Source organism: Caretta caretta, chromosome 6 (genome assembly GCF_965140235.1).
Source record: "Caretta caretta isolate rCarCar2 chromosome 6, rCarCar1.hap1, whole genome shotgun sequence".
In the NCBI taxonomy this organism is placed as follows: Eukaryota; Metazoa; Chordata; order Testudines; family Cheloniidae; genus Caretta; species Caretta caretta.
The window spans coordinates 68,141,097-68,252,034 of NC_134211.1; the positions used below are offsets into that span (position 1 = coordinate 68,141,097).

The 110,938-nt window shown below is 43.2% G+C and overlaps 2 protein-coding genes across 3 annotated transcripts; both read left to right on the forward strand.

The window, feature by feature from the left end:
• Window positions 1-1,102: 1,102 nt before the first annotated feature.
• VPS39 (VPS39 subunit of HOPS complex) lies at window positions 1,103-34,250 on the forward strand. 2 transcript variants are annotated; one of them, XM_048854927.2, is made up of 26 exons: window positions 1,103-1,334; window positions 5,555-5,620; window positions 6,608-6,634; window positions 7,114-7,178; window positions 8,025-8,067; window positions 9,013-9,107; window positions 11,276-11,374; window positions 12,181-12,273; window positions 13,598-13,781; window positions 14,393-14,513; window positions 16,478-16,598; window positions 17,016-17,145; window positions 18,145-18,287; window positions 19,145-19,288; window positions 19,967-20,108; window positions 20,489-20,575; window positions 22,476-22,549; window positions 23,273-23,371; window positions 23,679-23,796; window positions 24,977-25,105; window positions 25,715-25,817; window positions 28,336-28,381; window positions 28,995-29,144; window positions 30,218-30,352; window positions 30,652-30,743; window positions 32,013-34,250. In XM_048854927.2, the coding sequence occupies exons 1-26, from the start codon at window positions 1,262-1,264 to the stop codon at window positions 32,086-32,088; spliced, it is 2,655 nt and encodes an 884-aa protein (XP_048710884.2). In that variant the 5' UTR covers window positions 1,103-1,261; the 3' UTR covers window positions 32,089-34,250. The 2 variants fall into 2 exon arrangements, with proteins under 2 accessions (XP_048710884.2, XP_048710885.2); XM_048854928.2 differs by lacking the exon at window positions 6,608-6,634.
• A 22,855-nt stretch (window positions 34,251-57,105) lies between these two features.
• Window positions 57,106-100,003, forward strand: LOC125638793 (cytosolic phospholipase A2 zeta). Its single transcript, XM_048854929.2, has 20 exons — window positions 57,106-57,303; window positions 59,147-59,219; window positions 66,841-66,977; window positions 68,827-68,955; window positions 73,332-73,372; window positions 74,041-74,083; window positions 76,518-76,584; window positions 76,964-77,133; window positions 79,186-79,299; window positions 79,913-79,950; window positions 81,238-81,373; window positions 82,252-82,388; window positions 83,215-83,437; window positions 84,799-84,913; window positions 88,466-88,603; window positions 89,912-90,019; window positions 91,207-91,401; window positions 91,804-91,970; window positions 96,298-96,484; window positions 97,696-100,003. The coding sequence occupies exons 1-20, from the start codon at window positions 57,193-57,195 to the stop codon at window positions 97,914-97,916; spliced, it is 2,550 nt and encodes an 849-aa protein (XP_048710886.2). The 5' UTR covers window positions 57,106-57,192; the 3' UTR covers window positions 97,917-100,003.
• Window positions 100,004-110,938: the final 10,935 nt, after the last annotated feature.

Sequence of the window (110,938 nt, forward strand, 5' to 3'; positions counted from 1 at the left end):
ATTTTATTGAGCCTCATAAGCTTTATTCATTTTCATTTTCTACTGTAAACTGTCAAGGAAAGGAGACAGGCTCCTAGGCTAGATGCCCAATTGGTCTTAGCAAGTGTAACGGTTCCTTTGATAAGCTGTGGTTTTGGTGCAGACGCCCTGGCTGCCCCTTGGTGTTTTAGCCCTAAGGAAGCAGATGAAGCTGAGGTCATGAACGCACACGCCTGCGAGTGCTGGAACGAAACTGCCCTTTTTAATTTTAGTTTGGTCCTAGTCACTGTGAGATGGGTCATGCTTACACAGGTGACTCTAATAGCTACTGTTACAGGGTGATACGCACTCCTTTCCCCCCCTTCTCCGGGCAGGCTCTTGGTACCTTAAATGTCGGGGGAACGGTCGGAAGTGAACAGCAGCTTGAACTCCCTGGGCCAGCGCTCGTGTTTTAACTGGATGCCCTCCTGCGTGCGCCAGTGTTTACTGCTCCATGGCCCCCGGCTGCAAGCATGGTGGCTGGGTGATTCTGCCAAGCTGAGCGGCCGCGAAGTAGCGACTATTGTACCTATTTAAGGAGGCAGCAGCCTTCGCTGTTTCTACCTTCCCACCCACCACCTATGAAGAGGGACGGGACGTTCACAGCTCTCGGGGCCTGGGGTCCTGCTTCAGAGAGCAGGCGTCACATTACTCCCGGTGCACAGCGCGTTTGCTTCAGGGCCATGCCGCTCAGAAGCGGCAGAGTCACGGCGCGCAGGCGAGCTCTGAGCTACAGGTCTGGGGGCGAGCGGGCCCCACGCGCATGGGCCGGGCCGGGCCGGGGAAGGGCGAGGGGCAGGGCAGGGAGGCCGGGCTGGCAGTAGGGGGGACTCGCCCCGTGCCGGGGTAGGGAAGGGCCGGGCCCTGGAGCGGAGCCAAGGGGAGGCGGGAGCGGGACGCCTCGGGCCGGACGAGGCGCCTCTAAGGGGCACAGGCCTTGCGGGTCGGGGTGGAGCCGTGAGCGGGCGGGACCCATAGGGCGAAGCCGCAGACTCGGGGAGGGGGCGGGGCCTAGGGCGGAGCTTGCCCTGCGGAGGGGGCGGAGCTTATGGGCGGGCTCCAGCGGGGAAGCGGAACGGGCTGGGCGCGGGGGCTGCTGGGAAGGGTTGGGGATCAGCTGGGCCTGTACTTGGGGCCGCGGGGGCCCCGCGTTGGGGAGGCGCAGGATTCTCCAGCCGGGCCGGCCCGGGGGTGCGGGTGAGGTGGCGCTACCGGCCCGGGGCGAGCGCGGGGAGCTGCCGCCATGCACGACGCCTTCGAGCCGGTGCCGATCCTGGAGAAGCTGCCGCTGCAGATAGACTGTCTGGCGGCTTGGGGTGAGCGGCGGGGCTGCCCCCGGACTCCTCCCCACGGGCCTTGGCCCCTCCCCCGGGGGCTCCGCGAAGGAGTCCCGGGGACCCCGCGGCGGTTGCTCCGCCTGCCCCGGGACCAGCTCCGAGGCCGCGGCCCGCTTGTGGCCCCGCGCCCTGGTGTCCGCGGCTGAGCCCGCTGCCCCTGAGCCCAGTGTCTCCAGGCACCCCTGTGACACAGCGCTGCCCTCAGCCTCCCGGCTCGCTGCGGCTGTTCCCGTCCGCGGGTGGGTTCCTCGCGGGAAGGGCTCGAAGCTCTTTCTAAAAACACACGCTCCAGACTTCGAATTTTGGGGTCTCTACAAACCGCTTGTGTGACCCATCTTGAGCGTTGCCCAGGGCAGCGGCTAGCGGGGATTGAGCCCCCGTTTCAGGGAATAGAGTGGGGACTGGAATTGGGCTGAAGTGTGATTTGTAGCCTCCATTCATTAAAAAGATGCAGTTTTGAAGGGTAGTGGAAGTGACCCACTTTGGTCTGTGTATGGGTCTGTTTTTTAAACATTTGGGTGATCTGTCTGATCTGGTTGCGCTCAGTTTGTAGGCTTGAATAAAGACTGGTAGTGGATGTGTCATTACACTAAGTAAAAAGAAAAGGAGTACTAGTGGCACCTTAGAGACTAACCAATTTATTAGAGCATAAGCTTTTGTGAGCTACAGCTCACTTCATCGGATGCATTCAGTGGAAAATACAGTGGGGAGATTTATATACACACAGAACATGAAAAAATGGGTGTTATCATTGTAAACCTCCCCCCTCCCCCCCCCCCCCCCCCGCTCTCCTGCTGGTAATAGCTCACCTTACCTGATCACTCTTGTTATGGTGTGTATGGTAACATCCATTGTAACACCCATTGTACCTCACGAAAGCTTATACTCAAATTTGTTTGCCTCTAAGGTGCCATAAGTACTCCTTTTCTTTTTGCGGATACAGACTAATGCGGCTGCTACTCTGAAACCTTGAATAGGTTTGTTTGTTGTGGGATGAAATTTTTTGTTCTGGTCTTGTGTATCCTATGTGTTTTTCTTTCCCATTGTGTGTTAAGTGTGAGTCTGAATGGTAGAGAGGGAGAAAATGTGTTCCTGTGTAGCATAAGAAGTGATACTTTGCCTTTCCCTACCTGGTGTGTTTTATTTGTGAATAAACCCATACTTTGTGTCTTAAATACAAAACAGTCTGACCTGGTGGGTTAGAACTGTTATCCAAGGCTGTGTGTATACTCTGGAACTACAGGCATAGCTACAGCACCATAGCTATGCTGATGCAGTCTGTGCTGGCAGAAGGGGATTTTCTATCAGTGTAGGTAAACACCCCCCACCCCCGAGGATAGAATCATTTTTCCATTGAACTAGCAGCATCTACCATGGGAGTTAGCTATGTCTCTCAGGGCTATGCCAACCTATGTCGACTCAAATTTTAAGTGTAGATCAGGCCTAAGTGACAATTCAAGTAACTGTTATTACTGTAGATGGAGCAGTGATTACTTACAGTAGTATAAAATGTTTCAATATTTATAAATATGGGTTAGCTAGTTTCTCCCTGTAACTTTCTTTCTTGTAGATTGCTTGTCAATATAGTAAAGCTGTGATATTAACAAATCAAGTTTAGCAAGTAGATGGTTCATAGCAAATTTGTGTTAGTGATACCTAGGTGAATAGGTTTTATTTGTCATGCACCTTTGACTGCCTCATCTATGCTCTAATCAGTTTTCTTTGGGACTCTTTTTAATACTAAACCATTGGAGCAGTTTCAAATAAATGTTATGTTATGGAACAAAAACTTTCATGTAAAAGAGTAACTTTGTCAGAAACTTGGCTTGTTTTTAATTAAGCCTTAAAAACAAAACACTGTGACTTAAATTCTGTAGCTAAATTGAATATATTCCTTACAGTGGCACTAATACAGTGGAGAAAACATTGAAACTGAGAAACTTCATTGCAAAACAAATTTATTTGTTTCATTGAAGTCATAATCCTGTGGGTTTTTTGAGCACAGCAGTCTCATGGAAGAGAGGAGATGTACTTCCAGCTTTATGGCTTAATTTCTAATTAAATAGGAAAAAAGGAGGCTCAGGGGAAGCAAGATCTTGTTAAATCACAAGTAGCTTTGAGAAATATGGTGTGAAAAAGGGAAAGGTAAATTTCATATGTTTAGTAAAGTTTTCCCTGTTATGAAGCTAAAGATTAATTGAAATTTAATGAACAAAGATTTTTGTGGATGAGTTGCACAGTAATACTTAGATTCAAAGCCTTCTAATATGCAATGTACGAAAGTGTGTGTGTGTGGAAAAACAGTGGATTTCTCAAGTATTCTACTTTGTAAATCCAAAATGACTGACTTTTACGTGTCACAGCAACTCAAATACCATTTTTTTTTTGTAACTAATGTAATCATTTCAGACATAACTGAATAATTCCTGGGGACAACTGTGGCTTCTAAATGTTCGACTACTGTGTTCAAAGTCAGAACTCACAAATGGTAGTATCTAAATTTGTCTTGCTCCCTCCAATTTTTCACTGTGTAGACCAATAAGTTGGGAGGAACACGAGGCATCTATATGCAGCAGCCAATGCTTGAAAAGTAGTTTATGTATATTTATGAAGAATGCGGAGCTCTCTCCCTTTTACTTTTACTTCATTATGAGTAGGGCCCTACCTAATTCACAGTCCATTTTGGTCAATTTCACGATCATAGGATTTTAAAAATCATAAATTTCATGATTTCACCTATTTAAATGTGAAATCTCATGGTGTTGTAATTGTAGGGGTCCTGACATGAAAAGGAGTTGTGGGGGATTGTAAGGTTATTGTAGGGGGGTTGCAGTACTGCTACCCTTACTTCTGCACTGCTGCTGGTGGTAGCACCACCTTCAGGGTTGGGCAGCTGGAGAGTGGCAGCTGCTAGCTGGGATCCGAGCTCTGAAGGCAGAGCCTCCTCAAACAGCAGCACAGAAGTAAAGACAACATGTTACGGTATTGCCACCCTTACTTCTTTGCTGTTGCCTGCAGATCTGGGCGCTCAGTTAACAGCTGCCACTCTCCAGCCACCCAGCTCTGAAGGCAGTGCAGAAGTTAAGGGTGACAATACCATGACCTCCCTAAAATAACCTTGCGACACTCTCCCCCCTCCCCCGTGCCTGCAATTGGCTTTTGGATCAGGACCTCCAATTTGAGAAACATTGGTCTCCCCTGTGAAATCTGTATAGTATGGGATAAACACGCACACAAGACCAGATTTCGTGGTCCATGACATGTTTTTCATGGCCACCAATTTGGTAGGGCCCTAATTATGAGCAAGTAGGCTCCTGTATCGGGGCCATGTTTTCATACTTCTTTCCTGATCCCTGGAAATGTTTGTTTCCCAAAACAAAGGTTACTCTATATGTAAGCACTTCCTCTAGGGCAGACTTGGGCAAACTACAGTCTGGGGGCTGCATCCAGCCCTTCAGACCTTTTATTCCAGCCCTCAAGCTCCTGCTGGGGAGCAGGGTTGGAGGCTTGCTCTGTGCGGCTTCCTCCGGCTCCTAAGCATATGGGTAGCCAGTGGGCTTTGCACACTGCCACTGCCCCCGCAGCTCCCATTGGCCAGAAAACAGGGCCAATAGGAGCTGCAGGGGTGGCACCTGCAGATGGGGCAGCACGCAGAGCTGCCTGGCCGTGTCTCTGCATGGGAGCTGGGGGGGACATGAAGCTGCTTCTGTGACCTGTTTGAGGTAAGTGCAGCCCAGAGTCTGCACCCCGACCCCTTGCCCCAGCCCATATCCCACTCCTACCCTCCGAACCCATTGACCCCACCCTCCCACACCCCAGAGCCTGCACCCCGAGCCCTCACCCCCGTACCCTTGCCCCAGCTTGGAGCCTCCTCCCACACCCTGAACTCATTTCTGGCCCTACCCCAGAGCCTGCACCCCCAACCGGAGCCCTCACCCCAACCCCCAATTTCGTGAGCATTCATGGCCCACCATACAATATCCATACCCAGATGTGACCCTTGGGCCAAAAAGTGTGCATACCCCTGCTCTAGGGAAACAGTGCAAGAGCCATGCACGTTCCCCAGCCGAAATTTGCCATAATATGTTTTGGACCATTCAACAGTGGGCTTCAGTTTAAGAAGATGAAGAATTTTCAGATTACTTTTAGCTGAGAGGGGTATTCTTATTGGTACTGATAAGAATTCTCTTATCTTACAGAGGAATGGCTGCTTGTTGGCACCAAACAAGGGCATCTCCTCCTTTACAGGATCAGGAAGGATATAGGTGAGCTTGTACAAAAAACCCCAAGCTTTTGTGCAATATTATGACAATGTATCTTTCTCCACTCTTCAGTGACTCTAATAATACTGGTACCCTGGTACATTTAGTATACTGAACAGCAGCTTTTATCACCTGTAGCTTACGAAAATGTTTATACAGGGCCACTGCAATATGTATAGATCTTACCTTTTCTTTCCTTCTACTCTGTTATCTGTCTTCTAGAGTTTATCATCTGCTTTAAAAATTACCCTTTCTCACAAGATTCCACCAAAGTTAAGAATTGTATTAAGATGATAAAAAGAAAATGGTACAGAGTTTAAGCATAGAAGTTTCTGGTTATCTATCTGAACTATAATGGTTTCCACATGTGTATTTACAGTAAATTAGTGTAATCTGCATGAATACAATACCCACCATGCATAAACTCTAACAGAACCTAGCGAATAGATCAGATTGGTGGTTCAGTAAAAAGGCAACTTAATTAAAAGGTGAGACCCACCATCTTGATCAATATACATAATAAAATTAAACCTGGTTCAGAATCCGAACATTCTAATCTAGACCAAAAAATACTCCCCTCTCTGTCTTTTGAGGAAGCGGTCACAAGTGGCCTCAGTGCATTCTAGTGATGCCACAAAGAGCGCCTATTATATTTAGAATCATATATAAAATTACTCATGTTAAGCAGATCTATATCTCTGGTATCTACCAGTTATAATGTGCAGAAAGCCATACTATTAAATGTACTTTAATTTAATAGCTCATTGGATTGCAAAGGAAAAAGTTAAAAGGTGTGGCACATCTGCCCCCAATTGCACCTGGTCTCAGAAGGATTCTCTTTCTATTGTAGACACTTGGATTCCTAAACCCTAATTCCAGCTCTTTCCCAGCCTCCATAGGCAGTCTGTTTCAATAGATCATGCTGACTTGAGTTGCTAGTGTCTTTTGTCTCACTTGGTAAATTTCTCCCCCTTTTTGCATCAATACCAGGAGAGGTTACATCATCAGAAAGTGGCTGTAAGTTTGTATCCGTAAAACTCCTTTTAAACCCTTGTAGTGAAGTGTTTTTTTCTTTCTCCATCTTGCAGTGATGTGCTTCCTGGAGATTTGAGTTGCTGGTATTTGATTGGCTGGGAAAAAAGGTGCTTTAGGGCTGTCTTCATAGCTTGTTTTTTTTAAAATATTTAATTAAATTATATTAGGATCTGAGATTCCAAGGCAAGGATTTAGCTAAAGATGAGACCTTCTGATTTGCTGACTTCATGAAGTTAAACCATGTTTTTGGAATCCCCAGCTAGATATGTATGACAACCTCAGATCCCCCAAACTGGTTTAAGAAAAAGGAAGCACACACTTCTTACAAGACATGCAGTCTTCTGTCATTAGATACTTAATTCGATTTCTGCTATAATTCATGGGACTTACAGTAAGGGTTTATGCAGTAATAAATCTGAAGGCAACTGATTTTATGTCACTCTTTAATCTCTGCTTGGTAGGTTGCAACAGATTTGAAGTGACACTAGAGAAATCCAACAAGAACTTCTCAAAAAAGATTCAGCAGGTAGGAAATGGCAGTTGCTGACATTGGGGAAAATTGCTGGTGATTCCACTAAGAGGGTGCAATGTGAAATACATTAATCTGGAATCCCCAGAAGGCTTTTTTTTTTTTTTTTTTTTTTTTGTTAAACAGTAAACTTTGTTGGGAGTGGCACAGACTAGACTGTGAGTTTGTCCACAGTCCCTTCCTACAGTAGGAAGGAACTTGGGTTGGTGGTTACAGTAGATGACTTGGTGTTAGGACTCACTTACTGAATCGCTGTGACCTCCAGCAAATCATACATGTTTGTATGATGGAGATAATACATTGCTGTCTGACATGGTACTTGATATCCTTTGATGAAACATGCTATTAAAGTGCAAATATTGTTTTGGCTATTAGAGGCTGGGATCTAGAATAGCTGTGTACTGACTTGCTGTCAGTTTTATTATCATTTTAATTTTGATAGATGTTAGCACACTGAATGTATCACTGCAGTAGAGCACCTTGCCTTTTCGTTGGAGAAGAACAGTAGTTTTTAAGGAATCATTTACATCCTTTTATTGGTGAAGCACCAGAACATGGTTAAATCTTGTTAAAGGGATCTACATTGTTAAGCTTTCTCACTCGGAAAGGATATAAACAATATAAGCTAGCTTTATCAGACACTTCATGAGTATAGGTATGGGATTGTACAGTAGCTGGAGGACTGTTGCATAGAAAGTAACAGTAGCTCCATCTTCATTGCCTTGTGTGGGTAAATAAAACTATTTGCATAGACTAATTAAATCTCTGTCCATGTCTGGGTGTGGGGGCAGGGAATAGTGTTTGGCTTGTAGAGATGTTGCTTTAATACAATTCTCTTTTCAGATTCATGTTGTTTCCCAATTTAAAATTCTGGTCAGTTTGTTAGGTAAGTGAAGAATATGTTTCAGTATTTAGTTCTTTTTTTTTTGGTGCAATTACCTGGCTGAGCATGACATCTCTTTTTCCCCACCCCCATATAGACTGTCTGTTTGTTGTACCAAGGAAAGTGAATAATTCATACCCTCACCTACTCTAAGGCTTATTCTTAAAACAGTTTGCCACCATCTTGATTTGGGGCGGTCCTTCACACTGCATGGCAGTCTAGTTGTTGAAAAGTCACTGAGTCTAGAATTCTGCCCTCTAATTTGCAGGGAAGTGTTGTGCAGTATAGGTTAAGAAGCAGCTGGGCTACCCTTAAGTCAGTAAAGACATTTGGGGAACAGACCACTAATATTCAAATAACTTACGCAAGAATTTTGAGTACTGTATGTTGGGTGAACTTATTCTTGAATTATGATCTTCCTTGTCTCTTTTTACTTATGGTACAACTCCTTCCTTTTTGACCTCCAAGTCCCAGCTCTCCCGACTCCAGCATGTGTAGAATGCTGCTGCCTGCGTTCTCGTGCGTACAAAAACTTGACCACACCAGCTCCAACTTTCAACTCTGTTCACCACCCACAAATTTCAGGAGCCAGTTCAAAATGGTCTTTTTTTAATGAGAGCTTCCATCATGAACTTGCTGTCGCCTGCTTTCTCTTCTGTCTGTCTTCCACTTTGCTTGCTTGTTTAGCACCCGTTCTTGGTTCCTTCATACAGTCTTGCCACAGTTGGTGTGAAAGTCTTCTGCAACCCAGAAACCTTTTTGTCTCTGCCTCACTGATTGTTTTCAAATTGTGAAGGGGGGAAAAAAACCCGTCTCCTGAAACTTTAAATTTCTCTCACTAGTTTGGATCTGCTTTGTAAAGTGTCTTGTGATAGTTTCTGTAAATTAAAAATGAGTTGCATGTTTTTTAAATTATTGAACAATAATTAGGAATTTTGTCTAAAACAGAAAATAACATTTATGTCCACGACCTGTTGACATTTCAACAAATCACCACAGTCTCTAAGGCAAAAGGTGCATCTCTGTTCACGTGTGACTTACAGGTAAGTGGAGGCAGGTTAATGTTGTAAGTGTTCTGACAAAGTCTCATAACAAAGACTAACTTTCAAATTGCTCAGAGGGTTTTGTATGTTACAAAGTTATTTTCATTTTAAATTTATTATGTGAGAAATTGGGAGATGTTGTGGTTCAGCACTTCTGAAAATCAGGCTGCTTATTTGCGTGTTTAACAGTGGACTTAGGAAGTTCACTCCAGGCACCAAGTTTTAAAAATGTTGGTCTTGGTTTCTTCCTCCACTTTGTAAGAGTACACTTGTTTGTAATTTTGGCCTTTCACCCATTGATTCAAGACTCAACTGAATTTTCATCCTCGGTGATGAGATTTTTAAAGGGTGGTTCTTCAAGTGCTTTTTTCAGTTTGGAAGCCATCCCCATCTTGGAACTTACAATGGGGCTTACAAAGGTAATGGAACCACCATTAGAGTGGTTCTTCGAATTTTCACTTCACCATCTTTCTCTGAAAATTGTTTCTGGTAACAGTTACATTAACCTAGAGTGTCTTGGAGACACTAATGGCTGATTCAATCTATATAATGTTCCATAAGGATAAGGTGGTCCTTCATCCGGGTCCTACAGTCTTATAAAAATGGTCTCTTACTTACACACAAATCAGTTAATCAATTTACCTGTACTTTGGTCCCCAGGCCTTGCTTATAGCTAGAGGAGACTTAAGTTAATGGTGTACCTCTAGTGCTTTGATTTACTCTTGAAAGGGAGCTTGGTCTTTGTAATTAGGCAAGCTGAAACTTTTGCCCAGTGGTAAACATTTTCTCATAGTTATTTAGTCTTGGGCTTCTAGTGTTAACATACAGCTAATGCTCAATCGTATGAAACATGCAAATCCAAGCATTACAAAATGTCTTGTTATAATTGGGTGTACTTTTTGTGTGTGGGTGTCTGACTTAGCGTGTACTTGCAGTGGTGCCTCTTGTCAATAAACTGTTCTAATTAATTAGAATACAAAACATAGACCCTTAGATCATATTAGTTCATTAATATGATCATATCCCCCTTTCTTTGAATCCCTTGTTCCCCACTCCTTCAGCACATAAGTGTCAAGCTTTTCATCTTTACATTCAAGGTCCTGACTAATGCCAATTTTTAATGCTTATCTGTCCTTGTCTTTTTCATATTGCCACAGTCCTTTCCACTTCACCAGTAGTAATAGTTTCCACCTGCTGTCTTTTTCTCCCACACTGCTTGACTACATGTGGAACCCCTCTTGGAGCTGATATGTAAAGCACTGCCCTCTCCATAGTCATATTCCTACCATGACGCTGTCAAGAAATTAATTAACTAATGATGAGGTGGAAGGGCAACTGGGGACAGCAAAGCACCACTGACCACTTAGAGTAGGAGAAAAAGGTACAAACAACTTCTCTTGTTGACTGAAGGGTCTTGGGGAAAGACTGCCTTTCTTCGTTTGTACAGCACCTAGCACACTGTGAGAGCTACAGGAAAAATAGTGGGAGTAGGTGGCTCAATAATGGGCAATGGGAATTGGTGGCTTTCACCTCTTCAGGTCTAGCTCAGGCTAGTAGTGACTGAGCCATTACCATCTTGAAGGCTGGCTGGATGACTACATGAAAGGGTTTGGTGCATCTTGTCTACAGGGAAATGGAACAGGTGTCCTCATTGCATAAACCACCATCCCAAAGTTTGGTCTCTGCAGAAAGGTCAGTCTATGCCTGTTCATTGAGGCTTTGGCCTATCTTTTTCTGTATAGAGGTGGTCTCACCAAAATAAGGTTGAGGTACAGTGACAAATGTGAGTAAGCTTATACTGCTGCTACACAATTCATTTCTGTCATGTACACACAACTTCAGTCTCCAGGGCTGTCATCCTGGTAGCTTTCATTAACAAGTCCTATTGTGGCTTAGATTTATCTTACATTAATTATTTCAGAAAACATCTTGAATCTTTCTTCTGGCCACATGCACATCTGAACTCAAGTTCAGCACCTTGATTGACATCCACTTTGGGTTTGGCCCAGTGAAGAAAATAGTCCATGGTGACCCGATGGGAGCATGAAAATTTACTCAGCTTTTCCATTGACCAGTTGTGCTATAGGTTTAGGATTATTTATGGTCCGATATTATTGTCCTTATTTACCTTCTAATCCTAACGCATGTGAGGCTGTCTGTTTTCACAGCACTCTGATACAGGGGAGGAGGTACTGAGGATGTGCGTGGCAGTGCGGAAGAAGCTACAGCTGTATTTCTGGAAGGACAGGGAGTTCTATGAGCTACAGGTGAGAGAGTGCTGTGGGAACCACTAGACCGTACGAGAGCCCTTGCCAGAGTATCAAATTGTTTTTAATACCCCAGTTTAATCAGCAGTATAATTCAGAATTAGTGTTAGATTCTGCTTCCAGGGTGCACTTGATAGTGTTGGTGCTGCATGGTTTAACAAAGAAGCAGTAATTGAAAGCAAAGTGTTGATACCATCGAAATAATGGATTGGGAGCTAGTTATGGGTGAAAATCACCAGGAACCAGAAGACTGACTCCTCTCTTGAAGACTATGGGTAGTGATAGAAAGGTACAATTTGTATACAATCCTAATTGTCCTCTGCATTCTAGCTCTGGTCCACTTTGAGGCCCAATTAAATAACCATTCAGGAAGGTCACACGGTCTAGTTACAGAAAAATGCTGCTGTGCAGAATATGGAGTTGGGACATTCTAGCTGAATGCTATCGTTCCCTGGCCAGGAAGGGTTGGTAGTGATTCTAAAGTAGACTCCACTTCTTAAACAGGTGTAGTCTGCCCTTTCCTGCAGCAAGCATGATGTTAGTGAGAATTATTCAATGAGCAGATCAATATTTTGCAGTAATGTCTAATGTTTGCAGTTCTGTAGCTAGTAGGGTGCTCAGTCTTAAAAGAAACCTTTCCTACTGTGTAAGAGTGAAGAAAGGGTAATGTGCTCAGTGTTACGGTACTGCCTCCCCACAATTAAATATGAGACAAGCTTTCCAGACCACAGGTTAAAAGGAGCCCAGGGAAGGCATAGTTAGCTCCTAAAGCAGCCAATGTGACTTACTTTCCTTTCATTCTTCAGGGGGACTTCAGTGTGCCGGATGTGCCCAAGTCTATGGCATGGTGTGAAAATTCTATCTGTGTAGGTTTCAAGAGGGACTATTATCTGATAAGGGTAAGAACAGGACTTTGAACTGAGTATGTAAGGGGATGTTAATCCTTTTAAGGAGAAGATATAGACTGCTCCCAGGGAGGGAGGATTCAGAGTGTGAGATAGACACTGTTTATTATAAAAATGTGCCATTTTTGACATGCTGTCTTTCAGCTTACTCCTTCCGCAAAAGCATGCATGTTCCTTTAATTTGCTTGTCTTTCTGAAAAACAGACTATCTAGTTGTTGCAAGTAATGCCTAAGATTAGTGTAACTGAATTAAATTAAGAAAACATTTTTTCAGCTGGGCAGCACTTTAACTCTGTTTCATAGTTTCCCTTTTGTTTGGTGTATTTACACCTCAACATAAGAGGGGAAAATATTTTAAAAATAACCTATTCAATAGGAAAGGAGTACTTGTGGCACCTTAGAGACTAACAAATTTATTTGATCATAAGCTTTCGTGAGCTACAACTCACTTTATGCTCAGATAAATTTGTTAGTCTCTAAGGTGCCACAAGTACTCCTTTTCTTTTTGCGGATACAAACTAACATTGCTGCTACTCGAAACCTATTCAATAGGGTTTTTTTAAAAGTGAGATTATTCGAGGGGCAGAGTAACTTCACCAAAATTATTTTAGTGCTTCAGCTGAAATTAAACAGTTTCAATTTGACAACATCCCTTCAAATATCTAAATTCATCACTGTTAATTATTTCAGATTCCACTGCAGGACTGAAATGAAATAGTGCCTTCTATTGGTTAATTTGACAGCAACATTATTTGTCATTGGTTAATTTGACAGCAACATTAACGATAGTCATAATTATTACCATTACTATAGTTTTCCATCTTTATCATTTTATGTTGATATTTTAGGAAAATGAAATACATTCCTATGGTACTGTCACTTAAATAAGGTCCATATATGAATGAGAAGGGAGTCCAAGGAAAATCTATGGACTACGGCACGCTTTTACTGACATCAGTATTATCGTGCTACACAGACTGTATGCCTTAGTGGCTAAATAACAAGATCATCCAGTTACAGTAGTCTATTAGCAATAGGAACAGGCTTCCTCAAATTAAGAGAAAAATACAAATTTATTTTTAAATTGCAATGCTAACAAGTAATATTTTGATACATACATACAAAAGATGACCTACAAATAGCCTTCAAAACTACCTTCATGTGTTAGTGGATATTTTGAGACTCATGTATCACTTTCAAAAAAATATGCTATAAAGTCTGTCTTTTCATCAAGTAGTCTTCTACAGTTTTGAGATGACAACTCCACAGTGAAAACTGAATGACCTTTCCCCTCCCACCTGCCCCCTTCCTCTCACAGGTGGATGGAAAAGGGTCCATCAAAGAACTGTTCCCCACAGGGAAGCAGCTTGAACCATTGGTGGCTCCCTTAGCAGATGGAAAAGTTGCAGTTGGTCAAGATGATCTAACGGTAGTACTTAACGAAGAAGGGATCTGTACTCAGAAAGGTGCCTTGAATTGGACAGACATTCCCATAGCTATGGGTGAGGACTAGAAGTAGTTTTTCCTTGCTGTAATCCAACCAGGATTCGTCAGCTTTTTGTTTCTTATGAATGGAGCAGATTTAAGTTTACTAGCTTAATGTATGAGTCTTTGATTGTGTCACACTGATTTTATTACAATCATCTGAGTGCTAGCTAGCATGACCTAGTGATTCGAGCAGAGAGGCATGGGTTATATTTCTCTCTACTTCCTTGCTCTCAACTTCTGTGCCCTCAGTTTCTTTTTCAGTATGGTGGGGATAACTCCATCTTTGTAAAGTGATTTGAGATCTGCAAATAAAAGACACTACATATGTGCCACTTGTTTTTGTAATTTAAAACCTGATTTTGGCTTTTGTGAGAAGTTGAGTACTGCAGAATTTGCATGTGGTGAGAGAGAAGTGGCAAGGAAAACTGAGGGGGAAAAATATGATAGTAATCAGTGAATTGCTGTTAATTTCTAGCATTAAGCTCATTGATGGATTTGGGGGATGGGTGAGAAGGGCGTAACATACTGAACATTTCTGGAGGGAAGTTATGGTGTGAGTCATGGCCCTTTACAGGGTATACTGGAGAAATCTGTCTGATGCATGCTTGTTCCATCTCCCAAACAGAACATCAGCCTCCATACATCATTGCGGTGCTACCAAGGTATGTGGAGATTCGCACTTTTGAACCCCGGCTGCTGGTGCAGAGTATTGAGCTGCAAAGACCACGCTTCATCACCTCTGGAGGGTACAAGAGCACTTTCTTTTTCATCTCTCCCTATACCTAGTCTCTTTCTTCTTCGACAGTTTCTGTGTATTGTGCCCTTCCATACAATCTGAAATATAACTATGGTAAACTAGCACCATGAGTTCCATCATCATGTTGTTTCTTCTCTGACCTGTGGAGTCAGAAGTTGTAAACAGCTCATAGCCAGAACCTTAATAATCTGCCCCTCTTGTTGCTACACTATGCTGTGTTGACCTTAGGGTTACTGGATAAGGGACACTGTTCTCTTGTGTTCTGCTGCTTTCTTTGAACTAAATTCCTCTGTACCTCTCACAGCCCTCCTCATTCTGCAGTGGCTAGTATAGACAGGATACTTGTATCCTGATTGCTTAGTTATGTAACCTGTTTTGATTTAAACTAACCTGGTGATTTGGGGGTATAACTGCCCTTTTTTCTGTGTGGATGTTTTTTTTTTTTTGTTTTTTTTTTTTTTTGTAGAAGGCAGCTAGAAGCACTGACAAGTTTGCACAAAACTTTCCCTGGGATTTAAAAAAAAAAAAAAGGCTTAAGATTAACAAAATGTGTCTGATTGTGGGGCAGGGGCTGGGGAGGCTCATGTTCTGAGCACAACACAGGGAGCTAGAAAATCCTTAATTCTGTTCCAACTCCCTCTGACCTTGACTAAGCCACTAAAACATTCTTTCTCAGTTTCTCCCTCTTTAAAGTAAAAGGTAATACTTACCTACCTCACGTGGGTGTTGAGGATTGATTGAGTGTTTAAGTTGCTCTGAATATGAAAAGTAGATGTTATTCAGGGCAGCATCACTTGACCTTGATGAGGGTAAATATGTATAAACTGATCTCTCATGGCTTTTAAGGGCATAGTGGGGGGTTCCCTTGCTCTCTAGTAGAACCTTTGATTCCTGTTTCAAGTTTTGATTATTGGGGTGGCTGCAGTAGTGCCTTCATGACAAGCTTCTTGTGGAAATGGAATACTGTGACTCTTCACGAGGGTACCCAGGATTGTGAGGCACCTCACTGCTGCCTGCCCTTACTGTGAAGTAGTCTTGTCTGTGTATTCTGTGATCAGCTCCCTGAAACCACCACCAGCCTCTGAGAGCATAAGCACTGCCTGCTAGGCCTCTGTAGACCTCACTTTCTTTGTAGGGGTAGCAACAGGCACACCACAACTTGCAAATACTCGGCATCTTCCCTGCAGCGTCCAGCCTCTATCCATTGAATACTCAGATTCACCGGCCCTGCTATTCCCAAACACCAGCTTCTAAGATTTAACTCAAGATGAGCACATTGCTTAACACTAGTACACTTAAACTTGTTTTCATTGTAAATATGAATATATACAGTATTATCAATGACTAGAAATTTAAGTAATAATGAGTAAGAATATTGGAAACAAATGGTTACGTATAAAACAAAATTGTAACATACTTTCAAGAGACTAATCTTAACTAAAAAATTACTCTCTTGTCCAAAGAAATTTCTCACTCAAAGTTCTCTTCGGTGTTTTCAGCTAAGCATAATTGAGACTCCTTTTGCATGAAGCAAAAGCGCGATCCTTTTACTTCCTCACTGAAGGGTGCCTGTGTCCCTTTGTACCCCCAAATATATATTAGCAAGCCTTTGATATGCACCTCAAGATAAGGTTCTCTTCCCTCGCTATGCTTCTCTTCCTTTTAATTCCTTTCTGAAGTTCTTTCCTGCAGTCCAGCCACAGGTATCTAATTGCAGTGTAGACATACCCCAAGTGTCCTCAGGAATTCACAGTGGTGGTTTAATCGCTTTCTGTTTTGCCTTCGCCGCTATGTTGAGCAGGGAAAGGAGAACTTGAGTAATCTCATCACTTTAGTATATCTGGTTAAGCCATACGTGTGTTAACCAGGATAGACTCTTCTTACAAGATGTGGGCTAGAGTTCCTGCCTCACTATTATATCTTGGTAACTGGCCTTTTCTCTTCCAATTTTAGTACGAATATTGTGTATGTGGCCAGCAATCATTTTGTTTGGCGTCTCCTTCCAGTCTCCATAGCAACCCAGATCCAGCAGCTTCTCCAAGACAAGCAGTTTGAATTGGCTCTGCAGTTGGCGGTAAGTTGTCATCTTTAGTGATGTGGGTGGAATACACTATTTGTATTGCTGGGTATAGAATCATGGGCCAGTCTCTGTAGTCTGTTTGGTAACTGCTGCCACTAAGCACTGTTGCAAGCCCTGAGGTCTTAACCTCCTTGATGTCCACTTCACACAAACTCTCTAGTTCTCTTGACTAACCCTTAGCCATTTAATAACTTCCTGTCTCCTGGCTCTACTCTGCTATCCAGTGCTGCCCATCCTTGACAAACTGTCTGTTTTTAGAAGTTTAGGCGCTTTTGGTCACCTGTTCAATCCTGGGTTTTCCCATTCTTTTCAATGGATTTCAAGCTCAACACTGTCAGTTTTTCTTCTCTGTTCTCTTTATATTTAAGCACAAGAATTCTTCTTATTATTCCTGGGTTTGTATTTGTGTAGGAAATGAAAGATGATTCAGATAGTGAAAAGCAACAACAGATTCATCACATTAAGAACCTCTATGCCTTTAACCTCTTCTGCCAGAAGCGCTTCGATGAATCCATGCAGGTTTTTGCCAAGCTCGGTACAGGTAACTTGGTATAGCCTGGGGTTGAAGAATGTGAGTGAGGGGAAAGTAAATCTCACCAGTAAATTGATGCTGGTGCTGAACTTGATTTAGTCTGAGAACAAGTAGTGTCATCTTGTGCAGCCCAAAGATTAGTTTGTTGGTTAGACCCTGAAACCCTCCCCACTACTCTACAAAAAGTGTCACAAGTTGGAATAGAAGTAGAAGGGGCACCTGTACAAAGTTCCTTCACTCTGAGTTTTATGAGCACCAGCCACTGCTAAAAATCAGTGAGCCACTACCTGTTTTTCTGCTTGATGAACATTTCATGGAATGGAATAAGAAGGAAGTGAGTGAATGTCAGAAGTTCCCTGAATAGTCAACTTTCAGCTTCAGGCATGACTTTCAGTGAGTCTTAGGCACCTAAGTCACTTTTGGAAATTAGGACTTTTTGAAAACTTTACTCCTGGGACCTGAGGAACAGATCAGGAGCTAGGATTTTAATCTAAGTAGTGAACTTTAGAGTTTGTAAACTGCATGAAACTGATGTTCATTAGTAATGGGAACTGCTGGTCAGGTCTGTCCATGTAATCTGTTCTGAAGCTCATTGGATTTATTACAATGGTGTTATGTTCTTAGAAGCCTTTTGCAACCAGCAGTATTAATTCACAGTCCTGCCATTGAACCTCATTATTAGTGCTGGGACTCTGCACTAAGCTCTAGCAACAGAATGAATATTGTGGGTCGGGGAAGGCATGAACTTAAGAATTCTGCTCCAGCTTTGTCTCCCCCTTGCCTCACTTAACTTCTGCTTCCATTTCCTCATGTGTAAAATGGGGATACTTGATTAGCAATTTACTAGTGTTAAGACAATTATTTGTAAAGCACCAGGAAGATGAAACTACTAAGTGCTGGGGGCTTGTCTATGATAAACTGCACTAATTACCAGAAAGCTATATAATATTGGTATTTTGAAAAACAAGATGCTATGAAACTTACAAATACTGGTTGTTTTTTGCTTAGATCCCACTCATGTGATGGGTCTGTATCCTGACTTGCTGCCCACTGATTACAGGAAACAGTTGCAGTATCCTAATCCTCTGCCGGTGCTCTCTGGGGCTGAGCTGGAGAAAGCACACTTAGCACTCATAGACTATCTAACTCAGGTAAATGCTGTTAATATGTACCTCTAGGGAATTTGGCTTCTGATGCCCAGCCCTGACCTGGTGACTTCAGTAAGGGGGCACTGCATAGCAGGGAGATGTCAGAAGAATACAGTGCTGGATTTGGAGCATACCCCAAATGTGTCTGGTTAGCTATGCTTTCCCTCTCACTGGTTCCCATGGACTACTATACTGTTCTCTCCCTTGATAGCTAAAAAGCCTAACTACATAGTGATTAATAGGGCCAAGATAAAGATAAAAGACCAGAACTTGAGCTAGTGTGGAATCAATGGAGCTGTATCAGCTGAGAATTTGGCTGGCTTCTATAAGGTACTTACAATACTGACAAACTTTGATAGTTTACTTTCCTAGACTTAAATAATTAAAAGTAGTAACTAAATATTACTTTTTCTATTTATAGATTTATTCTCACTAGTTTGTGACATGTTGGCCTATTAAGGATAGATGGTGAAAGACACCACCAAAAGGAGTTGGACATTTGTGCTTTTTTCTTAAACAAATGTCAAATCTTAAATTTTCATAAAACTTGGTTAATGTAGATTAATAGTAGGCTTGTCAAATTGGGGTGTAAAATTAGTATACATTGGGGACTACTCCTATCATGGTGTGATATCATGGAAGGTGAAATTAGTTGAGGCCCTAGAGCTAAATGCACCCAGAGTTATGGATGAGTACATCTTATATCTAAATTGAGACATTTGCGGAGGGATAGTTGATGGGTGTGTGTAATGGATTATAATTAAGAGGGTTTAGGTTGGCCTATGTTTTCCTTTGGAACGGTATTTGTGGGATGGTGGAATAAAATACATACTTTTAAAATCTCATTCTGTTGTCTGCAGAAAAGAAGTCAGCTGGTAAAGAAGTTAAATGACTCCGACCACCAGTCCAGCACCTCACCCCTCATGGAAGGAACACCCACCATCAAATCCAAAAAGAAGTTGCTCCAAATCATTGACACCACCTTGCTCAAGTGTTACCTACATGTGAGTTCCCTGCCTAACCCAGTGAGCCTATAAAGATCTATAAAAAGTAAACTCCATTGGGAGTTTGGGGTGTGGAAAATTGGAAGACAGGATAAGGAATAGTTTCATTTGAGGTTATTCAAGTGAACATCTGTCCTTCATGGACTAAAGTGCTTTGTGGAACTTAATTTCATCTCATCTTATTTCTTCATTAGCAACAGACAACTTCACTGAACTTGGCAAGCATATCTGTTTACTTCCTTGGATTTGCAAGGTTGCTTTTCCTCAAAGAGAAATGCTCTGTTTTGAAGTATAGAGAAATACCTACATATTTGTAAGCATGCTTCTCTCTCATTGCTGTGCTTAAGTAGATGGAGAGAGTTGTCGGAGACCATTACTCCTGAAGTTAATGTTTCTCAACAGCTGGCCTCCACCATAGTGAGTAAAGAAGTGCTGGTATATGGGCCATTGGCTATCTGCTTGCTCACTGAACACCAAAGTTAAACTGCATGTAAAATTGACAAGAGTAGAGGATTCCCTTTCAAATGTTAAAATCCCACTTCTTGTGCCCTAATGGATATTTTCTCTTTTCTGGATCTCCTCCCCTTCCTGTGTTCTTGATTATAGTGTTGGACACTATGAGCCTGAGTGCACAGTTCATGAATCTGAAACCTCTGAATGCCCTTCCCTTGCTTACAGACAAATGTAGCTCTGGTAGCACCATTGCTACGACTGGAGAATAATCACTGCCACATAGAAGAGAGTGAGCATGTACTGAAGAAGGCACACAAGTACAGTGAGCTGATAATACTGTATGAGAAGAAAGGGCTGCATGAAAAAGGTAAGTGAGGAAGGAAGAGGGGTGAATGGAGTGCGCACCTCTGCTATACATCTTAACCCATCCCTTGCTGACAAGAGTCTGTTAGTTCATTCTTTAACAGTATTTCAGAATGGCCTCCCATTGTAGCAGTCTCTTGATTAAATAATTATTTGACTTGAGTATTTATCCCTGTTGTTTGCCTGGGGTATGTCCTTGCCAAGAGCTTCTTGTGTAGCAAAAAGTTGACATGTAAAAATAATTTTTTCTGTTCTGCTGCAGTGGGAGGAGCATGCTTTGTCGTCCTGCTCTCCCAGGAGTATGAGTTCTCAGTGAATGCAGGAATCTGCTTTCTAAATTTAAGTATAATCCCCATGGAATTGACCTCTTTCTTCTACTAAAAGCTCTGCAGGTGCTAGTGGATCAATCAAAGAAAGCCAACTCTCCTTTGAAGGGCCATGAAAGGACAGTGCAGTATCTACAGCATTTGGGTGAGTGCATATGAGGGGTAAGTGGGAATCTCCCTTTTAAAGGGACGCCTCTAACCCTCATTACCTAGACTTGGCATGCCACTTAACTCTTTTTTTTTTTTTTGTGAATTTTCATGAATTGCAGAGATGCCAACCATCCATATTTTCTGTAATCCTCCCAATTTGTACATGTTACAAAATCACTAATTCTGTCTTAAATCTATCTATTTTGTAAGCACACACATTTTTATATGTATAACATAGAAAGCGTGTGTGTGCGTCAGTCACCCACCACCACTTGGTTCAGACGAACACTGCAAGTAGTGCCATGGCTGCAAGGGGCTTTCTGTTCCAGTGCCACTGTGGTGCAGTGAGGGCCTCATAGAAAGCAAACAGTGGTGATTTTGAATGGGTTAGGGTGCTGTTATGGCAATGTGCTCTAGAATGCACCAGGGGATTTCACATAGGGCAGTTAGAGTGCAATACGCAACATGAGGCTTGGGCAATGAATCAGCTCCCCAAATCCCCTGACAATGGCTTGTTTTCTGGCTGACCCTTACTGCACAGTTGTGGGAGAGAAGCCAGAGGGGCAGAAGAGGGAAGAGGAAGAGAGGGTACATGACAGGAGGATCATCCTGGGAAGGAGGTCCAGGCCTGGGCTGGCCAAGGTAATGAAGGGTGGTGTAAGAGGGCAGCTTTCTTAGGGCCAGTATTCCCCTTCTGCCTATTCTGATGGAAGGAGACAACTGGTGGGGGCAGCTCTTGACCATAGATGGAGGTTGGGGGAGAGGTTCCTAATTCTGGTCGCTCCCCTGATGGAGGGGATATTGCCATGTGAGGAAGTGGGCATGATTGGTGTGTGGTTTTGTTTGTTTGCTTGCTAGGCTGCAGTGACTTGCCCCAAAGTTCACCAGCCACCACTGTTAACCAAAATGATTGGTGTGGGTGATTAAAAATGAGTGAGGATATCCCCAAAATCATGGTCTGACCTGGTCATGGCTATTGATATTTGTTATTAAATGTCACTTCATCTTGAAACACTGTTATTACTCTGATATGCACAGAAGTGCTTCTAATATCGATTAGACGTTTTTAAGCGCTACTCCAGACTCCCATCTTCATTTGGCTTCCCAACTTTGGCAGTTGGCACAGGTCCAAGCAACTTCCCTATTTCTCCCTAACTTTTTTCATAAACATTCCTAAGACTCAGAGCAAGGTTGGCATCTCTGAAATTATAAGGTCAGAAGCGTTATGACCATCTAGTCTGATATAGCACAGGCCTTAGGACTTCCATGAAATAATTCCTGTTTAAAGTAGAGAATATTTTTTTTAGAAAAATACCCAATCTTGATTTAAAAATTTCCAGTGATGAAGAATCCACCACAACCCATGGCAAGTTGTTCCAATAGTTAATTACTCTGGTTTTTTTAAGAGCATCTTATTGATCTAAATTTTGTTGTTTCAGTTTCCAGCCATTGGATCTTGTTTTTCTTGTGATTGTTTAAGTCTAATGGTACCATATAGAATCATAGAATATCAGAGTTGGAAGGGACCTCAGGAGGTCATCTAGTCCAACCCCCTGCTCAAAGCAGGACCAATCCCCAATTTTTGCCCCAGATCCCAAAATGGCCCCCTCAAGGATTGAACTCACAACCCTGGGTTTAGCAGGCCAATGCTCAAACCACTGAGCTATTCCCCCCCAAGTATTTGGCTGACTTGATTTGCAAGTGGGAGCTAGCTGAAGGCAAACTGGGGCCTTAGTACAGAATTTGCTCTCTCTAATTTAAGCTTTATTTTTTTTCTTAAATCAAACTTCTAGCACCTCAGGTTGTGAAAATACTTCACTATGCAAATCACTGCATGTGCAGGAACCAGTAATTCAGATTGTGGTGAGTGTTTATTACTTTGGTTCTTGTTCCAGGCACAGAAAACTTGCACTTGGTGTTCCTATATTCCACGTGGGTGCTCAGAGACTTTCCTGATGATGGATTGAAGGTAAGAGTTGCTACATTAGATGTATCTTTCATCTGGCTATTGATGCCATTAGTATAGCAGCAGTTGTTTGTCCTTGTCCTCAGAAGCCTTGTCCTCAGAGATCGGAGTCCAGTTATTACTATTGAACTCCAGTGCAATGTTTAGTTTTTCGCTTACATTCAGTGAAGAAATTAAAGAACCTTACCTGTCTGGTAATGGAAGGAGGTAGAGCATGCCTACGTGTTTCCTTATATAGCCTTCTACTTGAAGATGAGCATGTGGGAATAATTTCACGACAACTAAAGCTTCTCATCCATGCAGTTCCCCCTGTACACGGGGCTTTTGCTGTAACCAGCAGTAAGGGCCCTGTGTAATGTTACTATTGAGGATGTATTTTGTGGTTGCACACAGTTTCATATGGTATATTGAAATATCAGCTATAACTTGCTCTCTTCGTTTTTCATTCCTTCTCTGCTGCAGCTTCTGGTGGTAGAACACAAGTTTAAGTGCACTTTTTAGTAGGTAATGTATGTGATAATAGGGTAGCAATGGAGAACATTGCTGCTCATTCCAGATACAAGGCAGCGCCAAGTGGGTGAATCTGCTGCTTTCATTCGTCAGACAGCTCCCACATTTGATTTGAGGGCTTGTGTGTTGCAATACCTCTGACTCCTATGCTTCAGAAAAACGAGACTACACTCTACATGTAAAAATCAGTCCCTGAATAGAAGTTTTGTTTGGCAGATATTTACAGAAGACCTTCCTGAAGTAGAATCCCTGCCTCGAGACAAAGTACTCAACTTCTTGATAGAAAGCTTTAAAAGCCTGGCTATCCCTTACCTGGTAAGAACTTACATTGAAAACAGTGCTGCTAATTTAACATATGTATTTATTAAGCCTCTGCTCTTGAGTGTTAGAATCTGAAATTTTGTAAAGAATACTAAGTTCAGCATGAGGTGAAATAAACAAAATATACAGTTGTTAGGAGGTGGAAGCGAGTCAGACTCGGGAGCCATTTTTGGCATTCCTAAGTGGTGGTCAGTGGAGAGAAGTGTGGAACTGTTGCTAGACTGCATGGACTCACTTTCTGAAGGAAGAGGAAGCTTTTTTTTCTCTTTGATGAGCTCTTGAACTGTGTGTTTATTCACAGGAACACATCATCCATGTTTGGGAGGAGACAGGTTCAGAATTCCACAATTGTCTGATCCAGCTGTACTGTGAGAAGGTGCAAGGATTAATGAAGGAATATCTCTGCTCCTTCCCTGCAGGTACTTCTAACCATGATCTGCCTTGCCTTGCAACAGGCAGTGATACAGGAAGGGGAGATTGCAGAGCACACTGGCTAGATGTTGTCTTAGAAGTCTCTTGGAAATGTAGGGGTGAAATGGACCTCAACCCGTCCTCTGGTCCATCCTCTTTGCTGAAGCAGGATCATGTATACCTAGATCATCCCGGACAGGTGTTTGTCTAACCTGTTTTTAAAAACCTGCAAAGACAGGGATTCCACAGCCTCCTTTTTTTTTTTTTTTTTTTTGAAACCCTGTTTCAGTGCTTAACTATTCTTACAGCTAAAAGCATTCCTAATTAAGCCTGTTACTTCTTGTCCTGCCTTCAGTGGACATGGGGAACAGTTAGCATCATCCTCTTTTTATAACAGACCTTAACATACCTGATGACTGTTTTCAGGCTCTGTCTGCTTTTCTCAAGACTCAACACGCCCAGGTTTTTAAGCTTTCCTCACAGGTCAGGTTTTCTAAGCCTTTTATCATTTTTGTTGCTCTCCTCTGGACTCTCTCTCATTTATCCACATCATTCTTAAAGTGTGGGACCAATTCTACAATTTATCCAGGTCCTTTTGAATTCCAGTCCTGTCCTCCAAAATGCTTGCAACCCCTCCCATGTTGGCGTTATCCACAGATTTTATAAATAAATTGTCCACTCCATTATTCATGTCATCAATTATTTAAATTGTAGGTTCTCTTTGCTAGTGCACTAACTAGAGAAAAGAGCACAGCATGCTTCTAATGTAGGATGAAGGGAGTACAATAGTGGTGAACTTATATAGAGCTTATAGTTTCATGCGTTAAAGGAAATTCTAGGGTAGCAACAAGAAACTTTTTTTGTCATGGTTATGTGGAGTTGAGACTAGGCTTCCTGAATTCTGTGGTTTGGGAAAGAGAGGTTTTCAATTTCATTACTAGTCTTATCTAGAGTTAGTCTTATCTGCTTCATTATCAAGGGGCCTAAAAAAGGAGACCATAGTCTTCAACTCCTTAAGAGTTATTCATGCATCTTTTATTGCACATGGTCCGCAGTGCATGGGGTATTGTAAACAACATTTGACTTCTTGCAAAATAGTTTGGTGAAAATGTTCTGTCTCCCTGTTCCCTTTGTTACTGTGGGAGAACCCACATGATACTAACTCTGACAGCTTTCTCCCCCTCACAGATAAAATTCCAGTGCCTGCTGGAGAGGAGGAAGGGGAGCTGGGGGAGTATCGGAGAAAGCTGCTCTGTTTTCTTGAGATTTCTAGCTGCTATGAACCTAGTAGGCTCATCAGTGATTTCCCCTTTGATGGTGAGTGCTAGTCATGCTCTAGCTTCCTTCAGCTTGAGACCTATTTAGTTTCATGTTGCACAGCAACATCTTTCTGTGCTCTCCTTCCTGTTTATAAAATTATAGTAACTAGAAATGGAAAAGAACTATTAGGTCAGTTGTTGCCAATCATTGTTGTATACACCAGTGCTGGCTGTTTGGGCTTTGTGACTGGTACAGTGAAATTCCCCTCTGGGTCTGTGGTGGGATAAGATGAGCTGCTGACTGACTTCTCTTTTAAATTTATACTGTAACCTGTAGATGAACTTCAGTTGCTGCAGACCAACAATGGCCCTTGAAGCATCCTACGTGCATCCCAAGCATGTTCAGTAAAAAAGGTGGTGGGGGCACTGGCAAAAATAGTTCAGGATCCAGTAAAGTGATAGTGTGTTGATGTGGTTAGACGCCACCGATGGGTCATCGCGTTAGTCATGTCTGATCTTCTGTTCATGCCGCAATTTATACTTTTCTCCTGCTTTTCACTCCTGTTCCCATCTCTTCCAGTTCCTTGGTCTGTTGTTGTAGTGGAGCTTGAATTTTCCCTTTTCTGTGGCAGGCACCGATTATTACTTTTATGATGATCCCCTCTAGGTCTCCTAGAAGAACGTGCCTTGCTGTTGGGTCGTATGGGGAAGCATGAACAAGCCCTCATTATTTATGTCCACATTCTGAAGGATACCAAAATGGCTGAAATGTAAGCCTCTTCTCCCTCCATGTCCATTTTTTTTCAAGGTTGTTTTTTAAAATAGCTTCTCTCCAACCATTGATGCTTCATGTCTCTGTGGGTGGGGTGGGGTTGTTAAATGTTATATGTGCACTTAGAACATGATAGGTATTGTAGACTTTTTGATCTCTCATACCTGCCACGCTTGTTGGTTGGGATTCTCCCTGTGTGCATGATGCATGAATAACTCTTCTGATCACAGCTAGCATCTCCACATTTCTTGGGGCTTGGCCTTCCCATGCTGTTGCATTTGTCAGTGCCTCAAGCCTGTTTCTTTACTTGGGCTCCAATTAGTCTTAAATAGCAGAGCAGTCACTGACTGGCTTTTTTAGTTTTTCACCCTGTAATATAAGCACTTCCTGTTGTCTCTTAGCTTGTGCCCTATTATTACATATTAATCTTCTACTGCAATATTCTTCCTTAATTAGAAGGAACTGTGTTAGCAAGGAGATTCTTTTCCATTAGAAGTTGGTAGTAGTTAAACAACATGTTTGTTATGATGGAGCCTAAGAAACAAATGAGAGTTAGGCCCCATTGTGCTAGCACTTCACAAAGACAGAACAGCGAACAGTCCTTGCTCTGATCTTACAATCTAAATAAACAAGACAGAGGCTAGGGGAAAGTGTACAACACAAGCAGAGGAAGCACTGCTATAATAGTTCTGGTTTTTTGGCAGCAGGCAGGAGAGGGGTTAGTCGGGAGGGGCAGATAAGTTGCATAAAAAGAAAAGGGAAGGCGGTGAGGGGAACATGGCAGGGGACGAGAGGGTAAGAAGTGAAACTGAGACTGGGAAGTGGGAGGCAATCAGCACATGGCAGAGAAATTTCAGTCAAAAGTGTGGAAAGGTCTCTGAATGACTGAAGGTCCCTGCCTTGGCTGCTTTTGCAGTTGCTCCTGTGGGCTGGAGTTCCTTGCAGTTCCTCTGCAGTTTTTCCCTGGGGTCTCCTGGTGACGGGGAGGTCCCCATTGGAGTCCAGATGGTGCTATGGAAGGGATGGCCCAGCTAGGGCCACATTTTACCCTCTCCCTCACCCCTGTGCAGTAGTCCCTGCTTTGTCTGCTTCTGCAGCTGCTCCTACTAGGTGGAGTCTATGGCTGATTCCTCCCTGTATTTTTTAACAAATTCAAAGCATTTGGGTGAAAGTACAACTAACCAGCACCTAGATATTGGCAGGTGTGCTTCCAAGGGTTTCTTTGTAGCTAGACATGGCGGCTGTTAAACCCTAACTTTGTGCATACCTCTTCAGGTAACGCCTATTGGGAGGCATTCACCCTGCTGTGTGCTGATCGGGCACCTTTTTCTTATATTTTAAATTCTGTTACCATTCATTGGCCTGTTACCCCAGGATTTATCCATTTATTTCTTTGGCTGCATTGATAGTCAACCTAAGATAAGTTTCTCAGATTTTTTTGTTCGTTTTTGTTTACACCCCAGAACTCAATGCTATTTCAAATTTAAATATCTTGGATTGAGACAGGTATTTTTAAAAATACCATTTAAAAACTCCCCTTTTCACCAGTATCACATAGTTGAGAATGAAAAGTGCCCCTTGTAAATGCTCTGCTCTACTTTTAGTACATATTCTGTATTGCTGAGGCTGTCCAAACTTATTGCTTGTGTGGATTTATTGATCTACAAGACTGTCAAGGTTCCTCCCCCACTCTGAACTCTAGGGTACAGATGTGGGGACCTGCATGAAAACCTCCTTAGCTTACTTTTACCAGCTTAGGTTAAGACTTCCCCAAGGTACAAATTAATTTTATCCTTTTGTCCTTGAAATATCCACTGCCACCACCAAACTCTACCTGGGTTTACTGGGAAACGTAGTTTGGACATGTCTTTCCCCCCAAAATCCACCCAACCCTTGCACCCCACTTCCTGGGAAAGGTTTGGTAAAAATCCTCACCAATTTGCATAGGTGACCACAGACCCAAACCCTTGGATCTGAGAACAATGAAAAAGCATTCAGTTTTCTTACAAGAAGACTTTTAATAGAAATAGAAGTAAAGGAATCACCCCTGTAAAATCAGGATGGTAGATACCTTACAGGGTAATTAGATTCAAAACATAGAGAATTCCTCTAGGCAAAACCTTAAGTTACAAAAAAGACACACAGACAGAAATAGTCATTCTATTCAGCACAATTCTTTTCTCAGCCATTTAAAGAAATCATAATCTAACGCATACCTAGCTAGATTACTTACTAAAAGTTCTAAGACTCCATTCCTGTTCTATCCCTGGCAAAAGCAGCATACCAACAGACACACAGACCCTTTGTTTTTCTCCCTCCTCCCAGCTTTTGAAAGTATCTTGTCTCCTCATTGGTCATTTTGGTCAGGTGCTAGCGAGGTTACCTTTAGCTTCTTAACCCTTTACAGGTGAGAGGATTTTTTCCTCTGGCCAGGAGGGAATTTAAAGGGGTTTACCCTTCCCTTTATATTTATGACAAAGACAATCTCACATTTCATTCATTTCACACTGTTGTAGGTACTGCCATAAACACTATGACAGAAGCAAAGATGGCAACAAAGATGTGAGTAGCTTTATGTCCATATTCTTGTTGCTCATGTGAGTGATACATGAATTAAACTATTGTCTCCATATATAGCAAATTTAAAGGAGACCTATGGTTGCTCAGAACTTCTCAGGGGGCAGGGTCCTCTGTATCATCTTCTACTATTGAGGAACTTGTCGTACATTTTTCACAACTTCTCTCCTGTTTGGAATGTTGCTGGGTTGTAGGAAATGACTGAACTTTTTCGTCGGCCAACAGTTCTGTTTTACAAGTAGGAATAGAATCCAGCTGTGTCCCTCTGGGCTGTATTGTTGCTGCTAACCAGAATAAAAAGTAGTAAAACTTGCTACTTAAGACAACAGATGAGTCTGAATACATGTAGCAGAGCTGTAGAGAAAGGAGGTGCAAATTTTAACATCTAAAATTTGTTCTGTGCTGAAGGCTTAAAAATTAATCAATGCACAAACTTGTTCAGGAGACAAGCTGCTTAAGGCTAATAGATTTTAAGTCTATATCAAAATCCCTACTTGTCAGTGCCATGGTGTATTGCAGAGTTAGCCCTGTAGCGGTTAGAGTTCAGTGGTGTCTGTTTTTGTTATGCTTCAGTCTTTATTGTGTTTGTGTGAAACAGGTGTATCTGTCTCTACTCCGGATGTATCTATCCCCACCTAGTGTACATTGCCTGGGGCCAATCAAGATGGAGCTGTTGGAGCCTCAAGCCAATCTCCAGGCTGCCCTGCAGGTTTTAGAATTGCACCACAGCAAATTAGATACTACTAAGGTAAGGAATCCTTACCTTATGGATATGGATAGTTGCTATATCTTGAATTACAGTGAAAAACACTGGAGTTAAGGGTAGGCTCTGGGAGCAGATCCTAAAAGTATCTGGACAAACATGAACGAGGAGTACTTGTGGCAGCTTAGAGACTAACAAATTTATTTAAGCATAAGCTTTCATGGGCTAAAACCCACTTCATCGGATGCATGCAGTGGAAAATACAGAAGGAAGATAGATATACACATACATACACAGGGAGAGGGAGAACATGAAAAAATGAGTATTGCCATACCCACTATAACGAGAGTGATCAGTTAAGGTGAGCTATTATCAGCAGGAGGAAAAAAAACCTTTTATAGTGATAATGAGGATGGCCCATTTCCAACCGTGCACAAGAAGGTGTGAGTAACAGTAGCAAAACATTCAAAAACCAGTCAGAGAACACTTCAGTCTCCCTGGTCAGTCAATTACAGGCTTCAAAGTGGCAATTCTTCAACAAAAAAACTTCAAAAACAGACTCCAATGAGAAACAGTCGAATTGGAATTAATTTGCAAACTGGACACCATTAAATTAGGCTTGAATAAAGACTGGGAGTGGAAGGGTCATTACACAAAGTAAAACTATTTCCCCATGATTATTTTTTCTCCCTACTGTTGTTCACACCTTCTTGTCAACTGTTGGAAATGGGCCATCCTGATTATCACTACAAAAGGTTTTTTTCTTCTGCTGATAATAGCTCACCTTAACTGATCACTCTCGTTATAGTGGGTATGGCAATACTCATTTTTTCATGTTCTCCCTCTTCCTGTGTATATATGTGTATATCTATCTATCTTCCTTCTGTATTTTCCACTGCATGCATCCGATGAAGTGGGTTTTAGCCCATGAAAGCTTATGCTCAAATAAATTTGTTAGTCTCTAAGGTGCCACAAGTACTCCTCGTTCTTTTTGCTGACACAGACTAACATGGCTACCGCTCTGAAACCAGACGAAAATGAATGTCTCAATCCCATTGCTTTTTGTTTTCCTTCCATACCCCTTCGTCTTTCTTACAACTTGTCCTTGTCGCTTCTAGGCTATAAACCTGCTCCCAGCAAATACTCAAATTAGTGAGATTCGAATCTTCCTAGAAAAAGTCCTTGAAGAAAATGCCCAGAAGAAGCGATTCAACCAAGTACTAAAAAATCTTCTTCATGCAGAATTCCTGAGGGTTTGTATCCACCTCTTTTATCCTCGTTTATCAGAGTGGATTTTCAAAAGTTCTGTTAAATGGAAAGACTGTAAAAATTTGAGCTCTTCATTACCAGTACAGGAAACTTGTCCTCTAGATGGTATTGTAGCATAGCCAAAGATTACTAAATGCGCACTAATCAGCGAATCATAACTCTTGCATTTCAGGATAGTGGGAAACTAAAGGTAATTAAAAATACTATTCTTCTGTTTGTTCAGACTAGAAAGATGGCTGAGGTGTAGCATTGCACTGCTTACCATGTTTCCATTCTCCTACAGGTTCAGGAGGAGAGAATTTTGCATCAGCAGGTGAAGTGTATCATCACAGAGGAAAAAGTGTGCACTGTGTGTAAAAAGAAGATAGGAAATAGGTGAGTAATACAGAGCATTCTTCCTAAAGAGGCTTGTGGTACAAAAACAAATTAGTCTGGCTTATTCTTGCAGAGAAGTAAGGATATGTAAATCCAGGAGCAGACAACTGAGGGAGAACTTTCAGAAGTGTACAATGAATTGGAAACTGTAATCTTAGCAGAGTGGCTAACCTCTTGATGCCTATAACAAAAAAAAAAAAAAATGAACTGCAAAAATAACTTCTCTTGGCTTTTCAAGCCTCCAGCACAGACACAATAAAACAATTTCAAGTTTCATGGGGCTTTTCTTCCAAGATTGATGGAGCAAGTAGTTGATATGCTGATATCACCTAAGATGTTGACTGCAGAGCTCAGAACTCTGTACAGAGTGGATGATGATCACTATAAAAAGTAGTTTTGCATCCTGGAATCGGAAAGCTCTTTGTAAACACAGTACAGTTTGGCCCATGTGGAGTGGCCCTCGTTAGGATTGCACATGGCTTCTTTATATACATTTTTATAGGTGGTCTCTCAGTTTTGAAAGTATAATGTATATAATATATAAAGGCTTTGTAAATCTGAAACCTTAAGTGTGGTGATGGCTACCTTGTGCTCCCAAATCAACCTGCACCTTATGTGCCAATCACATTAATGCATCTGAGCAGCAGCAATGGTTTGGTGTCAAAACTTCCAATAATTATTCTCCTCTCACCATTTTCATCCCTGGAGTTTTCAGGAAGAAATCAGTCTGATGTGAAGCAGAGATTTTGACGTTCCCTTCCCTCACCCCTTTCAGTGCATCAGCTCCAAACTAAATCTTATATCACCTAACAACTTTTAGCTGCTGTTACTGGTGGTGGGATTAATCCCCTCTTAAGACATGACTGATACTCAGAATCTAGTGGGGAATAGATCTCTCTCTGCTTGCTGCTTTAATGAATACAGTCAGCTGTCTCTTAGAGCACTGAATTATTGGTGTGCGTTGATCCAGTTTTCCCTGTTAAGTATGATCTTGAAGTACTGGGTGAAGGTAGGGTTAGTATATACTGTGTACTTCATTTTTGAGTCACCATGCTGCAAAGTCCAGCTGAGTTCTTTGCTTGGGGCATCTCCAATAAAACTGATGCTATAATTGAAACTCAGTCAGGAATTCTCTTCATTAAGAAAGTAGCAGTCTTATGTAGTCACTTTTCTGTCTGTAACAAAAATCAAGCTTGTATAGTGAACAGGAAAAACTGGGTATTGATTATACTGACATTTGATCTTGTATGCTATTCTGTTTCTTCACAGTGCATTTGCCCGATACCCTAATGCAGTAGTTGTGCACTACTTCTGCTCCAAAGAAGTCAGTACGGCAGATACCTGAAACATGGTGCCATATATTAGACGGACTGCACTAGCCACAACACTCACATGAAATACAGAAGTGAAGACTTGTTTAGGAAAAGTTGATGATCTGAAGTTTTGAGGCATGTTGCTCGGAACATGTTATAAATAGCTTGTACCCAGCATGTCTCTGGACTGACTCTACCTGCAACTTGGCAGTACTGACTTATTTGAAAATTGACACTTTTAACTGTTCAATTGCTGGCAACTATATATACCTCTTAACACACCAAGATGAGGAAGAATGGAAATTGACCAGCAATGAGCTAGTATTGTGCTCCAAACCTTGCAGGCTAGTTTCTGAACACTTCTGTGGTGTTTACCAATGAGGGCATGTTTTAAAGTAAATATTTTCTATTAAGGTAAAAACTTCCTGATCTGACCTTGTTTGTGGCTCACTCTAATATTCCTCAAAAGGTAAAATCCTTGAAAAGTCACTGCAACTGTATTAACATTGTATTGAAATCTACTTTTATCCACCAAGTTGTGTGCGTGAGGGGGCAGGGGAGGGAGAGCAAGCAAGAGGATGAGGCTCTTGTGCTTAATACTTGAACAATTGTCTGACTTCACCTTTCTCCCAATGTTGGGAATAACTAGATGTTGAACAAAGGAACTTTTATCTTTGATGCCTAGAGTGCTTATCAACTCATCTTCTGATATACAGAAGTTCCACAGGAGTTAGCCATACACAGTAGGCTTCAGTGGTAAGCATTTATTTTTCCCTTTTTGACTTTAGAGGTATGTAAATATGAATTAGCTCACACACTGTTTGCACTGTGTACAGTCACTTCCAACATGAGTGGATGCTTTTGAGAAGCAGCAATGACTATCTGAAGAAGGGAAGTTATCACTTGCACTTGTACCAAAAAGAGCACCCCCTAAAAGTAACATTTTTGGCAGGGACTGAAATGTATCTCTTGCTTGAGCTTCTAGAGAACATTTGAGATCCCTATGCATGTAAATAGCTCTTCAGTCTATAGTTCTCTCTCCAGCATTAAAGTAAAATATAGACTGCATTTCGATGTCTCTGAGGGTATTAGATCAACTCCCTTCTGCCCAGGTTGGTGGTTTTTTGTTTTGTTTTTTTAAATTTTTACTTTGGCGTGAGGATTCAAAATACACAAAACTGGATGCAGTATACTTCATAGTCTGTAATATTTTTCTTATTTTTCCATGAACTTTACTCTATAGCAAAGTTGATATAAGGGTACTTGCATGTTCACTTACTGTACAAAGAATCTGAGCAGCAGTGAACAAAGTCAGCAGTAGCACATGGTTCAGCGTCATTGAATGTGGGTAATAACATCCCGGTTTAGCCATACTTCTAAAATTAAGTATTAAATGATATGGAGCGTGGCACACAATTATCATACACATTTTCCTTTAAAATCTATTCTACTCCCCAAACAAGGAGTTGAGAAAATAAATTTTAAAAACAAAAACCCATCTGCCCACAATGTCATTGAATTCCACTGTTTACATGTTTATTTAAGTCCCTTTTTTAAAAACACTTTTAGCAACAGGTCTTCTGTAGGATATAACTGATCCTACCTGACCTTCAAACTCTGCAAATACCATACTGTGGTCATATAGCCTACTCCTTCTGCCATCTGTTTTTTGTTTCAAGGCCATGGTTGCCACTAACCTTGGATGTCTTGGGTAATACTGCTGGTGGTGCCTTTCTGTAGAGGTTAGGGGAGTTGGACTTACTTTTTTAACCTTCTATTTGAACAAGAGAACCTAATTTGTGCTTGTGTTCAATTTGCACATATTCTGTATCGTGTTTATGTACTAGTTCAGGTACAAGAGAAAGATGTTTAGGAGCTGACAGTGAAAGAAGGGTATCTATCAAGGCCCTACAGTTTTTGCATACAGAAGACGAGACCTTTCTGGTATTGGTAAGGAGGATGGGTAAATCAGACTATCTGCTGCCTGTAAATCTGCACTCCCACAGTTGGGGTCTGTAGTTTACTCTTCTATCATGGTGACGCTTACGTGCCTTTGTTCGGCTTTTTTGCATACATTTGCAGAGGTGTGGTTTGCGCTGCAGTTCTGCTGTCCTCATACTATGGTTTGGATTTACTAACCATATGGAAGTTTTGTTTAAAGCAATATATTGTAATAATAAATATTGTGAACCAGTCTGTTCATTTTATTGTGTGGATGATAGTAGCTAGCTGAGCTGCTCTGGATTTACATATTTCTTTCCTTTGGTCTTCTAAGGGTCAGTAACACAAGGTTGAGATCCCGGTATTATTCCTATTTACCTGTTAGTCTTCAGAAGTCATTTCATGTTACTGAAAATAATGCAGGTGGCACTATCCTGTTTTTAAAAACCTGGGCTAAGGCCCTTCTTGCGTGTTGGTTCCTGAAACTTGAGCACTATCTAGAGAGCTATGAGGGTCTACTATTCACTTTAATGTTTTAAAGCTCCATATTTCCTATCCTTTGTTTTTTTTTTAATTATGCTTTGAAAGTTGCTCCCATTCAAGTGGCATTTACTAATGTCAGACATTCATAACTTAATTCCTGACGTGATTTTCTTTGAGCAAGACTTTTTTAGCTCTTGCTGAGGTCTACAAAACAGTTTGGGAACATAGGTTTAAAGCTGATATTTTCCAGGGTCCCACAAGAAATTTCTGGGAGAGCCAGAAATAGATAGGACCCCAGTCTATGGACTTCCCCATTCCAGTGCCCTAGCTCCAAGACTATTCTTCCCCTCTCTACCTTAACATTGTTTGTATGATGCTATTTTTTTACATGAAATAGACAATATTTCTGTGGCATAATGTTTTTACAGGTGAACATATGTAAAGGCATTGGGAGAGAAAAATACATCTAAGTCCTGTCAGCAAATGTAAAAGAAATGTGTTCTGAGAAATTTTTCTGTCTCTCCATGTTTTGTGTAAAGTTGAGCATGCTGGTACTTAAACTTGCCAGCGTCCCTTGTAATCTTACTACTTCACATGCCTGTCCACATAGATTTCACTCTTGGTTTGCATGTGCCTCAGGCACATGAGATTGGATTCTTTTGGCCAGCAGTGTCTGTAGCCAACCTGTACCCTAAATGCCCTCATGCACCACCACGTAAAGGCAGAATGGGTCCGAATGTGCCTCATTTGCCTCTACTGGTTCCGTCTTGGTGCCAGAATCAGTAAAAGTGTCTACTTTGCATACTGCCAATTTACTTACCCTTGTGTAATGTAGTTAGTATACTTGGCGGCAGTGTAGTTAATGCAGTTCTTTTTTGTGCCTGGCAAATGTTTATATATATTTCATATACTGTACATAGATAAGTTTTTAGTTAACCTAGACCCCTTCTGTACAGGTATTCTAGAATCATGGCAGACACTAAGTAGCTAGGAGTTAAGACCTGCCTCTTCTATATGCTTTGATGCCCATCTGTGGCAAAGCCAGAAATATAGACACAAAGCCGCTTGCTTTGTCTCCGAGAATGTCCCGGAAAGATGTTCCATCTTGCATTTTCTTCAGGCATATCAGAGAGCAAGGGACTTGAGGCTGAAACTTTTCCTCCTAGAGAAGCAGATGCAAACTTTCTCAGACTCAGAGGAGAGCTACAACCAGGACTCAGTCATCGGGTCCATCTCTTAGAGAGCTGTGATTCCACTCCAAGCTCCCATTCTGTATCCACTCAGGTCCTATTTATCCACCATTATATTGGTGTCTGTCTGACCAGTGGAAAAGAGCACCAAGCCAAAGATGAGCCCAGATGCAAGCAAGAGACAGAAGGGTCGTCACCTGCGTAACTTGTCTCAGGCTCATACATCTAAGGGCTATAAGCCTGAAAAGTTCCAGGACTGACAGCCAAGGCAGTTTACGTGGTACTTTCTAAATTTGCTGATCACACTGCCCTTGGTACTGACTCCTCTGCACTGTGTGTGTGTATTGTGGTCCAAGTACTGACTGCTCTGTGGTATATTCTGCCTTCATATTATCTTGGCACTGAAACCTTATCCTGTGGTGAAGGACTTTTTGATAGGCCTGATACTGGAGTCACCTCTAAGGGAAAACAGAGTTGATTTTCAAAGCACCAGCCTTGGAGTCACCAGCACGCCAGGCTAGAGAGGTGTCCCTGTACCAAGCTCCCCAATACAAAAACAGAGTATCGCTGATAGGGCTGCCCCTCCCTTGGGGGATGTATACTCTTTTTCGTCCTCTTCTGCTGAACACAGCAGAGAAACTTCTATGTGTCTACCAACCCCGTGCTGGGAGTCAGGGAGTGTTTCTAGGAGAGAGTTCATGTGGGATAAGAGGCCTGGATTTCATAGGGACCACCATATGCTCCCACCCCACTACTTTGGCCCATTCATGCTGTGGTATTACTGGACCTCCTGGGATGTATAACCGTACTCCAGGTGTAGAACTGATCAATGTAATTGTTTTTAGTTGTTCACTTTATTAATATAACTTCATAAGTAAAGTTTTATGAATGAAACTACATTCGTTCATAAAACCAGGTACCCCAATAACTGGCTAATTGAGTTTCACTTGCAATCCAATTGCTGCTTAAATCGCGGAAACTTACACTGTTTCAACATTGTAACTTCTGCTCACTGTTTGTCATTCATTATACTTGTCTATATTGGAACTTCTGTTCACTGTTTGCCATTCCTTACACTTGTCCATATTGTAACTCAAACTCCATTTTAACTTGTCCCAAACTCCATTTTGTAAAAGCTTGCTGCAACCTTCATTTTTGCAAAACCCTGCTGTAATCTTATTAGTTTAGTTTAGATGTGTGAATGAGGTATGTATGGATGATGGAATCAACCTCCAGCACCAGCCTGTCCTGATGAAATAAAATGTAAACACCTACGACTGAAGGTGCAGACAACAGCCCTGACAAAGCAAGAAGAGTCCACCCTAAAAAGAGAAGAACAAAAGTACAATTGAAGAAACATCAAAGCCAGGTCCTAGGCTGAAAGTCATGTCTGCAATTGACGGGTGATCAATCACAGCAAACCCAGAGGCAGCGTGATGCAGCAAGACCTATAGACTCTGGATTCAAACTAAAGCCTACAAAAATGATGGGTGAAATGGAAGACTTTGGAGGGTAACATTCTGCTGCCAACATGGAAGGGCATTGGTGCATGCCCAACAGAGACCCAGCTCTTCCTTGTGCCCAGCTTTCCTGGCTAGTTAGCCGCCACAAGCTATGAACCCAAGCCACGAACTCAAGCTACATTCAGGACTGGTAACTATACAGCAGATGCCGAACCTCTGTGTGTGTGTATGAACGAACGTGTGAATGAATATGAAACTGAATGAAATGTTATAGCTATAACTGACTGCCTACTATGATTCTTTTTGTATTCACAGTAAATGTGACATTTTGTCTTATCCCCTTTAATAAGATCCTGCTGGTTTTTATTTTATTGGTATAACACAGGAAGTCTGCTTCTACTGTTTCCATGGCTAGGTCAGTTCCTCAAAACAAAGTCAAGCCACTTCAGACAAGTGTGTTGGTCTAGTCACAAATACTTCAGAGGCAGGAGAAGTGAAGAGAAACAGCTACCAGGAGAAGAGCAGCCAAACCCTGTTGGAATAGCTGTCTCCACCCTTGTGAGACTGTGAAGCCATCTACCATTGGCCTCAGCTGATGAGTTTAAGGTATTCCAGGACCTGAATCTGATGAAATAGATGGTGGAAATATTTTGCACCACTTTCAGAGGTATGTCTGAGAAGTGGCATAAATTTGCTCACTTAGAGCTGCAGTGGGAGGGGGTGAAATATGATTGGGATGGTATTCCTGCAGATGTTTTGATTAGAAATTATATCACATCTGTGCCTAAACTTAGTGATGTGGTAACCTGCAGTGCCTACCCCAGATGAGGGAGAGAGAGAGGGAACAGGGAAGGATGCTTTGCCTGCATTGCAGGGAATGGAGCCTCCAGATAGGCCAGAGACAAGTAGTGTTTGTTAAAGATCAGGACAGAGATCCTTCCCTAGGGAGTGCATTAGGAAACCAGTTCACAGCAGTGCCCCTACAAAGGAGAATAGGGGTGGGTATTTTATGGAAGTGAGTAGGATATATAGGGAAGCCCCAGTGATTAAGAACAGGGACGCTGTGTTTACTGCACACCAAACAGTTCTTGGTGAGTGGTAAATACAGGGCAGCATTATTGTGTTTAGCCCATGATTGCCCATTTCAGGGGTGGCCAACCTGAGCCTGAGAGAGAGCCAGAATTTACCAATGAACGTTGCCAAAGAGCCACAGTAATACGTCAGCAGCCCCCCATTAACTTCCGCCCCAGCTCCCAGCGCTTTCTGCCCACCGGCAGCCCTGCTGATCAGTGCCTCCCTCTCCCTCCCCACACCTGCTGATCAGCTGTTTCATGGTGTGCAGGAGGCTCAGGGTGGGGGGAAGAGTGAGGGCATGGCAGGCTCAGGGGAGGGGGCGGGAAGGGGTGGAGTGGGGGCAGGGCTTGTGGCAGAGTTAGGGGTTGAGCAGTGAGCCCCCCCGGCACATTGGAAAGTTGGCGCCTGTAGCTCCAGCCCTGGAGTCGGTGCCTATTCAAGGAGCCGCATATTAACTTCTGAAGAGCCGCATGTGGCTCCGGAGCCACAGGTTGGCCACCCCTGGTCCATTTGCTGGACATCCAGGAGTATAGAGGACATTTGAAAGGCTTCCGAAAATGTTGTTTTTTGGCATGGTATAAATCTAGAAATAAAGGGATACTCTGACCATGGTGCCCAACCATATTACACAGAAGAGCCTCATAAACCTAAGCACAAGCGTGTGTGGGCCAAACATATTCTACATATTGTAATAAGATTTAAAGTCACCTGTATTAGTTTATATTCTAAATTCAACTTGTTTTGTATGTATTTAGATAGAAACAACCTATGTATAGTATTGTCTGTTTACACACTTGTGTAAACTAAAATGATGTAAACATGACAATGCTAATGAATCGGCAGTTAATATTTTTGTTGAACAGGCTGTGGGCTTCTGCGCTGCTCTGGTGCGGTCTGTGCGGCCCACAGGCCCTAAGTTGTGCAACCTTGTTCTAAGACCTGTCATGTGCCAAAAGCGGAAAAAGGCTACAGGTCTTTATAAAGCCTCATGGCAACTGTTACCTGTAACTGGAGAAGCATTCCATAGGCTTGCAATGGCCATTACTGGTCCAGTCCCTAAGCCATCCAAAAACAGGAAAAATATATATTGCCGGTAGTTAACTTTGCTACCAGATACCCAGAGGCAGCAGCCCTAGCTAATATAGAAGCAGAAACAGTGGCAACTGTGCAAGTCCTTTACATATTTACTAGGCTGGTTTTCCAAAAGAAATTTGACCCACAATCTGACAGTATTTCCTGTCCCACATATACTCTCAATTGTGGAAAAGGGGTGGGGTAAATCCATTAAAGCCTGTCTCATATCATCCAGAAACAAATGACCTAGTTGAAACCCACTTTGTCCATGCTAATAATGTATACAGGAAGGCAAGGGACTGGGATGTGCTACTGCTTTACCTATTGTTTGCTTACAAAAAAGTACCCTAAGAATTGACAGGGTTTGCCCCATTTGACCTCTTATATAGAAGGAAGCCCCCTAGATCTGGTCAGAGATTTGTGGGAAGGTAACATTGACACAGATGGGGAACCAGTGACTGAATTTGTATCTAAGTTCAGGGCAGAGATATTGAACAGCATCACCTTGGAGAAAGTCTGTACAAAAAGCTTAGTGAGAGAGTCTTTGATGTAGGTGATGTGGTTCTGGTATGAACCCCTGTAAAAAAGCATTAAAATGTAGAACTCATGGGAGGGTCTCTTTGAGGTGATAGATGAAATGAAGTCACTTACAAAGTACAGAAACGCTACGGTCAAGACCCACACCAAAGGGTATGTATTAACAGATTTGAAAGCTTACCATAACAGGGAGGCTGTGGTGAACATGATATGCTGTGCAGGTGAGGACCACAACGTATCACCTCTCCTAGACTTAATTTCTGAGAATAGGGGGGACGCCTCTTTAGAGAGGATTAATGTAAGTGAAGAGTTAACCCCACTAATAAGGAAGTCATGGCTGTGTTACAAAGCCAAAAAAGGATGTTTGCTAACAAATTTCACTTGAGAGAGCATCACATTGATACCAATAAGGTACACCCAGTAACTAACAGGGTTTACAGAACACCAAGGACAATGAGGGAATGGATCAAGGGGGAGGTGCAAAGAAAGCATGCTAGACATAGAATTGTAGCAGTCATACAGCACCTGGGTTTCCCCAGTTGTCCTAGTCCCCAAGGAAGACCGTACCCGCTGTTCCCTCTAAGCTGTGCGCGTGTGCGTTTGCACACAGATCCTAAACCTCGGGCACCTGGCAAAACGCTGCATGCACAAAAATTTGCACAGAAGCACAAGTTGCACAGAAGAAATTTTTTGCACACACGGCCTGGCAAAAATTTGCACAGAAGAAATTTTTTGCGCACATGGCCTATCAAAAATTAGAGGGAACATTGACCGTACCATAAGTTTGTGTGTGTGTGGATTATAGAAAACTTAATGCTCTTATAGTTCAGTTACTTACCCTATGCCTTGTGTGGAGGTATATTAAATGTTTAGCTCTGCTAAGCATATCTAACTACTGTGGATTTAACCAAGGGATACTAGAAAATTCCTTTGGACACTGAGTCACGGAAGAAGTCTGCATTCATTACTGATTTTAGACTTTTTGAATTAAAGGTACTCATGATTCTTTGGAGTTCAACCCAGACCAGTAAGAGGTTGAACCTGCCCTGTAACTGTGGGTGCTCTAAATGCTATACCACTGTGACTCATAACACTGACACCAGCAGCCAGCCTACAAGCATGCAGGTCACACCCTGGTTTTCACCACCCAGTTAGTTTTTGCACAGTGACTCCAGCAGGGACAACCACATCCTTTGCCTAGGATAGGGTACCTTATATCCTGCTTGTCCCACATTTTAGGAAAATAATTTCAGAATGTTTGTAATTTTGAACGTTACCTGTACATATACCATGCAATAATATTAATGATGGGTGAGTTGTTAGTTTTCCGGGGATATACTTTACATGCCACCTGTTGAGTATATATCATTACAGCATGTTAGTTGTAGGGAGTGCATCAGGCCTGACAAGAGTTGCTGACACAGGGTAGTGAACCACCAATGGGCCTCTGTGCCACAGTGCTATTCTTTGAATTAATTAATACAGGTGCTGCATTCCAGAGCCTGGTTAATCGGGTATTACATGGGTTCCACGACTTTGCTTTCAGCTACATAGATGATATTGCTTTATTTAGCGACTCCTGGGAGGAACACTAAACACATGTGAGGAAGGTTTTGTAGGGAGGCAGCCCTCACTACGTGCATCTGCATTGCAAAGTACATAAATTTGATGCCAGCGAGTCCGAGTCCAGGTCAATTGACGCATAGTGCTCATGCTACAGGACTAAAACTAGCAGTATAGACATTGCTACTCGGGCTGCAACCCAGCCTCTGAGACCCACCCTTCTCACCAGGTTTCAGAGCCCAGGCTCTAGTCTGAGTGGAAACATCTCTACTGCTATTTTTAACCCCAAAGCGCGAGCCTCAGTCAGTTCACTTGGGGTCTGGGACTTGCTGCTGCATTTTTTGTTTTGTTTGCTGTGTAGACATGCCCACAGTAAACGTGTCAGCCTACTGTGGGGATAGCAAGGTTTCCTTACCTGGGGGCCAAATCCACCTATATCCCTTGAAAGTGGATATATTGTGCATTGACCTGTTCCTACAACTAAAAAAATAAGTCCACTCTTTTACAGGTCTGGCTAACTATTATTGAAAATGTTGTGGGAGGTTTCAGTGATATTGTTGCTATCACTAGTCTGTGCTAGAAAAAGTGCTCTGGTCAGACACCTGTCTAAAGAGTTTGATACAATGAAACAAGTTTTATCAAAGAAATCCATTTTGACTAGTTCAGATTTTAGGAAAATGTTTAAATTCTGCACTGGTGCATCCACCATGGGTCTCAGAGCCATACTGATGCAAACTAGAGGACAACAGGAAATATCCCATGCCGTTTCTGATCAACTGTCTCTCACTGAACAGAATTACTCTGTCACAGAAAAAGTGTGTTATGCTATTGTGTGGACTGTAAAACAACCCAGATGCTACCTATTCAATAACTAGTTCATGGTGTTAACAGACCATTTGCCATTCGTATGGCTCCATAGAACAAAAGGAACCAACTCCAGATTGCTATGCTGAAGCATAGCTTTGCCGGAGTATGATACAGAGATTAAACATATTGTGGCAGGAGAACAAGGTATCTGACATCTTACCTAGAAAGGAGGGGCAAAGGTGAAGCTTATGTTATGGCCAGTGACCAAAACTCCAGCACCAAACTCATAAGAGGGGTGTGACACCCCATGGGAAGAGCAGGTTTAAACCCCCAAAATGAGAAGTTAACCCAGCTGATTGCATATGGTGGTACTGTATTATAAAAGTGTATTGAGTAAGGTCTTTTATGAAAATTTGTAATGTTCTGAACTTGATGGTATGGCTTCCAAGGGGAGTCGTGGGGGCAAAAACCCTAACTTGTTTCAAGACTCAGCTTGACAAATTTATGGAGGGGATGGTATGATATTACCTACAATGGTGTGTGGCCCATCTGTGACTGCTATTAGCAAATATCTCCAATGACTGGAGATGGAATACTAGAGAGGGAGGGGTCTGAGTTCCTACAGAGAATTCTTTCCCAGCTATCTGGCTGGTGGGTCTCTCTCACATGCTCAGAGTCCAACTAATCACCATATTTAGCGTCAGGAAGGAATTTTCGACCAGGTCAGATTGGCAGACAGCCTGAGGGGGGTTTCGCTTTCCTCTGCAGTACAGGGCACATGGGTAACTTGCTGGTTTGAACTACAGTAAATGGTGGATTTTGTTTACCTTTAAGTCTTTAAATCAAGATTTGAGAACTTCAGTAACTCAGCCAGAGGATATGGGCCTATTGCCAGAGTGGCCTGTAACATGCCGGAAGTCAGACTAGATGATCATGATGGTCCCTTCTGGCCTTAAAGTCTGAGGAATGAGATATGGATACAGACTGTGGTTATGAATCTGTATATTTGTGTTGTAGAAAACTGTGTTCATAATCTATACAAGAACTTCAACTACACCTCACAGCAGGGCTGTGAGGAGTCAAGTGGAGAGGGGAACCTCCCAAGCCAGGTGTTTACACAAAACTGGCTTCAAATAACTACCTATTGTCCAGCCAAGGAAAAGACAAGGATGGATCATTAGATTAATGGAAAGACAATTTCCCCACTCTGAATAACCATGAGTCACCATGGACTGAGGGGGGGGGTGGGAATGAACAGAAAAAAAAGTCTTTTAAAGCAGACTGGGGACTTAAGTCTCTTATCTAGAGCTTGGGGGACAACAGAAGGCTGTCCATGAACACTGCCATCCCTCCTATAGTTAGGGTGTTCGCTGAGAAATTGTTGAAAGGCAATTGATAACTAGTATTAGAAAAGAGATTTTATCTAAGGCGAAAGAGTAAAACTGGAGGTTGCATTTTTGTGTTTTCTGTGTCACTTTTCTGTTTGCTTTCCCTTACTATTTCATCTTTTTGAATCTGTGGTTTTTCTATCACATAAACTTTGTGTTTATTTTTTCCCCAAGCTGGTCTCTGCTGTGCAAACTAGGTGGTCTCCTGAGGTCCCTTCCAACCCTGGTATTCTGTGAAACTCTATAGATGGTCCCAGTGACAATCGGGTCCATATGCTACAAGAGAAGAAAAGGTTCAGACTTCTCCCCCGCCCTCCCAAATGAGCTGTTAAACCAACTGTGTACTGTATTACTGTAGTTTAAAATGTGTAGAGTAAGGTCTTTTGTGAAAGATGGTAATGTTCTGAACTTGATAGTCATTATGAGCTATGTCTACAGACTATGATTATGAATGCGTGGGTGGGTATGTATAGAAAATTGTAACTGTGGTGCAACTTTAGCATCATCACCCAGCTGGGTGGGGAAGCAGTCAGGCAGAGCTACCTCCCAAGCCAGTTGTTTACACAAAACTAGCTTCAAGTACCCACATATTGTACAGACCAGGAAAAGACACTGATGGACCATTGGAGTTAATTGAAAGACATTGAAACAATTTGAAACTGAAAAAAACCAAAACCATTTTGGAAAAGTAATGACCCATCTATACTACAGAGTTAGATTATCTCCGGTGTAGACAAGCTTATGTCCACCCAACTGTGAGTATCTAGTGATGCTCCCACCAATGTAAGGGCATGTCCACACTGGCAGAGTTACAGCACCGCTCAGAGAGCGCTGAGGGGAAACCACTGTTGTGTATTCACACTGTCAGCTGCCTGCGCAATAGCGTGTTCACAGTTGCGGCACTTGCAATGGTATTCAGAGCGGTGCACTCTGGGCAGCTATCCCTCAGAGCACCTGTTTCTCTTCTGCTGCTAAGACTTGTGGGAAGGCAGAGGGGGTTGTGGGGCATCCTGGGTCCTGTTCCAATGACCCGTGATGCATTGCTTTGCATCCCAGCAATCCATGTGCTTCCGTCCACATTTGGCGCTGTCTTTCAACGGTTTGTTTACTGCATGCCCTGCCTCTTCGGTCTGCAGGAATGGATTCTGAACTGTTGACCAGTACGCTGCTCACTCTGACCAACACGTCACGAGTGTCAGTGGAGTTATTCCTTAAACTACAAAGGCAAGAGGAGTGTTAGGATATAGATATTCAGGCCTGTCTGTAAAGGCCGATACTCTAAGAATTTAGGTGTATTCTTATCACTTGGCTAATTATAGAGGTATAAAAGAATCAAAATCACTGTCTGCTGGTGTAAGGGCCTTCTCTTACTGTGACAGTCTGAGGCCCTGTTCTTAGGCTAAGGCCTTTGGCTAAGCAGCAGAGGCAGCCATAAGCTGGGAAGCAAACAGTCACATCCTCACATTCCAAACTAGTCATATTGAAATAAGGTGCTATTGGGCTGTTAGGCACTATCAGGACAGGATTGTATTCCTATCACCTTCAGAGAAAGGGAAGTGCCTAGAAAATGTAAAAGGAAACTTAGTTTGATAGCATCCTGTCTGGCAAGAACTCGCTTATCAATAGCTGGGATGTGAAATCCTCACTTCTGTATTGTCTTGTCATTATAGTTCCCACTTTGCTATTGTTTGTCTGTATAATCTCTGTCTGGTTCTGTGATTGTTCCTGTCTGCTGTATAATTAATTTTGCTGGGTGTAAACTAATTAAGGTGGTGGGATATAATTGGGTACATAATCATGTTACAATATGTTAGGATTGGTTAGTTAAATTTCAGGAAAATGATTGGTTAAGGTATAGCAAAGCAGAACTCAAGTTTTACTATATAGTCTGCAGTCAATCAGGAAGTAGGTAGGCATGGGCATGTGGGTGTGTGAGATGGGAACAGGGGAATGGGGGTAAGAAAATTGGAATCATGTTTTGCTAAAGGGGGAAATGGGAACAGGGAACGGGAGTAAGGAAGTTGGAATCATGTTTGGCTAAGGGTAGGAATGGGAACAGGGACACAGGTGTAAGGCTCTGTGGTGTCAGAGCTGGGAAGGAGGATACTAAGGAAGGAAACTGGAATCATGCTTGCTGGAAGTTCACCCCAATAAACATCGAATTGTTTGCACCTTTGGACTTTGGGTATTGTTGCTCTCTGTTCATGCGAGAAGGACCAGGGAAGTAAGTGGGTGAAGGAATAAGCCCCCTAACAAGGAGTGCGACATTGATCTCGCCATGTGCAGTAGTTATGACACGAGATTGCTTGTGGCATTCACGGAGGTGCTGACCACAGTGGAACGCTGCTTTTGGGCTCGGAAAACAGGCACTCAGTGGTGGGATCACGTCATGATGGACATCTGGGATAACGAGCAATGGCTGCAGAACTTTTGGCTGAGGAAAGCCACGTTCATGGCACTGTGTGATGAGCTTGCCCCAGCCCTGTGGTGCAAGGACACGAGAATGAGAGCTGCCCTGCTATTGGAGAAGCACGTGGCGATTGCATTGTGGAAGCTGGCTACTCCAGACTGCTGCCGATTGGTCGCTAATTAGTTTGAAGTGGGAAAGTCTACCGTTGGACTTATGTCGACGGAAGTGCGCAGGACCCATTAATCGCATCCTGCTCCAACAGACCGTGACTCTGGGCAACGTGCATGACATAAATGACTTTGCACAAATAGGCTTCCCTAACTGGGGAATAACTGGACATTCCTGATAGATGGGATGCATATTCCAATTCTGTCACCAGACCACCTAGTCACTGAGTACATTAATCGCAAGGGGTATTTCTCAATGGTTCTCCAGGTGCTTGTGGATCACCATGGACATTTCACAGACATTAACACAGGCTGATCCGGAAAGGCGCATGACGCACACATCTTTTGGAAAACTGGCCTGTTCAGGAAGCTGCAAGCAGGGACTTTTTTTCCCAGACCAGAAAATCACCATAGGGGAAGTTGAAATGCCCATTGTGATCCTGGGAGACCCTGCCTACCCCTTAATGCCATGGCTTATGAATCCATACATGGGGCAACTTGACAGCAGCAAGGAGCAGTTCAACAACAGGCTGAGCAAGTGCAGAATGACTGCTGAGTGTGCTTTTGGCAGTTTAAAAGCCCACTGGTGCTGCCTCTATGGGAAGCTGGACCTGGCTCATGACAATATTCCTATGCTTATAGCTGTGTGCTGTACACTCCATAATATTTGTGAAAGGAAGGGTGAAAGCTTGACTCAGGGCTGGACTGCAGAGGCTCAGCGCCTGGATCCTGAGTTCAAACAGCCAGAGACCAGGGCTATTAGAGGGGCACAGCACAGGGCTGAAGGATGCCTTGAGGAAGCAATTTGAAGCTGAAAGCCACTAATATTTGTTGCTACGTCAGGATTGCAGTGCTTGTATTGTTAGGAGGTGATTGGTGCACATAATGCAATAAGGGGGTTTAACATAATTTGTATGTTGCTTTGCAGGGCTCTTAGCTTTCAGTTAATAGAATAAAGATTAATTAAAAGAATTGTGTTGGTTTGAAAGCAAAGACAACCGGAGGAAAGAGTCAAACAAAAACAAAAAAAAACCTAGCAGCAGCAAGGGCGATGGGGGAAGGGAAGGTCTCAGCAGGAGGAGGAGGGGTCCCGGGACAGCTAAAGATTTGTGTATGTCCAGGGATCATATCCAACCTTTTCCTTTGGACTACAATGCAGTGGGTACTGTACTTCAACGAGGCCAAACTGCAGAGGGATGGGTGTTGAGTGCAGTGGGTAGTGGGAGTCCGCAGTGCAGGGAGGAGTGGAATGTCATGGGTACAGACTGAAGCCAGGAGGTGAATAAGAGTGTGTTGGTGGTGTCTGGGGGGCGAATGGGAAAGAGTTTTGTGACAGCAGTTGCAGGAGAGGGTGGGCGGGCGTGGAGCTGCTCAGTTTGCAGTGCTAATATCGCCTCGACCTGTCTTCTTGGTGCGCCATATCCTTTAAGACCTGCTCCATGGCTTCTTTCTGGAGAGCCCCGTTCTCCTTTCTTTCCCTCTTCTCACTGTCCTGCCACTCCTTCAATTCTTGTTTCTCGGAGGCAAAGTGCGTCGTAACATCACGCAGAAAGTCCTCCTTAGTTCTTCTTGGCCACTTTCTAATTCTGCCTTGCCATTCAGCCACCTATAACAAAGAGGGAGGCTAGGCTCCCAAGGTCATCTCTGTGAAGTTTTTAAATGCAACATTTTACAGAAGCAGTATTGTTTGCAACACACACAACACTGATTCAGTGATTTAAAACTCAGCCAGTATTCACACACCTGTCACTAACTGGCTGACCCCAGACAAACACCCATGAGCCACAAGACCCCCAAAATGGTGAGTAGCCACAGGGTAAATCACTCTTCCTGGACCCTGCTGTACACTGGGCATGTGGCTCTTGGGGAGAGCGAGCACGGGGGGGGGGCTGATAATCATTCCTGTCCCCACACTTTCCACAGGATGTGACCATTATGGAAGATACCTTGCTATTGCCGCCTCCTGGTCAGGGATTGCCTCTCCTTTCCCCCCCGCTCCCCACACACACTCCCAATCCCTCAGTGAGAGGCAGCCAGGTGCTCCCCCGCTCAGGCCTTCACTGGGAGGTGGCGCTGGGCCTTCAGGCTGCCAGCCCTGGGGTGGTGAGGCTCCAGCTGTCAGTGCCGCACAGTGCCCCCCTTCAGTCAGTGGAAGCGCTCCTGGCGAGGATGCACTCCAACAGAAGGTGCTAGTGTGGACATGAAAAATTGCGGTAATTACTTAATTTTGTGCTATAGACAAGGCCTGAGACAGTGGTTCTCAACCAGGAGGTACATGTACCCCTGCAGTAAAGCAGAGATCGTCAAGGGGATACATCTTAAGGCAACGTATCGGGGGGGTATGCAAGGTCAAATGTGCCCCTGAGAAGCTGGTCTGGGGTTGGGGAGCAGAAGGGTGGGGCCAGAGCTTCTTTGAGCTGCTGGGATGCTGCCTAGTACAGCACAGCAGCTGCCTGGAAGAGTGCCTGGTGGTGGTGGCGGCGGCAGGCTGCCCCCGACCATGCTCAGCTTCTGGGGACAAAGGTTGAGCGAGCTGGAGCCCCCTCAGTACGTTTGGTTCTTGTCCCCAGAAGCCGAGCCCAGGCAGGGAGCAGGCGGCTCCCGCCGTTCCTCCCCAACCAGGCTCTCTCCCAGGTAGTTGGCCACACTGCACAGAGCAGCAACCAGGATTAGCTCCGTTCCTCTCCCTGCCCGGGCTTCGCTACCAGGGGGAGCAGCTGAATGTGCTGAGGGGGAGCTGGCGCAGCAGGAGGACAGAGCCCCCCCTAGCAGGTAATGGGAGGCGGGGAGAGCACTGGGGCCCTGGGCTGGGGGTGGGGCAGGGAGGAGATGTGAGGAGGTCATGTGTCCTCCCCTTTAGCTGGTGCTCCTCAAGTATGGGGAGGTACCAGTCATCGCATCGAGATATTTGCCTAGTTTTACAACAAGCTACATGAAAACCCCTAGCGAAGTCAGTTCAAACTAAAATTTCATATGGAGAATGACTTGTTTATACTGCTTCCATATATGATACACTGAAATGTAAGTACAACATTTATATTCCAATTGATTTATTTTATAATTATATGGTAAAAATGAGGAAGTGAGCAATTTTTCAGTCATAGTGCGCTGTGACACTTTGCATTTTTAGGTCTGATTTTTGTAAGCAAGTAGTTTTTAAGTGAGGTGAAACTTGTGGGTATGCAAGACAAATCAAACTACTAAAAGGGGTACAGTAGTCTGGAAAGGTTGAGAGCCACTGGTCTAAGAAAGGAGGGAGTTTACCCCACGTTGAGTATCTATAGTGACTTAACAACTCCCCCTGCTCCCCCCCACCTCAAATGCTTTTACATGGTTAAGGTTTTGAACTGAAGAGCATCCAGAAACTAAGGGCTGGTCTACACTAGGAAATTAAGTCGACCCCTACAGCGCAGGGTTGACGGAAGAATTCTTCCATCCACCTAGTTACCTCCTCTTGGTAGCTGTGCTGAGGGGAGAACCCTTCTTCCCCCACCCCCTCCGCCCATCGGTCTAGGTAATGTCTACACTGAAGCAGCATTAAGTGTAGACAAGTTCTGAGGGACTGCCATCCATGAAATGCTGGATCCCCCTTGCAGCTAGGTGGTATGCTGGGAAAATGTCTAAAGACAATAGATAACTAGTATGAGATTTGGGATTTTATCTAATATAGAAGTGTAAAGCCTGAGGTTACGTCTGTATATTTGTTTTTTGTGTAACTTTTCTGTTTGCTTTTCCTTTATATTTCATCTTTGAATATGTGTTTTCTATTAAATAAACTTTGTCTATTTTTACCCTGTGCAGGACTCTGGTGTGCAAACTGTCTGGAGTGTGGGGGCCAAAGTAAACTGATGAGTGGGGGTTAGCTTCCCTCCTTTGGGATGAGGAACCAGAGTGGAAAAGTCAGTGTCTGGTAGCTAAGTATTTAGTGAGGACAGATTTGGGGAGACTTTGGATTGGGAGGGCTGTTGGTGTCACCCTGCAATGAACAAGTAGGCTTCTGAGAGCCAGGGTGAGTCCTATCCTTGTGGGCAGGCTACTGGTGTCAGGGCTCTGAGCCAGTGGTGCTGGAATGGGGGGGCCCAGGACCCTCCACTTTTTGAAAATGGACAGGCCTGGCCCATCACCTTTTCGCCGGGGTGGACCCCACTCCCTTCCCCACCTCTTTTCCCCTATGGCTCCACCCCCTGGCCAGGCAGCCAGGACAGTTGTGGGAGCCGCACGTCCCCCCAGCCCATGTCCCAGCCCCCCGGGCTCCTGGTCTACAGCAGGTGGAGGTGGATGGTCCGTGACTCTGCACCAGCTCCCCACAGCTGCCCTCATGGCTTGCGCTGACCCGGCTCCGGTGCCTCAGAGCAGCAGCCCAGCCATGGTAAGAGCCATGTGGGCTGCTGTGTGGAGCTGCAGACCATCCACCTGCCCTGGGCAGGGGGCCTGGGGGCTGCGCTCCTTGGGCCCCCTGCACTGTGGGCAGGTGGAGGGATTGCTGCAGCTCCCCATAGCTGCCCAGCCCTGCACAGCTCTTCTGGCCGGGCTGCAGCTCTGAGACCTTGCCCCTGGCCAGAGCCAGGTCGGGGAGAGCCACATGGGGAGCGGGTCCCTCCATCTGCCCTGGGCAGGGAGGCTGGGGGTGGGGACACGGGCACGGGGCTGCTTTTGGCCCCTATCTCACTCTGGTTGGGGGAAGGGGCAGACTCCCTGGCCCTGTTATGGCTTCCGGCTTGGCCAGGGTCCGGGTCTTGGTGGGAAGAGGAGGGGCAGAGCTTCGGGGTGGGGGCCTCAGTCCCCACCCACTTTTGGGAATGTTCCAATGCCCTTGCAGCACTTTAATAAAATTCCTGGAGAGGAGAGGTGGAGGGGTCACAGAATGTAAGGAAAAAACAAACTTTGTCATTTAAACAAAAATAGATGCCCTTGCAATAAAATACCAGTTGTAAGTGCAGGTCGTGATGATCAACTGGGAAAGAATGCCTCTTTCCTGTCCCTTTGTTGGCTTGGTGCCTGAGAGACTCAGCTTACCATGTCAAACTAAGTCCGTTTCAACACCATTTCAGCTGGTTTAAACGTGTCTATATTGGGGTGTAATTAGGTTGATTTTTCATTTTCTAGTTAGCAAGTTTTCTGTCCTAGACAAGGCCTAAAATGACGGTTTCATTCTTTGCTAGGGCCCTACCAAATTCCCAGCCATGAAAAATGCGTCATGGACCGTGAAATCTGGTCTTCTGTGTGCTTTTACCCTATACTATACAGATTTCATGGGGGAGACCAGCATTTTTCAAACTGGGGGGTTTGACTCAAATGGGAGTTGCAGGGGGAATCGCGCCATTGCCACCTTTACTTTTGTACGGTCTTCAGAGCTGGGTGGCCAGAGAGGGGTGGCTGGGCACCCAGCGCTGAAGGTAGCGCCCCGACAGCAGCAGCGCAGAAATAAGGGTAGGATGGTATGGTATTGCCATCCTTACTTCTGCACTGCTGCCTTCAGAGCTGGGCGGCCAGAGAGTGGTGACTGCCGATCAAGGGCTCGGCTCTGAAGGCAGCAGTGCAGAAGTAAGAGTGGCAATACCAGACCATGCCATCCTTCTGTGCTGGTGGCGGCGGCTCTGCCTTCGGAGCTGGGCTTTTGGCCAGCAGCTGCTGATCTCCGGCAGCCCAGCTCTGATGGTAGCATCGCCACCAGCAGCGGCACAGAAGTAAGGGTAGCAGTACCACAACCCCTGGGATAATCTTGTGACCCCCCCCCCCCCGCACCACAACTCCTTTTTTGGTCAGGGCCCCTAAAATTACAACACCATGAAATTTCAGATTTTAATAGCTGAAATCATGAATTATATGATTTTTTTAAAGCCCTGTGACTGTGAAATTGACCAAAATGGACCGTGAATTTGGTAGGTCATTGCCAGTACTGTGGTATTTAAGGATATAGAGGAATCAGAATAGTGAATTTTCAGCCCACTGCAGGGATTTCAGTATAAGTAGTGTGTGTGGGGCTAGTCTAAACTCCAAGTTCTTGTGAGTAGCCTGAAAAACGTTTTTGGAAACTCATTCCCCTTCCCCATTGTATCAAATTGCTGTTCACAATAGAATATTTTGAATCTTAGAGTAAAATGTGATCACCACCAAAGATGATGGAAAAATTGGTAAGCCAATAGATGAATTACAATCAATATCCACAGTTCCTGTGTAATATCTATTCTTATACTATGATATAAAAGGGCAGAACAGATTTTGCCATAAATATATATTATCTAAAATAAGAGAGAAGCAAGAGATAATCCATCTTTTTTGTAGTTTATTCGCTTCTATGGGAATATTTAGTATGAGTAAGGGTTACAGGATAGGGTTCTGTTAATTTAAAGATGAAACAATGTCTAAGAGTAAAAATGTCATAAGTTGAAACAAAGTGGGAAACTCTACTATCTGTGGAAGTTGCATAACTTTTAAACCTCACAGACCGATTCAATGGCTTTGCCTGCTGTTGCAGGAGCCTATTGCTGAAAGCAGGTGTCAGCTATAGGATTCTATAGGGCAGGGAGAGTTGATAGGTGGATCATGGGCCAAATCGGGACAGGCAGATGCTTTTGAATGGATCATGAAAACTTTTTATTTACTTATTGATTAATAATTTATTTTATTGTATTATAATTGTTTTTATTATTTGGTCTGGAGTCTGGACCTTGACTATACCTTGACCAAGAAATTTGGACCTTGACAAAAATAATTAACTACCCCTACTATAGGGCGTTGTGTGGCATTTCAATAATACAACACAATTACTCTTCTTACATTCTTATGTCTTTCTAATTTATATATTTGTTTTCAGTATTAGGTCTGATCATGCACAATCTCTGATGCAGTGGTTGTGCAGGATTGGCCTTTTTATAGGAATCACCACTCTTGGACTTATTTTGGCTGTTGCATAGTAAAATATTGGGTAGAGCCCTTTTTAGACAACTATGTTGGGAGGGGTGGTTGAATGTTTATCTAGCAAAGCAGTTTCACACCAGTTTCTCCTCCTCTCACTCAAGTATTTCACCTCCACCAAATATCTTATCTGGTCCCACCCACCCAAGAATTCCAATGTTCCAGGCATGCCAGCATTCCTTGAAACACAATCGCTCCAGTGATAACTTGTTGCAATGTTACGCAAATCTTTTCATGTCTAATTACGTAATTGGATCAAAATAAATTATGATTTGGCAGGATTTGTTCCTTTCATTTGTTCCTTACAAACATCTAGAAGATAAGGTGATAAGTAACAGCATGGATTTATCAAGAACAAGTAGCATCAGACCAACCCCGTAGCTTTCTTTGACAGCATAACAAGCCTTGTGGATAGGGGGGAAGTGGTAGACGTGGTATATCTTGACTTTAGTAAAGCTACTATAAAGCGGGTGCAAAACTGGTTGGAAAACTGTTCCCAGAAAGTCGTTATCAGTGGTTCAGTGAATGATTTAGATAATGGCATAGAGAGTGCACTTATAAAGTTTGCAGATGATACCAAGCTGGGAGGGGTTGCAAGTGCTTTGGAGGTTAGGATTAAAATTCAAAATGATCTGGGCAAACTGGAGAAATGGTCTGAAGTAAATAGGATGCAGTACAATGAGGACAAATGCGAAGTATTCCACTTAAGAAGGAACAATCAGTTGCACACATACAAAATGGGAAATGACTGCCTAGGAAGGAGTACTGCGGAAAGGGATCTGGGGGTCATAGTGGACTACAAGCTAAATATGAATCAACAGTGTAACACTTTTGCTAAAAAAGCGAACATCATTCTAGGATGTATTAGCAGGAGTGTTGTAAGCAAGACATGAGAAGTAATTCTTCTGCTCTAGTCCGCGCTGATTAGACCTCAGTTGGAGTATTGTGTCCAGTTCTGGGCGCCACGTTGCAGGAAAGCTCTGGACTTTCTCCAATTTGTCCACATAAGAGCAACAAAAATGAGTAAAGGTCTAGAAAACATGACCTATGAGGGAATATTGAAAAAAATTGGGTTTGTTTCATCTGGAAAAGAGAAGACTGAGAGGGAACATAACCATTTTCAAGTACATAAAAGGTTGTTACAAGGAGGAGGGAGAAGAATTGTTGTTCTTAACCTCTGAGGATAAGGCAAGACGCAATGGGCTTAAATTGCGGCAAGGGAGGTTTATGTTGGACATTAGGAAAAACTTCCTAACTGTCAAGGTGGTTAAGCACTGGAATAAATTGCCTAGGGAGGTTGTGGAATCTCCATCATTAGAGATTTTTAAGAGCAGGTTAGACAAACAGGGATGGTCTAGATAATATATAGACTGTGTCTACACTGCCACTTTCAGAGTTAAAACTTTTGTCTTTCAGGGGTGTGAAAAAACACACCCCTGAGTGACAAAGTTTTAGCGATAAAGCATGTCTACACTGCCCATGTCACAGCACTGCTGTGGCTGTGCTGTAATGTGGATAGTGTAGACATACCCTTAGTCCTGCTATGAGTGCAGGTGACTGGACTAGATGACCTTTCAAGGTCCCTTCCAGTCCTATGATTCAAAGCCATGGTGCTAATTGCTCAAGCTTCCATTATCTTTTAGGCACTTTCAGATGTGTGTGGCTCAGTTTGCCCTATTATTTTACTAGGGAATTAAGTTAGATTCAGGACAAATAGCCAGGTGGCTTGAAGTTTGGCATTACAATGTCTGAGATTCTCCAGTTATCTCTACCTTTTCTAAATTAATTGCCAGTTATTCAGGAAATTCATTAACAAATACCCGTAAAGCCCTGGGATAAAATCTGAAACTATTGATTGTTTATATTTTTTCCAAAGTATTCTAGTACCTATTTTTAATAATTTTTTTACAGGGTCAAATCCAGTGTTTATTGAAGTCAATGGCAATGGGTGTTGGATTGGGTCCATACTAAGAAGGGACCAAATTGTGCTTGCATTGCCCACCAAAGTAATCTCATGAAGTCAGAGTTTTACTTACATGAGAAAAGTGAGCAGGATTTGGCCCAAGGTCTCAATCCCATTCTAATTGTCCAAACCCCTCTCCTGAGTTTTATTTGCAGTACATTTGGTTGTTTGTTTTTTTTTAAATCCCAAACTTCAGTGTCTCAGCTATTAACAACTGTCATTTTAAACTAAAACAACAAGGAGTCCGGTGGCACCTTAAAGACTAACAGATTTATTTGAGCATAAGCTTTCGTGGGTAAAAACCCCACTTCTTCAGAGTTTATTTCGCATGTGATTCTGGCAAGCAATACAACCAATGAAGTTTTTGGCCTTCGCCTACAGATTTAACCAACTTGGATTAAAAAACCAAAGGGCTGTGAAGCTGGTGAATGAACTTCTTCAAGAACTAAGATTTACAGATTAGTTTTGTATTGTTGTCCAGATCAACCCAGTGACTAGACCAGCTGATCAATCTTTTCTACGGTAAAGTGTGAAAGGGAACTCAGTTTTTTTAATTTATATTTCCCTTTCCCCATATATGAAAATAAAGTGCTTCATTTAACAGCTCTTCCCATACCCCTAACTCCATTTATTGCAGAGGATGCCACCAGCAACTTCCCATTGGTTGGGCAGCCCACTCTCATGTAGCCAGAAATTGACAACACCTTTTAAACATGCAGCATGTTAGAAGACACGCTGGCAAAGGGGAGGAGTGATTGTTTGAGTGGAAACAACCTGATCATTGACTAGCAAGGTGCTCACAAATAGGGGCCAACAACAGAAAGGGGAATTGTGCAAATTTCCTCCTTGCTGTTTTGTTTTTTGTTTGTTGAATCAAAACATGCCACAGACATCAGCAACTGCAGGAGCAAAGGGCAATTTTTTTGCTCAGACCCATGCTCTGATCTGATCAAGTTATGCTTGTATAAGGTGTATGCTGCTGTGCTATCTAGGCACGATTACTTCCTTACGCTGCAGTTCTGAGTGGAATGGTGCCTTTAGGACTGAGGTCACAGTCAGAGTAACTCAGATATAAAATTGACTGTATTAAGAACTAATAAAAGGCTCTAGATTACTGCAGGGCAAAAAGCTTCTAGTATATTCAGATTTCCTTAACTCTTCATCCAACACCTAATTTCCAGGTGTGTAACTGCTGGAAACGGGGACAGATGGCATTGGGTGGGATGCAGCGGGGGATAGTCAGTCACCTGGGGAGCAGTGGGGCAGGGTAAGGGCACTTGTGGGAGAGGTTAGCATCAATGGAGGAGGAGGTACAGATGTGTAGTGTCTATTGGCTTAGTTTAAGTTAGACAGTACTAGGTACTTGGAGGTTTGGGGGCTGGGAGGAGGAGAAGCTGGCGGCAGATCTGGTGAGCAGCTGGGCTCTAGGCACCTGGATGCATCTGAAGAAGTGGGGTTTTTACCCACGAAAGCTTATGCTCAAATAAATCTGTTAGTCTTTAAGGTGCCACCGGACTCCTTGTTGTTTTTTTTGGATACAGACTAACACGGCTACCCCCTGATACTTTTAACTAATAATTTCCTCTGCTTCCTCCCTCATTATTCCCCCCCCCCATAATAGACGTAAATATCTTCCTTATCCTCTTAATTCTTTGGATTCTTAACTTTGATTGTTATCTAGTCTTTCTTTTTTGCCTGCCATCAGAGGATCTCAATGCACTTTGCAGACACTAATGATCTGTGACACAGGGATTTCTCTGTATTTCAACAGACCAGGAAATTCAAGCCCAGAGAAGTTGCAACTTGCCCAGAGTCACAGAACAAGTTTGTGTCAGAGTCTGGAAGAAAACATAGTGCTTCTTGTCAGACCCTCTTTCCGCTCCCTTGATCTACTTTATTTATCACCCTTACGTTTTACTGCTAGTGTTTGGAAAAACCTGCCAGCGAGGCTGTAAACTGGATTGTTATGCAACTCCAAGCCACACCCCCAAACACCCCCCCCCCAGTGGTTGCTTCTCCCTATTGGAGCAGAGCTCTGTGTGTAACTTAGGATAAAGCTACAGCAGTTCAGAGGAGTGAGGAGAAGCAGCCGGTCAAATTCCAGTGACTTGGTGTTTTCACTCCTGTTTCTTTACCTCAGGGTTTGGGAAGGTCTCCCATGTTCCGTGCTGTGCTGCTTAGCAGGGTGTCACCCCGAATGTTCCCACTTCTGGCTGCTGTGCTATTCCAGAGGAAAGAGAGGAAGGATACCGGGCTCTATCACCGGCGGGTAATGTAAACTTTTGCCCTTCCTTTGTGCTAAGTGTCATCACCCCCATGAGAGAGAAGCGACTAAAAGTTATGACACATGCATAAAAGCAGCCCTAAAACAGGGTGAACACAGCCTTTGTCATGTGTAGGAGAAGCTACCTAAAGCAGAGTTTGGATAGCAAAGGTGGTGATGGCGACTGGGCTTAGCTGCTCATTCCTAGACTCTGGGCTTCATAGGAGTCTGTTTGGCAATGTATGGTGAAATTTTAAAAAGTGCTCTCTGTGGCCTTAAGTCAGCTCCCACTGAAGTCAGGGGTGGTGAAACTCCCATTGACTTCAGTGGGAGCAAAGTTAAGGAAATGTTTTTGCAGATTTCATCCATAGTCTATTTTGACTATAAAGAAGCAGAGCAATTCTGTGCACTTTCCTTTTAGTCGCTCCCCAGGCTAACGGGAATTTACACTCTGAATCCTACCAAGTATGGCAAGGATTAGCCCAGAGTAAGCCCCTGTCTAAACTACCAATACAACTATGTCTGGTAACTTGGTAATTAGTTATTCCTTACCTTGCAAGAGTTCCAATATGTAGTGCAGAGTGGCTGTTAACCTTGTTTTACAGCCAGGCTAAAGCTGCTGTTAAGATAGACAAAGTGACCACTTTGGATGGGCTATTACCAGCAGGTGAGTGAGTTTGTGTGTGTGTGTGGGGGGGGGCGGAGGGTGAGAAAACCTGGATTTGTGCTGGAAATGGCCCAACTTGATGATCACTTTAGATAAGCTATTACCAGCAGGAGAGTGGGGTGGGAGGAGGTATTGTTTCATGGTCTCTGTGTATATAATGTCTTCTGCAGTTTCCACAGTATGCATCCAATGAAGTGAGCTGTAGCTCACGAAAGCTTATGCTCAAATAAATTGGTTAGTCTCTAAGGTGCCACAAGTACTCCTTTTCTTTTTGCGAATACAGACTAACACGGCTGTTACTCTGAAACCACTACTAAGGTTGTCTATGGAACCTTAGTTTGCTCCCCTTGTTTGCATTCATTGCAATAGTCTTTAATTACATGATCACTTAATATATTGGACCCCTGCCTCATTCAGTGCACAGAATATTTTGTTTTATCTTCATAGTTCAGTGTTTGCCCCATTCAAACCCTGCTTTGAAGACAAAATTATTAATTTCCTGATAGGCTTTTCTGTGGTGCTCATCACTATAGTATCTGAGTGCTTCACAAACAACTTATTTTTACAACACTGTTGTGAGGTAAGCTGGGGGAGGAATCTTATCCTTAGTACCCATCTGTAAAATGGGGATATGTCTCGACTACAAAAAAGAAAAAAAGACCCATGGCAGTGAGTCTCAGAACCCAGGCCAACTGACTTGTGCTCGATATAGCAATGTAGCTCAAGTGTTCTGTACAAATGAATGGGACACACTAAGCTAGGAGGAAGGATTTAAAAATTAAGTTAATATCTAATTTATAGCTCAGCAGTAATAGGGTTAATTAAGCTATTTGAAACTGAGCTGTAACAACAGTGAGCCCTAAAGAGTTTTTTTCTTCTATGACTGTCAGTTTGACTGTCTAAAAAAAGATCACTTTTACCTGTGGTGAGATGGGAATTCATTTAATTCTCAGCCTCCCTTCACTGTGGTGCTCTGCCTCTGTTCTTCGCCCACCTTCTTCAGAGATACCACCTTATGTCTTCACTTTCTCAATTTCAAATAGTTCTTACATTCAAAACTAAGATTTACTTATAGTGGACTCTGTGCGGGTTGTTCCACTTCATTCCCTTATCTTGATATTTGCATGTTTTTGGAAGGTGTGCTGAAGCTGACATTAACAGAGAACCTGCTTGTCTTTACAGCGTGAGAAGCATCCTTATTACAACCTCACAGTAAAAGTCCTCAGAGCCAGAAACATCAAGGGTACAGATCTATGTAAGTACTTGACCAATGTTGTGCAGACTCATGTTTTACACAATGCACAACTGTAACATAGCCAGGATTTCCTCTGGTTGATGTAACACTGCATCCCCACAGCTTGCTTGTTTTTTCTAAAATATCTGCTCTAGGAATTGCTTGGGGGAAGTTCTCTGGCCTGTGTTACACAGGAGGTCAGACTAGATGATGATGGTCCCTTCTGACCTTGGAATCTATGAATCGGTCATTTTCAGTATATATTGTGACAGGGTCGGGCCAGATGGCTACAGGAGAGTAATAGAAGGCAGATATATTAGCCCCAGGTTAAGTAGGTCCCTTTTCCCTGGGTAAGGTAACAGGGAGGGTTCCAGAAAAATCAGGAACCTTCTGGAGACAATTAAGACAGACAGGCTGCGGCAGACTACCCCCAGCTGAAAGCAGAGATCCTGGCCAGATCTGGGGTAATAACTGCAGTGCAGGCTGATTAGACAGGCTGATTAGAACACCTGCAGCCACTCAAGAAGCTGCTAGAATCAATTAAGGCAGGCTAATCAGGGCACCTGGGTTTTAAAAAGGAGCTCACTTCAGTTTGTGGTGTGCATGTAAGGAGCTGGAAGCAAGAGGCGCTAGGAGCTGAGAGTGAGAATGCGGACTGTTGGAGGACGGAAGAATAAAACCATTATCAGACACCAGGAGGAAGGTCCTATGGTGAGGATAAAGCAGGTGTTGGGAGGAGCCATGGGGCAGTAGCCCAGGGAGTTGTAGCTGTCGCACAGCTGTTCCAGGAGGCACTTTAGACAGCTGCATTCCACAGGGCCCTGGGCTGGAACCCGGAGTAGAGGGCAGGCCCGGGTTCCCCCCAAACCTCCCAACTCCTGGTCAGACACAGGAGGAGTCGACCTGGACTGTGGGTTCATGAAGATGGCCAAACTAAGGGCTGCTGTGAAGCTCCAAGGTGAGCAAATCCTCCAATAAGCGCAAGACCCACCAAGAGGAGGAACTTTGTCACAACTGGTTTCAGAAGTGGGATCTGGTGTGCACAGCGCGGCGGAAGAAGGAGGGTGTTTGTAGAAAGAAGGAAAAAAAAAAAAAAGGGAGAGGGTTTATTTTTTTTTCTTCTCCACAATGGAGGAAGTAGTGTGGGCACTGATACAAGCCACAGCTGCCTAGCAGGAGGCTACCTCTGTCCAGGCAGCCGCCCAACAGGAGGCAGTGCGGCTGCATCAAGAGACTAATCACCTGCTGATGGACCAGGCTATGTTGCAGGAACTGGTAAACCCGGTAAAGGTCCTTACAGAGCTGAACCGCGGCCATGATGGGATGCAGATCATACGGGCCAGCAATTGGCCGCAGAAAATGATGCGGGCGGATGATGTAGAGGCATACCGCCTGGCCTTTGAGAGGACAGCCCTGCAGGAGGCTTGGCCCTGAGAACAGTGGTTTGGCATCCTCGCACCATTCCTGTGTGGGGAGGCCCAGAAGGCCTACTATGATTTGCCTGAAAAGGCTGCGGCAGACTACCCCCAGCTGAAAGCAGAGATCCTGGCCAGATCTGGGGTAATAACTGCAGTGCAGGCCCAGTGATAACATGAGTGGAGGTACCAGGAAAACAAAACCCCGCGCTCCTATTTATATGACCTCATCCATCTTGCACGAAAGTGGTTATGAACTGATTCCCGGAGTCCGAAGGAGATACTAGAGGTTCTTGTCATCGACCGATACATGAGAGGACTACCTCCAGACCTTCACGCCTGGGTAAGCCAGAACTGACCTTCCACCTACAACGAGGTTGTCGCGCTGGTAGAAAGGCGAAGGACGGCAAATGAGCTGACCCTACCAGTTAAGGAAGAAGCACCCTGGGTTAAACTAGCAGCACCAAGCCTGAGAGCTCGGGTGACTGGCCAACCAGGAGAGCCCAGGTGGAAAAAGAGCGGGGCTGAAGGCCCACCAGAAGCCACAAAGAGTCGGAGCACTGAGGGGAAAGAGGTTCGTGATGTTAGACTGCCCAAACCAAGAAACCGGGGAACGCGTAGGGCTCCATTCAGATGTTACGCCTGCGGGGAGTGGGGACACATAGCTGTACAGTGTCCCAATGCCAAGGAGCCTATGCAATGTAACCTGGGGAACTGGGCAGACCCATGCTCCCTAATCCACCTTGTGGGGGTCTCACTAACCCCACATATGTACACCAGACCAGTGAAGCTAAATGGGGTAGAGACCACAGCACTGATTGATTCGGGGAGTGCTATCACGCTTGTCTCGGGGAAGCTCGTGAAGTGTACTCAGCTGTTGTGGGCTAAGCATATGGGGATAACATGCGTCCATGGGACAGTTGGTGGTTACCCCACCATCCCAGTAAAAATCAAGATTCAGGGGAACACTACTGAGGTAGCAGCAGGTGTAGTCCCTAAACTCCGATACACGGTGCTCATAGGGAGGGACTTCCCAGGGTTTGGAGACTTACTCCCGATAGGCGAATTGGAGAAAGGGGGAAGCCCTGAAAGTAGTGAGGCATCCACAGTAGACTGTCAACCCCCAACCTTCTCTGAAATATCCCCAGATTTGTTCTCCACTCCCTGACGGCGTAGAAAGACGAAAAGGGAAAGAAGGGCAGCTAAGGCCTTGGGAACCCGAATGCTGGCCCAAAGCCAGAGAGTCGCTCTCGTAGGTAGGCGGACCTGAGCAGCTGAAAAGGAGGCTACCCAGGAGGGAGAAGCACCCGAGTCTGACCCACACCCTAACGCCTAACCCACCAAGATAGAGGAGGAAATTTGTCACAATATTTACATAAAACTTTTTCCTACTAAAATGTATTTATATATTTTCAAGGACTGAAATAGAGCCAGGATTCAAATTAGTAACTCTTATGTCTCTGCTCCCTGTGCACATCCAGCCAGGGCCTTCACTGTGTTTTTTACACACAGTTTCACCAATGTGGCTGAGAGAGCCTTCAACTCTTGCCTTCCTGCAACTATCTGCATAAACTTTCTGTCTTACTTCGAGCCCCTATACATCTGTCTTCTCCCTGGACTACAGCCCCCCTTTTCTTTCTCCCTTTGTTGTTATGCTTATTGTTTAACTCTGTAATGTGCATGAATGATGCTAAAAGTAAAGCTGTTCTGTGCCCTCCAATCCATTTTTGTTTCTTATATTTTGATTAATTTTTCCTTCCCCTTTTTTAATATTTGCTTTTACAGCCCCATGACTTTTAAAATCCTGTTGGCCATTTTGGGTTTACAGTGTTTTCTTAATTAGTATGGATTTTGAGATTGAGTCTGTTTTTAGATTTAGCTATAACATCCAATACTAAATTTATTTAAATATTGAGTATCTATACAGCTAAGGCTACAATAATGCTGAAGTCCTGGATTCTGCAACAATATGTTGGTAGTCAATGGCTGATGATGATGATGACATTGTTGCAATTCTCTCATATGGCTATGCATATGACTCCGCAGTCTGAATCCTGATGCACAGAGTCGGCTGCACTGAGGGCATGGGAAGTCTGTATCTATGATGTTTGATGATGCAGCTCTGTGGCGCCTTTCACATGCAGCCTGGAGATAATTTCATCAATCCCACTCAAACTTGTCACGTGCTGATCTTGTCAGATACCTCCAGTGAATCCTGTTCTAAGCCATTTGCTCAAGTTCTTTGGGATTGATGTCAGCCCACTGGAGACTGCACTTCAGATTATCTTTGAAGCACTTATACAGATGACCCTTCTTTCTTTTGCCCTGACTTAGCTCCCCATACAAGATCTGCTTTGGGAGACGGTGGTCTTCCATTCGGATGACATGCCTGGTCCACCTAAGTTGTGCTTTCAATAACATTTCTTCAATGCTGGTTATGTTTGCTCTCTCAAGGACTTCAATATTGGTCACTCTGTCCTGCCAGCGAATGCTCATTATTGAGCTGAGGGAGTGCATGCGAAATTGCTCAAGCTGTTTAATGTGACGTCTATGAAGAGTCCACATCTCAGATCCATACAGGAGAGATGTTAAAATCACTGCACTGTAGATCTTCAATTTGGTGGAGAGACAGATGTTGTGTTGGTTAACAACTTTTGTTTGAAGTCGGCCAAGGGCCTGACTGGCTTTACTAATTCTGGAGGAAATTTCCTTATCAAGGGAACAGTCAATTGAGATGGTACTGAAAGAACAAAATATGGACACCGTGTAGAATCAAGCACTTGGGTTTATTACGAACAGCGCTGGCGGGGTGTCACCTTGCTTATTAGGCTCAGAGACGCTGCCAAACAATTGATTACAATGGATTATATGGATTTTTCCATGGGTGGAGGGAAATGGCTGGGTAGGCAGTCCCAAATCCCTGGATAGGTCTAGCAGCAAGACAAGATAAGCACAGTAGTCAATAGTCAAAGATTATATAATGTCTCCACCCATGGTTTCAGGTTAACACATGACACAATTAGTACACAGGTGTTTTCCTTTAAACAATGTATAGTGTTAGTATAAAAAATATATGTTGAATTCTGATTTGGGGTCCATAGGAATGAAGTAGCTCCTCTGATTGTCCAACAGGTACATACTAGGGGTTAAAGCAAAGAGACACATGAAAAGTACATGGCAATAAAGATTGCTTTTTAGTTGTTCATTTGTGTTTCTAAGGCAGGCACTGGCAATGGCTTGGAGGACGGGTGTACATCTGTGAGAGGGAGGATATATCTCATACTGACATGTTTGAACCTCTTCCATAAACTTAAGGCTGGTATGTAGGAAGGCACCTTTTCTACAGAAGGAACAGGGCCCCTTTCATTCCTTAGATCTGTTTGCAGCTTTGAGATAAAGCCCCCAATTATAATTTCCACCTGGCTTCTTGCTGATCAAGCTTATTTTAGCAAAAAGCAAGGTTGTCCTTTATTTGTTCTGCTTCTTAGCTAATATTGTTCACTATTTGCTAGGCCTCTGTCGTCTTGACCAAACTCTGGACTTTGGGCCTCTAAAAAGAGCTGACACGGTCTATATATCAGGTTGTAACATAAACAGCATATGGATTTTAGCCCTTCAGTACTGCCCAGATACTTGAACTGATCCACATTTTTCAACTGTGTCCCTTGGATGAATATGGCTGGCACTAGGGCATCGGAATGAGGTGCTGATTGGAACAAGATCTCTGTCTTCCTGAGACTGATGGTGAGGCCAAAGAGCTGGGATGCTTCAGAAAAATCTATCAATGTTGACCTGATGTCTGAGCCATTAAGGCGCAGTCTTCTGCAAAAAGTGCCTTGACGAGAAGCCTCTCCAGTGTCTTGGTCTTAGCAGTAAGATCAAAGAGGGATGAATATCCCCCAATCCAAGTCCTTTGTTGCATGGTTGAGAACACAAGCAAAGAACAAGTTGAACAGCTCTGGAGCAAATACGCAGCCTTGCTTCACCCCATTCGAGATTTCATATGCTTCGGGAAAGTCACCACTGGTGAGTACTTGCACTGTCATGTGGTCATGGAACAGACATGATTTGTATGAACCTTCTTGGGCAGCCCAGTTTATGTAGAATAGCCCATAGACCCTCTGTGTTGACCGTATCAAAAACTTTGGTCACATCAATTGAAAACTGCATACAGTTACAAACTGCAAGGTCCATATTCTGCTCTAAACATTTTTCCTGGACCTGCCTTACAACAAAGATCATGTCCATAGTGCTACAACCTGGTCTAAAACCACACTGTGCTTCTGGCAGATTCTCCTCAGATATATTTGCAATGAGTCTGTTCATTAGAATGCGAGCTAGTATTTTGCCTGCTGTACAGAGGAGAGCAATGGCTCCGTAATTTCCGCAGTCAGCTTTGATGCCTTTGTTTTTCAACAGTGATATGATAATAGCATCTTTGAAGTCTTGTGGCATTTCTTCTTCCTTTCAAATGCTACTCAGGATGTCATGAAGCTCCTCAATAGCCTTTGAGCCTGCTCCTTTATACAATTCTGCTGGGATACTATCCTTTCCAGATACTTTGCCAGAGTTCAGTTGTTTGATGGCTTTTATAACTTCCTCAACTGGTGGAGGGAGATAGAGATCCTCTTTGATGGGTTTCTCAGGTAAATGGTCAAGGACACGTCAATCGACTGTGGATGGTCTGTTGAGTAGACTACTGAAGTGTTCAGCCCATCTCTATATGATTCCCTTTTTGTCTTTGACAAGTCCTTATGATTGTTGAAGTGGATTGAATCAGCCATCCAAAATGATTTGACTTCACTGGGGAAGGGATGGAGCCTGGCTGGAGGACTAGAACTGTTCCCTTTTGGGGATGGGAAAAGGGGAAGTCCCATGTCCCTAACCAGTCTCTATGGAAACATGAAGCTATCTGGGAGTGCCTTGCTGTGGAGGAAAAAGCACAGGATGAAGGCAGATGGCAGTTGTGTAGATTTGGTGAGGCAGTTTAATATAATTTGTATTTCATTGAAGCTCCATTGTTTGACTTTGTACCTTGCCTAGTTGCACAGACCTGAAAGTGAAACCATTACAGTGAACCAAGGACATTAACAAAAAGCATTTCAGATGAAAGCCATGTTTCCTGGGCAAGCTGCAGGGTTTAATAGGCCAAGATATGACTCATGTAAAACAGGCCCAAACAGAATTTTACTGCAGGCTGAATCATGTGGGAATTTAAAGAAAATTTATTGCCTGAACAAGTTTCTTTCTATGCTGCATTCTGCATCCTGTTTTCAGGGATACCTGGAAAAATCTATAGGTCCTCATGGCTTCATCTATGTTAAGAGGACATTTAAAACCGTTGTGAGGATATCTAATCTAGATTATGATCCACTGAGTTCTATCACATGAGCTTTCCAGCTCTTAGTAGTGTGTGTCTCTGCCAGAATTCACAAACCTATGAAATCCTGATTGTGAATGGGAATAGGACTAGATCACATGCTTGGATCTAAGTGTCAGAATTTCCTGTGGTGTAGGTACTTTATGGAAGAGATTTCCGAATGTTTTGATGGTTTCTCTGGAAGAGATTTCCTGATGTTTCCCAGTTAAAAGAAACACACAGGGCATAACTTGTTTGGAATATCCTCTTAACTCAGCACTGGTTTGTCTTTATGCAATCTTTATGGTCTGTGTTCGGGAGAACAGAAAACCAATGCATGTTACACAGCCTGAGTGTTGCACTTTACCTTAGTACTCTAGATTGATTCTAGTGCCTGTATTGTGATACTCCTGTTGCACTCAAAAACATGGTTTGATTTTTGGCATTAGGTGTCTAGGGCATGGATCCCACTGCACATGAAAGCAAGGTGTTCTGATCATGGTATAAGCTAATATAACTTAAAGAATGGCACAGTGAGATCTTTTCCTCCACTGTCCAAATAACAGTAAAATAATTTCAGAAGAAGAAACCTCTTTGGAGCACTAGCCCTCTTCCCAACAGTGTCCCTTTGAAGGTGGTGTTTAACACTGGGACCTACCTGAAAAATGAACTATTTATGTGAAAAGAAATTTCAATTTGCTGCTGTTGAAAATATTTGTGTCTTAATGAGGGTACTCTCCCAGCCGGTCCAGCTGTTTTTTTTCTGATTAATTCTGCACAATCCTGTGACATGATAGAATATAGAAAGCAATGACACATACCTGATTAGAATATTTCTGATACCATTCTTCTGTCCTTTTCATTCCAGTGTCCAAGGCAGACTGCTATGTGCAATTGCGTCTACCAACTGCATCTCCAATCACTTATCGAACTCAGGTTGTTGACAACTCCAGTAATCCAGAGTGGAATGAAACCTTCCAGTACAGAATCCACAATGCTGTCAAGGTGAGGGGGAGTCTTTTGATATGGAGCAGATCAGATTATCTGGTGCTCCTTGGGTGGCAGGATCTTGAATTTAAAAAACCCAAAGGATCTTTATTACAAAAAAAAGTCATTTCACGTAAGATGTCTCACACGAGCCATTAGATGCAGGTGCCCTTTGCTCGCAACACTCAAACATGTTCCCCAAGTCCCTGCATAGCCACCAAAAGAGCTGATTCATAACTGCTCACACTCTTGAAAATCACAGCTAAGGAGAGAGAAGGATTTTTTTTTCTCTAGTACTGTCTGATGCATCTGGGGGAAAGAGAGCATTATGAATATTCTATTTGTACTTTTGCAGTGTCTAGGAGCCCCGGTCATGGACCAGGACCCCATTGTGCTAGGCACTGTACAACCACAGAATAAAAAGAGTTCCTTCCCCAAAGAGCTTACAATCAAAACATAAAGTGAGGGGCAATAGATGGATACAGACAGACCAGGGAGTATAAGGAAACCATGAGACAATATTGGTCACCATCATAGACAGTGATCAAGCAATCTGATACTGGCCCCATAAAGTTTCAGGAAATTCCTTGATAATGCAGGTAAACTTTCCTGGGTTATTTATTCTCCCAGCCTGGGGCTATTGTCTTCTCATGGTTGTATTTGCCCTAATGTCTGTCATTAGGGTAATATCACTGTGTGGGCAAGAATGCTGGGATCAACTAAATTCAAATAAGTTTGTGATATACAAGTTGACTGTGAGTTTGTTTTACTAGCTGCAATAATTCCAATATTACAGAAATACAGAATTAAAAGTCATGAGCGGAGGGAGAGTAAATTTGTCAACTATTGCTAAAGCTTGACTGTAGTGTAACATGAATGATGAAAATGTCTCAAATTCTGTCTGTGTCAGTGCTCTACGTTGACACTAGTGATAGATAAATAAGGATATTCTTTTTTAAAAGATGATGGCATCTCTTAAAAAAACAAAAAAAAAACCCCAAAACCCTCTCTGCAGAAATTAGTTAAGATTCCCAGCTGGACCAGGCCTGTGTCATGGTGGTTTGTGGCTGCTGGGAGCATGAGCTGGGTTGATAAATGACTCTGACAAGTTGGCAGAAAGTTACAAACAGGTAGGAGTTAGATTACTAAAATAAAAGCGATAAAATAACAAAGATCTTTATATTCCCTCTAATTCATGAGGACGCTTAAGTTCTGGCTGCTACTGCTAAGGCTAACCTGGAGCATTTCTGTAGTTTAGCAGTCTCCTTGAAGCATAATGCTACTGCACAGGCCATTTATAGGCAACTGTACTTTGTGTCTTCCAATTACCCACTAGTGCATCTTTCTGTTAATCCCAGCTGGGCTTGCCTCTGCCCAGTAGCAGTGATGATCAGGAAGTTATTTACTTCTGAATCACCCTGAAAGAGAGGAAACTGCTGTCCTTTCTTCAGGCAAACCAGAGCTGAGTTAAGAGGAAATTCCAAACAAGTTGGGTCCTGTGTATTCCTTTTAACTGGAAAACATTAGGAAATCTCTTCCAGAGAAACTATCCAAAGTATGAGCTAACCAGCCCACATCCTCCATCTTTGGAACAGGGCAAATGCTACAAATGGGGAAAGATAAAATTGTTGCAGAAGGACTCTTAATTTTTCAGGCTTCTAAAAGGGTGTATTATAAACAGTAGAGAGTAAAACAAATAGCAATACTAAGTAATTTATATCACTTTCATCCATCAACTTGCTTTTGTTAACATGAATATGGCTCTTTGTTTATCAGCCATGTACAAAGAGAGAGGGTACCAAGTGTGTCTATCTTCCCCCGCCTCCAACCCATCCCTTGAGTGCTGTTTTGTTCTGTTTTGTTTTAGAACATTCTGGAGTTGACTCTCTTCGACGAAGATGTTCTGATAAATGATGAACTTACTTCCATTGTCTTTGATGTGGGGGGTATAAAGCCAGGCCAGCCTTTAAAGCGCACTTTCAAGTTAAACCCAGAGGTTGGTACCATTCACCCTGTGCCCAAGTACCTTTACAAATCTGTTCAATACAGCCACACAGAGGCTCACACTGAGAGAAACCTCTCCGCATTGCAGAAGTTGTGGAGTGCTTTTGATAATGCTCTTAGTTATAGGGGTTTTGGTTTCTCTTGGCAGCCATTTTGGTGACAGTTGACATTATTTGGAACACTGATATTAGATGCTTCCCAGTATGTTTTAAACAAAGGGACCACTTCTCTTTTGCGCACTTCCCCTTGCTTTTCTGGCTGGTATCCTGAATGTTTTATCACTGGCCATGCACACTTCGTTCTTCGGGCTTTACAGTCTCTCCGGTCAAGCAACTGTAGAGGGGGACACAGTCGCATATGTTTGAGAAGGTCTGATATTTATTCACTAAGCACCAGTAGTACACATCCACAATACTTACTCTTCTCTCTTCCACCAATTGACTAAAACGCGTCCTGTGGAATCCAGTGTAACCAGGAGTTCAGATTCTAGAGCAGGTTGCGGACGAGTTATCCCACATCTGTGTGGACTTCTGTATAGATAGAAATAGGGACCTATTGGTCCAAAACCACAAGTCAATACTACTTAAGATAAAAGGGGAGACTCTCTTGGGTGTAGAAGGATCCGTATCCTCTGTGGGCCAAGACAAGCAGTACAGCATGTAGGCACTATCTATTATGTTACAAGAGCTGCTATCATCTTGGCTCAGAACTGCCATTTTATAAAAAAGTATCTTTTTCTTAATTTCCTAGGCAAAGATGCATTCTGATTGACCCAGCGTATTGAAGCAATTATAAAATATTGGAGAAAATCTAGTTTACAGGCAAAGACAGCCACCCTACATTTTCAAAAGTCATTAGTGATTTTGGGGTTTCTCAGTTTTTTTGGGTGCCCAACTAGAGACCCTAGGGGCCTCTGTATTTCAAAAAGTGCTGAGCACCCACCTTCTGAAAACTAGGTCCCTTTAAAGTGTCTCAAATTGGATTCCCAAAAATGTATTCACCCAAAATCACTAGTCACTGATGAAAATGTAGGCTAGCATATCTAAACTGATATTATTAGTTTGCAAGGATCAAATATTCTTTGCTGCAAAGGGTACCTCTCAATTTTAATAAGTTCAAAACTTAAGAATAACCACCATCCCCATGTTAAAATCCTGAACTACTACATTCAGTCAAATTCGCAGACTTTGCATGTGCTGGAGATGTAAGCACTCTTCAACTACTATTGGTCCAGTTGCTTTAGTTCCAATCTTACTGTTTTGCAACAAGATATCCCATCCATGGTCATTACCTCAGCCAAATTATGCCCAATAGGCTTGGGTGAAGACAAACCAATTTCAGCCTTCTTTAAGAAATGTGTGCTAACTTCTTTAGTGCTATTCAAATGGATCCTACTTAGAAGCTGGAGTGGCTGAGTTCAGAAGCAAACTTACCTATGTACGCTACCGGTGAGGAGTAATGATCCCTCATCTAGGCAACCTAGATGTGTAGTAGTCTATGCTCTGTCTACATAGAAGCTCAGATCACACAATCCTGGAGAGCCTTTTGTTACACCTCTACCCCTCCTTTCCCAGAGCCTGATTAGTGTGGTCTTGGCCACTAATTGTGGTCCTGAAAAACTGATTAGTGGATCTGGAACTGAAAATTAGTGCCCTAGGGAGAAGTGTCCAATACAGTTGAATTAGGATCTACATGTATTTCCTGATTAGTTATGTTGTTTGTAATCTGTTACTGAATGCTTGCTGGGCTCTGTGAATGGGAGATGGGCCAAAGTCTGCTGAGGGCTGTTAAAGACAGCAATGAGCTCTGAGTGCAAATCGCTGAAGAAATGAAACTAAACATAGGTAGCCGATATGTAGCTATAACCAGTCATGCTGCCATATGGGTATTGGGGTTCAAAAGGGCTTCATTGAATAAAGTAGGGATAGATTTGAGAGCAAAGTTCACTTTGTTCCCCTGTAACCTGTGTATGTATATAGTACTTAGCAGGTTCAAGTTCAAAGCACTGTTCAGCACTAAATATTAGCAAGGTGCTTGTGTAGACAAACTATTAGTTTGCAGCAAGCCGTAGTGTAAAACTACCTTGGACTAGCCTATGGTGCACCAACTGTCCACGTGCATACTACCTACTACCCGTACACTATAAGTTCCCTAGTGCACTTTCACCTACTCCAAATTCGCAGGGGGACTTTTAGCACGTAATAGCAGGGTCCACAAAGACAATTAGTGCAAGGTAGATTTACACCCCAGCTTGCCACACACTAACTATTCATCTATACGAGTCTTAAATAATCCTAATGTCCCACCCGTGAGATGAGTTAGTAAGTAATATCCCTATCTGCCATATCGGGAAATAAGCACAGCAAGGCTAAGGCAAACATTTTCAAAAATTGCTTCTGATTCTAGGTTTTTCTATTCTGGGGTGCCTAGCTTGAGACATGTAAGGCCTGATTTTCAGGAGTGCTGAGCACCCAGACAAAGTTGAGGGAGTGTGGGTGCTCATCACCTCTGAAAGTCAGACTCTGGATGTCAAGTTGAGTTCCTAGATATTGAGGTAACTAAAATTAGCAGCTACTTTTGAAAATATTGATCTAAGTGACATACCCATGGACACAACAATCAAGATTAGGATTCAGGAGTTCCCAACTCCTAGTCCTGTGATCAGTTGGTGAGACAATGTCACCTCTCCTAAACCATTAAAAAAAAAAAAAAAATCCTTGAACAGTCCCACTGCTTTGACTACAGTTTCACTCTCACCCTCTCTGATTTAAATGAGGTTGAGGCTTAGTAAGCTTATTTGAAAATGTGTGCTGTTATGACTGTAGATTAATTTTTATAATGAGTTAAATTATAAATGTTGTTTTTTTTTAAATGCCACTTTTGGTAGAGTGTCCTAGTTGAAGTCTGCAGAACTGCTATAGTCAAAGATCAGTATATTGAAAATTAAAGCCTTGATGTTGGTAACGCTTAAGCAGTTATGGAGCATTATTTGTATAAATTGACTTCAATGGGACTAGTCATGCTTTTGGGGATGGTGTGGTGGGTAAGTTTGCTTTGGCACTCAATCTTTCCAGCTCCTAAGTAGATTTGTTTGAATAGCATTAAAGTTCACTTTACTTCTTTCATAGTGGAAATAGCACAGCATAACAGTTTCAATCCAATATTGCTGTAGAAAGTTATTTTCTGATATTAACCTCCTACCTCTAATGAAGAGAAGTGGAGACCTTTATTTTTCAAGAAATCTCAGTAACAACATTGCATTAATATATTTTTTTTGGCATGCAAATTTGGTTATACTTGGAAAAGTGGCTGTAAAAAATCACTGAGGGGCTCTGTATATTCTTTGAACTATTTTCAGATTTATTAAGTTTACAAAACAAAACCTGACTTTTCTAATTGTCATTGCTGCAAATTGCCTTTACAATCTAAAAATCGCAATACATTTTCTGCCTCTTGCATCATCACCCATTATACACGGAGATGGTCACATGCCACGCAATTATAAAGATGGGGTTTGTTTGCAAAAATAAGTATTTAGAATTTTTGAGCACCTGAACCTGTGTTTGGCTCTGAGTTTTGGTTTCAGCTACTTTGTAGTGAGAAAGTAATAAAATTTCTAAGTTTGATCTTGCTTGGTAATTCTGTTGATCCATAATAGAATAGTGCATGCTTTTTTGATGGCTGTTACCTTGGCTTGATGCACAGAGGATTGAACTGGGAACTTCCAGAGCTAAAAGCATAAACTCCTACAGTTTGACCTAAATCTTTCTAATTGGGGGCCTAATGGTCTCTCATCCTCTGCAGATTGAATAGAGAGTGGGAACTGTAACACACTCACTCACTAGTCTGTTACACTCTCTCATAGCTGTGTTAGCTGGAAATGCTTATGTACAACAAATAAAAATTGCCTGCCAGAGAAGTAAGCAGACATGACTCTGCCCAAAGGGTGCAGATTAGCTGAGTCATATGCCATTTTTTATTGGTGTTTTGAAATGCTGTTGTAGCCATCCCAGGATACTAGAGAGACGGTGGATGAGGTAATATCTTTTAGTGGATCAACTTCTGTCAGTGAGAGTCAAGCTTTTGAGCTGAAGAAGAGGTCCGTATAGCTCCAAAACTTGTCTTTCACCTGCAGAAGTTGGTCCAATAAAAGTTCTCACTTACCTTCTTTCATTTTTTCTTGCTCACATTTCTGAATATAATTACACTTTAAAAAAAGCAAAAAATCTCTCGAGTATATAACCTAATATGAAGATTGCCTTATAGGCAAAGCTTCTGGGTGAACCTGGACCTGCTTCATATTCTTTCTAATGGTCAGAGATTATCTTGTTCTGTGTCTGATTTTTTTATTTTTTATTTTTTTTAAAGGCTCAGGAGGAGCTGGATGTAGAGTTCTACTTAGAAAAATGGTGAGTCTGATCTTCTAAATACACTGCTCAATGTAAATGTGCATTGTTAATATACTGTTTTAGAATATAGTGATGGTCTCCCACCTCTTACAATTCTTTGCATTATTTCTGAGCTTAGGTATAAATGCCTTCAAGGCTATGGCATCCTCAGCCTTAGGGCACCGGCACAGTGCTCTGGAATATCACTTTGCTGGAATCTTGTTGCTGCGGCGTCGCAATAAGGGAAATCACAGTATTGGAGTCTATCTGCCATTGCTGTGGTGAAGCTCGTGTTGATGAAGTCATAGCTTGCAATGGAAGGTTACTGCAATAATTCCTGTAATACAATTAACAGTACACCTGCCTATCCAGAATACCTTTTTAAAATTTGGTCTCCTTCCATTTGAGACCAGCCTCCCTTCTGGAAACTGAGGCGGGAATCGGTGTGTGCGCGTGGCAGCTGCACAAAGCCAGGAAGCAGTTTCTCCTTTAATAGTGAAATTTTTTCCATTGCCCTATGAAGGAAATGTTTACTGAGCTGTCATTCTCAGTGTCCGATTACAGATCATAAGCACACAGGGTGCCTCCAAGCACTCAGTATAGAAAGGGAGGTGTGAGGGGCATCAAAATGAGGGACCAATGGCAAATTAAAATCAAAACTAATTCATATTTACCCTTTACCTTCACAGCTCAGATGTCCCTACTGAGATCCTCACCAATGGTGTCCTTGTGGTGAGTGAGTGGTGATAATGGTTATGCATTAGAGAATTGTTACTTAATGCAGCTTTCAGTGGTTAAACAGGGGATGAGCATTTCAAAATTAGAGGGTTCTCAAAATCTATGCACCTCGTTTCCTCTACTTCACGTGTCCCTTCTTGCATTTGCTTTTATAAAAATATTAACCTGGATTTCTGGAAATTAGACTACTGTCCTGTGATGGGGGGTTATTCTTTCCAGTAGGGCAGATGACTTCATAGCCAAGAAAGGACGCTGTTTTAAAACCATGCCTTTGGAGCGTCGGTGGATATTTTGCTGACCCCTCTATCTTCCAGTACTTGACACTTACCTGCTCCCCCCTTTCCTGTACTCCTTTGAACTTTTGTAATAAGCAAGTTCAGCGTACATTTTTGTCCAGTCATTTCTTATTAGTAATAGTAAATAGGATAAATCACTGGAGCGTTGGCTGCTGAATCTGAACTTTGAAGCCACAGGGCCTGATCTCAGGCAATCTCTCTAAGTCTCCAGAGAAAATGGTAGTATGAAAATGGTATCTTTATATAGTGAAGAATCCCAATCACACATGAAGGATGGAGGGAAGGACTGGCTAGCTAAGAAAATTAACAGGATAGGAGGATATGGAGTGGAGATGATCCAAAAAGCTTAGGCTGAAGCATTTTCTATTGGAGAATGAAGTGCCATTGAAATTGAATGCGGTGTGAAATCATGCTGGTTTCACTGAAATTTCATCTTGAAGAAAAATTGGGTGTCAAGGTGTGTGGGGGGGAAGAAATATTTTGATCAATCAGAAATGAAATATTTTTAAGAATTTTCTTTCATGGAGAATTGTGAAATTTTTGGGTTTTGTTCTGATTTAGAATGAAGCCAATCTCCGAAATCTCAAAATCCTCCCCACAATGGAATTTCCATTCTCTACACAACTCTAATATGGAGCATTTTGCTTCTAGGTCACTGACTGTAATTCAGCCTAGGTAAATCGTGACTGAAAATAACTTGAGGCTGCCTAATAGCCTGTACGTGAACTGAATGGGTGGGGATCAATTAATTTCCTAATGCAGTCATTCTCAAATCTTTTCATTCTATAGGCCGATTCATAAGAGCATGGACCTACACTTCCCAGCATGTCAGTCTTCCGTTTAAGCAACTGCTTGGTTCAATGTGTTAAGGAAGTGTGATTCCCAACTCACGTAGACGTACCTGCACTCGATGTGCTCAAGCTAGCATGCTAACAATGGCAGTGTAGCCTGGGTAGCATGAGTGGTGGCTTGGCCTAGCCATTTCAGTCTGTACCCAGGTGGTCTGGGCTGGTATGTATTCACCTGTGCTACCCTGGCTATGCTGCTGTTCCTAGTGTTGTTTTGAGCAGAACTAGAGTGGATACTTCTGCATGAGCTGGAATCACACCTTTCAGCTCAAAGGTAGACATGTATCCTCTCTGTGGGGACCAGTAGAGTTGTGGAGGAATGTAGATGATTTAATAAAATTTAATGAGCACAGTTAACTTCAGTGTAGTCCCTTGTCTACAGACTCATCAGAGAAGCCAAGGACTGAATGGAGTGGGAAACTGACTTCCTTTCTCTCCAAATGGTCACTCGAAGGCAGAGTTTTGAGATTTACAGTGTAAGAGGTTTCAGAGTAACAGCTGTGTTAGTCTGTATTCGCAAAAAGAAAAGGAGTACTTGTGGCACCTTAGAGACTAACCAATTTATCTGAGCATGAGCTTTCGTGAGCTACAGCTCACTTCATCGGATGAAGTGAGCTGTAGCTCACGAAAGCTCATGCTCAAATAAATTGGTTAATCTCTAAGGTGCCACAAGTACTCCTTTTCTTTTTAGTGTAAGAGGTGTTTGCATAGGCAGAGATGGTGCAGTTTCTGTGAATTGTGGGATGGGTGGCAAGCTATTTTTCCCTTCTGTGCAAAGCTGGCTGTTTGCTCAGCTTGTATTTGAGTTCCATTCTGATTTGGATCTAAATACAAATCAAGCCAGCTTTTAGTTTCCCCAAATTTTGGGGAGGAAAGAGATTGAAGTGTAATACATACATACACACACACACACACACACACACACACACACACACTAATGTATCCATTTGTGTTCATATCCGTGTGTGTGTATGTATATATGGATCTGAGCACAAAGCACATTCTTAGTAAGTTTAAATAAAAAAATAGAAAAATGGAGGTGTATCCTGACAGTCTGTAGCTGTGTAGAATAGGTTGTGAGGAAGTTATGGTGTAGGGAAGTGATTTTCAGTTAAAAAACAACAATCCTTGCCCTACAAACCCTGTCCATTTGAAGGAACAAATCTATCCCTTCTTGTTTTGCTACAGGATCAATACTCTAAACCACTTCCTATTGTCACTGGATTATGCTTCAGTGGGGAAATGAAGCAAACCTCATAACCAGAGCTGTGTTTTTCCAAGTAGGCTCATCCCTGCCTGTGTCTCCAAGGTGTAATCAACCAAGATGAGAAGTCAAAGCAGAGTGAAAAGGGTAGGTCTGCTTGTGTATTTCAAGGAAGAGCTACTCTCTGTTGCTTGCTCATTAGCACATCCATTCTATCCTGGAGGAAGTTTGGATCCTCACCTGAATTTTGCCTCTTGCCATCCAGTTCTAAGGAGCTTTGCTTCACTGTCCATGTAACATATTGTTGTCTACTACTTTCTTTCAAGAAGTGGCTTTTTAATAAATCTGTTAAAAAAATAAAAATTTAATGATATTGCATCTTTTCCATCAAGTGCCATATGAAAGAGAACTTGGGGACTTCAGTTTTTGTCTCTGTGGTCTGGCTGTTACTTCTAATAGCATTCTCTAGTTTTCGATGTGTGTTTCAGTGACTCTTCTGACCTAAACCTCTCATTCCTACTGTCAGGGAGCTGTCAGATCAAGCTATCAATGCTGGGGGCCTATGAGAAACAGCTGTGCATTCCCTGCAGGCTGGACAATGATCAAGATTTTGGGATCCCATTTGTCTTCCATGTAGACAAAGAAATATGTCCAGACCTGGAAGTGGAACTGGAGCAAACAATAACTGTCTTGCAGGTGAGCATATGTGTTGACATCTACGTAGCCTACCAACCGCTTTTGGAACAAATCCATTCCGTAACAAGGTGTGTCCTGGTCCATGAAATAGACTGAGGAGTAATTTGCACTGACTTATGGTTATGATAATCATGCCAGTAATTTCTTTGGCAAACCAAAAATTGGTTTCTTCTATTGTATAGCAGTCAAATAGATACTGGTGTTGAAAGCAATTTTCTCATGGAGTACTGGCAGTTACAGATGGTGATGGTAGTGCTACCTATTATGAAGATTCCCTGACACTTCCCATTATAAGATCCTCTTTTCAGTGGCCTATAACTTTGTCAGACTTTAATTGTTCAGTCTGAAATTTTCCATGTTGGGTATCAGCCTTAGGCTGGATTCTTTTAGAAAATTTCAGACTAAGCAGTTCAGCTGTTTCTGAGATCAAGGTAAGGGAAAAATATGTTTTTGACCACGTTAAAAAAATAAATAAATAAATCTGGAGACCTTTTCTTTGAACAGCTGTAGTGCTCCCGTGCTTTTCGCAAGGGACATTAAATTCGGCACTGAATGGTCTTTGTCTCAGGATGTGCCTTTTGCCATCCCTGTGAAAATCCGCCTAAATTTGGCCAAGTTATAGAAATCATAGTTTGCACATGCTCGGAGACTTTTTTGATATTAAACTGCTAAAATCTCCAGAGATTCCATCCTCATTGAGCGTTGTTGAGCATCTCACAGCTACTAGTGCTGACCAGACTACACATGCATCATCCCTACCGTGTGACTGAGCATACTCCCTACAGCCCAGGACTACAGGGGCAAAAATGGACTTATCCGGTGTGTAATGGCTGCCTTCAGTGAGGCTGGGCACTGAAACTGAGAGCAAGGAAGCCTCTCTCCCTTATGCTCTCAGTGACTCCTTCCCTGCTGGCACCCTGGCAATGTGGAGGAGGAAGCCATCTGATCTGAATGCAGAGAGGATAAAAGTTGGAGCAGTGTAGAAGTGGGGTGGGAAAGGACTAGACTGGAACAACGAGTCCGGTGAGACTGGGCCTGGAATTGTGGAGAAGAGAGTGGGTGTGAATGAGACAGAGGTGGAATGGGAAAAAAAAACCCAGTATGTGACTGTGTAATTATTAAAGACTGCGTCACAGGCAGAAGGGGGCTGAATTAAACTTGTATGGATGTCCTTAACTTTTAAGTGCTTGAATTTCCAACCTTAATAAAGTTCTTGTCACACTGTGCCATGCGTACGCACCCCCAACCCCACCCACCCACACGAGTGTGGTATAGAAAAAAAGCTTTATCAGCATGAATTTAGTTGTGCAAATAAATAAAGATCAAACCTTTATGCTATGCTAGCATATATTGGGTGTGAGATACATGCTACAGAAAAACTATTTTTACAATTTTTAAACATAAATATTTTTCTATTGGGATTGGTTTTTTGCATCCCTCCCTTGTACAAGGTGCTTCAGTTAGCATGAATCAAATTCTGTAGGAATTGAAAGAGCTTTGCTTTACTGGCTATGTAAAAAATGAATCTCCCAAAAAGAAGTAAAATAGCTTTTCTAGACAAAATGTCATGACTCTAGAATCTGATATCAATGGACCTTCCAGGGCTAGAATGAAGTGCTGTTTGAAACAGGTCACAATATACTGGTCTTTAAAGCTGTTAGGAATACAGCACTGCATATTGCCCATCACTGGCTTCAGACCAGGGCAACTCTTTTGGAGGAAAACTCCCCATTTGGGGGTGAGAGAAACATTTTTGTGGCAGGTTGATTTTAAAAAGAGAGCAGTTAGATTTTTGAAGTTATTTAGAGGTTTGGAATGATGGAAATAACCCCAAGAAAGAAGGCTTGGTGGACAGAGAGCCTGTAAGGTGGTCAAAAGTACATGATATCATAAGACCTTCTGAAGAGTTGTAGTGAGTTGCAGTATGTGAATAACTCCACTTTGTGACAGTTCTGGTTCTATATTTTCACAGGTGAAATTACTATTTTAATGAAAACTATTTTTCCATGACTGTAGAATTACTCCTTTTTTTTGTTTTTGTTTTGTTACTAGGATGAAATAAGCTCTGATCTGGAAAAGCACACCACACTTCTGGGACAGGGGACTATACCAGTTAAATCACTTCCTGTTGGACAAAAAGTAGACAAGGCTATTCCTTTAGGAGAGGTAATCCACTAATATTTTTGTGTATATTTTAATACTCTTGGGATAAAGGTTCCAACATTTAGAAGTAGGCATTTTTGAAGTTTGGGACTAAAAGCCTGTGTTGCCATAACTGAAGACTTAATTAACTCTTGACAGCTACCAAGGTTTGCTGTCATTTTTAAAATTAACATCTCAAGAAGACAGCATTTCTTGGAATTATGTCAGAGTTAATCACTGCAGACTGTTCAACACAGTCTTTCTCAGAAGTGCTATTTTCAGGGCTGATTCCTGCAAAATAAGCGTCAAAGCCCATCAGCTTGCAGAAGGAAGGGAAAAATTAAATAGATTGTGAAAGAGAGGAAGGAAAAGCCAAAAGTTCACAAGAGGAATAATACTTGCAATCTTCCCCTGTCCTCCAGCTTTATATTACTCTAGTGTAACAGCTTTTAAGAAAAGTCTATTTGCACTAAAACAGTCACAGGGAAAAAATCAGGTGTGCTGTGTATTTGCTTTTGTTGGTGGAAGTGCTTATCTTGCATATTTGATGATAATGGTGAAGGCATTCTCCATGCCCTGTTAGTAGGCTCACCTGTGAAACTACCTTTTGGTTCAGGGATTTATTGTATTTTTCCAGGGACAAAGTTTGGATCTGAGTGTAAAGGCTGAAAAGAGGTGAGTTAGAGCCTTGTATGTTTGTTGCAGATCTTATGATGAGGAAATATTTTACATTCATGGTAAATGATCTGGGTGACTGTGTTAACTGCTCCTGAAGTACATTCATTTTACTAGAGACTTTCTTGGGTTGAATGAAAAAATGAAATCTTGTTGGATATTTTTCTTCTGCTAACCAAATTCTATTTTGATTTTCACTGTGAAATTATTCTTTGTTGCACTGGTCTCAGGATAAGGCCTGAAATCTGAACAAATTTTTCATAAATTCCTTGGGATTAGGCCTCAGAAATGAGCAGTTAAATGTGCAAACATAAAGTGGCTGTTTTGTATTTTAACTACTGCTAATGTACCCAAAATGTGCTGGGAGCTGTATAGACAAAGAGGAAGAGACAGCCCCTGGCACAAAGAGCTTTACAATCTTAAAATAAAAAAAAAAGTTGAGGAAAGGATTAGTGCATAGAATCAAAACAGATCAGGATAAGGGTTAGTTAGATTCATGTTTTGTTAGTTCTATTATATTTTTTTTAAATTATAAGTTATCCCTAATTGCCTCTTAACATAACCTTATTTGTTTCTGATCCAGCCCTCATCTACAAACCCACAGTAAGATGTTTTCTTCTCTTAAACCAACTATCATCTGAATCCTGACACCTTCCTTCACTGTACTTCTCACAGTGAACCCAGCCTTTCAACCTGCATCCTCCCTCTGAGACTCTACCCCTCTGCTAAAGACATAGATTCATAGATATTTAGGTCAGAAGGGATCATTATGATCATCTAGTCTGACCTCCTGCACAACGCAGGCCACAGAATTTCACCCACCACTCCTGCAAAAAACCTCACACCTATATCTGTGCTATTGAAGTCCTCAAATCGTAGTTTAAAGACTTCAAGGAGCAGAGAATCCTCCAGCAAGTGACCCGTGCCCCATGCTACAGAGGAAGGTGACATCCCCAACCCCTGCCCAGTTATCTGTTTCTTTAAACCAATCATAACTTTAATTTTATTTGTATGAAACTATTAAATCCTGGTCTTTGGACACTGTAGGATTGAATTTACTACAAACCAAAATAGTAAGGATGAGTGAAGTTCACTTTTAACCAAAAAATGCTCTTCTGTTTTTTTAACTGAATAATGGTTGTCATGTTTTGTGTTTGATACAGTGATTTGACTGTGAGCCTAGAATATTTGCTTAAAGAAGATTATCACGCACCCTTTTTCAAGGGGTTTCAACCCTTTAGATTTATGAAAACTCCTAATTTCTTTTTAACCCGTTTCTGTAATCAGCACTTGGGATCTTGATGTACGCCTTGGTTTTGACCTCTGTGAAGAAGAGAGAGAATTTTTGGACAAGAGGAAGAAAATAGTTTCTCAGGCACTAGTGAAGACACTTAAGTTAAGAGAAGCCCCTGGGAAAGATGAGGTATGAAGCACAGTGTTTAGAGATGGCTGTAGAGCCACTATGACTGGTAATCATTTAAACATTTGGGGCTCTTTGCAGGTAAACAGGACTTTCCTCCATTCACGGAACATTCACAGCATAGCCCATGGTGAGTTTCTCTTTAGAAACCTAGAATTTTGAGTGCTAGATTTTGGTATCTTTTTCAGACTTTTTTGGTTTTTTGTAGGTGTTCCTTTTATGGAACAAAAAGTAATTTTAACAAAAACCCAACAATTTTTCCAAGAAGGTTGATGAAAATTTCTGGGGTTTGAGGTTCCAGAATTTCTTTGGATTCTCTCCTCTAGAGCTACTGCATCATGTGCTGTCAGGATAGTTCTGAGATGTTAAAAGAAAGCCAGCCTTTGGACCCAGCAAAGCTCATGGTTGTAACCTGACCCCCATTTTGAGGGACTTCGGACTGTAGGAAAGGGCAGAAGGAATGTCAGTGTGTACAGTGCCTGGTACAATAGTCCTGATCTCTGCTTGGGGTCTTAGGTACTAGTGCAACAGAAATGTTTGATGTATTTTTTGCTTATAACAGTGTCGGTTTCATGTGCTATCGCAAGGCATGTGATTAAATGACTAGCATTTGGGAAACATAATATACATCACACCTCTTTTCAGCAAATGGACGACTCTCTAGACAATACTACGATCTTTATAATACATGATCTATATCACTAAAATATCAGGCGTGATTAACTTTATACTGGAATTTAATCCGCATATTAACAGGAATATAACTATTCCTGTGTTTTAGGGGTCTCATCCTTACATAGTAGAGAGTAAATATAAAATTAAACAGCAGATCAAAAATTAACTAGGAATGTGTCCTTCCCTGGTTTCTCGCCTCTCTGCAGGTCCCAGTGGTTGCAGTTTTGGGATCTGGTGGTGGGACTAGAGCACTGACGTCATTCTATGGCAGCCTGTCAGGGCTTCAGCAGCTCAGCCTTTTGGACAGCACAACGTATCTTTGTGGAATTTCAGGTTCTACTTGGTGCGTAATATGCAATGATGGTCCCTGAAACTTCTAGCTGGATAGGGTTTGTGTAGCTCCAAGGGAGATGCTAGATTTAATGCACATAATCTTTAAAAAATAGTAGATCCAGTATATTGCTATGGTCTATCGGACGTTGACAGTCCTTATGTTCTGGGTGGTTAAAAAGAGAGTTTCATTACTATTTTTAATACCTACAGCAGTGGGTCTTGTAGAAGCTATATAATTGCATTACAGAAAGATAACACTTTGGGGGAGATTTTCAAAAGCACAAAGAGTAAGTAGATGCTCCCATTGAGGTTTTGTGAGGGTTGGATGCTTAACTCCCATCTGTAGCTTTAAAATTCACCCCCTTTGTGGAAAAGTTATGGAAAATAACTTAATGTAAATAAATATGTACTGCTCCTCATCTAAAACTCTATCTTATACTTTGCGTAGTGGGGTTTGCAAAGCCAGATCCTCTGCTGTGCAGAGGAGGAAGCCAGTTACCCTGGTTCTGTTTGGAACCCCATACCTAGCTCTCAGGGCTGTTGTGAGGATGAGTTAGCTCATGTTTGTAAACTAATCAGCATTAGCTAATCTGCTCTCCAGAACAACCCTGAGTGGTAGGTGAGCTGAGAGGGTGATAACAATGTGGTTGGTCTCAGGTTCCCCAGCGTATTTTAGAACTTAAAACTCCATCTCATAATGCTTGTTATCTTTAGTATTTAATCTTCTAGGTTGTCAGAGTTCTACAGTTCTCAGTTCAACACTGCAATAGTAACAATACTTAGCTGGAATTTGATGTTTAATATCATTCACTGATCTTGATCTAAATGTTTTTCAGGTGTTTGTCTGAACTGTATCAAGACACAGACTGGTCCTGTAAGAACCTCCAAGGTGCAATCAGCAATGCCAGGGATAATGTATCTAGTAGCAAAGCAGGGGCATTTTCCTCAGAACGACTGAAATATTACTTCCAGCAGCTGAACTCAATGGAGAATGATGGACGGAAAGTCTCTTTCACAGATTTGTGGGGCCTTATTATAGAGTATTTTCTACATCGGAAGGTAAAGAATTCTAGACTCTGAAGTGTATTGCTGTTTGCCTTCAAATTAGGAGCTCAACATATCCACCTTTTTGTGCTCTGGAAAATGATTTCTCTTTGTGTATGCTTAAATTGTATAGAATTGTTCTGGGGATTAGAGGAGTCTTGGGAGAAACATGGCAGTTTTTTGCCTGAGTTTTCCTATCTATAAAATGGGGATAATGATATTTACCTAATGTATAAAGCACTTTGAGATCTATAGATGAAAAATGCTATGTAAGAGCTAGGTTGAGGGGAGATATGATTGCTCTTCATAAATATATCAGAGGGATAAATACTGGAGAGGGAGAGGAATTATTTAAGCTCAGTACCAATGTGGACACAAGAACAAATGGATATAAACTGGCCACCAGGAAATTTAGGCTAGAAATTAGATGAAGGTTTCTAACCATCAGAGGAGTGAAGTTTTTCCAAGGGAAGCATTGGGGGCAAAAGATCTATCTGGCTTTAAGATTAAACTCGGTAAGTTTATGGAGGAGATGGTATGATGGGATAACATGGTTTTGGTAATTAAATATTCATGGTAAATAGGCCCAATGGCCTGTGATGGGATATTAGATGGGGCGGGATCCGAGTTACCCAGGAAAGAATTTTCTATAGTATCTGGCTGATGAATCTTGCCCATATGCTCAGGGTTTAGCTGATCGCCATATTTGGGGTCGGGAAGGAATTTTCCTCCATGGCAGATTGGAAGAGGCCCTGGAGGTTTTTTGCCTTCCTCTGTTGCATGGGGCACGGGTCACTTGCTGGAGGATTCTCTGCTCCTTGAAGTCTTAAAACTATGATTTGAGGACTTCAATAGCACAGATATAGGTGTGAGGTTTTTTGCAGGAGTGGTGAGTGAAATTCTGTGGCCTGCGTTGTGCAGGAGGTCAGACTAGATGATCATAATGATCCCTTCTGACCTAAATATCTATGGATCTATTAATCTGTTTATTTGAAATTACTTTAAAAGCCATTCATTTGACAGCCATTTGGAATGATAAGGCTCAGAAAATATGGTGACATATGTCTAGCAATATGGTTTTTCAAAAACAGAATGTAAAGTGATACAGTTAGGTGAAATCACAAATTGGAATCTGATTAAAACAGCAATTAACTAGTGAAGAATGCCTGTAAAACTCAAAATATCTAGGCCATATAACTATTCTAGTAAAATATAATGAGCCCTACACTGGGGAGAGAGGAGCTTCAGAGCCTGTGATACGGTTATAGTTGAGATTGGAAAGTGAGAGAGCTCCAGAATACTGGAGCGTGGGGCTAGATGGATCTAGCATAGCACCAAAAATGTTAAGCTTTTTTTTCTTTCCCTGTTATAACCAGGAAGACTTGTCTAAGCTGTCTGACCAGCAGGAAGCAGTGAAGAGGGCACAGAACCCCTATCCCATCTATGCAGCAATCAATGTGAGGCCCAATATTAGCGATGATGACTTTGCAGGTATAAATGAGACAGGTTTATTTTTCTATTTTAAAATCTGTAAGTACCCCCCCCTCCTCCTGCTCCCCCCCCCCCCCCCCCGAGACTTAATTCCCTTTGCATCTCCACCTTTCCCCATTGGATAATGAGCATGAGACATGAGGTGCTGATTAGCCAGTATTTGGGAGCCCAAAGCTAATATGTCAAATTGGACACTGCTTGGCAAAGTTCACCTTCACCTATGTTCTCCTCATAGCTATATCACTGAAGATCTACTGAAGAAATTCGCCATGAAAAAAAAATAATTATGTGCACAATATTTTAAAATTCTGCAAATTTTATTTGTCAAATAAATGTGGCTCCAGCATGGCAGTGGGGAGTTCAGGCCACTGGCTGCATTGAGGTGGGAGATCATCCTGAAGACCCCAGTTCCCCAGTACAGGGACCCAGCAATGAGGCTGCACCTGACCCTGACACAGTGCAAGAGCTGGGCCTGCCCCAGAAACACCCCGGGGCCCTGCCCCTCTGTGCCCACCAGGTCTGGGTAGGCAGGCTCAGCCCAGCAGGATCCAAGTGTGGAGGGGCTTAGTGTGGGGGGATCCAGGTATGGGGTGAGAGGTTTCTCTATGGGGCAGTCTGGGCATGGGCAACTCAGTGGGAGATCTGGATGCACAGGGGCTCGTTGGGGGTTCTGGGTGCAGGGGCAATGGGACTCGGCAGGGGATCCAGGTGGTGATGGTTAGGCTCAGCAGGGGGAGGGGGGCTCTGGATGTGGGGAGATGGGGCTTGGTGGGGGTCTGGGTATGGGGGCTCAGTGGGGGGGTTCGGGTGCTGGGGGACTGGGGCTTGACGGGGTGGGTGTCCAGGTGCAGCTGGTTGGGGCTCAGTCGGGTAGGGGTCTGGGTGTGGGGGGCTTGTCAGAGGGGTCCAGGTGTAGGAGGTAGGCCTTGTCCGGGTGAGGGTTTGATCAGCCTGCTTAATGGGGGAGCCCCAGCTGCTGCTGAGGGTATGCGGCATGTCGGGCTACAGCTTCCCCCCCATGATTCCCCTATCCCCTTTTCTTCTCCATCCCCCCTCCCCTCACTCCCACATTCCCTTCCGCCTGCCCTATTCCACCCCCTTCCTTCCCCACTGCCCCTTCTCTCATTTCCCCTACCCCCTTACCCAGCCCCACCGCGAGCACTCATTGTTGCACAGAAAACAGGAAGGCTCCCAGCACACAGAAGGGGAGCACGACTGGTACTAGGACCCAGGAGGCTGCGTACAGCTGCGGAGTCAGTGGAGCCTGAGCGCAGCCTCCGAGCTGAGCAGCTTTGCATTTGCAGAAATGAGGGGGAGGCACTGGCACGACCCTGTGTGCTTCCCTCCCCCCACCCCCCATGCCTCTAGGGCCGGCTCTAGGCACCAGCAAAGCAAGCACGTGCTTGGGGGTGGCACAATTCCAGGGGTGGCATTCCAGCCACCCTTTTATTTTTTTTTTTTCTTCGGGTGGCAAAAAGACCTAGAGCCGGCCCTGCATACCTTGCCTCTGTTTGGGGGGGCAGCATGGGATAAAGCACAAAAGTGCTTGTTCGAAACTTGAACATGTGGGCTATGAAGGCTGGTATTGGCTGAGTGGGGAGGCAGGCATCATCTTGATACTGTATGAGAGTTGACAGGAAGTAGGCAGGTATGTTGAGAAGGGCCTTGAGTGCGAAGATGAGTAGTTTATGTGAATGGGGTTGAGAGATGCAAAGAGAGGAGTGACATGGTCAAAGCAATGGGCTAGGGAAATGATCTTTGCAGCAGCATTCTGAATTGACATGACTGGAGCAAGATGGGATTTGTGAAGGCCAGAGGAAAGGATGATGTGGTATTTGACATGTAGGGTGATGAGCACCTGGAGGAGAGTTTTAGTTGATGGTGGATAGGAAAGGCTGTGTTGTAGAGATGTTATGCAGAAAGAATTGGCAAGAGTTAAACACAGTCTAGATGTGGGAATCTAGAGGGCAATATTTCTGCAATGAGCAATACTCATTGCACTGTTCTGAGCTATCTTGACAAGATTGCTCCTGTAAACTTACTTGTTTTACTTGGAAAATAATGTGGCCAAGTGGATCTCTTGACTGGGACCCAGGAAACCTGGGCTCTTTTCCCATTTCCACCACTAGATTGCTGGGTGACTTTGGGCAGGTACCTCACCTCTTTATGCTTTGGTTTCCTCAGATGTAAAATAGGCACAACAAGTTCTACTGATGAAAGGTGTTGAAGAGCCAGGTATATTTGTTAATGTTAATCATGGGTTAAATGAAGGATTTTAGTGATGAAATAGCAATGAGGGTTGGGTAACTGGCCCAAATAGATCTCAGAAGGGGTAAGCTTTGGAAATATAAATATGTATTTATGGTTTGAACTCTGTCATAGGTGTCATTTTCAATAATATTTTAGGCAGATACCACTATTAAGTTCTGGTATGGCTTAATAACGCTCTGTGCTATTGTTTTTAAATGGCCATATATTATTTCACAACTTAATGACACCAAAAAGAAATATTTAAAAATTGCTGCTCAGAAAAATGAATCTCAAAAATATGGAATTGCTGGTGAGCTTCAACTAATGTTTTCATCGTTGAACAATGTAACACAGTGGGAGTAGCGTATCACTGGCTCACCATGTTGTAAGGTTTCTGTCATGGACCAAATTGGGAGATAATTGATTGGGCCTGGGTGGTTAACCAGTTAACAAGGGGATTCAGAATGTTAGCTGGGAACTGTTAAATGGGAGACAGGAGGGGAAGGCTGGAAGGATGGGCAAAGAAGCTCAGGATCTGAGAGGTGAGACTTCTTCCCCCTTCACTTTCATTTCCTGTGCCACAGGGGTGCTTTGAAGCTGTCCCTTATGGTGATGGGACATGAAGCTGTCTAAGATGTTGTAAATAAAGTACACTGTGGTGAACTTACGTAAGTGTGTGTGAGGGCTGCTTGCAAAGAGAAATCCAGGGTGAGGGAGCCCATTCTGTGACAAACATCTAGACAGTCAAGTTGCTCTCATTGTCATAATTGTGAGAGATAGTGAGAAATTCTCAGTTGTGGTATAGCTAAGGAGCTCTCATCCGAGAGGGTTACCCCTCCCCAGTTCTAGATGTTAAATCCTTTTTCTCTTCCCCTCCATACCCAAATGTGTGCGAAACCTGAATAGCTGAGCTTGGTGCAGGGACTATTCTTGGAGGAAGTGGAGGTGCTCTTTGGTGGCTGCTGCAGTCCTGAGACAGCAATTGTTCCTGCTGCTCTTGTGCCCCTACTCTGCAAGGGACAGTGGCTGGTGGATCTGTATGCTAGTGGTTTAATTAGTCTCCAAACCTTGCTGCACAGGGAGTTCCTACAGAGCCTGTCTGGAAGATCCAACTATCTGTTCCCCCAAGACAGCCACACTAGTTCTACTATATATGGGGTTTTACGGGGGAAGGAATTGCTGATCGGTGATGCTGGAAGAAGCAGAGACTCTTCTTTAACCACTCCTATAAGAATAGGCTAATGAGACTGTACACTTCAGAGTATTCCTGAGATAACTGTTGATCTGCTGTCTTTGTCTCAGAGTGGTGTGAGTTCACTCCCTATGAGGTTGGATTTCGCAAGTATGGAGCCTTTGTCCGAACAGAAGACTTTGACAGTGAGTTCTTCATGGGGCGGCTGATCCGGAAACGTCCTGAGCCCAGGATCTGCTATCTGCAGGGTATATGCTAATGCTGCTGGTTTTGAAGGGGAAATAGGAAAGCTTCATCTAGTGTCAGAACCTGCTCATGCCTCAGTTTCCTCCTTGCTCAGTTAAACAAACCACCATAACGGGTGCTCTTAAGTACTCACCCCTTCTTGGGATCTGACTTATTTATATAAAATAACAGTTTAACGCAAAAGTAGAATCTCTCAGCCTTTTCCTCAAGGCTTAGTAGTCCATTATGCCCCAAGGGGTTCCCAATACTCTTGTTGGGATATAGCTCGTGATAAGGGTTGCAAACTTTCTAATTGCACAAAACTCAACACCCCTGCCCTGCCCCCACTTGCTCCATCCCCTTCCCTCCGTTGTTTGCTCCCCCCTACTCTCTCACTCTCACCAGACTGGGGTAGGGTGTTGGGGTATGGGAGGGGGGTATGTGCTGAAGGTTGCAAATGGATGCAACATCAGGGACAGAATTTGCATTTTGCATCTCTGCTATTCTTTTCTCTCCCCTTTTATGTGTGTTTGTCTTGTTTTGTTTTTAGCATACAGGACTGAACTTCAGTAACAGCTCCAGCCTATCTCAATTAACATCTTCTCTTTTCCCCAAAAGGGACAGTTATTACTATCTTAATATCTTAAGACTGTCAAACAAAGGGGTTTCCTTATAAAATCTCTCTATACCTAAAGGAAAAGGGGATAAAAGTGATGGTTAAAATAAAAGCTTTAGTTAATACTTTACATTTCAAATGCTTTACCTGTTTTTCCTTCTTTTCTATATCTTTAATAAAAGGTTGAAAGGCTGTTTCATGGTGTGTTTTCCATGGTGCTAAGCAGGCTGAGGTCTCTCTATACCAGACTCTGAACCTTGTTTAAAACTCTTTATTGTTGGACAGTTTCAGGGACATGTTAACACCTTTGACTCTTTGGGCCCATATATTCCATCAAAATTAACACAATATATCGCAGATCTCTCTTCTGGGAGTACCGCAGACTGGGCCTGTCTGTAGAGATGTCTCCTTTAGGTCTTCCCTAGTCTTCCTCTCTCTGACAGAGTAGGCTCCCTCGTACAGGATACCCTGGCCCTGGGCTACCATTACCTGATGCCTGCTCACATGACCCAACCACTGCCTGAAGCCCAAACCCATCACTTGGGAAAGGGATTATTAGGCATAGGGCTCAACTCCTCTTACAGGGCCAGCCCACTTGGTAACAGGCAGTGACCCAATGGTAGAGCCTCTATTGACTGCACTGGGTTTAAGAAGCCTACGAGGGTGTTAAATCCTTCTTTATTTCTGTTTCCACTACCCTTTCCTCTGCCTATAGGAATGTGGGGAAGTGCCTTTGCCGCAAGTCTGGATGATGTCTGTCTGAAGGTGGTTGGTTCAGGCCTGGGCTTTCTAGATTCTCTGAAAGATGTAATCAGAGTCATAGGTAAGGGTGTTCCGTACCCTGTAAAATAGTCAGTTTTTGTTTAAAAACTGGGTTTTCTAGAGGTTTCTTTTCAGAACGATCACACAACGCATTAATGGAAGTCCAAAATTTAAGAAGTCCTGTGGAATTTCCAAGCACAGACAAGGCTCAGCTGGGCTGGATAGTTAACAGTTTCTCTAAAGCTGTATTCCACTCCCCTCTGTCATGTAGTTTCTCTCAACAATATGGCCTATATTTACACAGTAAATTAAATAATAATGGTCACCATTAACTTGTCCCTCTCACCTCCCATCCCCCACCATTCCTGGTTCCCATGACTACGATATTTTGCAACATCCCTAGGTGGTAGGAAAGTGTTGTTACTCCTGTTTTACAGATAGGGAACTGTGGCACAGAAGTGCAGAGAGGTTAAGTGACTTGTCCAAGGTCATATAGGAAGCTGATAGAAGATCTGGGAATTGAACCCATGTCTCTTGAGTCCCAGTCCTGTGTCCAAACTACAAAGAAGGAAGATCCAGTGGTTAGTGTGTTAACTGGGGACTTGAGACCTGAGTTCAATTCCCTTCTTGGCCATAGATTTTCTCTGTAATGTTGGGCAAGTCACTCTGGGCTTCAGTTCTACATCTGTTTAAGGGAGATAATAGCTCTTCCCAACCTCAAAGGGGTGCTGTGAGGATAAATACATTAAAGACTCTGAAGAGCGTAGGTAGTATGGTGATGGAGAGAGGTCTATAAGTACCTTCAATAGGTAGGTAGAAAGACCATCCTTCCTCTCGGTCGGCATTTGTAATACCACAGTGTTAGGTTTCACTACACTATTTCCCATTTGTAACTATAAAAAATACTGTAGTGAATGTTCAGGATTTCTAGTAACTGTTGTCCCCGTATGAGAGCATATCCATGATGTCATATGGTGACAGTTTTCATTGGCAACAGTTTGGAATGGTTACATGACTCATGAGTGAGATTTGAAAGACACCCTAAATGGTGAAACTTCAGTATAGACTCAGTTAATTTGGACCTCAATCTAATACATTTTTACAGTGCCCACATATGTAGGGGGGAAAAACAGTTGTATGACAATAGATTGAACTTTCATTTGTGAATAGATTAGTATCTTGAAATGCTAGGCTTGAATGAGCATGCTTTTAAATATATTCTGATCTTTATCATGGCTTCTGTTATAGATGATTGCCAAAGATTCCATTTTCGGGACCCCACTCGATTAAAGACTCGTCTGGTTATACCAGGGGGACCCTTATTACAAATTTGCCAGGATTTCTTCAAGTCCCGTGTCACCTCTGGGGAAACCTTCAACTTCATGCAAGGCTTGTACCTTCACAGGGATTATGTCAACAACAGGAATTTTTTAGCCTGGAAAGGTAGCCATTTTGAAATCACTCTGTTTCGGATATTCTGTTAATATTTTAAAATTATGTATAACGTTAGCATTTTGGGCCAAATTCTTTGCTAGCGTAAGTTTGGAACAGCTCCATTGAAATCAGTGGAGTGCTGCCAATTTACACCAGCAGCAGAGAATTTGATACAATTGGAAAACTTGTTGGCTATGAAATAATATCACCCAGCTGGTGGTACAGACCTGTTTTCTACTTCGCTTCTTGAATATCCAGAGTGGAGGTCTGATTTTGGTGTGGGAGTATAGAACATGTAATAGAGGTTTCTCCTTTAAGTCTCAGTGGTTGCTTCATTTCCTCATTTCCAAAGTTTTCCCCATCTTTTTGGCAACTAAGGTGATTTTTGTGTGTGTGTGGGGTGTCTGTTAGGTACACACCTGGATGCCTTTCCCAACCAGCTGACTCCCATGGAAGACAGCCTGTACTTGGTGGATGGTGGTTTTTCTATCAACTCTCCCTTTCCCTTGGTGCTCCAGCCAGAGAGAGATGTAGATGTCATCCTGTCATTTAACTACTCTTGGGATGCTCCATTTGAGGTGAGCAGCATTAGACTGGGAAAGAAGCACGGAAACATACATTTTTCATGATAACATGGATCAGTCCAAGATGTTTGAACAGAGAGTCTCCTGAAGTAGGACACATTGTAATAAATCTAAGGCCACTCAAGACTTCAGTTGTCAGACCATGCAATTCACTGTTAACTTCATGTCACAACATGAACTTCATACGTGGAACTTCATGTGACAGTGGTGGTAAAATGCCAGTCTTTCTGCTTAAAAAGCATAGGCCCCTATCACTTTATCTAAAGGTGAATCTCCGTTAGCAGTCTAAGACTTGTGGCACACCATTGCACATTCTTATTCCATCTAGCAGAAGGCATTGTTAGGTGGGAAGATGAAGGTGGCAGTGATTTTTTTTGTGCTAAGTGTGCTATTTGTGCTGTATACAAATGTATGTTCACAAAATAGTACATACAGATAGTCAAATTCAATATGTATTATCTTGAAAGTATTCAATTTTAATTTGTAGTGTATTTTAAGGGATATAATTTATTTCCAAGTATTTTTATTTTTATTGTTTTTAATATTTTCTGTAGCACCATCAAGTCTAGTTGCTGTTCAAAATAGGTCTACAGGAACAGATCCATCAGATTCAGTAATAAAATCCTAATATTAGACAAACCTTATTATATAGTCAACACCTCCTTATTTTATTGCCAGAAAAAGGTGACAGCAACACAGTGTATTACTTGTCTATGAGACCATCATAGGATATACTGTTAACGTTTCTTCGTTGTAATTGTTGATTTTTAATTATGAAAGCATTTTATTTGTTTTTAGCAAAGTGAGAAATCTGAGTCCAATTTTTCCAAGCTTAACTATAGGTTTGGCTATGTAAAATGATAGTGACTGACTAATTTTTCTGTTTGAAATATATTATAAAAGTAGTTTTTTAAAAATTTGCTGAACGTAATAATACTTAGGTTGTCTACACATTTACAGCAGTTTAAAAATATTTTCTGATTTTTCACAATACCCCTGTGAGGTAAAAAGAAAAGGAGTACTTGTGGCACCTTAGAGACTAACCAATTTATTTGAGCATAAGCTTTCGTGAGCTACAGCTCACTTCATCGGATGCATACTGTGGAAACTGCAGAAGACATTATATACACAGAGACCATGAAACAATACCTCCTCCCACCCCACTCTCCTGCTGGTAATAGCTTATCTAAAGTGATCACTCTCCTTACAATGTGTATGATGATCAAGTTGGGCCATTTCCAGCACAAATCCAGGTTTTCTCACCCTCCCCCTCCCCCACAAACTCACTCTCCTGCTGGTAATAGCTTATCCAAAGTGACCACTCTCCCTACAATGTGCATGATAATCAAGGTGGGCCATTTCCAGCACAAATCCAGGTCTTCTCAACCCCCTACCCCCATACACACACAAACTCACTCTCCTGCTGGTAATAACTCATCCAAACTGACCACTCTCGTTACAATGTGTATGATAATCAAGGTGGGCCATTTCCAGCACAAATCCAGGTTTTCTCACCCCCCCTTCCAAAAACCACACACACAAACTCACTCTCACTAGCCCAGCAGAAGCAGCTGTCCTATCTTGGGGCCTCTCCTTCTGCTCCTCCACTCCCACGAACATGATACAGTTCTGTGGTGACCTAGAATCCTATTTTCGACGTCTCTGACTCAAGGAATATTTCCAAAATACCTCTGAACAACATACTAATCCACAGAGGCCTCCCTACCAACATTACAAAAAGAAGGATTCTAGGTGGACTCCTCCTGAAGGTCGAAACAGCAGACTGGACTTTTACATAGAGTGCTTCTGCCGACGTGCATGGGTTGAAATTGTGGAAAAGCAGCATCACTTGCCCCATAACCTCAGCCATGCGGAACACAATGCCATCCACAGCCTCAGAAACAACTCTGACATCATAATCAAAAAGGCTGACAAAGGAGGTGCTGTTGTCATCATGAATAGGTCGGAATATGAACAAGAGGCTGCTCGGCAGCTCTCCAACACCACTTTCTACAAGCCATTACCCTATGATCCCACTGAGAGTTACCAAAAGCAACTACAGCATTTGCTCAAGAAACTTCCTGAAAAAGCACAAGATCAAATCCGCACAGACACACCCCTGGAACCCCGACCTGGGATATTCTATCTACTACCCAAGATCCATAAACCTGGAAATCCTGGGCGCCCCATCATCTCAGGCATTGGCACCCTGACAGCAGGATTGTCTGGCTATGTAGACTCCCTCCTCAGGCCCTACGCTACCAGCACTCCCAGCTACCTTCGAGACACCACTGACTTCCTGAGGAAACTTCAATCCATCGGTGATCTTCCTGATAACACCATCCTGGCCACCATTCCAACATTCCACGCAAAGATGGACTACAAGCCGTCAAGAACACTATCCCCGATAATGTCACGGCTAACCTGGTGGCTGAACTTTGACTTTGTCCTTACCCATAACTATTTTACATTTGGGGACAATGTATACCTTCAGATCAGTGGCACTGCTATGGGTACCCGCATGGCCCCACAGTATGCCAACATTTTTATGGCTGATTTAGAACAACGCTTCCTCAGCTCTCGTCCCCTAAAGCCCCTACTCTACTTGTGCTGTATTGATGACATTTTCATCATCTGGACCCATGGAAAAGAAGCCCTTGAGGAATTCCACCATGATTTCAACAATTTCCATCCCACCATCAACCTCAGCCTGGTCCAGTCCACACAAGAGATCCACTTCCTGGACACTACAGTGCTCATAAACAATGGTCACATAAACACCACCCTATACCGGAAACCTACTGACCGCTATTCCTACCTGCATGCCTCCAGCTTTCACCCTGACCACACCACACGATCCATCGTCTACAGCCAAGCTCTGCGATACAACCGCATTTGCTCCAACCCCTCAGACAGAGACAAACTCCTACAAGATCTCTATCAAGCATTCTTACAACTACAATACCCACCTGCGGAAGTGAAGAAACAGATTGATAGAGCCAGAAGAGTTCCCAGAAGTCACCTACTACAGGACAGGCCTAACAAAGAAAATAACAGAACGCCACTAGCCGTCACCTTCAGCACCCAACTAAAACCCCTCCAACGCATTATTAAGGATCTACAACCTATCCTGAAGGATGACCCAACACACTCACAAATCTTGGGAGACAGGCCAGTCCTTGCCTACAGACAGCCCCCCAACCTGAAGCAAATACTCACCAACAACCACATACCACACAACAGAACCACTAACCCAGGAACTTATCCTTGCAACAAAGCCCGTTGCCAATTGTGCCCACATATCTATTCAGGGGACACCATCACAGGGCCTAATAACATCAGCCACACTATCAGAGCCTCGTTCACCTGCACATCCACCAATGTGATATATGTCATCATGTGCCAGCGATGCCCCTCTGCCATGTACATTGGTTAAACTGGACAGTCTCTACGTAAAAGAATAAATGGACACAAATCAGATGTCAAGAATTATAACATTCATAAACCAGTCGGAGAACACTTCAATCTCTCTGGTCACGCAATTACAGACGTGAAGGTCGCTATCTTACAACAAAAAAACTTCAAATCCAGACTCCAGCGAGAAACTGCTGAATTGGAATTCATTTGCAAATTGGATACTATTAATTTAGGCTTAAATAGAGACTGGGAGTGGCTAAGTCATTATGCAAGGTAGCCTATTTCCCCTTGTTTTTTCCTACCCCCCCCCCCCCAGACGTTCTGGTTAATCTTGGATTTATGCTGGAAATGGCCCACCTTGGTTATCGTGCACATTGTGGGGAGAGTGGTCAGTTTGGATGAGCTATTACCAGCAGGAGAGTGGGGTGGGAGGAGGTATTGTTTCATGGTCTCTGTGTATATAATGTCTTCTGCAGTTTCCACAGTATGCATCCGATGAAGTGAGCTGTAGCTCACGAAAGCTTATGCTCAAATAAATTGGTTAGTCTCTAAGGTGCCACAAGTACTCCTTTTCTTTTTGTGAATACAGACTAACACGGCTGTTACTCTGAAACCTGTGAGGTAACTTATCCCCATTTTACAGATGAGGAAACCGAGGCAGAGAGGTTAAATGACTTGCTCAAGGTCAGAGAGGAAGCCAGTGGAAAAGTTCCCAGACTTGTGATTTAGAACATGCTGCCTTTACTTTATAAAATATTTGCTACATAACATACATTAATTATGAACATTGAATAGTTTATAGTAGTGCCATAAATGTAATCGTTAGAAGGAAAATATTCTCTATTTTTCTGTTTTCACTGGGTAAAACAGGACCGAACGTTTGACTTTTGTTCTGTGACCACAGGTTTTACAGTTGACTCAGAAATACTGTGAAGAACAGGAAATCCCCTTTCCACAAATCATCTTGAGTGAGGAAGATGAGAAGAAGCCAAAAGAATGTTACATGTTTGTGGATGATGAGAACCCAAAAGCTCCCATCGTGCTTCACTTCCCACTGGTGAATGATACGTTCCGAAAATACAAAGCACCAGGTAAGGGAATGTGCATTAAGATCCTATGATTAAGGTATTCAGGTCTGATTAGCCAGATAGAATGCGGGACTGGCTGAACTTTCCTAACCATAAAATGTATGCAGTTATAGCTGTGCTGATCCTAGGATATGAGCGAAACAAGGTGGGTGAGGTAATATCTTTTATTGGACCCATTTCTGTTGGTGAGAGGCAAGCTTTTGAGTTTATCACAGAGCTCTTCCTCAGGTCTGGGACCTGACCTGAAGAATAAAAGATAAAAAATATGACCAATAAGAGATACTACCTCACCCACCTTGTTTCTCTAACCATAAAATATCACAGCTTTCCCTCACCTAGTTTCCCTGTAAGCTATTGAGTTCTATTACTTTTTTTACAGAAAGCGCAACAGAAGTGTTTCATTTTAGTGAGGGCAGTAACAGGGCTGTCCCAAAAGCTATTTAAAGTGTAGGGGAATCTAAATCGACAATTGATTTGCTCCTTTATGAACCCCTTCCTTACCAAGTAGTTCTGCCACATATAATGGCTAGATGTAGATGTGAACTAATATTTCTAAGGGTTTATCCTGAGGATGTGATGGTCACTGTATTTGCATGATAAAGAGGTCTGAAATCAGTCAGCATTGCCTCAAGCATTATGATTTATGAATTCCCAGCCATTTTCCCACCTCAGAACCTGAAACACCTTTTTACTCATAGAACCCCATTTTAAAATCAAGTTTAGTTACAATAGAAGGTGTGGGGGCCTTTTCTATATTATGGTAACATGTTAAAGCCCAAGTGGTCCTGTCTACATTAGGATGTTAAAAACACATTTTAAAAACACACCTGTTATCCTAACGTGGGCGGCTCCTTCCAGGAAGAATTAACTTTGTTACCTTGGAGTCAGGTTAGTATTTCTCACCTCAGAATTATAGCTTAATCCTGTAGTGTGCCATGCTGTGATCTATTGCAACGAAACAATTTTTTTCTCTTTAATCTGTGTTTTTGGAGCGTGGTGGAAGTATGAAGTGGAGACGGTATTTTGGCTCAAAGTTTGAAAGCTAAAGTATTGTGACCCTGCTCTGCGGTGCTGAAATCTCTTCTCATGCAATTTCTGACCAGGAGAGTGACCAAAAGTCAACAACACCTGCTTAGTTGATCTGTGACCTTCATTGATGATTCAATTAAAGGATTCTAGTAAGACTTTTACAGTTTATTTTTCTCTGGTTGTAGGAGTAGAACGTGAGTCAGAAGACGAGAAATCCTTTGGTGACTTTGTCATTGATGGAAAAGACTCTCCTTACCGCACGCTAAATTTCAGCTTTGAGCCCTATGACTTTGATAGGCTGGTGGAAGTGAACTGCTACAATGTTCTGAACAACAAGGACATACTCCTAAAGGCCCTAAATTTGGCTCTGAGCAGGAGGAAGCTGAAGAAGGGCAATGGGCAATGAGAACCTTCTTGGCATAGGACATGGATGGACTGCAATGCACCAAAGGCATATGGTTCAAGTAGTACTCCTGGGGGAATTCTGTACCACTGTGCATGCATAATTAATAAGCCACACATTTTTAATTTTTTTGCCCAGAAAAAAGCTTCTGCCAGAAAGTTGCTGCAGTTCTGCCTTTTGCTCACCAAGAGTGCTGTGGTGATAGGACACAGCAGCAGCTCCCGGTCACCTAGGAAAGAGAGAGCGCCTGCAGAACCTTCTTCACAGCACCTGTCAGGCCAGGTCAGGAAACAGGGCTATGGGGAGATAGACAGCGTGGGGCTGCTAGGGGTCAGACAGGGGCTTGTAAGGGCTAGTGGGGAAGGACAGACTGGAGCAGAGGGTGAATGGGCGTACAGGCGCAGGGCCACAGTGGGGAGGGAGGTGGCTGAGTTTGGGGGTACAGAGACACTTGGGAATGGGGGAAGGGTTGCCAGAGTTCCTTTTAAAATCTGCTACTGTAATACTTCGTGTTGATTTTGACCAATAAAACCCTAGATGGCTTAGTCCTAGCAACTTCAAGATGGTCTCTCTCCTTGTGTGATACCAGACCAAGAGCTCTAACTCCTTTCTAATGTAACTGGGAAGGCACTGGGAGTTCTCAGGAAAGGATCTTTGACTATGGAAATTACTTCCTTCTGCTGCTGCAACTTGGCTCACCAGAGGCTGGAATTGGTGATCTTCAGATACTGCAAGAACTCATCTGTTTGTTTTCCTCAGACTTTTCCTGGGGAGGAGGAAGGGAGGCTATTTTTCTATGAATGTGGGTAGATTTAGGGAGGTCTATTTTGTTTTAAGATATTTGGGTCAAAGCCTTGTTTAGGGTTTTATTTTGTTAGTGTGTGCATTAGAGGAATAGTGTAATGCAGCTAGTGCTTGAGATAGGTGCAATGACTAAATGTGAACAAATAAAATGAATGTGAAGTGGTGCTGTTATATTGTGGGGTGGAATTACCTCACTTTACAGAGAGGGTTTTTAAGAATAGGAAACTAATCTTCAGGGCACATCTAATCAAAACTAAGTTTTTGGGGAATAACTACTATTCACATGTATGGTGTTTACTTTGAACTGAATGTATTGATTGTGTATTTGAACTGTCATGACAGAAGTTTGATGTCCCCGTTCAAAGCAGACCCTAGCATAGTAGTAAATTTTCAAGAATGGTTTGCTACTTCATTTCTATAAAGAAAAGGATATTTTCCATATTTCCTTTTAATTAAACAAAAACAATTTTGCTAACATGCTGCTTTTTAGGCCACAAGGCTAAAGTGGAGGGTTTTTCCTTTATTGATTGATGCTTGTTCAACTTAAGGATAGTTCTTTCTCCTCCAGTTTAAGTGCCTTCTGGTCAAAGGTAAGTAGTAACAGTAAATAGAATAAGACCTAGCTCTTACGATAATACTTTTCGTCCGTAGATCTCAAAGCCCTTTACGAAGAAGGGTCAGTATCATTATCCCCATTTTACAGATAGGGAAATGGAGGCACAAAGGAGAAGTGACTTGCCCAAAATCATCCAGAAGGCCAGTAACAGAATGAAGACTAGAAGCCGGGTCTCCTGAGTCTCAGTCCAGTGCTCTATCCACTAGGGAATGCTGCTCAAATATAATATAATTATAAAAATATAATCAGTCTTCACTCCTGGGGTCTTGCTTTTTAGAATTCAGTGTACTAAATAATTGCAGTTCTGAGCTGTTAAACTTCCTTCCTACCAGGCTACATCCTCAACTCTTATGTCCTTTTCTCCAGCTGAGGCATGATGAGAATCACCAATTCAGTGCTACCTGTTTTCATTATTTTCAATGCAGACTGGCTGTTTTCTTTGCAGGATTGGGAAGTCTGTCACCTTTTTTATCACCAATAACTTCAGAAGATTAATTTTATTATTGTTTTCTACATACGTTTGTAAATATTCTTGACTGGGCTCTGAGACAGCCTTACATCCAGGTTAGGCCTTGTGATGTTTGGCACAGGGGAGGCAGGATACTTCCCTCTCCAAACTGGACTTTTCTTCTCTTGTGAATGTTAAATAAACCAGTGTCTGTTTCTTGCAGTTTTCCCTTTCTCCCAGCAGGTGCTCAGGTACCATGGTGAGGGGGATATATATAACCCTAGACTGATGTAAATGGGAAGGCAACGAGTACTCTCCTCAAAGCTAGGTCTCCCCAGGCTTCCTAAAACTTCACACGCCCACTTTCTGCTCCTTAAGCTCTCCCAGAGCAGCAGGGCTTCATGTCTGAAGTAAGGGTCCTTTATGCTCCCGTTGATCAGTAAATTAGCACATAAGCACTTCATGGAGGACTCCACTTCATCACATTTTTGTAGGAAGATAAATCCTTCTCTGCAGACCCATGATGCAACATACACTGATATGCTGTCTTGTCTCTTTAAAAGGCTTTCTATTCTACAGGAAGAGCGACCCTGGAACTTGGTTATTCAGTAGAATTCACTCTGCAGGGCAGGAGAGATTTTAAAGGGCTAGCTGTACTGTGTACAATTTTCGGTCTTTGTAGGTTGTCTCTGGGGGACGAGAAATCAGTGATGCAGTGTCTGGGTATGTTCTAAGTGTAACTTTTACTTACACCAGCATCTCAGTTCCAGCAGGTGAAGTCAGTCACAAAGAGCATGCAAGCAATCTCTTCTCTCAGGAATCCCAGCTCAGTTCCCAGAGAGCTATTATGCTAGAAGAATTGACTATACAGAAAGGAAGAGAGCAAACGCTGCTGCTCACACGGCTCCCTCTACCCAGAACCTTGCATAACCCAGACTAAATGTACAGCCAATACCAAATATTTGCTCACATGCTAAGTAAGAGAACCTGAAAGACTGTAATAGTGTCACCTGATGACCCCCCCCCCCCCATAACCATAACAAACCTGCAGTCCTTGATGGTTCTCACTATCCCTAAAAGATTACTTTATTTTAGTTAGGCTTTTGATGTAGTCCCCCATGACATCCTTGTAAGAAAAACTAGGAAAATGTGGTTTAGATGAAATTACTATAATGTGGGTGCACAACTGGTTGAAAGAGTATACTTAAAGAGTAGCTATCAATGGTTTGCTCTCAAACTGGGAGGGTGTATCTAGAAGGGTCCCGCGGGGTCAGTCCTGGGTCCATCACTAATAAATATTTTCATTAATGACTTGAATAATGGAGTGGAGAGTATGCTTATAAAATTTGCAGATGACACCAAGCCAGAAGAGGTAGCAAGCACTTTGGAGGGGACAGCATTAGAAGTCGTAAGGACCATGGCAATTTGGAGAATTGGTCTGAATTCAACATGCTGAAATTCAATGGAGCCAAGTGCAAATTACTATACTTAGGAAGGAAAAAGCAAATGAACAGCTACAAAGTGGGGAATAACTGGCTAGGCAAAGCATTGCTGAAAAGGATCTGGGTGTTATAGTGGATCACAAATTTGAATGTAAGTCAACAATGTGATGCAGCTGCAAAAAAGGCTAATATCATTCTTGGGTGTGTTAACAGGAGTATTGTATAGGAGATATTGAAGATAATTGTCCTGCTATACTCAGAACTGGTGAGGCCTCAGCTGGAGTACAGTGTCTGATTCTGGGCTCCACACTTTAGGAAAGATGGGGACAAATTAGAGACACTCAAGAGGAGAGCACCAAAAATGATGAAAGGGTTAAAAAACCTGGGCCTGTTTAGTCTTGAGAAAAGAAGACGGGGGGGACCTGATAAATCTTAAATATGTGACGGGCTGTTATAAAGAGGACAGGGATCAATTGTTCTCCATGCCCACTGAAGGTAGGACAAGAAGCAATGGCTTAATCTGCAGCAAGAGAGATTTCGGGTAGATATTAAGCAAAACTTTTTAACTGGAAGGGTAGTTAAGCTCTGGAACAGGCTTCCAATGGAGGTTGTGAAATCCACATCACTGGTGATATTTAAAAACAAGTTGGACAAACACCTGTCAGGGATGGTCTGGGCCTGGGTCCCTTCCTGCTCTGCATTTCTATGATTCTGTAAAGGCCAATACGCTGCAGTTATCTTATGTCTGCGTCTGTATATTACAAACAGCTAGTTTGGGCATCCTGATTTGCCTTTCCTTATATTGCTCCCAGGAATTTGAGGAAGGGATGTTATAAAACACTGCTGTTCAATGTTAGATACTGGCAAAATGCCGATAGCACTCAGGCTGCCTTAGGAAGTAGAAATTGCAGTACTAGATCTGTATCCTGGTAAATCCCATAGGCAGAGATCTGTTTACTCTATGATCCTAAAGCTGCAGAACTTGCTGTGGAATCTCCATGTGACAGTTTGGATATCAGCATTGTTACCTCTCTCCCCTCATTCGTTCTGGAGACTAATTCAGCTACTGTGCTTATTGCATGATCGCCCATTCCTTGATGAAAACAAGACCTCAGAAAAAGCAGCACTAGTTGGCATTCATAAGGCAGGGGAACTGTCACCCCATATTAATATTCTCACTTACGCATATAGGAAGTGACACAGAGGTGGAAAATCCCATTTTTTTTAACTGTCTGGGAATGGCTTTGAGCTAGCAACACTATCCCTTTCCCTTTCTGTATGCACTTTACCTTCTTTACAGCAGTGGAAGATAAACAGCTTTGGTAGATCTAGGGACCAAGGTAGGAAATCAGACTGTAGGAACCAGGGGATGGAAAGCCATTTTATTTGGGCACTCATTTGTTGATGGGCCCTTAATCTGTCACTACTGGTCCTTGCTAATTAGAACAAAGCTGTTGGGATGGGATCCTTTGTTGCGTGTTTGTTTCATCAAACTCACAGCAACAACTGTTTTAATATATTGTATTAATTTTTTTGATTGTTTCAGACTATTTGTGTATATGTATACACACATACACAATAGAGGAGTGAAGTTTTGGAATACCCTTCCAAGGGAAGCAGTGAGGGCAAAAGACCTATCTGGCTTTAAGATTAGACTCGATAAGTTTATGGAGGAGATGGTATGATGGGATAAGATGATTTTGGCAATTAATTGATCTTTAAATATTCATGGTAAATAGGCCCAATGGCCTGTGATGGGATGTTGGATGGGGTGGGATCTGAGTTACCCAGAAAAGAATTTTCTGTAGTATCTGGCTGGTGAATCTTGCCCATATGCTCAGGGTTTAGCTGATCGCCATATTTGGGGTCGGGAAGGAATTTTCCTCCAGCGCAGATTGGAAGAGGCCCTGGAGGTTTTTTGCCTTCCTCTGTAGCATGGGGCATGGGTCACTTGCTGGATGGTTCTCTGCTCCTTGAAGTCTTTAAACCACGATTTGAGGACTTCAATAGGTCAGACATAGGTGAGAGGTTTTTCACAGGAGTGGGTGGTGAGATTCTGTGGCCTGCGTTGTGCAGGAGGTCAGACTAGATGATCATAATGGTGCCTTCTGACCTTAATATCAATGAATAAGTTAAAGGAATACTAAGGTTGTAAAGACAAGCACTCAAAAGTTAAGAAATGACTGAATTAATTTGCCTGTGAAATCTTAATTTGGCCCCCTTGTAGGTATGCATTATAATAGTCTTTAATTACATGATCTCATTCCATTTTTTTCTCACAGGACCCCTGCTTCATTCAGTGCATTGGATGGATGGTGCTCATTTAATGAGCTGCTATTCAATATTTTCTTTTCTCGTTATTCAATGAGTGACATCCGATCTTATTTACTGCACAATATTCAAACCCTGTTGTGAAGACAGAATGAATTTCCTCATGGGCTTTTTTTATGGTGGTTGTCATTGAAGTATCAGAGTGCTTCAAAAACGTTATTTGATTTATCTTCATAACACCTCTGTCAGGTGAAGGCTACTGTTATCCTCATTTTACAGGTGGGGAGCTGAGGCACAGAGATTAAAATCAAAAGTGTCCACTAAATTGGGTGCCTCATTTGAGATGCCTAGGGACCTGATTTTTTAGAGAACTTAGCACTATATATACCTATATCTATCTATCTATCTAATGTTCAAAGGACAGCCCCCATTGACTACAGTTGCGGCTGTGAGTGTTCAGCACTTCTGCAAATTAGACCCTGGGGTTTCAAGTCAGGCATCCAGGGGAGGAGAGAAACAATTTGTGACCACCTGTGCATAGTTTGGTTGAAGTGACTTGCCCAGCATCAGAATTCTGTGACTGAAGCAGGGATAGAATCCAATGATCTAAGCCAGCATTGAACTGAGCAACAGGGTGGGCCCTGCGGCTCTCGGTCAGTGCATAGGGCTGCCCACCTTGCATGTCCCCTGTAGCGTGCTCCAGGAGGTGAGGGCAGCCTTGCCTCTTGCTTTCTTTGAGCAGTTCCTGCGAGTGGCTGCTCCCTGCCCACCATTCTAGAACTCACCATTGGGCCTCTGCCCTGCCAGCCTCTCTGGCCACCCTCAACAGGCCACTTAAGCCAGCTGCCCAACATCCAGCTGGTCTGCCTTTGAACTGTGATCTTGCTTCATACCATCCACTTCCTTGCCCTTGTTGTTAGGGGGCTTTTCCTTCACCCTCTCCCCTGGTTCTTGTCACACAGACAGAAAGCAGAAGACCAGAGGTCCAAAGTGTAGGCAATTCTATGTTTGACGTTGGTTCCAAGCAAACGTATCCATAGCTCTACGCACCGGCAGAGGCTGTTTCTCAGTGTTCCGTTCCCAGCTCTGACACCACAAAGCCTTTATTCCATGTCCCCCTTTCCACCTCCCATTCCCAATTCCCCATTCCCTGTTCCCCCCCTCCTCCTCCTTAGCAGGCCCAAATATACCTTCAGTGCACGCCCCTAGTCACACCCCTTACAACTTATGGTCCTGTTCCATTTCGGAGGGTCGTGAGCTGGGGACTTCATCCCACCCATTTTGTACCCCATGGGAGGGATAAGGAGTGAGGTTGTGCTCTGGCCAAGGCCAGGCCTTTCTTCAGCTTTTAGTGTTTCTTATGCCTCCCTCTCCTCCCCCCAGCAACTCCCCTTGCCCCTCCTAACTGGTTGCTTGACCTTGCTTTGAGATAAGGAGTTGAGGCAGTCTTTAAGTGTGTGCTCATATATTACATTCCCACCATGCCCAGTAACACTTTAACTGCTCTTATCTATTTCCATTATGCTAACAAACCCATCTGGTTTAGGCAAAAGCAACATTTACAGTGTCTTTGTCTTTAGTAAGAATCCCTTTGTTCACACATATTAGTATAAGATATAAGAGTATCAAAAAGTCAAACCCAAAATTCTATCCCAGGCTAACAAACAGGCTTATATGCTAAAACTTGTATCCCATCCTGACACCATGTGGTGGGATCTGCTGCCACCTGAAGAAGGTGAGGGACTCTGGTGCGCCAGTCTACCCTGCTCTGGTCCCAGGGCCCACCGGGGATATTAGTTGGCAGTTCCTCCATGTGGCCAAGAGCACAGGCATGTACTTGGTGCGGTTCATGAATTCCCCTGACACCTGTCCCTTTTGTGGCAAGAGGGAGATGCTAGCATACGTATATGTAGGATGTGTCAGGTTGAAGCCCCTCTTCTGGTTCCTCCAGAACCTCTTACTGAGATTCTAGCTGCACTTTTCCCTGCACCTCCTGATTTAGGCACATTCAGTCCATGGCCTCACAAAGCTGTGGGACCTCCTCCTGGCACTTGTGTAAGCAGTGTCAGGATGAGCTCCACCCTGACATCTGGTGGTGAGGTGTGGCAAGTTGTGGAAAAGAACTTCAGGGGCCCATCTCATTTGCATAGGCACACCCACCCCGCCTAGAATGAGGCCATAGCTGCCCAAATGGTCACTTTGGCTGCTGTGGGATCCCCAGTGTCTCTGTTATTGGGGCAGGAAGAATAAATTGTTATTACCCTGATTATGGGAACTGTGCTTGGAACTGTACTTGGCCTTTTGTTATGATGGAGGGACTCACCATCAACTAAGTAGCACTTGCTAGGCAAGGCTCATGGGTTCCAAAACTCTGTGAATTGAGAGAGGCTGGGGACAAGAATTAATACTTGGTGGTATGGGCCCCTTGGTGAGGGCCTTACATGCTAATTGCACTTCCTCCTCTCTCCACTGTGGAATATCAGAGCTAATTTTGATTTCATTAGAAGTCTAGTTTCAGGCTGCTGAGCTCACTTTGGGCTAATAGTGCACCAGCACTGAGGCTCCCCTACTACAAGCTGAATTCACCAAAGAGCTGAACTGACTAAGAGCTGAAATCACTGAGCATTGCGTTAAGTAGTGGGGGAGCCTGAAGATATATTGTGGAGCAGTTTGCGGGATGGCTGGAGTTCCTTGTGGACTGGCTGGTGGAGCAGTTCGTGGGACGGTGGGAGCTGCTTGTGGGCCGTGGAGCGGGGCCGAGTGAAGGAGTTCGTGGGGCGGCTGGCGGAGCGGAGCGAAGGCCTATGGAGCTGTGGGGCAGTCAGCTTCAGATCATGTAAGGTGCCTCTTACACCTGCGCCCATCTCCACCCAGGTTGGGAGGTAAAGCTCTGCAGATAAACTTTCGAACTCTGGGGCTGCCCTGACCAGGGACGGAGACTTTTGGGTCATTGGACTTTTGGGACTTTGGGTGATTTGGGGTTGCTGGACTCAAGAACCAAAGGGAAAGGGGCATGCCCCAATTTGCTTGGGGTGGATTTTTTTGCTCATGGGTTGTGTTATGAATCCTGTTGGTGGTGTTTCCCCAACATAATGCCACATTGTTTCTCTCTGTTATTAAAAGGCTTTTTGCTACACTCAGACTATGTGCTTGCGAGAGGGGAAGTATTGCCTCTTGGAGGCGCCCAGCGGGGGTGGTATATATTTGTCCCAGGTCACTGGGTGGGGACTCGAGCCGGTTTGCATTGTGTTATTGGAATGGATCCCCTAGATATTGAACCCGGCCCTTGTTGCTGCCAACTCCGACAGGCAGAAGGGTTACCTTTGCTAAGATGGCTGTCCATCACACCAGGAGGAGGAAGCATGATGTGGAGATGCTTTGTGAGTGTGGGGTCTGTTTTCATTCCCTGGTTCAATCAAGTTTCCTGGCAGAGTTCCTCTGGGCAGCGTCCACTGTCTTCTAAGACACCTTTGAAGGGCAGTGGATGCTGTCCAGGGTCCTCTGATTTTCAACCTTTGACCTCACTCCTGTTCCTGTTTTTTCATTTGTTGTCCCATGTTCTCACTTGTGGCCTGGGCTTAGTGGTTCCTCCCTCTTAGCTAAGGGGGCAAACCTTTAGTTTTGGATGGCCTTAGACTTGCCTGTCCCAGATCAGCAAATTGTACACATGGTCCTACTTCTGCAACAAATGAGGCAGGGGTCCTGGGGGAAATAGCATCCTTTATTGCAGGGGTTCTCAAACTTTTTCTTTTGGAGGCCCCACCAACATGCTATAAAAATTCCACAGCTCATCTGTGCCACAACAACTGTTTTACTGCATGTAGAAGCCAGGGCCAGCATAAGGGGGTAGCAAGCTGGGCAATTGCCTGAGGCCCCACGCCACAGGTGGCCCTGTGAAGCTAAGTTGCTCAGGCTTCAGCTCCAGGAGGTGGGGTTTTGGCTTTCTGCCCTGGGCCCCAGCAAGTCTAATGCTGGCCCTGCTTGGTGGACCCCCTGAAACCTGCTCATGGCCCCCACAGTGGGCCCTGGAGCCCTCATTGAGAACCACTGCTTTACTGTACAACCTTGATTTATCCCCAGAGCACTGTCCAGCCTGTACACTGAATGAGACAGACGTCTGTAGAAAAAATAGTATGTGATGATGTAGTTAAAGAATGTGCATAATGCATATGAGCAAGGGGTGTGAATTAAGATAGCACAGTCTGGACATTCTGGTATTTCCTAACTTCTGAGTGATTGGCTTTGCAACTGGAATGTTATTTCAATGTAGATGTTTGTGTGTAATTTCATAGGTTTTAAAACCAAACTGCAAAATGTGCAGATTGTCCTCCAGCATGGGTCATCAGCAGGGCTGAAACCTTCACATCCACTGCACAGCTCTCTCCCACCAAGCAAACCAACACAGTTACTTGCTGACAGCAGGCGAATGGTGAAAGTCAGGAATTTTGGGTTATAGTCCAAGTTCTGTGGGGAGTGTATCTAAGGTCATAGACCCTCCTGCCCCATTCATTCCAGCCTGTGTCTGTCACTTCCCATGCCCAATGTTGGCTCATTCCAATCTCTTCACGTAGATGGTTCCAGTCTCCCACCCCAAGCCCCTCATCCTGGTCTCCCTTGACCAGCCAGTCCTAATATCCCATTCAGGGCTCTCTATTGGAGTCCCAGTCTTCTCTCCACCCTGGCTCTTTATCCCAGATTCCCTCCCTGGGTTTCTTGTCCAGCCAGCCACCTCCACCCTCCCTAGGCTTCTCATCAAATCCATCTTCCATCCCCACTCTCCTTGTTCCGGTCTCACTTGTGGATTCCTCATCTGACCTCGATCTCCCACCCCCACTTCAAGTTCCAGTCTCTCTTCTAGGCCCCTTGATGCCCTGTGAAGTAAACTTTTGCATTATTCCCAGCAAAAGGAAACAATTTAGCATACATTTTGATATCCGAATTCCTGGTTGAAGGAGAGCTAAAACACTTGTCTGTGCTTAAATGATCTCTGTTGACAAAACTTGTGCTGCTGTAGTTGGTAGAGGTGAGCCTCAGTCACAAAATTCAGCTATGGAAGTGGGTCCAAAATTGGGGGATTCCTGTCTGGTATTCTCATTTGGGTCCATTTTTTCCTCCTTTGAGTTTGTAAATCTGCATCTACTAACTTTCCCAAGCATTATCCTTCTTCCTTTTGCTTGATTTGTGTGGAAAAATTTCTCTTGTAGTCCATCAATGCATCACATTTATACTGACAGATATACCATCCTTCTTTAAATAACACCAAATTACAACTTGTTGCAAGGGTGTTGCTTTGGAACATGTCCTTCTGAATTTGGGAGGTGGTGATAAGCTATGATGAAAGAAAAATGCTCCTCTTCACGTCTAACCTGCAACACTTGCTCGTGTAGATGGACGCAGAGTGCCAATAATGTCTGATGTGCTGAACTGTGATGGTTTTATCCTATGTACAAATGGGCACTACATGGAAACCACATGAACCTTTTACTTAGGATGAGCAGGTATAAAATGTGTAGGACAAGTGTGTCAACCCTGGTGTGCCATGCAGTATTCTCCCTTATGATTCTGCCCTGCTTGCAGAATTTACTATAAGGTGGTTTTAGTCCTAGTGTAAAGATCAGTTCTTAAAGTATCAAAAGTTGTGCACAAGGTCTGCTTAGAGCAGTGGAAAACAATGGGGAACAAAAACAGTGTCCTGCCCCTTCTCTAGCATTTGCAGTCCAATGATCTCAAAGTCCTTTAAAGTCATAAACTTTTCCTCAAAACACCCCGAAGAAGTAAATAGGTATTATTGTTCTCATTTTATTGATGGTTTAACTGTGAGTGCAGCTTATTGTACCACACAGATGACTGGAGCTGCCTCTTCTCCCCTCCACCCTCCAGACATGTTTCTGGTTCACTCGGGCCCTGTCTCCAGAAGCTGGGGTGGTAGTGGGATGCCCCCCACTCAGGCCCTGCTGCTGAGGACAGGGGCGGAGCGATCTGGAGCCCCCTGTCTCCCCTTAGCATGCTGCTTAGCCCTTGTCCCTGGCAGCCAAACCCAGGCAGGGAACAGGCCACTGCTGCCTCCCAGCCAGGCGCGCTCAGGCAGAAGTAGCTCTGTCTCTCTCCCCACCTGGCTGCTAGGGAGGGGGGTGAACGTGTCAGTGGGGAGGTGCAGGGAGAGAAGTACAGAGCCCCTCTCTTCCCCTGCCTCCGCAGGCCAATCTGGGAGGGCACTTGACCCGCCATACCACCCCTACGTGTTGCCTCTGTTGTACCAAATGTGGTACTTTGACGGTTACTGTGTCCGACCTAATCCTAGGGTTGTCTCATCATGGATTTCTGTTATGAGCTTTGGGGACAGGGACTGTCTTTTTATAATGTTCTATGTACAGCACCTAGCATAATGAGGCCCTGACCTATGATTGGTGCCTGTAGGCACTGCTGCATCACAAATAACATGATACTAATAATTTATTAACTGACTTGCCTGACATTACAAAGTGAGTCTCTGGCAGAGCTGGGAATGGAATCCAGGTCTCTAGACTGCCTACCCTGGGCCTTATCTTCAAAAGCATCCTTATTCCAGAAGCAATAAGGTCCACTTCTCGTACTTCTGTTTTCCTTTTAATGTGCAATCCGAAAACCTTTATGGCTAACACAGTTTGGAAGAAAAATCCTAAACACCCATTCATTGTGCTTGAAATTATTTTAATGAGTCTGTGCTGGCAATCACATCAAACTTCTAATATAATTTGGGGATTCAGTATGAATGATCATATTCAAACTCTTCCAGGACTCTCAACTGTTGATGAATGTGCTGAATGTCATTCACACTGCAGTTTTTCTTGCACATAACTGGTGATGTCACATTTGACCTCAGACAATTAGAATCTAATCTCTAGTGGAAATTCCAGTAGGCACATTAGAATCCATCAACTGGTCTCTGGCTTCAGTTGGAGGAACAGGAACCCCAGGTACCAGTAGCCCAAAAAGTCCAGTGTAGCGTTTCAGAATCTAGTTGACTAGCTAGAGCCACTATTGTACCTTTAGGTGTCATCACAATGGGAAATATTGAGATCCCATTCAGGGATTGGGGACCTGTCGTTTTAGGCATTATATCAAAAAGAGGTCTCTGCCCCAGAGAGCTTAGGCTTTAAATATATGACAAAATGTCAATGGGTGGATGCTACAAATGGGGGAGCACAAAGTAGTAATGAGATGATTATGATGATTGTAAAGCAGCAGTCACCAATTGCCTGGTAGAAACCAGCTGAAGATTTTCAAGGGATCCTAGTATGTTAAAGCTGAAAGTTGTGCCTGAACTACAAAGATACTTTTTCATGGATTTCCAATAGGACTTTGTATTTCTTCTGTGACTTCAATTTCAGGGTCTTTTGGGGATTCTTTTTGCAGGACAGGCACTTCCATTACTTTCATATGCATTTTTAAAATGAGTGTGTTG

Coding starts and splice junctions, on each gene's coding strand:
- VPS39 (XM_048854927.2), top strand. CDS start 1,262: ATGCACGACGCCTTCGAGCCGGTGCCGATCCTGGAGAAGCTGCCGCTG. Junction 5,621..6,607: donor CAGGATCAGGAAGGATATAG/GTGAGCTTGTAC, acceptor CATCAATACCAG/GAGAGGTTACATCATCAGAA. Junction 17,146..18,144: donor TTTTGCCAAGCTCGGTACAG/GTAACTTGGTAT, acceptor TTTTTTGCTTAG/ATCCCACTCATGTGATGGGT.
- LOC125638793 (XM_048854929.2), top strand. CDS start 57,193: ATGTTCCGTGCTGTGCTGCTTAGCAGGGTGTCACCCCGAATGTTCCCA. Junction 68,956..73,331: donor CTTTCAAGTTAAACCCAGAG/GTTGGTACCATT, acceptor TTTTTTTTAAAG/GCTCAGGAGGAGCTGGATGT. Junction 73,373..74,040: donor GAGTTCTACTTAGAAAAATG/GTGAGTCTGATC, acceptor TTACCTTCACAG/CTCAGATGTCCCTACTGAGA.